Source organism: Salvelinus alpinus, chromosome 23 (genome assembly GCF_045679555.1).
Source record: "Salvelinus alpinus chromosome 23, SLU_Salpinus.1, whole genome shotgun sequence".
Classification (NCBI taxonomy): Eukaryota; Metazoa; Chordata; class Actinopteri; order Salmoniformes; family Salmonidae; genus Salvelinus; species Salvelinus alpinus.
The window spans coordinates 45,444,132-45,588,310 of NC_092108.1; the positions used below are offsets into that span (position 1 = coordinate 45,444,132).

The following is a 144,179-nucleotide window of genomic DNA, read 5'->3' on the forward strand; positions in this document are numbered from 1 at the left end:
AGAGGTTCACCTAGGGAGTTTGTCAGTTGCAGCCCTTGGAGAGCTGAAGTTTCTCCAGGCGTTTGTTTTGGCCAGACAGCAAAGCCTGAATCAGCAGCAGAGCTCGTAACCTCCTCCGCAAGTGGGACGGAAACAAATTTTTTATTTTATTTAACCAGGTAAAACCCATTGAGGTTAAAAACCTATTTTGCGAGGGTGACTAGGCAAGAAGGTAAAACTATGGGCACAAGGCGAGACCCAGATGCAGACGCAGGAGGCAGATGGTTAGAGTCCAAGATGTTTATTAACAATACAAAAGGGCTAGGCAAGAGAATGGTTGTGGACAGGCAAAAGGTCAAAACCAGTTCAGAGTTCCAGAGGTAAAGAATAGCAGTTAGGCTAGAGGTCAGGCAGGCGGAAATGGAGTCCAGAAAAACAGGCAAACGTCAAAACCGGGAGGACTAGTAAACGAGAATAGTTTGCAAATCCTACGAAATGTTGCAACTGCACCCTGGACGTAGGTTGAGGCCAATCCACCACTGCTTCACCTTTCCAGGATCCATCTAGACATTACCCTCAGCAATGACATATCCCAAAAAAGCGATTGTAGAGCGGTGGAACTCACACTTCTCGGCTTACACGAACAGTTGGTTCTCCAGGAGGCACTGAAGGACCTGCCTGACGTGAAGAATAGGTTCTTGGGCAGATCATGTCCTGGAGCATGTCCCGGAGCACATCGTTTACCAAAGCCTGGTGAGTCCAAATGGCATGACCTGATACTCATAATATCTGCTGATTGTGTTGAAGGCTGTTTTCCACTCATCCCCTTCGCATATCTGAACCAGGTGGTGGGCATTCCGAAGGTTCAACTTGGAAAAAATGGTGGCCCCCTGGAGAGGTTCAAAAGCAGAGGAAAGGAGTGGTAGGGGGTAACGATTTTGACAGTAATGTAATTCAGTCCCCGGTAGTCAATGCACGGATGCAGGGTCTTGTCCTTCTTCTCCTCAAAGAAAAACCCTGCGCCGGCAGGAGATGCAGATGGACGGATGGCACCGGTAGCCAGAGACTCCCCTATCCACTCCTCTATAGCCTTGGTCTCCAACCCGGATAGAGAATATAGCTGACCCCGAGGTGGTGTGGTGCCTGGGAGAAGATCAATGGCACAATCATAAGGACGGTGCGGGGGTAGGGAAGTAGCACGTACCTTACTGAACACTTCAAGTAGGTCATGGTATTCAGTGGGAATGACAGAAACATCCAAAGCCTTGCTGACGTCCTGAGGAAGACGTCTGGGGGACGGCTGTGCTGCTTGAAGACAGTGGGAATGGCAAAATGGGCTCCAACCCATGATGGAGCTTGTGGTCCAGTCAATAACAGGGTTATGTTTTTGGAGGCAGGAATACCCCAAGACAACAGGAACATGGGGAGATGCAATGAGGAGGAACTGTATGGTCTCACTGTGGTTACCGGAAATCCGTAATTGAATGGGCACAGTACTATGGGTGACTCCACCTATTGAGCGGCCGTCCAGTGCCCTAGCATCCATTGGAACCGAGAAAGGTTGAATGAGAATACCTAGCTCAGAAGCAATAGTAGCATCCATAAAACTTTCATCAGCCCCAGAGTCAATGAGCACTCGGAGAAACTTAGATTGGTCTCCCCACAGTAAAAGCACAAAAAAAAGTGTGCGGGTGATGGGAATTAGGGAACTCCCAGTATGACTCACCAAAGTCCTTGTACCCACCAGAGACAAGGGTTTCCTAACAGGGCAGGTAGCTATGTAACGTCCTGCCCCATCCACAGTACAGACAGCAGCTGGAATTCAGCCTACGTGAGTGTTCCTCAACAGATAACCTAGCTCTTCCCAGTTGCATAGGCTCAGGAGAATCCAACTCACCCGTCGTTGATAATTCATGAGGGAGCTCGGGTGGCAACGGATCCTCTCGGGAAAACTGCCTTCGGGAACTTGCGGATTCCTTCAAAGATGAGCGAGCCATAGCGGGTGAACGAGTGTGCCCAAGGCCAGACCTCCTCTCACTCCTGCGTTCCCTTAAGCATCCATCAATTTTCATGTTTAGGTCGATGAGGGAGTCGAGATCCACCAGCAATTCCCAAGCAGCTAGCTCATCCTTTACCACTTCAGATAATCCGTGAAGAAAGGTATCAAACAGAGACTCCGGATTCCAGGCACTCTCGGCGGCCAACGTGCGACAAATCAACCGCGGATTCCGCCACACTACCGGAGTTTTGACGTAAATCAAGAAGTTTACTGGCCGCCTCTCTCCCAGATACCGGAGACTGGAATACCTTCCTCACCTCCGCCATGAATTTCTACAGATGACAACAAAGGGTGGATTGTTGCTCCCAAACAGCCGTAGCCCAGGAGAGCGCCCTTCCCGACATTAGCGTAATAATATACGCTATCTTTGATCGGTCTGAAGGGAGCGAAGATGGCTGTAGCGCAACTCGAGCTGGCAGCATTCTGTATCCTTTCTACTCTAACTTCCACGACGCATACAAAGCCCTCCCCTGCACTCCTTTCGGCAAATCTGACCATGAATTAATTTTGTTGCTCCCAGCCTATAGACTGAAACTAAAACAGGAAACGCCCGTGCTCAGGTCTGTTCAACGCTGGTCCAACCAATCTGATTCCACGCTTCAAGATTGCTTCGTTCAGGTGGACTGAGATATGTTCCGGAAAGCCTTATACAACAACGTTGATGTGTACGCTGACATGTTAAGCGAGTTTATTAACAAGTGCATCGGTGATGTAGTATCTGCGGTGACTATTAAATCCTTCCATAACCAGAAACTGTGGATTGATGGCAGCATTCGCGCAAAACTGAAACTGAAACCGTTGCTTTTAATCATGGCAAGGCGACCTGAAACTGTACACATCACAGACAAACTGAAATGGTCCACCCACACAGACAGCGTGGTGAAGAAGGCACAACAGTGCCTCTTCAACCTCAGGAGGCTGAAGAAATTTGGCTTGTCACCGAAAACACTCACAAACTTTTACAGATGCACAATCAAGAGCATCCTGTCGGGCTGTATCACCGCCTGGTACTGCAAATGCTCCGCCCACAACCGTAAGGCTCTCCGGAGGGTAGTGCGGTCTGCACAACACATCACCGGGGGCAAACTACCTGCCCTCCAGGACACTTACATCACCCGATGTCACAGGAAGGCCAAAAAGATAATCAAGGACAACAACCACCCGAGCCACTGCCTGTTCACCCTGTTATCATCCTGTTATCATCAAATCTCTAGCCACGTTAATAATTAAAAGGTGGATGTAATGAATGTATCACTAGTCACTTCAAACAATGCCACTTTATATAATGTTTACATACCCTACATTACTCATCTCATATGTATATACTGTACTCTATACCATCTACTGCATCTTGCCTATGCCGCACGGCCATCGCTCATCCATATATTTATATGTACATATTCGTATTCATCCCTTTACACTTGTGTGTATAAGGTAGTTGTTGTGAAATTGTTAGATTACTTATTAGATATTACTGCACTGTCGGAACTAGAAGCACAAGCATTTCGCTACACTCGCATTAACATCTGCTAACCATGTGTATGTGACAAATAACATTTTATTTGATTTTAATTGTCGGAATAGAGGACCTTGTGCATTTCAGGTAAAATAGCAACCCAATGTTTATATCCCAGGACAAATTAGCTAGCAACAGCAAGCTCGCTCGTTAAATTGCCATAAATGTTTAATGTATGTGACCAATAGAATTTGATTTGATAGATTCGTAATCAAAGCTAGATTTGCATTTCCGTATTAACAAGGTGCACTTATTTCTCAGTCCCCTGGATAACTGCCATTCAGCCTGGGAATTACCCTTCCTGGCTTTGGCCCATTGTGTATTTCATTTATGGATCAAATCAGATAATTCCCCTGTAAACCAGGGATTGTCTCTACCTCTTACCCGGTACTTTTTGAGAGGGGTGTGTTTATCACAGATAGTAGAAAACATAGAATGAAAATAGGAGAATTCCTCTTCGATATCTGGAATAAGTGCAATCCTGTCCCAGTTGTATGCATAAAGTTCATGCAGGAATGCCTGCTCAAAGAACTGCGTAAAATTTAATTTAACTATGAACCGAGAGGGCACTTTGAGGATTTTGGTGTCTCTAATGCAAGCAACTGCACAATGATCACTTAAATCATTAGCGAAAATCCCAACGGCCGAGTATTTATGCAGATTGTTTGTTAGAATAACATCAACAAGTGTTGACTTAGAGATGTCTTTGGAATTGAGACTTGTAACCGCATTTATAATTTGAGTAAAATGTAATGTATTGCACAGTCCTCTTATGGTCTCAGAGTTTGGAGATAACCAATCCCAGTTTAAATGGCTCATAAGGACCATTTCATTTCCCCCCAACCACGTATCAGTTCAGCCAGAGAATCCAGGGATTCTACTTTTGCAGATGATGGTCTGTAACATCCTATCAAATCTAAGTTCACTGCTTTCGATAACTGCAGCTTCAATACTAAAAACACAAACTGTTTTGGTTCAGATAAAGACCTTAGTTCAATAACCACATAACTGTCTTTAATATAGATGGCTATATCTCCCCCCTTACTTTGTCGGTCACATAGATAAACATTATAACCATCCAAACCTATAGACTGATTTAGAACAGATTTCTTAAGCCAGGTCTCGGACAGTACTAAGACATCTGGGTCAGCAGTGTGAACCCAGACTTTAATCATGTCCAATTTCGGCATTAATCTCCTCACATTAATATGCATCAGTCCCAACCCTGATTTAGTTTTAAAATCATTTGGAGTGGGAAGTTCATCCATAGCCAATGGGGCTGGGTTTGGGTGAATGTTTCCTGACACCAAAAGCGGAAGAATAATAAAATACCTTGATAAAATCTCTCTGCACTTAGATTATTTGAAATAATCCAAACTACAGTCATCTGATACAGCAAACACAGTTTTTAGCCAGACCAAACCCTGTAGATGAGAAACGTTTATGTGCATGTCACAGTAGGACTCAAATGGTAACACAATCGGATCCCTCTGAAAGGTAAAAGCTAATATACCGTCAGTAAAAGTAGGGTTTAGCGGTATCTCTAGGCTAGGGAGATGAGATTGTTTTTGAGAATTTAGACTATGCATATATAGGAAGAAATTAAAACCATTTGTACAAAAATACCCAATTTAAACACTGAATCCAACAGCTCACTGAAACAAAAAGAAAACACAAAATGAAAATATAGTTATAAAATAATCATATGAAACCTTAAATTCCCCATAAAAAATAAAAAAAGACACGATAAAGACAGCTATCAGTTAAATGTGATGTGCTGCCTTCGCAAGACAAGGTAAAAGGACACAAAATGAATGTCATGGACAAAACCATCATAACAATGCTTTCATGAAATCCACTTACTGTAGAGAGACTCGTAAAGGGCGAGGGACAGAAAGGCAGGAGGGGAAGAATACATTGACAGATGGGCGGGTGGAAGAGAAAGTGGATGGAAGAATGTCTTTGTAATGATGTTACGTGGAATCACAGAATTCCGAGATATGCTTACTCTGTCCTATGTCAAAGCACATTGCATTAACCTATTTACAGCTCTACATCTAAACTCAGCGGAAAAAGAAACGACCCTGTCTTTCAAAGATAATTCGTAAAAATCCAAATAACTTCACAGATCTTCATTGTAAAGGGTTTAAACACTGTTTCCCATGCTTGTTCAATGAACCATAAACAATTAATCAACATGCACCTGTGGAAAGGTCGTTAGTGTCTTAACAGCTTACAGACGGTAGGCAATTAAGGTCACAGTTATGAAAACCTAGGACACTAAAGAGGCCTTTCTACTGACTCTGAAAAACACCAAAAGAAAGATGCCCAGGGTCCCTCCTCATCTGCGTGAACGTGCCTTAGGCATGCTGCAAGGAGGCATGAGGACTGCAGACTGAGGGCTTGTAGGCCTGTTGTAAGGCAGGTCCTCACCAGACATCACCGGCAACAACGTCGCCTATGGGCACAAACCCACCGTCGCTGGACCAGACAGGACTGGCAAAAAGTGCTCTTCACTGACGAGTCACAGTTTTGTCTCACCAGGGTGACAGCCTCATCGGACTGAGTTTTTTGCCATTGCAGGCAATCTCAACGCTGTGCATTACAGGGAAGACATCCTTCTCCCTCATGTGGTACCCTTCCTGCAGGCTCATCCTGACATGACCCTCCAGCATGACAATGCCACCAGCCATACTGCTCGTTCAGTGCGTGATTTCCTGCAAGACAGGAATGTCAGTGTTCTGCCATGGCCAGCGAAGAGCCCGGATCTCAATCCCATTGAGCATGTCTGGGACCTGTTGATTCGGAGGGTGAAGGCTAGGGCTATTCCCCCCAGAAATGTCCGGGAACCTGCAGGTGCCTTGGTGGAGGAGTGGGGTAACATCTCACAGCAAGACCTGGCAAATCTGGTGCAGTCCATGAGGAGGAGCTGCACTGCAGTACTTAATGCAGCTGGTGGCCACACTTACTTTTGGTTCTGACCCCCCCCCCCCCCCCTTTGTTCAGGGACACATTATACAATTTCTGCTAGTCACATATCTGCGGAACTTGTTCAGTTTATGTTTCAGTTGTTGAATCTTATGTTCATACAAATATTTACACCTGTTACGTTTGCTGAAAATAAACGCAGTTGACAGTGAGAGGACGTTTATGACATGATGGTGCCAAAGTTTACCAACCCTTTGACATGTCATCATTATTTTTGTGGTACTCTCTGTCTTGTAGCAAAATGCATACTCTTTTACGCAAATCCAGTCCTAACACACTGGCATTGAACTGTGAACTAATGCATTCTTATTTATTACAGTGGAAACATCAATATTGTCCCCCTTTAAAGTACTCTCCCATTCTCATATTTGTAAGAACCCTAAGGAAACTAGGGAAAACAGAAATTATTTTTGTTGAACTGCCATGAACTTGAACATGGAATTTCATGAACCATGAAATTGTTTTGTTTTTGATCATTTTTGTGTGTGTGATGATTCGCTGTAATGTTTTGGGAAGTGAATTTAATAGTATGACAACTGGAATGCTTTGAGTCAAGGTCTTTGTCTATGAGTTGAATAGGAAAGTGCATTTCATTATAAACTTCTGCACTGCCTTACCAGTGATAGTTCGAGGAAAGTACACACTCTTATGAATATTTAACATGCAATTGCATGTTTAAGATCAAATGCTGCTAAAAATGGTCAGCTAAAGTGGAAAACCTTCTTTTAGCTAAAATGTCAATTTCCCAGCTACCTGCCTGTGCATACAATTCAAATTATATTGTTGTGATCAAGAATTAATCAAATGTGAGCACGGTTACAAATTACTTTATAGAATTTTAATTATGGAGCAATTTCTAACCTTGTAAAACAACTTGGGCCTGGATTCAATCAGATCAAGCGAGAACTGGCGATAGTCGACACCCGCATAGCTGCTGTTTTGGCCTGCATAGCTGATGTTTGGTGTTGGAGGAGGAACTGCTTTGGAGCTGTCAAATCGGTGAGCAGCTGCTCTTGTGATCATTGTCACAAAGCCACACTCATCCCACTCGTGTTCTTCAGGATTTCTATCAGCCTAATCGAGGTGTAGCTGACATCTTAGTGTTAGGAACTTGTAAACAAGGCTGCATGGAATTTTTCTTAATGTTACTCCGTGCAGCCAATGGCAATGTCCGCTTTAGGTATATTACTGGGAGCAGCTTGTGGATTTGACAGATCTAACGCAGTCCCACCTCCGACACCGCCAAAACATCAGCTATGCAGATTTCGGCTAAACACTCATATCCAACATTTACATTCATCTCTCTATATATTTTTTCCATACATAATGTACAGTTGGAGTCCTTAGAACTTGTTTTTCAACCACATCTACTTTGTGCATGACAATTTGACAACATCATCACATCATCATCATGATGACAACATCATTTGAGTCAATTGGAGGTGTACCTGTCGATGTATTTCAAGGCCTACCTTCAAACTCAGTGCCTCTTTGCTTGACATCATGGGAAAATTGTAGACCTCCACAAGTCTGATTCATCCTTGGGAGCAATTTCCAAACGCCTGAAGGTACCACGTTCATCTGTACAAACAATAGTACGCAAGTATAAACACCATGGGACCACGCAGCCGTCATACCGCTCAGGAAGGAGACACGTTCTGTCTCCTAGAGATGAACGTACTTTGGTGCGAAAAGTGCAAATCAATCCCAGAACAATAGCAAAGGACCTTGTGAAGATGCTGAAGGGAACAGGTCCAAAACTATCTATATCCACAGTAAAACGAGTCCTATATCGACGTAACCTGAAAGGCCGCTCAGCAAGGAAGAAGCCACTGCTCCAAAACTGCCATAAAAAAGCCAGACTACGGTTTGCAACTGCACATGGGGACAAAGATCGTACTTTATGGCGAAATGTCCTCTAGTCTGATGAAACAACAATGGAACTTTTTGGCCATAATGACCATCGTTATGTTTGGAGGAAAAAGGGGGACGCTTGCAAGCCGAAGAACACCATCCCAACCGTGAAGCATGGGGGTGGCAGCATCATGTTATGGGGGTGCTTTGCTTCAGGTGCACTTCACAAAATAGATGGCATCATGAGGTAGGAAAATTATGTGGATATATTAAAGCAAAATCTCAAGACATCAGTCAGGAAGTTAATGACCCAAAGCATACTTCCAAAGTTGTGGCAAATTGGCTTAAGGACAACAAAGTCAAGGTATTGGAGTGGCCATCACAAAGCCCTGACCTCAATCCCATAGAAAATGTGTTGGCAGAACTGAAAAAGTGTGTGTGAGCAAGGAGGTCTACAAACCTGACTCAGTTACACCAGCTCTGTCAGGAGGAATGGGCCAAAAATGTGGGTCGACTTATTGTGAGAAGCTTGTGGAAGGCTACCCAACATGTTTGACCCAAGTTAAGCAATTTAACGGCAATGCTACCAAATACTAATTGAGTGTATGTAGACTTCTGACCCACTGGGAATGTGATGAAAGAAATAAAAGCTGAAATAAATAATAAATGACATATAACATTCTTAAAATAGTGGTGATCCTAATGGACCTAAATCAGGGATTAAATTTATTTATGAAGATTCTCAAGATCCTCAAGATCCTCAGGTTACTGTAGGGTGTGAGGGGTATTTAAATGGGTTGATAGACCAGCAAGGCTTGTTTTTGTGCATGTGTTAGAGAATTCTTCTCGTCAACATTCTGTGGCTGATCTCTCAGCTGATAGAGGGTGAATGTGTCAAAGACCTAACTGTGTCCAGCACCGCACGATATGGCTCGCTATGTTGCTGTGTGAGTGTTTGTGTACGGAGGAAGACGTAACTTGGTTCCAGAAGAAAGCCACTTTCCATTTCCTTATCTTGGGGGCTTTTATCAAAGTAAGTTATTCCTGGTGTTATGTGACTACTATGACATGAAGGTTGGGGTCAGGTCCAATTGGCTATGCACCAAAGAGGGAAAAAGATTGGGCCATTCTATACATTTTTTTTGAGTATGACATGATAAGGTTATAGATGCTTTGTGAAGCCTCAAATTAATATGATTTATAAAGCTTTTTATAAAGTCATGCTTATGTCACCCTTTTAGAAGCACAGGTTCATGTTATTCTCTACATAGTAGGTTATGTCACATTTGACATTGGTGGTTATGTCACACAGTTATGCCAAATGTATGAAACCTTTATAAACCATGACATACGGTTATAGATGCTTTGTAACACATTTATGTGGTGCTTATGAAGGCTTTATGTAGCCTTTGCAAGCTGTACTTCATTTAAAGCAGAACCAAATTGGTCAATCGATCCACTCTGCACTGTGGAATGTTACCAAGACAAAGCTTGACCTTAACATAAATCACTCTGGCATAGGCACAATGATGGCCACTTTGTTTTATTTTACAAGCTTTTGTTTCACCATGGCTTCTGTCTTCTAATCACGACTTAACATGTATCACAAATGACACACTATTCACTTTATAGTGCACTACTTTTAATAGGGCTCTGGTAAAAAGAAAGTGCACTATAAAGGGTGCCATTTGGGACATGTCCACATTCTTCTGTGGTGAAAAGACATGCACGTAGTGTGGGTAGAAATAAAAAAAAGTACTTCAGAATTCAATTTTTATTTATTTAACTAGGTAAGTCAGTTAAGAACTAATTTTTATTTACAATGATGGCCTAGGGACAGTGGGTTAACTGCCTTGTTCAGGGGCAGAATGACAGATTTTTATCTGTCTGGGATTTTATCTGTCGGGGATTCGATCTAGCAACCTTTCGGTTACTAGCCCAACGCTCTAACCACTAGGCTACCTGCCGCCCCATGTGATCATGTCAGTTATAAAGTGCTTACTGATGTCTGTGTTGTTGAATTGGATGACACATTCGTTAATGGATAATTATAAGCTAATACATGCTTTATTCTCCACTATTCTGAGATCTTTACAAAACATTGGCCTTAAAGAAGTCTCTTTAAGTCAATAACTAACTAGAGAGTTTGTCAGCCTTACTCTTGAAGGGCCCTCACTTGAGGACTGTACTGGTATTGTATCTAATTGCAGATGGTCTGGCTTGACCACAAAACAGAGACTGACCCAATAGTGTCCAGTTGGCATCCTTACTGAAATGCTTGCCATTAATGTCACTGTAGAATTCAGAATACAGTAAGTATGTCATGCGCTTCCAACTTTCGCCAACTAACTATATCTGTCACTGACGTGACCATCTTCTTTCTTTTTAATTTGTGAGATGTACATCCACATCCGTATGCATAAAAAAAGACCATTTCCTTTTTCACTTGGAAGAAGATCGGGATAGTTATACGGATGTGGTGTGTGAATGTGTGTCTGTGTGTGCCAGAGAGAGAGAGAGGTAGATACAGCTGCAAATAATCAATGGGCAATAACAAAAGACATAATAAGAACAGGACAGAGGGAGTTAGAGATCTGAGAAGCCTTACTCTTGTATGCAGGGCTCCGGTAGTCAGGCCGAAGGCCTTGTGGGTCCAGGTCACTTCAATGTGAGGACACCTGTGGCTGTTTTCACAAACTGTCTCAGAGCACTGTAGGAGTCCTGATCTTGGATCAGGTCTCCTCTGTCCATTTAACCTCATTCGCTACGATCTAAAAGGCTAAACTTATCCAGTCACCTGGAATTATATTCCTGACTCTGTTTGTCCTGTCACTCCCCCGGGAGAGCTTTCTATTCATTGGTTTCACAGCGTGTCACTCCATTTTTATGTTTGTTATGATAACCGATTGAAGCCAGAACGTGCGTGGGTAGGAACTACAAGGACATTTCTAAAGTAGGCAAATACTCCCTTTGTCATCATTATGACGTCGTTAGGTTTCATTTAGGTGGCTACATTCTGTTGCCATTATCTGTCGACTATCGTCATTAAACCTAGCTATGCTAAACTCCGGTGCTCTTCATGCTATCTAGCTAACGTTACCATTGCATTTATATCTAAAGTAAAGACTAAAGGTGTGTGGAGCTCTGACTGCAATTAGTAGTGCTATCACTACAACACCAGTATTTGAGGGGATCAACAAGATGCAAAGTTTCCCTCTCAAAAACATTTCTGTCCCTTTAAGTTTGTTGTGGTATTCTGCACAATTAAGAATTTACTTGGACCAGGTATTCCTTTGCTTACTTTTCACAAAAGGTTTTTATCTCTACTAACCTGGATATATAAAGGCTAAATAATGAATGGACTGATAACGAAATGAGAAGAAATAGAAGCATTGTCACGCCCTGGCCTTAGTTATCTTTATTTTCTGTAATATTTTGGTTAGGTCAGGGTGTGACAGGGGGGATGTTTGTGTTTTTGTCTTGTCTTGGGTGGTTGTAGTGTCTAGGGGGTTTTGTTAGAGTGTATGGGTTTGTGTTGAGTGTAGGTGTCTAGGTATGTCTATGGTTGCCTGAATGGTTCTCAATCAGAGACAGCTGTCATTCATTGTCTCTGATTGGGAGCCATATTTAAGGCAGCCATAGGCATTGGGCTGTTGTGGGTAATTGTCTATGTTTAACGTTTGTAGCTTGTGTATGCACTAACGTTTGTAGCTTGTGTATGCACTAACGTTTGTAGCTTGTTGTTTTGTTTTGTAAAAGTGTTTGTTTTCGTGTTTCGTCTTCTGAAAATAAAAGAAGATGTATTTCTCTCACGCTGCGCCTTGGTCCACTCTTCTGCCTCATTACAACGATCGTGACAAGCATGTGAAAAGTCCTGTATGCTTTTGTCTGTCTGGGTGTTTGTGTAGTGTACATCCCAGTGCGTTGGTTCTTCAAACAATGTAAAATAAAAATTAAAAAAAACATTCAAAATGAATCGATAGAAAGGATATTGGGAACTATGCTCCAGTGGTAATGTTTCCTCTAGGTACATATCTGGAATGTTAGTGGGTTAGAGGTGGGTTACACACTCACTTTTCCACTAAGAGGGTTAGAGATGGGTTTCAACATGGATGGACTGGGACCAGAAATGGTCCCTGGCATTTCAAACACACCAGGAAATAGTTTTACTTGAGAGCACATTATTGGTGAAATAATGATAATTCTGAACAAAACCCCCAATTTAGACTAACTAAAGATTGGACCAGCCCATCTGCCATTTGCCCAAACTGCCTTATGGCCATTCAGTTTAATATTCCATCAAGTCTGCTATTATGCCATGTGAAACATAATACAATACCACATTACGGGTGGAGTATTTATCCAACAAAAACAGTTCTAGAACTGGGTTGAAGAGCAATCAAGTGGCGAAGTGGGACCTGAAGGTTCCTGCACACACAAATCCTGAGAGGTCAGATGGAATAATCGTCATTAAAAAATCCATACGAGGAAAGGTCTTGTAGGGATACATACAATTAACCAATTAGCTATTCAACTTCCTTCCCCATCTCTCTGTATTTACCCTGTGGTTTATCATTTTAACGCTGGCTATCCACTGATAGCTGGGCACACAGCCAAGCGGCATGGCAGTGAGTGTTATTTGGCATGAGCTGAAGACAAATTCCATCTGTTCCGGGGCATGTCAGTAGAATATAAGACCGATTTGGAGCACTTTGGTGTCACAGACACTATTCATTTACAGGAGCGGAATACAGAAGACACAGCCTATGTCTGTCATTTTAATGCAAGTTCAAATCTCACAGGATATTTATCAGCGTCTAACCTGTGGTTAAGGATGAGAACAAAATAGGAGTTGAGGGCTAAATAGCTGTATAATTAATACGTGTATGATTAGAACATACATGTTGGACATATAATTGGCCCAAAATTTTAAAAAATACAATCAAGAAAACAATTATGAATCATTCTAAATAAGTTATCAATCATTTTTACTAACACTAGAGTAATATAATTGTACTTTAAAAAAATATATAATAATTATACGTAGTGCCACCTTGTGTGATCTGTTAAATAAAATAGCATGCCAACATGATGGAATGGAGGCGAATGTACACAAACTTTGGGGGAGGAAATAACCGAGTGTCACGTTCCTGACCTGTTTTATGTTATTTTTGTATGTGTTTAGTTGGTCAGGGCGTGAGTTGGGGTGGGCATTCTATGTTTTGTGTTTCTATGTTTAGGTCACTTGTAATTAGCCTTATATGGTTCTCAATCAGGGACAGGTGTTTGACGTTTTCCTCTGATTGAGAACCATATATAGGTTGGCTGTTCACACTGTTTGTTTGTGGGTGATTGTCTTCTGTGTCTGTGTATGTTGCACCACACGGGACTGTTTCGGTTTGTTCGTTCGTTTGATGTAGTCTGTTCCTGTTCGTGAGTTCTTCGTGTCTTTATGTAAGTTCCATGTTCAGGTTTCGTCTACGTCGTTTTCTTATTTTGTAGTTTGTTGAAGTGTTTTCGGTTTTCGTCTGTACTTTAATAAACTTAATTATGTATTCACAACCCGCTGCATTTTGGTCCTCCGATCCTTCTCTCCTCTCCTCGTCCGAGGAGGAGGAAGAACTAGACATTCGTTACACCGAGAGAAAAATTGGCCACATTACTCAAAAGAAGTGGACTTTCTGTCAGGTCAAAGCTGAAGAGCAGCTTTTCATTTCTTCCTTCTGTTTGTTTTCCTCTCATATGTCCACATTGAGGAATCCTTGCTGTTCTACGGCGGTGGGAAGAAAAATATTCAATTGTGACGCAGGACCTTTGTCATTACATGGCGGCTATTTATCAGAACAATTTTCGCCCAAAGGTGAAATGATCCATGACAAAAAGGGTCATTTTGGTTTCATTCAGGCTCCTATCCTAAGAGGTGGGGATGTCATCAGGCTATCCACAAGGTTAATCAGCCATTACCTGGCTGCAGCCTTCTGGGGGTAATCGGAATGATCCACGATAATGTGGGCCAGCCATGTTGATTATTGAAGGGGCTCAGATCTCCACTCCCTTGAGGCCTCTATGAACACCAGTGTCCAAATCCCAGCCCTACACCGCAAACTCCAAATGTCTGCTTCACTCCAGGCTGATAGCATCAGTTTGGGTCCTGATTCCATCAATTCAAAGGAGTACAATCTATACCGGCACAGCGCCACATTGCCGGGTAATCTCTTGTTGTTTCCTGTTCTTGCTAACTTGTGCAAGCTTTTCCCTGTAAAAGCTTTAAGGGATAATGCTCCTAGACAATAATAATTTGTTGCTGTGACCCAATTGACCCTTCACTAAGCCCCGCCCCAGAATTATGGGCAACCAATCAGAGCGCTCCAACGGATAGCAACTGTCATCTAGTCCAACACCTTGGACATGCTCACATTTGAAACACATGAAGTAGCGGTGCACGAGTCGACTCCCAAAACACGCTGAAACAGATGCGCACACATGTACACACCACCTCATTATTGCAAAGTCCTACTAGTAAGACTACATTTGCGTTCTAGAGGACTAACATGAGCATGATGGTGCCCATTTTCTCATCAACTTAGCCTTTAAAAGGCCTGTTGTTTGAATATAGAAGGTGATGCGTAGGAACTAGAATATTTCAGTAAAACAGTATTTCTGCTTTGCGCAACCTTGACGGATCCCATGGGATGATGCCGATAAACCTATTCTTTACCATGTCATATTCGGCACGGTTATTACTAGAGATGTTGGTTTTGTAATTATCATCAAAGCATGTGCGTTATTCCAGAGAATGATTTACACAGGCTTAGTTTTTCCAAACTGTCCCCTGTAATTCTTAATAATTGAATTGACTCTTGTGACGGAAGCCTGTAGGGTTTAATTGTAGGCATGAAGATATTTCAGCGTCGTGTGAAGAAGATAATAGGCTACACTGACAACTCGTGCTTGGCTGCCAAATCTATAGGTCTCCCCATAATATTTACATTGATGAAGTGTGATCATACTTTTTTTTACTTGACTGTGTTTATGGATGAGAAAGTGAACTTCCGATTTCCAAAAAGTTTAGCAAGGATGCTGCTTCGCGATCTATTGCCAAGGACAGGGTTCTCCAACCCTGTTCGTGTAGCGCTACCATCCTGTAGGTTTTCACTCCAACTCTAATCTAGCGCATCTGATTCAATAATTAGCTGGTTGATAAACTGAATCTGGTTAGTTACAACTGGGGTTGGAGCGAAAACCTACAGGAAGTTAGCTCTCCAGGAACAGGGTCGGAGTGCCCTGACCTAGGGCATCAACAGTCAGCCAGGGTTTCATTAAATAAGCTATAGGCACAATACTTTTTATTGCACATTTAGGGCTAATCAAATTGTATTTGTAACATGCGCCAAATACAACAGGTGTAGACCTTACAGTGAAATGCTTACTTACAAGCCCTTAACCAATAATGCAGTTTTAAGAAAATACAAAAAAAGTAAGAGATAAGAATAACAAATAATTCAAGCAGCAGTAAATAACAATAGCAGGGGGTACCGGTACAGGATCAATGTGCGGGGGCACCAGTGTCGAGGTAATTGAGGTACTATGTACATGTAGGTAGAGTTAATAAAATGACTATGCATAGATAATAACAGAGAGTAGCAGCAGCGTAGAGGAGGGTGTGGGGGGGGACAATGCAAATAGTCCGGGTTGCCATTTGATTAGCTGTCCAGGAGTCTTACGGCTTGTGGGTAGAAGCTGTTTAGAAGCCTCTTGGACCTAGACTTGGCACTCCGGTACCGTTTGCTGTGCGGTAGCAAAGAGAACAGTCTATGACAAGGGTGGCTGGAGTCTTTGACAATTTTTAGGGCCTTCCTCTGACACCGCCTGGTATAGAGGTCCTGGATGGCAGGAAGCTTGGCCCCGGTGATGTACTGGGACGTACGCACTACCCTCTGTAGCGCCTTGCGGTCGGAGGCTGAGCAGTTGCCTTACCAGGCAGTGATGCAACCCCATCAGGATGCTCTCGATGGTGCAGCTGTAAAACCTTTTGAGGATCTGAGGACCCATGCCAAATCTTTTCATTCTCCTGAGGGGGAATGAGTTTTATCGTGCCCTCTTCATGACTGTCTTGTTGTGATGTGGACGCCAAGGACGCTCTCAACCTGCTCCACTACAGCCCCATCAATGAGAATTAGGGGCGTGCTCGGTCCTCCTTTTCCTGTAGTCCACGATCATCTCCTTTCTCTTGATCAAGTTGAGGGAGAGGTTGTTGTCCTTGCACCACACGGTCAGGTCTCTGACCTCCTCCCTATAGTCTCATCGTTGTCGGTGATCAGGCCTACCACTGTTGTGTCATCAGAAAACGTAATGATGGTGTTGGAGTCGTGCCTGGCCGTGCAGTCATGAGTGAACAGGGAGTACAAGAGGGGACTGAGCACACACCCCTGAGGGGCCCCCGTGTTGAGGATCAGCGTGGCGGATGTGTTGTTACCTACCCTCACCACCTGGGGGCGGCCCGTCAGGAAGTCCAGGAACCAGCTGCATCGGGAGGTGTTTAGTCCCAGGGTCCTTATCTTTGTGATGAGCTTTGAGAGCACTGTTGTGTTGAACGCTGAGCTGTAGTCAATGAATAGCAATCTCACATAGGTGTTCCTTTTGTCCAGGTGGGAAAGGGCAGTGTGGAGTGCAATAGAGATTGCATCATCTGTGGATCTTTTTGGGGCGGTATGCAAATTGAAATGGGTCTAGGGTTTCTGGGATAGTGGTGTTGATGTGAGCCATGACTAGCCTTTCAAAGCATTTCATGGCTACAGACTTGAGTGCTACGGGTCTGTAGTCATTTAGGCAGGTGACCTTGGGCACAGGGACTATGGTGGTCTGCTTGAAACATGTTGGTATTACAGACACAGAGTTTGAAAATGTCAGTGAAGACACTTGCCAGTTGGGCAGCGCATGCTCGGAGTACACGTCCTGGTAATCCATCTGTCCCTGCAGCCTTGTGTCCCTGCAGCCTTACTTGCCTCGATGCAAGCATAGAAGTTATTTAGCTTGTCTGGTAGGCTCGTGTCACTGGGCAGCTCTCGGCTGTGCTTCCCTTTGTAGTCTGTAATAGTTTGCAAGCCCTGCCACATCCGACGAGCGTCGGAGCCGCTGTAGTACGATTCGGTCTTAGTCCTGTATTGACGCTTTGCCTGTTTGAAGGTTCGTCGGAGGGCATAGTGGGATTTTTTTATACGCTTCCGGGTTAGAGTCCCGCTCCTTGAAAGCGGCAGCTCTACCCTTTAGCTCAATGCGAATGTTGCCTGTAATCCATGGCTTCTGGTTGGGGTATGTACGTACAGTCACTGTGTGGACAATGTCCTCGATGCACATATTGCCAGTGACTGATGTGGTGTACTCCTCAATGCCATCGGAAGAATCCCGGAACATATTCCAGTCTGTGATAGCAAAACTGTCTTGTAGTTTAGCATCTGCTTCACCTGACCACTTTCTTATAGACCAAGTCACTCGGTGCTTCCTGCTTTCATTTTTGCTTGTAAGCAGGAATCAGGAGGATAGAATTATGGTCAGATTTGCCAAATGGAGGGCGTGGGAGAGCTTTGTACGTGTCTCTGTGTGTGGAGTAAATGTGTTCTACAATTTTTTTCCCCTCTGGTTGCACATTTAACATGCAGATACAAATGAGGTAAAACTTGTTTAAGTTTCCCTGCATTAAAGTCTCCAGCCACTAGGAACGCCTCCTTTGGATGAGCGTTTTCCTGTTTGCTTATGGCGGTATACAGCTCATTGAGTGCGGTTTTAGTGCCAGCATAGGTCGGTGGTGGTATGTAGACAGCTACGAAAAATACAGATGAAAACTCTCTTGGTAGATAGTGTGGTCTCTAGCTTCTCATGAGATATTCTACCTCAGGCGAGCAATACCTCGAGACTTCCTTAGATATCGTGCACCAGCTGTTGTATACATATATGCATAGGCCCCTGCCGAGTGTCTTACCAGAGGCTGCTGTTCTATCTTACTGATAGAGTGTATAACCCGCCAGCTGTATGTTCTTAATGTCGTCGTTCAACCACGACTCTGTGAAACATAAGATATTACAGTTTTTAATGTCTCGTTGGTAGGATACACATGCTTTCAGTTCGTCCCATTTATTTTTCAGCGATTGAACGTTAGCTCGCAGGACGGAAGTGAAAGGCAGATTAGCCACCCGTCGCTTGATCCTCACAAGGTACCCTGATCTTTTTCCACAAAATGTCAGTTTCCTTTTCCAGCGATTGATGGGGATCTGGGCCTGGTCGGGTGTCTGTAGTATATCCCTCCCGTACGACTCATTGAAGAAAAACTCTCTCTAATCTGAGGTGAGTAATTGCAGTTCAGATGTCCAGAAGCTCTTTTCGGTCATAAGAGACGGTAGCAGCAACATTATGTACAAAACAAGTTACGAACAACGCAAAAAAACAAACAAAATAGCATGGATGGTTAATAGCCGATAAGATGGCAACCACCCCCTCCGGCACCATTAAACTGATGCATTTGGCGATGTTCAACTTCAATTCATTGGCACCATGAAGAATAGCTTAGCCATACTTATTGATTGTCTAATATATAGTTTAATATATTTTTGGTTAATTTACGAGGCATTGCTAGACAAGACATTGCTGGATACAGATTACCAAGATATAACCTGTGCTCACAGTTCTGACTGTCTGTCTGCCTCCCCCAATCCTCTCTTTCCCTCGCTGGATCGCCTGCTCCTCTTTCTCTTCGCCATGAAAAACGCTAGTGTGTATTCAGTCTTCGGTCTGTTGCATGTAGAATAGCTCAGCCTACTCAATGATAGCCCCTACTTGTGCGAGACATATTTTACATCTTTCTTTTTTTTTACCGATGCAAGTTTCCGACTGTCTGCCTGGTGGCCAACACGCTTACCTATGCCTGGCTGTCCCACCTCCCATCTCTCCCTCGCTAGCTCACTCTTTAGTTGCTGTGAAAGATGCAAGAGTTTGTGTTCTCGAAGTACACTACGCAAAATAGTTTCCTCCGTTGCAAAGATCCTGAATATTAGGAGTCTATTCCTGGCGGAATCGAAGCTTGACACCCAGAAATGAGAGCTGACACCGTGAGTCGAGGGGCAAGGTGTCGAGGAATTTATTATTTTGGAGGTGACTCCCCATCACTACATGAAAGCCATTGAGGGTTTTACAAAAACGGTGTTTTCCTTCAAAGACACACTGTTTAAATGGCTAAATAATTGAATAGTGAACCAAGGGTACTTGCTACTGTGATTCCTGAAATGCAGCGCCTGTTGGAGTACTTTTTAAACCCGGAATTACATTTGTTACATCGTTTGCTAGCTCAGCAGTTAGCTAGCTAACTAGTTCTCAGTCTTATTGACCACCAAACGTTGTTAACGCTAGCTAGCTAGTTAATATTACTATTTTTTTTTCTCCAAATTAATGTTATTTAGCTTAGTTAGCCATGTTATGAATACAACTCTCATCGGCATCAGGAAACAATTTGAGAGAGCACTAGAAAGCCCCAAAAGTGTTTAGTAACTTTGGCTGCATGCTGACAGTGCATTCAGAGCCATCCAGTGGCTAGCCTCACTACAACCTTCATTTTACCAGGTTCCTGTGAAGCGACTGTAATAACAGTCCACCACAACATACCCGAGAGTCTCCTGATTAGCAAGGGGTAGTCTGTGTTCAATTTCATTGTGTATTAAAACACCGTTTTAGATCATTGTGAGGGGATTTTGCCAGTGGTCAGAAGGGGGAATTGGGTTTCCTGGGAAAATGTTGTCCGAGGTTGCAAAAGTAACCAAGATGGGCGGGGGTTAGCGAAGGGTCAATTGAGTTACACTTGACTAAATACATCTTATGATTTCTTAATGAAGCCTTTATTAACACTACATTACGGTAGCTCTAAGGAGCAAAGTACTTCACAAGGCGAAAGGAGGATATACATGTTTTATCTGGTGCTTTGCCAATTGTGGCATACTCTTCTGCCACCCGTTGCCTACTCTTCTGCCACCCGTTGCATACTCTTCTGCCACCCGTTGCATACTCTTCTGCCACCCGTTGCATACTCTTCTGCCACCCGTTGCATACTCTTCTGCCACCCATTGCATACTCTTCTGCCACCCGTTGCCTACTCTTCTGCCACCCGTTGCATACTCTTCTGCCACCCATTGCATACTCTTCTGCCACCCATTGCATACTCTTCTGCCACCCATTGCATACTCTTCTGCCACCCATTGCATACTCTTCTGCCACCCGTTGCCTACTCTTCTGCCACCCGTTGCATACTCTTCTGCCACCCATTGCATACTCTTCTGCCACCCGTTGCATACTCTTCTGCCACCCGTTGCTTATGTGACTTATGTTGATCGCTTGAGGGTTACATCAATATGTGGCATTTTGCCAGAAAAGCTTGTGGTTTAGGCGTGTGGTTAAGCTTTTACAGCCATATATAGGGTAAGTTACATTACCTGTTACTTGACCATAACCTCAACCCTTACCTAAAGCTAATAAAATGGCCTTCTTGGTTGTCAGGCAATCATACATGAAAGGGAGGTGACGTGAAAACAGGTGTCTGAATGTTGTATACATCCTCTCCTACTGTAACAGATCTGTCTCATTCAAAAGTAGGTTGACACTACTCAGCATCGAGGAGATGGATTGGGGGTGAGGCCCTGCGATAGACGAGACCTGTCAAGGTGGTGTACTTTATATCAAGCTGCTTCACGTAACAGAAACAGGTACGTTCTGGCTCGGGATGAGGCTACTTACGATATTATCATACATCTGCATATTGTGTAACACTACAGCATCCCTTCACTTCACAGTTACCAGATTCTTGTTTTTCCGCTTTCAATGGGCCTAGTGTGTACAGCAGCTCTTTACAGAATACATCAACAACACAAGACTTTATAAATTGTTTTCAAAAAGTCTTTATTACTCAATACAGTATGAAATTCCTATTGCTTTGGTATAATATTATTTACATACTGTAACTGGTCTGTCCTTAGATGAAGGTGCAATCTGCAGGAGCTACACACATTTTTGGACATATACATGTATATGTACCCATTGATTCTTGAAGAACAACGTACAAATGCCTCATGACCTTAGTTCAACTGTCGTACCCCGTCAGAACCAAAATATAAGCTTGTTTTACTCCAGTGTTTGTTAAACGAAGTAAATGGTCAGAACTATCATTTTGTCCCTGCATCCATAGCTCTGTCTATGACTTTGAGAGTGCTACATTTCTCCAGCCCATTTCTCGACATTTCTCTTGTTATTGTTTCCGCTGCTGATTCCCGCTTTAACAGTCGTCGTGGTCAATTAAAACACACATCGACATACACTCTTAAACATGTACATTTTCCCAGCGAGATAACATTACACTACCAACGGTTACTCTCATTCAGCATGGTCAACTCAAGACTTTTATAACGCCTACATATCCATTGTATTGTTAACAAAAACCTAAATAATATTCATGCCTCCTGTATTTTTTCAGATTTGAACAAAAATGTGCTCCACTTAAAAATAAAAATAAACAGAAAGTGCCTTTTGTTCATACTGCACACACTGTACATGCAGTGGGCCATTAAGCCTACTCACTGGTGCACCAATACACATGTTGTATTCCACCTAAAGCACTGAGCACAGCCTCAAAGGTTGAGGACCAATGTACACAGTACATTTTGTAAGACTTAAGGCTACAGTACAATATCTCAAGAGCACATGCTCTACCAGTCCTGTGTAACATGCTTTCTATATAGATGAGGCCTCTGCCGTTTAAAGCAATTTACAATCATTTCGCATAATTTTAGGCTTAAATCGGGATGTCAATTGTGTTGACCAAATGGGGGGGTCACACAAACTGGCTAGACATAAAGCCAGGGATGTAGTGGTATTATTAAAATGGGTAGATGCTGAACACCAATCAAGATGATGGGCGGTGAGTGTCGCACATGCTAACACTAGCAAGCCTAATTTAGTATGATAGGTGATATCTAGCCATAGCTACAGTAAGCCACACATTTTGGCTGGACACCTAGCTATTTGCAGGCCCTGAATCACAACACGGGCCATCATATTTCACATGAAAAGGAACAAACTATTGTACATTATGCTGTAAAGTTGTTCAAACTAGTTTATATTACATAGCAGGGCTCTATTCAAGTCACTTGAGGATTGCAGTGCCTACAGACCCAACATAACATATTGTAAAAAACAAAATACAACATTTTTGTCAGAACAGATTAGATCCCCTTTTCTCAGATCCAGACTACAAGGCCAGAAATAATCAGGGACTGATTGCGACCTAACACAGTGAGTGGAATCTCTGGCAAATAAGTTACATTAATCAATCAATTAACCACCAGGGAGAAAAGAAAACCAACAGTACCGTGGACCTCCAGATTCATATGCAGCTTTTTGTACTTTTTGTATGTTTTTCAAAAGAAATATATATGCCAGACACATGCTACCTATGTTTATGACACAAATTATATACGTGACTGGCTACAATTGAATACGTTTGAGTGATGGAACTGCTGAGTTCAGCAATCAATAAAATCAAAAAAATCATTAACAGTACAATCCCATCATTACCTTGTGTTTGTTGTTTTTTTGTCATTAGCGCTTTGTCATCTTGACACTTTTGAAAACTGTCTCCTGAAAATACTTGAATACAATAATTGAGTTTCCTCAATCTGTGATTACAATCTCAGATCAACACAAAAATGCACTCTTCATCTCTCTTTATCTTTGTACTGTAAAGGTACAGATGGGGAAGTCACATCATGACATTTCATAGAACTAATATATTCGACAAAACATTAGAAATGGTACAAAATAACAGGGTTTTTTCACACCCTTTTCTCCCCACTCTCAGTCCATAGGCGTATTTGAGATGGTAAATGGCGAAAATATGTATAACATTGTGCAGAGCCCGTCCTCAAGACGGACTAGTAGCTCCTGTGGCTCCACTTCCGAAGAGTCAGGAGGCTTTCAAAGATTTCCCTCTATGCCTCCTGTCCATCATACTGGCAAGAGGCAAGCCTCATAACAGCACTAAATCCACTTTGACGGCCCCTCTGGATCCACCTCCCCTCCCTGTAATTGGTTCCTAGAGGTCGTAACCCCTGACGGCCCCAGACCTTCGCCGTTGTAGTGGGCCACTAGCGACACCATGTTGGGCTTGACCATGTCAGAGGAAGCGGGGACGGCTGCGTACACAGTTGCGTTCCCCAGCTGGGGGACGACGCTGGTGGGCTGCCCGAGGGAGGCCACCTCGAAGGTGATGTTGTTGTCGTTGGTTTTGTGGGTGCCACCACGGACAGCTTTGGTCGGCGCCTTGGAGGAGCTCCTGACGCTGGAACCCCTCTGGGGCTCTTGGCACCTCAGCAGGGCTCGGAAGCACCTGTAGAACTGGCATACCGGTGAACAAACACATACACACATGCCCACGTTCAAACACATCCCCAACATACGGACGGACAAACAGAAAAAAAGATGGGGAGACAGAAAGACGTGAGTCAAGCTGGACTAACTGTACAGCATCTGTTTGCTCGAATGCTGAATTATCAGAAAAATGAACAATAATGAATGGTGAGGCTACAAAACTCCAACCCAACCAGTCATTGCCTTCCTTAAAAAGGGGGAAACAAATCATGTATGTGCTGCTGTTACTCTTTATCCGTCACAAACAGCAGGATTAAGGTTTAAGGACCATTATACCAATGTACCAACTTCAAGGTGTTTCCTACCCCAACTCCACAAAGATCACTTATAGATGCTTATGTACCTACTTGACGTTGTTTCCCCATCCCACCTCCGCAGGCACAACCTCCTAAACCCTCCTACTTCCTGCGGACAAACAAAGGGTCCATACAAGTTGCACCTTTCTCACCAGGGAAATTAATTCTCCCATTCTCTTGTTCCCTCTATCTCTGAGAAGTGCAATGGTGAATAATTATGAGTAACCCAGAACCGTCTGGTTGGATACCTCCTTTTCCTCTTCTCTCCCTTCTCTCACTCCCTATCGTTCGTCGAGCTTGTTGTCTCACCTTGCCTTTTCACATAGAACAATGCTGAGAGACACTCATTATTTGTACATTTCCCAAATGGTATTAAATGCTGAACTAATTCGCTTCTCATTCAAGAATGAGTATTTGATAATGTGAGGCGCAGGAAACCTTGACTGGCTATATAAAAAGCCTGATAAAATAATAGGACAACAGAGACTCTTTTCTCATACGTACCCTAACCACTACATCATACTCCCGTCCCATACGGATGAGTAATGATTACAAAATGGACTAGATAGCTGGTCTCAAGACGCTCTGCATGGTAAAGGAAGGAGTGAGGTCCTAATAGCTGTTATAACTCATATCATAACTTGAAACGCTACTCACATTCGCAGTGACTCCACTATCCCCTTAATCCACCAACAAAGTAACTTGTATATACTTATATGATTTTTATGAAGTGTTTGTAAAAGTTATACGACAACATTATATAAACATTTCGGAAAACATTTCGGAAAAGAAGAGTCAGCAGCTGCCTGCCGCAGATGAGCATGGAAATTCATTTTTTTGGGGGGGGGGGTTATAGAAGGAAATTTGCATGAACATGCCATCCATATTTAAAATCTATAAACTGATCAGGAAACCACTGGTGCTGTGTTTCAAAGTCAACAAAGCTCAAAGACAAGAGCTCAAAGTGCAGATATTGAATTTAGCACTTGTTGGAGGCAGACAGAGTGAATTATTAAAAAACTTCAGATCCAGTTATGAAAGCACAACAAGACACTGAGGGTATTTGGTTCCTTTTTATTCCAGGCGTACACACATACAGACGGAGACAGAGACCTTGGTAGAAAAGGCCTTACGTCCCAGGCTGAACTTTAACAACCCTCCCGTCCCATACCGTCATCTTAAGGGCTCTGACGTCACCTCCCTTGAGAAAACGTAGTGTACTTAGTATACTCTGCGAGTTTCATGTATACTTATAGTCTACTACATTTTCTCAAGAGACGTAAAAAAGAAGAGTGTCCTACAGCACCGCTGCCTCTTCAGAGGGAATACACAAAGACAACAGACACACACACACAGAAAAGATCATCCAGACAAAACATAGACACAGTAACACAGATCCACCTTGTGTTGACCCACAGTACATGCATTGGCAAAGTAAAGACAATCCCCCATTTCACAAGGTCAAATTGGAGAGACTAAAGACTGGCACGGGGTGTATAAAGCATAGAAACGCTATGATCTTGTTGAGCATACCCTGATTTTGTCAGCTGTCAAAACACAAACCCTGCTGAGGCACTGAGAGGATTGGATAGATGAGTGAGTTATGGAAAGCAGAGCGGGAGACACAGCATAAGGTCATTTATGGGTGAAATATGGAAACGTCAAAAGTTTTTCATGGATTTGGACTATTCTGGTCATGTTCATGACAGTGAAGCTGGATCTAGACGTCTGGTTGAAAACATCCGCAACCTAGATGTCACGAAGAGGGGTAGAGGAGTTAGTGAGCTTTGAGGCTAGCTCAGCAAACACAAGGGTTTATATAAGGCCAGGATTCAATCTGTGCGCTCTAGTCGACAATGCAGCTTTTAAAGGCAATGCTACCGCATTCGCAGAGATGGCATTTAAGGTAAAGGCTGTCTGTGCGCTCTAGTCGACAATGCAGCTTTTAAAGGCAATGCTACCGCATTCGCAGAGATGGCATTTAAGGTAAAGGCTGTCTGTGCGCTCTAGTCGACAATGCAGCTTTTAAAGGCAATGCTACCGCATTCGCAGAGATGGCATTTAAGGTAAAGGCTGTCTGTGCGCTCTAGTCGACAATGCAGCTTTTAAAGGCAATGCTACCGCATTCGCAGAGATGGCATTTAAGGTAAAGGCTGTCTGTGCGCTCTAGTCGACAATGCAGCTTTTAAAGGCAATGCTACCGCATTCGCAGAGATGGCATTTAAGGTAAAGGCTGTCTGTGCGCTCTAGTCGACAATGCAGCTTTTAAAGGCAATGCTACTGCATTCGCAGAGATGGCATTTAAGGTAAAGGCTGTCTGTGCGCTCTAGTCGACAATGCAGCTTTTAAAGGCAATGCTACCGCATTTGCAGAGATGGCATTTAAGGTAAAGGCTGTCGGCTCAATTGAAAATTGCCTTTAAATGTCAAGCGCGCTATAGCATTTTTCCCAAACTCTGGCGTGTGTTTTCCCCTTAGTTAGGTTAGTTTGGACTGGTGGGAGTACTCTATCCGCACTCTGAAGCGCACTAAACAACGCACCATGGTTCGCTCAAAAAGGATGGTCTCAGTGCGATTCCATTCCTATCACGGTGCTGTTCGCTGCAGGTGAGAAGGCAGTGAGAAAGCAGTCTGGACCAAACACAGGAAAAGAACCGGAGGCCCTGTATTATTGGTTGTATTATTGGTTGTTTGACTGCAAGCATTTTATAAAATGCACTCAGTACCATAACTTGATATATCTGAAACATTATATGAGTAGCAGCGCATTCATGAGCGCATCGGATGCAGATTAAGGGAGATGGGGGCTATACGGGGATATAGGTGTCACGTATACTCCCTCTCCGGTCGCTAGGTCATCAGGCTGCTGATTATCCCGCACACCTGTCACCATCGTCAAGCGCACCAGCGCCTCATGACACTCACCTGGATAATCACCTCCTTGATTATCTTCCCTACATCTGTCTCTCCCCTTGGTTCTTTCCTCGGGTGTTATTGACTCTGTTTGATGCCGGTGCGTTGCTTGTGTTTTGTGTTTATTGTTTTGTTTATCTATTAAAACACACACTCCCTGTACTTGCTTCCCGACTCAGCGCACTCCTTACAATAGGCTCTTGAATAAAGGCTATTCGCGTCGCACTTAGAGCGGCTATTGAGAAGATTCCTCCCGCATGTTGTTGGAAGACCAAAGCAAAAGTAATATGAAGTTTGGGAGTGAGAAAGGAAATCTTCTACATAATCCACAGATGGATTTAAACAAATGACTTGCGTTAACTCGTGGTTTTGTTGAGGCATTTTAGTTTGTTTGAAATTTGCGAAGGTGAAGCCAACCAGACCAAATGAAAAAAAAAACACAATGTACAAATAATCTCACGCTGATTTAGAAATATTGCTCGAACAATGTGTGAAGACGCCCTATTTTTAGTAGCTTGTTTTTAATTCAAGCTCTGTCAAGATTGGTTGTTGATAATTGCAAGACAGACATTTTCATGTCTTGCCATAGATTTTCATGACGATTTTAAGTCAAAACTGTAACTAGGCCAATCAGGAACATTCAATGTCATCTTGGTGTGCAACTCCAGTGTATATTTGGTAGTGTGTTTCAGGTTATTGTCCTGCTGAAAGGTGAATTTGTCTCCCAGTGTCTGTTGGAAAGCAGACTGAACCAGATTTTCCTCTAGGATTTTGCCTGTGCTTAGCTCTATTCTGTTTCTTTTTATCCTAAAAAGCTTCTTACTCCTTGCCGATGACAAGCATACCCATAACATGATGCAGCTACCACCATACCTGAAAATATGAAGTGTGGTACTCAGTGATGTGTTGTGTAGGATTTCCACCAAACACAACGCTTTGTATTCAGGACATAAAGTGAATTTCTTTGCCACATTTTTCACAGTTTTTCTTTAGTGCCTTATTGCAAACAAGATGCATGTTTTGGAATATTTGTATTCTGTAGAAGCTTCCTTCTTTTCACTTCATTTATGTTAGTTTTGTGGAGTAACTGCAGTGTTGTTGATCCATCCTCAATTTTCTCTTATCACAGCCATTAAACTCTGTAACGGTTTTAAAGTAACCATTGGGCTCATGGTGAAATCCCTGAGTGGTTGTATTGTGTATCTTTGTAGTGACTGGGTGTATTGATACACCATCCAAAGTGTAATTAATAACTTCACCATGCTCAAAGGTATATTCAACGTCTACTTAAAAAAAAAAATCTACCAATAGGTGCCCTTATGTGCGAGGCATTGGAAAACCTCCCTAGTCTTTGTGGTTGAATCTGTGTTTGAAATGCACTGCTTGACTGAAGGACCTTACAGATAATTGTATGTGTGGGGTACAGAGATGAGGTAGTCATTCAAAATCATGTTAGTCCATGCAACTTATAATGCGACTTGTTAAACAGATTTTTGCAACTGAACTTACTTATTTAGACTTGCCATAACAAAGTGGTTGAATACTTATTGACTTAAAACATTTCAGCTTTTCATTTTTAGTAATTTGATAAATAAAAAATGTTGATTATTACACTTTAACATGATGTGGGGTATTGTGTGTAGGTCAGTAAAATAAAATCTATATTTAATCAATTTTAAATTTAGGCTGTAATACATCAACATTTGGAAAAAGTCAAGGGGTGTGAATACTTTCTGAAGGCACTGTAAGTATCGCCTTCTTTTTCTCTGATAAACCTGCTGGCCATAATTCTAACATCAGTTGTCCCAGGTCTACACCTGTGCCTATGGGGGTTTGGGGTACAAGCAAAAGGTTGTTTCTGGATGGGGTCACACGTTTGCAGTCGATAATAAACCCAAGCTCTAAGCCAGCGAGCACATATTTTGTGAGCACATATTTTACATTACATGTACCCATCTACACATTCATTAGGCCTTAAATGTAATGCCTTTCAATGCTCCTCAGGGGAGGCGGAGATGCAGAGTCACCTGCTTTTCTTTTCAATGCGTGTTTAATTAAAGTCATAATTTGGATAAAAGGTCTGAATACAAAAGGCGAGACAAGCAGGAGGGGGGTGCTTAGTAGGCGCTACATTGCACATTGCTCTCTGCATTCAATAATGAACGCTTGTTGCTCTCAAGGGACAGCTGACAGTTTGTAGCCCTCCAGGGTCTCACTACTGAACTTTGATTAGGACACAGTACACATCCTTCATTCTCTGGTTAACCTGAGTCACCTGGACTCTTTTGGGGAATGAGTGGTTCTTTAATAAGGCACCCTCGTTTTTCAAATGTAATTAAACAAGTTAAGGCAAGTGACATTGGGGATATTTCTGAACCATAGACTTTATAGTTCAAGGGCCAACCCCCAATACACTTTATACCTCCAGTGGTAGCTAGAAACGTAGAAACTGTCAAGTTCTGGGGTGGCGAAATCAAAATCAACATTATGGTGTAGTTGATGGTTTATTTGTTCCAATCTTTTCCTCTCAGTCTATGCTTGTTTCTTTTTGCAATTTTAACCATACCCCATCTGCAACATCCATGGCCACCTCCACTGTACTGAGAGGAAGAGAAGTAGAAAATTGTACTCACCGTAAGCAAAGTGCCATACCCCCGTCTAGAGGGCAATGATCTGTCTTCTCTGATAATTGTTACCATACGTCTTCATGGGACAAACACATGCCGCTACTTGTGTCTGTACAGCATTTTTAGTCTTCAACTCGCCTCAACTCACAGTTTCCATAGTAACGGGCTGGGAGGAATTGAAGACTGAAAATGACACACAGGACATTCGTGTCTCCGTTGAGTGGATGAGTGGGCTCAAATCTTCCTGAAAGGTCAGCCATTGGTGGGATACACAGGGAGGAGAATGCATAATTGAAAGTGCCAGGAAGGGACAGTGGAGCATTCGTACTGTCATTACATACCATTATATCTAAATATATATTGCATTAATATTAAACTTGTGAGCAATACACCTTCAGTGAAGACATAGAGGGTTTTCAACTCAGAAAACCAGTGTTTTACTGTTGAGTAAATGTTGCACTTGATAGACATAATGTTGGACTGGTGTAGGAAATAGTTTACAAGAAGTCAAGGTTTCTCTCTCTCATATCTTATGGCAGCGTTTCCCAAACTTGGTCCTGGGGATACCATACAAGTATAACCACTATTGGTATTACAAGAAGAAGACATTTGTTTTTCATGGTTTTCCACCCAACCACCCAATACTGACACACACACACGCAAGTGATTGTCGTTCGCAAAATGAACGGCTCTTTTTGACCGGATCATTTTGGCGAATGTCAGGAAGCGAATCGCATCGGTGGCTCCCTGATTTGCATACTGCTACTACTGCTTTTTGAGCTCAAAACAACGTTTTTTCTGCAGATAAGTTACAAAATAATTATCTAAAGTGGGTGCACCCTCACTACAGAAACAATAAATAGTGGGGAGAGCTCGTCAGTGTAAAAACAATCTTTGCAGGCCATGTATTTGAACATGCATTTCACAATCTGACATAATGGTAGCTTACCTTTGGGGCTTGACATTGGAGATTTTTTTCATGGTTCTAGGTGAATTTTTAAGCATTTTGAACAAAGAACCGTTTGGGAGCCATGTTCCCCCGTGATGAAAGGGGGGCATGACTTTGGGAGCCAAATGAGCCGGCTCTTTTACATGAACGGAGCCAAATGAACTCGAGAATGCCTATTACAAACACACACACATTGCGCCCAGTGAGCAGTTAATTGCCTTACTCAAGGGCACAACGGCTGGAGATGGCAGCTAGGATACTGATGCTGGTCGGCTCATTTCCCACCAGATTTTTCTCATCTGACCTGGGATTCGAATTGGCAATTATCTTGTTGCTGGCTCGGCTCTCTAACCTCTGGGCTACCTTCCGCCCACATATTATTTGACTGAATACTTCAAGTTCTATTGAGGTTTTCTTTCATTTATGAGTCTCATACAAGATGACATGCTCCAGTTCACTAAACAAAGTTTAAACAATGTATTGTGTTTCCAGTCAAAACTCATGACACGCCCGTGTCCATTAGACAACGTCATCCCGCCCTGGGATTCTCCCATCTCCAGCGCTACACGATAAATAGCCACTGTCTTAGTGTTTTACACCCACTGAAAGAAGCTGACAGTGCTTTACTTTACCACTTATTCTGACCCCTTTGATGAAAAGAGATGACTGCGTGAAACAGTGCGAATCAGAACACATCAGTAAAAAGCGATGTGATTAATCATACTCAGAAATAATGCAGCCACGATCCAGCCCTTCATCATTAGGACAGAAGGAAAGCAAATGCATGTAAACGAGGCTTTACCGCAATTAATAACTCTGAAAGGGACTCCAAGATGCGCCAAGGCCATTCATAAGACAGAATGGCAAAGTTTTACATCCCTTAAGGGGATTCAATCATTTTTCACCTGCAAAACAATGCTCTTTTGAATAATCTTAACTTCGGAAACTTTGTTCTTTGTTGTCCAACAAACACCAAAAGGCATTCATGTCTGAAATTTTAGTCAAACATTTCATCACACTTTTTTCTGGAGCTCACGGCCAATCTCCCACTACCACAAATAAAACCTTCTGAATAATTCAACAACAATATCTGTCCGTGAGGGGAATACATTTGGTAACAATAACACAAACAAGGGAGCAGAGGAAGACATATCACAATATATACCAGGGTCTATACCTGATCAATTATTTGGGTAATGTCTGTACTGATCTCGCCTTCTGGATGGTAGCGGTGTGAACAGGCAGTGCCTCGGGTGGTTGTTGTCCTTGATCTTTTTGGCCTTCCTGTGACATCGGTTGTTCTAGGTGTCATGGAGGGCAGGTACCTTGCCCCCGGTGATGCGTTGTGCAGACCGCACCACCCTCTGGAGAGCCTTGCGGTTGAGGGCGGTGCAGTTGCTGTACCAGGCTGTGATACAGCCCGACAGGCTGTAAAAGTATGTCAGGGTTTGGGTGACAAGCAAAAATTCTTCAACCTCCTGAGGTTGAAGAGGTGCTGTTGCACCTTCTTCACCACACTGTCTATGTGGGTGGACCATTTTAGTTTGTCTGTGATGTGTACGCCGAGGAACTTAAAACTTTTCACCTTCTCCACTGCTGTCCCGTCGATGTGGATAGGGGGGGTGCTCCCACTACTGTTTCCTGAAGTCCACAATCATCTCCTTTGTTTTGTTGATGTTGAGTGAAATGTTGTTTTCCTTACACCACACTCCGAGTGCCCTCACCTCCTCCATGTAGGCTGTCTCGTCGTTGTTGGTAATCAAGCCCACTACTGTAGTGTCGTCTGCAAACTTGATGATTGAGTTGGAGGCGTGTATGGCCACGCAGTCGTGGGTGAACAGGGAGTACAGGAGGGAGCTGAGCATGCACTTTTGTGGGGCCCCAGTGTTGAGGGTCAGCGAAGTGGAAATGTTGTTTCCTACCTTCACCACCTGGGGGTGGCCCGTCAGAAAGTCCAGGACTCAATTACACAGGGCGGGGTTGAGACCCAGGGCCTCCAGCTTGATGATGAGCTTGGAGGGTACTATGTTGTTGAATGCTGAGCTGTAGTCGATGAACAGCATTCTAACATAGGTATTCCACTTGTCCAGATAGGATAGGACAGTGTGCAGTATGATGGCGATTGGGTCGTCTGTGGACCTGTTGGGGGGGTATACAAACTGAAGTGGGTCTAGGGTGGCCGGTAAGGTGGAGGTGATATGATCCTTGACTAGTCTCTCAAAGCACTTCATGATGACAGAAGTGAGTACTATGGGGCGGTAGTCATTTAGTTCAGTTATCTTTGCCTTCTTGGGTACAGGAACAATGGTGGCCATCTTGAAGCATGTGGGGACAACAGACTGGGATAGGGAGCGATTGAATATGTCCGTAAACACACCAGCCAGCTGGTCTGCGCATCCTCTGAGGACGCGGCTAGGTATGCCGTCTGGGCCAGCAGCCTTGCGAGGGTTAACACGTTTAAATGTTTTACTCACGTAGTCCGTGATTTTCTGTAGACCCTGCCACATACGTCTCATGTCTGAGTCGTTGAATTGCGACTCCACTTTGTCCCTGTATCGGCATTTCGCTTGTTTAATTGCCTTGCGGAGGGAAAAACGACACTGTTTATATTCAGCCATATTTCCAGACCTCTTTCCATGGTTAAATACGTTAGATCGCACTTTCAGTTTTGCATGAATGCCGCCATCCATCCATGGTTTCTGGTTAGGGTAGGTTTTACTAGTCACAGTGGGTACAACATCTTCAATGCACTTCTTTATAAACTCACTTACATAGTCAGCGTATAGGTCGATGTTGTTCTCTGAGGCTGACCGGAACATATTCCAGTCCGCGTGATCAAAACAATCTTGAAGCGTGGATTCCGATTGGTCAGACCAGCGTTGAATGGTTCTAGTCACTGGTACATCCTGTTTGAGTTTCTGCCTATAAGATTGTAGGAGCAAGATGTCGTCGGGGTCAAATTTGCCGAATGGAGGGCGGGGGAGGGCTTTGTATACATCCCCGAAGTTAGAGTAGCAGTGATCGAGTGTATTACCCCTGCGCGTAATGCAATCAATATGCTGATAGAATTTAGGTAGCCTTGTTCTCAAATGTGCTTTGTATACACGCACACACAAAGTACAATGTGACAGTACTTGTGATTGAGTTACAAAAGTTTCCCTCCTCTAAGTTGGCACTGCCTTGGTGTTTCTGGGTATATTAAAGTCCCTAACAACAGCTGCATTCAGAGAAATACCCAATTTTTTTTACCTTCTTCATCCACTATGCCCACTGTAAGACCAGCTGATAATTTGAGTTAGTCTGACAAGCTGATAATGGAACACTACCAATCGGATAACATCACATGAAAGTGTAGCCAATACATTTGATTAGAGCGATCTCATCAGAAATAGTGGACAAGCACTAGGTGGGTTGTTAATTATTCTGTCCCACACCAGATGCTGAAGGTGCAGGAAGTTTCACACGTTGGTAAAGATACAAGATCAACCATTTATCTTTGACCATTGTTCTTGTTGAGAGAGAAATGATGTCTCATTGACAAAGAGAAAACAAAGTCAATTGGTGCTTCTTACCAGCACTCAGGCTAAGACCCAGATGCAAACACAGGAGGTGGATAGTACGAGTCTCAGAGTTTATTACAGTACAAGGGGCAGGCAAAAGAGTCGTAATCCAAATCAGAGTCAGGCAGGTACAGGACAGGCAGAAAGGGCAGAACTGGGATAAACTAGAGCACAGGAAACACGGGAACATGCTGGTAGGACTTGACGGGACAAGACGAACTGGCAACAGACAAACAGAAGACGCAGATGTAAATACACAGGAGATAATGGGGACAAGTGGGAGACACCTGGTGGGGGGTGGAGACAAGCACAAGACAGGTGAAACAGATCAGTCATTAATTTACCTATATGCAATCATCATAACTTCATCATAGCAAACATAGGGTAAGCTGGTCAAAATAAATGTTTGAACCGGGTGTATGACCGATTTCTAGAGAGAAGGACTGTGAAGGTGAAATCCCCTGTCAAGGCAGAGAGTTGGCTATTACTGCATTCCTGGTTTGAGTCGTTGGTGAGGAGGATGCCATGTCTCCTCTTAATAATTTTAGTAGATGACCTCCTCTAAATATGTTGATTGTCGCCGATTGATTGGCTGTTTGCTTATCAGGATATACAGTAACGGACCGTCAACGCTCTGATGAAGGTTCAACATCGTAGACGAAATTCATCAGCAGACATGGCCTAAGACATATAAATGGAGACGTCTTCACATAAAAATTAGGAGCATTGACTAGATGACAGATGTGAGGAGTACCATGCTAAAATGTCACTGACCATGTCTCACAGTCAAGCGCTTAACTTGCGGGGGGACGGGGGTCATGCCCCATCCAATATTTGAGACAGGTCAATTTGACGTCCTCAGTAATATACCATGATTCATTTGATTGACAGGAAATTATTTCCTCACCGTAAAGTGTCAGAAAGCCCCTGGCTTTCTGTGTCTTTTACACCACACAGTGGTACTAATTTCCTCCTTTTACGATTGGACACCCCCCCCACCCCCCTCCGCAGCTAATTATGATTTTGGTTTGGCGTGGTCCTCCGAAGCCTTGGTTTGTGGAGGGAAAAGAAATTGAGCAAGGCTAACTTGGAACATTTTAAAATAGTACAGTCAAAAGTAACATGGTAAATTCATAAGCACAAATTATGTTTTTTTTAAATGGAGAAAGTGAGAATGCGCATTTTTTAAAAGAGTGGTAATTGGTAACGGTTATATTGGGCACTTTGGTATTATTATAAACCTTAAAACATCTCGTTTCTAGGCTACAGATTTAGACAAGAGTGGTCTCTATGAACCTCAGGCTGTAGGCTCAAGCGAGCCTGTTTCTCTTCTAGTCAGAGGCAGCCTGCTTGTTTCCCAGACTCTGACCACTGACCAACAGCAGCAACCTATTCTCTATATTTAGGCCAAAATTGTGGGGGGAAAGCACACATCCTGTTTATGCAACCTAATAATCCCAATACTTCCTGAACCAACTTTTGTTTTTATTTTCATTTGAGAATCTGCAAAAGCAATTGGTCCACCCTAGCTACTGTACATGTCATGTGACATTGCAGAGCGGTAAGCTGTTTTGTTTTCTCATTTATTATTTCTTTCTTTTTGATTTCAATATGGAACGGAAACCAGGTACTGGTGTATGTACTATTTCTTGATAAGTAAAAATCTAATTGATTAAGTGTAAATCTGAATAACTGTGTTATTCGTATACCATATTTTTGTGTAACAATAGTAGCAGTTCATTTATTTGGGGAAGATGAGGGGGCATGGATAATATAAATACTGAGCTATATTGTATGCTCAAAAAATGTTAAATAATATTATACTGAAGAAAAATATAAAAGCAACATGTAAAGTGTTGGTTCCATGTTTCATGAGCTAAAATTAAATATCCTAGAAATGTCCCATACACACAATAAGGTTATTTCTCAAAAATGTTGGACACAAATGTGTTTACATCCCTGTTAGTGACTTCTCCTTTGCCAAGACAATCCATCCACCTGACAGGTGTGGCATATCAAGAAGCTGATTAAACAGCATGATCATTACACAGGTGCACCTTGTGCTGGGGACAGACAATAAAAGGCCACTCTAAAATGTTCAGTTTTGTCACACAACACAATGCCACAGATGTCTCAAGTTTTGAGGGACCGTGAAATTGGCATGCTGAATGCAAGAATGTCCACCAGAGCTGTTGCCATAGAATGTAATGTTCATTTCTACTCCATAAGCCGCCTCCAATGTCGTTTTAGAGAATTTGTCAGTACGTCCAACCGGTCACACAACCGTGTAACCACGCCAGCCAAGGACCTCCACATCCAGCATCTTCACCTGTAGGATTATCTGATACCAGCCACCCAGACAGCTGATGAAATTGTGGGTTTGCACAACAGAAGAATTTCTGCACAAACTGTCAGAAACCATCTCAGGGAAGCTCATGTGTGTGCTTGTCATCCTCACCAGGGTCTTGACCTGACTGCAGTTCAGCGTAACCGACTTGGTAGACAGCGTGTATGGCGTCGTGTGTGAGAGCGGTTTTCTGATGTCAACGTTGTGCCCCATGGTGGCATAAAGTATGGACACCGAACACAAACTTTAAGCATGATTTAAAATAAAAAATATTTCACCTTTATTTAACCAGGTAGGCCAGTTGAGAACAAGTTCTCATTTACAACTGCACCTGGCCAAGATAAAGCAAAGCAGTGCGACAAAAACAACAACAGAGTTACACATGGGATAAACAAACGTACAGTCAAAACACATTAGAAGAATCTATGTACAGTCTGTGCAAATGTGGTAAGGTTAGGGAGGTAAGGCAATAAAAAGGCCATAGTGGTGAAATAATTACAATTTAGCATTAATACTGGAGTGATAGATGATGATGTGCAAGTAGAGATACTGGGGTGCAAAAGAGGGAAGAAAAAAAAAATAACAATATGGGGATGAGGTAATTGGGTGTGCTATTTACAGATGGGGTGTGTACAGGTGCAGTGATCGGTAAGCTGCTCTGACAGCTGATGCTTAAAGTTAGTGAGGGAGGTAAGAGTTTCCAGCTTCAGTGATTTTTGCAATTCGTTCCAGTCATTGGCAGCAGAGAACTGGAAGGAAAGGTGGCCAAAGAGGTGTTGGCTTTGGGGATGACCAGTGAAATATACTTGCTGGAGCGCGTGCTACTGGTGGGTGTATCGTGACCAGTGAGCTGAGATAAGGCGGGGCTTTACCTAGCAAAGACTTATAGATGACCTGGAGCCAGTGGGTTTGGCGATGAATATGTAGCGAGGGCCAGCCAACGAGAGCATACAGGTCGCAGTGGTGGGTAGTATATGGGGCTTTGGTGACAAAACAGATGGCACTGTGAAAGACTAGATCCAATTTGCTGAGTAGAGTGTTGGAGGCTATTTTGTAAATGACATCGCCGAAGTCAAGGATCGGTAGGATAGTCAGTTTTACGAGGGTATGTTTGGCAGCATGAGTGAAGGAGGCTTTGTTGCAAAATAGGAAGCTGATTCTAGATATAATTTTGGATTGGAGATGCTTAATGTAAGTCTGCAAGGAGAGTTTACAGTCTAACCAGACACCTAGGTATTTGTAGTTGTCCACATATTCTAAGTCAGAACCGTCCAGAGAGTGATGCTAGGCGGGCAGGCAGATGTGGGCAGCAATCGGTTGAAGAGCATGCATTTAGTTTTACTAGCATTGAAGAGCAGTTGGAGGCCACAGAAAGAGTGTTGTATGGCATTGAGGCTCGTTTGGAGGTTTGTTAGCACAGTGTCCAAGGAAGGGCCAGATGTATACAGAATGGCGTCGTCTGCATAGAGGTGGATCAGAGAATCATCAGCAGCAAGAGCGACATCACTGATATATACAGAGAAAAGAGTAGGCCCGAGAATTGAACCCTGTGGCACCCCCATAGAGACTGTCAGAGGTCCGGACAACAGTCCCTCCGATTTGACACACTGAACTCTATCTGAGAAGTAGTTGGTGAACCAGGTGAGGCAGTTATTTGAGAAACCAAGGCTATTGAGTCTGCCGATAAGAATGCAGTGATTGACAGAATCGAAAGCCTTGGCCAGGTCGATGGATATGGCTGCACAGTACTGTCTTTTATCTATGGCGGTTATGCTATCGTTTAGGACTTTGAGCGTGGCTGAGGTGCACCCATGACCAGTTCGGAAACCAGATTGTATAGTGGAGAAGGTACGGTGGGATTCAAAATGGTGGGTAATCTGTTTGTTAACTTGGCTTTCGAAGACTTTAGAAAGGCAGGGCAGGGTGGATATAGGTCTGTAACAGTTTGGGTCTAGAGTGTCTCCCCCTTTGAAGAGGGGGATGACCGCGGCAGCTTTCCAATCTTTAGGGATCTCAAACGATATGAAAGAGAGGTTGAACAGGCTAGTAATAGGGGTGGCAACAGTTTTGGCGGATAATTTTAGAAAGAGAGGGTCCAGATTGTCTAGCCCAGCTGATTTGTACAGATCCAGATTTTGCAACTCTTTCAGAACATCAGATATCTGGATTTGGGTGAAGGAGAAGCGGGGGGGGGGGGGGGGGGGGGGGCTTGGGCAAGTTGCTGCGGGGGGGTGCAAAACTGTTGGCCGGGGTAGGGGGTAGCCAGGTGGAAAGCATGGCCAGCCGTAGAAAAATGCTTATTGAAATTCTTGATTATCGTAGATAATAGCCTTAGTGCAGTGGGCAGCTGGGAGGAGGTGATCTTATTCTCCATGGACTTTACAGTGTCCCAAAACTTTTGTGAATTTGTGCTACAGGATGCAAATTTCTGTTTGAAAAAGCTAGCCTTAGCTTTCCTATCTGACTGTGTATATTGGTTCCTGTTTTCCCTGAAAAGTTGCATATCGCGAGGGCTATTCGATGCTAATGCAGGATGCCACAGGATGTTTTTGTGCTGGTCAAGGGCAGTCAAGTCTGGAGTGAACCAAGGGCTATAGCTGTTCTTAGTTCTGCATTTTTTTAATGGGGCATGCTCATTTAAGATGGTGAGTAAAGCGCTTTTAAAGAACAACCAGGCATCATCTACTGATGGTATGAGGTCAATATCCTTTCAGGATACCCGGGCCAGGTCGACTAGAAAGGCCTGCTCGCTGAAGTATTTTAGAGAGCGTTTGACAGTGATGAGGGGTGGTCGTTTGACCGCGGGCCCATGACGGACGCAGGCAATGAGGCAGTGATTGCTGAGTTCCTGGTTGAAGACAGCAGAGGTGTATTTAGAGACCATTCCTCCAAACATAATCGTTCCAAATCCTTGATATCCTTCGTCTGCGCTTATGACCTGCCCTCTTTAATTCAAACCACGCATTTTCAATGGGGTTCCAGTCCGGAGACAGATGGCTATTGCAAAATATTGATTATGTGGTCAATTAACCATTTCTTTGTGGATTTTGACCCTGTATCCAACACAATGTTATGCCCACAGCTCACAGCTGTTTACCAGTGAACCCTATTTCTCTCACTTTTCTTTTCTTTCTCATTGTTTCTGTAGTGAGGATTCACCCACGTTAGATAATTATTTTGTAACTTATCTGCATAATTCGTGTGGATGATTACGATGTTTCTCTCACCTGTTTGTGAAGATGTAGTTGACCTCGGGCAAATGTTACATTATGACAGTCAGGTAATGCACAGTGCCAGTCAAAAGTTTGGACACACCTACTCATTCAAGAGTTTTTCTTTATTTTTACTATTTTCTACATTGTAGAATAACAGTGAAACCATCAAAACTACGAAATAACACATATGGAATCAGGTAGTAACCAAAAAAGTGTTCAAATTAGCCACCCTTTTCTGGAAAACCTGAGAATTTTGTAAGTATGACTATTACATTATGACCATGATTATATATCTTACCTGCTTGTTCATGAAGATATAGATAACGGGGTTGATGAACGTGCTGGTTTTGGCCAAGACCGACGGCACGATGCTGGCCTCAGGGGTGACCAGGCTGGGGCGTCCGAAGGTGGCCAGCAAGGCCATGACCCCGTAGGGCACCCAGCACATCAGGTACACTAGCACCATGGCGACTACCATGACAAGAACACGGTGCTCCCTCTTCCTGCTCATTGCTGTGTTGATGCCGCTAACCTTAGGGAGGCAATAAGCAGGGAAGTAGAGAAGACGCAAGGAAGGAGATTAGAGGAAGGAATGTGCAGTCGATGAAAGAGACTAGAGGAAAAGGGGTAACAGAGGGAGAGAAAGACAACGTCTGGAATGTCACTCTTGCTCATCAGACACAGGGAATGCACTGACCAGTGGAATCAGAGAAACAAAGCGAAAGGAATGAGATCGAGCGGCCCACCATCGACCACTTTTCCCAGACATGCATGTTCTGACAGAGTGCATTGTCTATTTAGGTACTGGTGTGCGACAGGAATCCTCATTTCTTAACATTTTTCCCCAAATGGCATCTCCATTGGGAGGCACACTGAGACATCAGGGCTAAATGTCACCTATCTTGTCGTGGCCATAGAAACACACACACACACACACAAAGCCCGCTGGGCCTCTTGCTCTGCACCAACATGAGCTGTTTATATTTGACTATCTGCACTGTTTCCCCGATGACCGTCCATCATCCCCTGTCACTCAAGTTGCCACGGAGACAGACCGGCAGGAACCCGGATTCAAAAGGCTGCAGTGCTGACATGATTTAGGGGATAGGAGTGTTTTCACCCATCCAAACAAAAAACATTACTAAAACATAAAACAACTTTCGGGTTTCAGCCATTAATCACTATTCTCATGGCAGCTAATCATGGTAGCGAGATTCACTCTCAGTCCAACCTGGTCTCAGAGCATTTCGTATTATTCTGTACTGAAATCCGTGAAGCTACATATAGTATATGTTACGTTTGGTATGGTTACATAAGACAGATAGTTACTTAAGGCAAAAATGAATGGAGGGTTGTGTGTTCGAATATCATCAGGAACAACTTTAGAATTTTAGCATAACTTTCCACTACTTACTACTTTTTAGTATGTTAGCCAACCCTTCCCCTGACCGTGATCTTCACCTTTTTAGCTAACCCTTTACCTAACCCTTTAACCTAACTCCTAAACCTAAGCCCTAAGCCCCAGTCTAGCTAACGTTAGCAAGCTAGGTAACGTTAGGCACCTAGATAGAATTCATAACATATCATACATTTTGAAATGTCATAACATATTGCATGTTTTGCAAATTCGTAACATATAATACGAATTGTAATTCATAACATACACTACATGACCAAAAGTATGTGGCCACCTGCTCGTCGAACATCGTCCAAAATTGTCTAGAATGTCATTGTATGCTGTAGCGTTTAAGATTTCCCTTCACTGGAACAGGGGCCTAGCCCAAACCATGAAAAACAGCCCCAGACCATTATTCCTCCTCCACCAAACTTTACAGTTGGCACTATGCATTGGGGGCAGGTGGCGTTCTCCAGGCATCCGCCAAACCCAGATTCGTTCGTCTTACTGCCAGATGGTGAAGCGTGATCACTCCAGAGGACGCGTTTCCACTGCTTCAGAGTCCAATGGCGGCGAGCTTTACACCACCCCAGCCGACGCATGGCATTGCGCATGGTGATCTTAGGCTTGTGTGCGGCTGCTTGGCCATGGAAACCCATTTCATGAAGCTCCCAACTAATATGTATTGTGCTGACGTTGCTTCCAGAGGCAGTTTGGAACTCGGTAGTGAGTGTTGCAACTGAGGACAGACGATTTTTATGCACTATTGGCGGTACCATTCTGTGTGCTTGTGTGGCCTACCACTTTGCGGCTGGGTCGTTGATGCTCCTAGACGTTTCCACTTCACAATAACAGCACTTACAGTTGACCGTGGGAGCTCTAACAGGGCAGAAACTTGACAAACTGACTTGTTGGAAAGGTGGCATCCTATGATGGTGCCACGTTGAAATTCACTGACCTCTTCATTAAGGCCATTCTACTGCCAATGTTCTCTATGGAGATTGCATGGCTGTGTGCTTGATATTATAAACCTGTCAGCAACGGGTATGGCTGAAATAGCAGAATCCACTCATTTGAATGGGTGTCCACATACTTTTGTATATATAGTGTATCATATGCCACTCGGGGGGCTCCCGAGTGGCACAGTGGTCTAAGGCACTGTATCTCAGTGCTAGAGGCATCACTATAGACATCCTGGTTCGACCGGCCGTGATTGAGAGTCCTATAGAGCGGCGCACAATTGGCCCAGCATCGTCCGGGTTTGGCCGGTGTAGGCCGTCATTGTAAATAAGAATTTGACTGACTTGCCTTATTAAATAAAGGTTACATTTAAAAATTAAACATAAATACGAAATGGGTTATGGTCATCCACAAATTAATAAATACCATACGAAAAGTAACATATCTTACTAAAGGAAGTGTCTCGGATTTACATACAGAATAATACGTAATGCTCTGAGACCAGGTTGCTCAGTCAATCAGTTGATCAGTCTCTCTAAAGACAACACTGTGATGATTTGATAAATGTTGGAGGCCTCTTCCAGCTCCCCATTGTATTATGGGTTATGCGTGTGGGAGAACTAGGCACTAGCGAGCAGGGGAGTACTATCACATTTCAAAGTATTTTTTATATAAATTGTTCCTAAACATGACCATAATTATTCTGTTTGCAGTGGGAATTTCCAGTAATTTGGCCCATCGGTTAAAGTAATGACTGCTTGGGACTATTCATTCTGTTGTTGACCCTTCTGCATTATAAGCAATATTTTTCAGCTTTGTCTAGGGCAGAGACCGATTTCGCCAAAAGGCTAAGAGCTAACTGCCTTAAAAACCTGTTTGGGAAGTGGGCAGCATTTTCACGTTCGGATGAAAAGCTTGCGCCAGAGTAAACTGCCTGCTACTCAGGCCCAGAAGCTAAGATATGCATATTATTAGTAGATTTGGATAGAAAACACTCTGAAGTTTCGAAAACTGTTTGAATGATGTCTGTGAGTATAACAGAACTCATATGGCAGGCGAAAACTCATATGGCAGAGAAAAATCCAACCAGGAAGTGGGAAATCTGAGGTTTGTAGTTTTTCAAGTGAATGCCTATCCAATATACAGTGTAAATGGGGTCATATTGCACTTCCTAAGGCTTCCACTAGATGTCAACAGTCTTTAGAACATTGTTTCAGGCTTCTACTGTGAAGGGGGAGCGAAAAATAGCTGTTTGAACCAGGGGTCTGGCAGAATGACATTAGTTTAGTCACGCACGCTGCCGTGAGCACGAGCTCCGTTCCTTTTCATTTCTAAAGACAAAGGAATTGTCCGGTTGGAATACTATTAAAGATTTATGATAAAAACATCCTAAAGATTGATTATATACATCATTTGACATGTTTCTACGGACTGTAATGGAACTTTTTGACTTTGTCTGGACCTAGTGGCTGCGCCTTGTGCATTTTGGATTACTGGACAAAACGCGCAAACAAAAAGGAGGTATTTGGACATAAAGATGAACTTTATCAAACAAAACGAACATTTGTTCAGACAGGATGGCTAGATTAATCAGAAGTTAAGTTTTAATTTGGTGTATTGCACTTGTGAATGTATGAAACTTAAATATTTTAAAAATACATATCTTTGAATTTCGCGCTCTGCCATTTTAGCGGATGTTGTCGAGCAGAACCCTAGCCTTGCTCATAGCATCTTTGCGCTTCCCTAAAAAAGCTAACTATTCACTCTCCATGCACAACACAAGGCCTAAAGGGCCACTGTGCCCACTGTTTTGTCCCGATGCTACTTAGTTAATCGATTATCATCACTGATTGAACAGCAGACTCCACTACTCTTTTAAGACAGAAGTTATGGACCATTGTATTTAAAGCATGTGAGAAAAGGTCCGAGTTAGAGAGGTAATGCCAAATTGACATTGGACATAAGGCTTCTGTCCATATTTTTTAAGATCCTTTTTTTAATGCGTGGCTTCGGCTGTTTGATACACTCTCTATTTTGGCTCCAACAGGGCTTTGATCCAGGAGATAATGTGTTTCCTTTCTGTCTCCATTACCTTTTCACTGAGTCAGCACTGAGCAAAGGACAATTAATGGTTTCAATCTAAAGACTGATTGGGTAAATCAAGACTGCTCAGTGACTTGGAAAGACAGAAATACGGACGATACAAAGGTAGACAAAATGTCCTTCAAGGATCAGTAGCCAATAAGAGGTGTTGTCTCACTTTATCTGTCTGTCTGACTCACTGTCTCCATATCATCTACTGCTCTGAAAAAAAAGAATCTGTGGCAACGATGCAGGATTCGTTAGGTAAAGTTACCAATGGTCAGCAATTCCATTATTCCACAAAACTAAAGGGTGAAAATGTGGGAACTAGTTCTCTTACTAAAGTTTGTACCTTTAAAGGTAGACTCAGCGAGATGACGTTGCATCGAACAGGCTTTGAAGCCACCGGTCGACATATTGGCACTCCCCAGTAGGAGCAGTCCTCCATAGGAATGAATGGAATTCTACAGTATGTCAATTTAAAAGTTTCAAGAACAAAATTACATGTATTTAAGTATTTTGTTGTTGTTGTAGTAACATTAGTAATCTCAAAAAATTATACTTGAAGAAAATGTTTTTATATATACAGTATGTATATAGTTTAGCTCACATAATATAATTTAAAAGTATACATTACTCTGTCTATAATAGAATTTAAACGTGGCAAAAACATGAATGTAGACATTAATAAATGCATTATCTTTTGAATTCCCTCGGCAGGCACTGAAGTCATTTTATGTTGTGCAGTGCAATTAAAAAATGTATACAAATCTATGCCAACAGATTGTGGTGTTAACTTTAATCCAGATGCAGTGCCTGTGTGCTGTGTATGTGCGTGCCAAGTATAGAGGGTCCTTTTCACTCTGGCTGAGACTGAAATGTCAATAAAGTAGAATAAATAGTATGTGCCAAACGAGTGTCCCTTCCTGGGAACAAAAACCTCTGAAAGATGTCTTCTGTGTCACATTGACACAGGATTTCCATGTCTGTGGTGGACCCTCAGCAGGTCTGAATGTGATTGCGGTCTTATGTTTGACCTCCATTGCCCTCACAAGCTAAACACAAAACAGTGTTTATGAGGACAGTATGTAACTGTGGGCTGCCAATGCCCAGTACTGTAAGAGCCTACCAACACACACAGATCAGCTCGACATAATGCGCAACACTAAGCTATCAAAGTTTCTTACAGGCGTCATAACTTAAAAGTCAATAATTAGAGCTATAGGCTACATTGCTGTCAAATGTGTGACACTACGCAATGAGCGTAACCAAGTCGCAACTTCTCCAGGTGCGCAATATTTTGTGTGTGGGAAAGTTTCACACACAAGCTATAGTGAGAGAGCAGGTAGGGGGCGAAAAAGCAGTCTGTGTCATTTTCATAGTATTGACATCACCTTTACCTTAGCCTATCACACAATGACCGTGTGTAATACAAACTAATGATAACAGAGTGAACGTTTGCCTACTTCTTTTAGTAGGCTACACACGGTATTGGTCCTACTACTGCAACATACAAAATGTAAAAAGACATGTAGGCCTATCTGAAATGCAGCCATATACACAACAACTAACTTTGCACACAAGAAAGCGTGCGATGTTGAAGTAAAGCCCCACGAAGACTGGTAGCCCAAGATGTGCTCATTAAAACATCACACACGTAACATGATTCAGAACCGTGGACAGAAAGCTACGCCAGTCAGCGGATGAAAGGATAACGTGAGCTGCCAATTTCAGCAGTGGACAGCCAGGACAACAGGAGCATTGCACCAGGGCTCACCTCAGAGCACAACCAATGAGGCTACATGGGTCATTGTCCCTATACCCATCAAATAACGCAAAGCTTTATATCTATCAATAGCAATTTGACCCACAAGCAATGACATTAAGAATCACAGATAAATGTAAAAGCTGCATTTAAGTAAAAAGCAAAGGTCTAAACTTACTGAGGGAAAGAAGAAGAAGAAGGCCAACGTTTTACATGTCTTTGCAACTTATTTTTGTTACATATTTTGTACATAATGTCTCTTCTGACCAAAAAGAACTTGCTGCTCTTTAATTACTTGTATTTCATATTCTTATCCATATTTTTTAAAACTGCATTGTTGGTTAGGGGCTCGTAGGTAAGCATTTCACTGTAAGGTCTACTACACCTGTTGTATTCAGCGCATGTGACTAATACAATTTGATTTGATTTGTAGCTTACCATTTAGAAGAGTTGCAGCCTCCTCGGTGCTGTGTTCAACCTCATGAGAAGTTTCTGATTCCATTCCCCTTCCTGGTGAAATTTACCTGTCAGGTCCCTCTCAAATGCCAGCTGGACAAGCTGGGCTTTTCGTTGACGTAACATGCTCTGTGTTCAGAGTCTGCGTTCACTGAATACATTCTTCAGGGTGGAGAACACATTTTTGCACATTGCTGTAGATGCCCAAAATGTTTTTACCATGTTTCAGTGCGAACAGCACGGTCGGCATTGCTGACAAAGACCTGCCGTATCTTTGTCGAACAAACACTGAGTGGGGTCCATTTGTTGTTGCTGGCTGTGGTTGCGATTTCACTTTGCAAGAACGTGCAAGCCACAATAAACTCTGCTTCCACTGGTTCAGTTTTGGTTCGATGTAATAGGTTGTCAGGTGCATGTGGCTGTGGTAACGGAGGTGCAGGTGCTTGTTGTGACGTTACCCTCGTGCTGCTGGTGCTTTTCTCGATCTTGTTGGTCAGCAGGGCGCGTGGGGGATGGGCGGCTATTACATTTGCTGCTCGGCTCCTCGGCCTCGGTGGTCGGGCCTGCATGCTGGTCGGTGAGCTTGGCATCACTATCGACATGGTGCCTAGCCATTTTCAGATATTCATGCTGATCAAAGCGTAGTCAACTAGCTATAATTATTCAGCGCGCTGCTACCAAAACTTAATGAAGCTAGTAGCTACTAGCTATAACTCACTGTAGCTATCTGCAAATGTGAACGACTTTGAGAGAAAATGCCCTGGGAGCCAATGAGCTTCCTAAACAACGTAATGAAGGCGGTACCTTGTGACATTGCATGGCTAGCATCCTAATCCGAATGAATTTTGGGGATTTTAATTACTAAATATTACATCATTACTTTCCCCCTCCCTCACCCCTCTTCAGATCAAGAGTTAACAGGCTCTGTCCCGGTCTGTGGAACTGGAAGGCCCGGCCTGGCAGGTAATTCATATACCATTTGTTATGTTTATGGGGAAACAAAACTGGAGGGGGGAGGTCTGGGGGGTCCATGCCCGGCTTTGCCACCCTGTGAAGCTGGTAACGTAATGTGTCTGGCTAACCATTTACACTATAGTGCTGTAAACATAACATGGCGGGTTGTTAAGGATGTTAAATTGAAATGGCATTCATACATCAAATAACGTGACGTCAGTGAAAGGCGAGGGAGAATCCCCTGTATAAAATGTTTTGCCTGAAATATATTGTACATTAGCAAAGTGAAATGTACCCATCTCCTTTGAGGCGCCATTGGCTCTACAGGGCACAGGATAACTCAAGGTGGCATGTTTACACTACACCCAGGCGACGGCCTTACAACATGGCCAATGATCAATCTTGGAGTCTATCCTGCCCCCCCTTGGAGTGTCTCCTTAAAGCGAGCCAACAACTCTGCGAGAAGACACTTTCTTCTCAGACAGAGCACCGGCACCAGGACATATATTAGAGCACCTTAATGTGCTTAATTAATCCACATAATCCGTTAATTTAAAGTAGTAGACAACCTAAATGGATTAACCGACTGCAACCGACTCTGGCCCGGTCAGTGAACATCACCTATTGCTGGAAGTGCGGGAGCGGCTGGGAGAGCAAGAAATGTGTGACCTTTCATGACCATTTGATGTCCAATCTATGTCCAGTGCGTGTCCCATCAGCGGAGAATTGGGGTGATAAATGGCACGTGTTCCTACGACTCCCACCTTCTCCATCTTGCAGAATGAGGTGATTAGCATCGGTGGCTTGCCAGCCTTGGAACAGGTGAGCCTCTGTATCACCTGGGCAGTGAAGCGAAAGCAAAATGACCCTGTACTGTTTGCAGAGGAAAGACAAACAGGCCTCTTCCACCTTTAGGGATGTGGTTGCATGCTCCGCTAAACAACACAATCCTGCCACCCGCACCACCACACGGCTTCCCTCAGAGACTCTTAGAAAGCATCTACCAAACAAATTAGTTCTGGATGGGGAAATTTCCAGGAAGTATCATCTACGCCTTAAACTCTTGGGAGAGAAGAGCAAGAATGGAATGGTTTGCGAAAGATGAAATCATCTTTCTGAGTGAAGACTGAATTTCCTATTGCTTTTTTTATTTCCAGTTGCGTCCAACTTAATCCTGAGAACAAAACTGCACTGGTACATCTCAGCGGCTTTTGAATCAAGGCGAGGCCCAAAACAGAGGCAAGACCTCAATCAAGTGTTACAGCGATGTCTGTTCCCACCCTCAGGATAGGTTTTCTTCCCTAAAATTCTATATAATGAGGAAGAATCTGTGGACGTTTCGCAAGGGAATCGCAAGGGAATCAATCGGGCCATCTTGAAGTTCAAAATGATTAACACTCAACTTCATATGTTCATTAATTATATGTGACTACATCAGCTCGATTCCAGAGTCAACGGTCACACTTCTGGAAAACTACACAGTAAAATCCAAACCTGAAAGATAGATTGGTGTTACTTATTGAGCAAAACACAGAGGCAAATGTCAGAATAGTAAATCGATACATGAACTCTGACATGAATGATTGTGTGCAGCTATCATTAAGGAAAATACATTTCTGAGAATAAAGGAAGTAGTGCCTTGTAGCGTTCACTTGGATAAGTATTTTGGCGATTTCTTCTTAGCAGGGTTTGACAGCTGCAGCTGTGTATGATAACAAAGTAAAGTCGATATCTCCCACTAGGACATAAATGCCTCAGAAAGCTACATCCTCACCAATCAGATCGAACATTATTCTCCTCATCTTCTCTCCATACCCCAGGGAAAAGCTAAAAGTCTGAGAAACAATTAATTCCACTAATGCCGAGTGTCATACAAAAATACATCTTCATAACTCAAAATGTATTTACCCAAAGTGTCTTTCTACAGTATGTTGTGAAGTATTAGAGGCGACGGGGGGGGGGGCACTCTTTAAGCTTATCACATATATAAGACTTTACCCACACCTCCCAAAAAACTAATAAACACACACACGCACATTCACACACTTTGGTATTCCAAATCAAACAGCCACACTCACTTATACAAATGTGCTATCTTAATCCTGCAACAACAGGAACTGTGAATTATTGTGTGAATTATAATGAATGGACATTTTTGTAGAGGTCGATCATTTCATTGGTAGGATAAATCAAGTCTGACATTTTAAAGTGGAAAATATAAACTTTAGAAGCCTTTTTAAACCTTGAATACACGACAATCTGCATTTCCTGCTGAGCAGGAAACAGAGTGATCAAATTAAGATAGTACATTTGTATGCCCATACACACCAGAAACACACACATACCCCACAAAGACACACACACAGCACTTTTGACTGCCTGTTTCGCTTCAGCATTCCAATTCCTGAATCCACAAGGACTTCCTGCCAGTTCTGCTCGAGCCGTTAAATGTGATTGATCACACTCTTTGTGTCTCTCGCATTACCCTACATGAGGCTCCTGTGGCCTGCCAAGATTCACTTGTCGCCGGTAAAGGGCTTTCTCAGCAAGAAGCCTGAACGCTCGACTGCGCCTTGCCACAAACGCTCACAATCCTTTCCTTTCCATCCTTTCCTTTATTTATAGAGCACATTTCAGACATGGTTGCAACGTAATGTGCTTGGCAGGAAAAATAACTAATAAAAACAGAAATATTTATTACACAAAAAACATCAGAGGATAATTCTTTTTTAACAATAACAATAAAACCTTTGTCGAAACACCTTTGGCCGCAATTACAGCTGTGAGTCTTTCTGGGTAAGTCTCTAAGAGCTTTCCACACCTGGATTGTGCAACAGTCTTGGTAAGCAACTCCGTTGTAGATTTAGCCTAGTGTTTTAGGTTATACTCCTGCTGAAAAGGGAATTAATTCTGGTTGAAAGCAGACTGAGCCAGGTTTTCCTCTAGGATTTTGCCTGTGCTTAGCTCCATTCCGTTTCTTTTTTATCGTGAAAAACTCCCCAGTCCTTAACGATTACAAGCATACCCATAACATGATGCAGCCACCACTATGCTTGAAAATATGGATAGTGGTACTCAGTTATGTGTTGTATTGGATTTGCCCCAAACATAACACTTTGTGTATTCAGGACAAAAAGTGAATTGCTTTGCTACATTTTTTGCAGTATTACTTCAGTGCCTTGTTGCAAACAGGATGCATGTTTTGGAATATTTGTATTCTGTACAGGCTTCCTTCTTTACTCTCTATCAATTGTGGAGTAACAACAATGTTTTTGATCCATTCTCAGTTTTCTCCTATCACAGTCATTAAACTCGGTAACTGTTTTAAAGTCACCATTGGCCTCATGGTGAAATCCCTGAGCTTTTCTTTCCTCTCTGTCAACTGAGTTAGGATGGACGCCTGTATCTTTGTAGTGACTGGCTGTACTGATACGCCATCCAAAGTGTAATTAATAACTTCACCATGCTCAAAGGGATATTCAATGTCTGTTTTTCTACCAATAGGTGCAATTATTTGGGAGGCATTAAAACCAAATCCCTGGTCTTTGTGGTTGAATCTGTGTTTGAAATGCAATGCTCGACTGAGGGACCTTACAGATAATTGTATGTGTGGGGTACAGAGTAGTAGTCATTCAAAATCATGTTAAACACTATTATTGCACTCAGAGTGAGTCCATGCAACTTATTATGTGACTTGTTAAGCACATTTTTACCCCTGAACGTATTTAAGCTTGCCATAAGAGAGGGGTTGAATACATTTCAGCTTTTCATTTTTTATGAATTTGTAAAAATTTCCCAAAACATAATTCCACTTTGACATTATGGGGTATTGTGTGTAGGCCAGTGACAACAAATCTAAATGTAATACTTTCTAAATGTAGGCTGTAACAAAACAAAATGTGGAAAAAATCAAGGGGTGTGAATACTTTCTGAAGGCACTATAGGTTTTTTACCTGGTGTTTTTTCTTTATTGACCGTGAATTAAAATATGCAGACAGATTCTCCTTCTGTGCTTTGGCTCCAACAATCCCTCCTTCCCTCTCTGTCACACCATCAAGGTGTTTCCCCTCTGCGAGGTCAGACACAGGGAATGATTGTTGCTTTTACTGAAAGAAAGAGAAAAAAGTAAGGCTGGGGAATAAAAATCGCCTGCTGTTATTAAAGCATTATGTTAAGGCAAGGCAAAGCTTGCAAGATTGGAATTCGAGGCAATTGTGGGAAATAGTGTGTGATTGCAGCCCACAAATCCAGACGTTCCAGGAACGCCCCCCCTCGAGCATCCCATTGGTTCCTGCATGTGGGCATCTTCATGCAAGTGTTCAAGTGACACTTTTAAAATACTGGATTTCTCATGATTGTCTAGGCCAGGTTAGGCCAGGTATTCCCAAACTGGGGTATGCTTACACTCAGGGGTACGCGCAATGCCGAGGGTACGCGCAAAGCTGCTTCCTGTGCTTGGCCCTACTATGTTGAACATAATAAATGGCTCACTATGCACCGGATGTGTACCAAACTCACTAAAAGTGGCAGTAATAAAGCCTCTCTTGAAAAAGCCAAACCTTGACCCAGAAAATATAAAAACCTATCGGCCTATATCGAATCTCCCATTCCTCTCAAAAATGTTTGAAAAAGCTGTTTTGATACCATCGAACACCACATTCTTTTGTAGAGATTGGAAACCCAAATTGGTCTACACGGACAAGTTCTGGCCTGGTTTAGATCTTATCTGTCGGAAAGATATCAGTTTGTCTCTGTGAATGGTTTGTCCTCTGAAAAATCAACTGTAAATTTCGGTGTTCCTCAAGGTTCTGTTTTAGGACCACAATTGTTTTCACTATATATTTTACCTCTTGGGGATGTCATTCGAAAACATAATGTTAACTTTCACTGCTAAGCGGATGACACACAGCTGTACATTTCAATGAAACATGGTGAAGCCCCAAAATTGCTCTCACTAGGAGGCTGTGTTTCAGACATAAGGAAGTGGATGGCTGCAAACTTTCTACTTTTAAACTCGGACAAAACAGACATGCTTGTTCTAGGTCCCAAGAAACAAAGATATCTTCTGTTGAATCTGACAATTAATCTTGATGGTTGTACAGTCGTCTCAAATAAAACTGTGAAGGACCTCGGCATTACTCTGGACCCTGATCTCTTTTTTGACGAAAATATCAAGACTGTTTCAAGGACAGCTTTTTTCCATCTACGTAACATTGCAAAAATCAGAAACTTTCTGTCCAAAAATGATGCAGAAAAATTGTCCATGCTTTTGTTACTTCTAGGTTAGACTACTGCAATGCTCTACTTTCCAGCTACCCGGATAAACCACTAAATAAACTTCAGTTAGTGCTAAATACGGCTGCTAGAATCCTGACTAGAACCAAAACATTTGATCATATTACTCCAGTGCTAGCCTCCCTACACTGGCTTCCTATTAAGGCAAGGGCTGTTTTCAAGGTTTTACTGCTAACCTACAAAGCATTACATGGGCTTGCTCCTACCTATCTTTCCGATTTGGTCCTGCTGTACATACCTACACGTACGCTACGGTCACAAGACGCAGGACTCCTAATTGTCCCTAGAGTTTCTAAGCAAACAGCTGGAGGCAGGGCTTTCTCCTATAGAGCTCCATTTTTATGGAATGGTCTGCCTACCCATGTGAGAGACGCAGACTCGGTCTCAACCTTTAAGTCTTTACTGAAGACTCATCTCTTCAGTGGGTCATATGATTGAGTGTAGTCTGGCACAGGAGTGTGAAGGTGAACGGAAAGGCTCTGGAGCAACGAACCGCCCTTGCTGTCTCTGCCTGGCCGGTTCCCCTCTCTCCACTGGGATTCTCTGCCTCTAACCCTATTACAGGGGCTGAGTCACTGGCTTACTGGTGCTCTTCCATGCCGTCCCTAGGAGGTGTGCGTCACTTGAGTGGGTTGAGTCACTGACGTGATCTTCCTGTCTGGGTTGGCGCCCCTCCTTGGGTTGTGCCGTGGCGGAGATCTTTGTGGGCTATACTCGGCCTTGTCTCAGGATGGTAAGTTGGTGGTTGAAGATATCCCTCTAGTGGTGTGGGGGCTGTGCTTTGGCAAAGTGGTTGTGGTTATATCCTGCCTGTTTGGCCCTGTCCGGGGGTATCATCGGATGGGGCCACAGTGTCTCCTGACCCCTCCTGTCTCAGCCTCCAGTATTTATGCTGCAGTAGTTTATGTGTCGGGGTGCTAAGGTCAGTCTGTTATATCCGGAATTTAAGTATGTTCTCTCTAATTCTCTTTCTCTCTTTCTTTCTTTCTCTCTCTCGGAGGACCTAAGCCTAGGACCATGCCTCAGGACTACCTGGCATGATGACTCCTTGCTGTCCCCAGGAGCGGTAGAGAGGAGCGGTAGAGATACTCTTAATGATCGGCTATGAAAAGCCAACTGACATTTACTCCTGAGGTTCTGACTTGTTGCACCCTCGACAACTACTGTGATTATTATTATTTGACCATGCTGGTCATTTATGAACATTTGAACATCTTGGCCATGTTCTGTTATAATCTCCACCCGGCACAGCCAGAAGAGGACTGGCCACCCCTCATAGCCTGGTTCCTCTCTAGGTTTCTTCCTAGGTTTTGGCCTTTCTAGGGAGTTTATCCTAGCCACCATGCTTCTGCACCTGCATTGCTTGCTGTTTGGGGTTTTAGGCTGGGTTTCTGTACAGCACTTTGAGATATCAGCTGATGTAAGAAGGGCTATATAAATACATTTGATTTGATTTGATTTATTTTCTTCACATTTTCAAACAGTCCATTTATATTTTCCATCGGGGCTATACATTTGGGTGTTGTTTTTTTCTTGCCTGAGTAGCCTCGTTTCACTGCCAAAAACGAAATTAAACCATCTAGTGTTCAGCAAAATAACAACACAATGACAAATACAGGTAGCCTAGTCAAATAATTAACATCCAATCACATTAACCGTTACTCTCTCGCAGGAGTTCCACTCACAGTCCGTATGTAGCCAAATGTAGCTGCTGCTCATGTTGCTATCTGTACTGATGGCGCAAAAGCCATGACAGGGAGACATAGTGAAGTGGTAACGCGTGTGCAAGCAGTTTTCCTGACGCCACTTGGGTACACTGCAGCATCCACTGAGGCTCTTGCTGCCAAGGGAATGCCTGACAGCTTGAAAGATGTTTTGGACACTACAGTGAAAATGGTTAACTTTGTTAAAGCAAGGCCCCTTAACTCTTGTGTATTTTCTGCACTATGCAATGATAGGGACAGCGACCATGTAACGCTTTTACAACATACAGAAGTGCGCTGGTTATCAAGGGGCAAAATATTGACACGTTTTTTTTTTTAAATTGAGAGAGGAGCTTAAAGTTTTCTTTACTGACCATCATTTTCACTTGTCTGACCGCTTGCATGATGACGAGTTTCTCACACGACTGGCCTATCTGGGTGATGTTTTTTTCTCGCCGGAATGATCTGAATATAGGATTACAGGGACTCTCCGCAACTATATTCAATGTGCGGGACAAAATTGAGGCTATGAATAGGGACAAGAAGTTGGAGCTCTTCTTTGTCTGCATTAACCCTTTCATGCCCTGCCTCCAGTCCACTTACTGATATCTGATCAAGAGAGCCTCATTGAAATTGCAACAAGCGGTTCTGTGAAAATCGAATTTAATCAGAAGCCACTGCCAGATTTCTGGATTGGGCTGCACTCAGTGTCTTGCCTTGACAAATCGCACTGTTAAGACACTGATGCCCTTTGCAACCACGTACCTATGTAAGAGTGAAATTTCAGCCCTCACTAGAAAATTATTTAAGACTGAGACTCTCTCCAATACAACCAAACATTGCAGAGTTATGTGCATCCTTTCAAGCACATCTTTCTCATTAACCTGTGGTGAGTTATTCACAATTTTCGATGAACAAATAAGGTTTTATATGTAAGGTGGTTAAATAAAAAGCAAAATGATTGATTATTATTATATTATTATTTGTGCCCTGGTCCTATAAGAGCTCTTTGTCACTTCCAACAAGCCGGGTTGTGACAAAAACTCACACTCATTCTTATGTTTAATAAATGTATCGTGTAGCGGGTGTGTGGCAGGCTTACAATGATGGCTAAAAACAACATTTGAGAGTGCGCTGACCCTGGTGCTAGAGGGGGTACGCAGCTGGAGGTTGAATGTTTGAAGGGGTACGGGACTGTAAAAAGTTTGGGAACCTCTGGTCTATGCGATTAAAATGTGTGTCAAAAGGGAAATAAAAGTATTGTCAGTTTTTAGTTTAGGCTTCATTAATGTTCAATGTTTTAGATTAAAATTGAGGTGTAATCTGTTGATGCGTTGGATAGCAGATGTAACAGATATACCAACCACCCCAAAGCTATGAGGAAGTGATGTAATAAATAAACAGACACCGTCCAGTAACAGAAGCCCTTTCCTGCAGTCAAATGACCAAATCGCCCTCTGGTGGCCTCATGGGTGGAATGTTATTCATATTTTTCATAATTAAAATATATTTTTTAAACAGCCAAAGAATCCAGTTTTCCTATGTCAAATGATTTTGTTATATTTCAGTCTTCTGTATATTTCACCAGCCACGTTGGTGGTTGGTCAGGGCTCCACAGTGTGAGCATTTCACTCGCATGTGCAAATAAAAATATTGTTAAAAGTATGAGCACATGTATAGCAAAATAAATGTTGCAGTAGCTGTTTTCAAATTATTTCTGCTGTTTTGTTTCATAGCTGGTAATCGCACAAAGAACTACAAATCCTATATCCCACCTCGCGCAGCACCACTGCCTGGCCGAGGGGCTGTGCGCAAGGAGTGCTGAAAAGTGCTGTGCACATGCAGAAAATGTGGTCTAATTTACTCAAAAGTCTACTAAAGTGAGACTGTCCTCATGTTCTTGGTTAATTACATTGTTTTGCTCACAAACTAGGTTGTTTTTCAATGTTTGAGTTTGCTTCAACGGTCGTCGGCTACTAGTCAGAATTCTCTCAATCTCACAGGCACTTGACTTGAGTGTGTTGGCACTTACCACTCCTCCTTCTTCTCCTTCAGGATTTTAGGGCGGACTACATCCCAAAATTGTGTATTCCCCCACCTACTGGGTGGGGTGAATAGTTAAAATGTTAACATAGAAAAGGGAAATTGGAGAAAGGGTGAAAAATAAATCCCATAATCAACAAAAATCTATAATAAACAAAAATCTATAAATTCCTACATTCAAAGTGAAATGTTTACTCAGATCCCTTCAGGCTCAGGAGCCTGAATGCTCATGCTTTGGCCATGAGGTCTTGCAGATCAAATAATCATTTAGCAGCATTCACAATAATGTCCAGTGTCTCTGAATTTTTGTTAGTTTGGCCAGGACAAATCAAATCGAACTTTGTCACATGCGCCGAATTACATGTACCTTACAGTGAAATGCTTACTTACAAGCCCTTAACATCTACAAGGCTATGCTAGGTAGAGCGCCACCTTATCTCAGTTCACTGGTCACGATGGCAACACCCACCCGTAGCACGCGCTCCAGCAGGTGTATCTCACTGATCATCCCTAAAGCCAAAACCTAATTTGGCCGCCTTTCCTTCCAGTTCTCTGCTGCCTGCGACTGGAACGAATTGCAAAAATCTCTGAAGTTGGAGACTTTTATCTCCCTCAACAACTTTAAACATCTGCTATCTGAGCAGCTAACCGATCGCTGCAGCTCTACATAGTCCATCGGTATATAGCCCACCCAATTTACCTACCTCATCCCCATACTGTTTTTATTTATTTACTTTTCTGCTCTTTTGCACACCAGTATCTCTACTTGCACATGATCATCTGATGATTTATCACCCCAGTGTTAACCTGCTAAATTGTAATTATTCACTCCTATGGCCTATTTATTGCCTACCTCCTCATGCCTTTTGCACACATTGTATATAGATTCTCTTTTTTTTCTTTTTTTTCTACTATGTTATTGACTTGTTTATTGTTTACTCCATGTGTAACTCTGTGTTGTTGTCTGTTCACACTGCTATGCTTTATCTTGGCCAGGTCGCAGTTGCAAATGAGAACTTGTTCTCAACTAGCCTACCTGGTTAAATAAAGGTGAAATAAAAAAATAAAAAAACCAACAGTGCAGTTCAAGAAAGAGTTACCAAATAAACTAAAGTAAAAAATAATAAAAAGTAACACAATAAAATAACAATAATGAGGCGATATACAGGGGGTACCGGTACCGAGTCTATGAGCGGGGGTACAGGTTAGTCGAGGTAATTTGAACATGTAGGTAAGGGTGAAGTGACTACTGTATGAAGGTGACTATGCATCAGTTATCACCTGCACAATGAAAGCAACAAACTCCAGGCCTGTTACCACATTAACCTACCACCCTTCAAGGGGGAGCTGAACATTTGTGTCTCATCTGTGATATTTTGTTTAAAAGACTCGGGTCACAAAAAATCTTTAGACCAGATAATCTTGTTTGTCATGATCTGAGAGTCTTTAGGTGCCTTTTGGCAAACTCCAAGCTGGCTGTCATGTGCCTTTTACTGAGGGGCTTCTGTCTGGCCACTCTCCACTTCTGTCTGGTGGATTGCTGCAGAGATGGTAGTCAGAGTGACCATTGTTTTCTTGGTCACCTCCTTGACCATGGCCCTTCTCCCCCGATTGCTTAGTTTGGCCGGGCGGCCAGCTCTAAAAAGAGTCTTGGTGGTTCCAAACTTCTTCCATTTAAGAATGATGGAGGCCACTGTGTTCTTGGGGACCTTCAATGCTGCAGAAATTCTTTGGTACCCTTCCCCAGATCTGTGCCTCGACACAATCCTGTCTCGGAGCTCTACGGACAATTCCTTCGACCTCGTGGCTTGGTGTTTGCTCTGACATGCACTGTCAACTGTGGGACCTTATATAGACAGGTGTGTGCCTTTCCAAATCATGTCCAATAAATAGAATTTACCACAGGTGGACTCCAATCAAGTTGTATTGGAGTCCACCTGTGGATGAGCAATGGAAACAGGATGCACCTGAGCTCAATTTCAAGTCTCATAGCAATGGGTCTGAATACTTATGTAAATAATGTATTTCTGTTTTTTATTTGTAATACATTTGCTAAAAATTTCTAAAAACCTGTTTTCACTTTGTCATTATGGGGTATTGTGTGAAAATTGATGAGGAAAGAAATGTAACGTAACAATATGTGAAAAAAGTCAAGGGGTCTGAATACTTTCCGAATGCACTGTACTGCGGCAAACCAAACCATGCTCCAGCTAGCAGCCTAGTGCAAGCTTGTTTGAATGCCCATAAGGTAGCTAGATTGCCAGCTTGTTGATTAAGTTGTTTAGTTTATTAGGATCCCCATTAGCTACTGCACATGCAGCAGCAATTCTTCCTGGGGTCCACATAAAACATACAAATACATGACAAAGTACAGAACAGTTTTAGACAAGAACAACATAAGATATTACATTAATTAAATAAAAATAAAAATAAGAGTTATATATAGGAGAGACACCAAGAGACAACAAAAATACTATTTACACACTATTCATATATACATATTCATATTCTTATACACAGTACAGTTAAATTATATCTACAGAAAGAGGAGAGGCGCTGTGATGCAATATGTTTTTGTATCTGTTTTTTATGTACACTACTAGTCAAAAGTTTGGACACACCTACTCATTCAAGGGCTTTTCTTATATTTTTACTATCTTCTAATAGTGAAGACATCATAACTATGAAATAACACATATGGAATCATGTAGTAACAAAAAAAGCGTTAAACAAATCAAAATATATTTTAGATTCTTCAAAGTAGCCCCCCTTTGCCTTGATAACAGTTTTGCCCACACTTTGTTTGCACTGACTGCAACTCCTTGCTAAGAGTCTCAGTGAACTCACTGGCTGTATGTGCTGATGTGTAGAGTCTGCAAACATCAGCATACATAGTCATTTTAGCTTCTTGTAAGACAAGTGGCATATCATTTGTAAAAATAGAGAAGAGTAACGGCCCAAGGCAACTGCCCTGAGGGATACCGCACTGTACATATCTGATGTTAGAGAAGCTTATATTGACGCATACTCTCTGAGTTCTACTGGATATGGCAGTGTAACGGGTGTCGTCGGAAGGAAGAGACCAAGGCGCAGCGTTCTTTGAGTTCCACATAATTTAAAAACGAAGTGAAACTTTGAAAGGACAAAACACTAAAGAATACAATGACCGAACAGCTTCGATGTGCAAACTACCTGCACACAAACAAAGAACAAGATCCCACACAGAAGGAGGGAAAAGGGCTGCCTAAGTATGCTCCCCAATCAGAGACAACGATAGACAGCTGCCTCTGATTGGGAACCACACTCGGCCAAAAACAAAGAAATACAAAACATAGAAATAAAGAACATAGAATGCCCACCCAAATCACACCCTGACCAAACCAAATAGAGACATAAAAAGGCTCTCTAAGGTCAGGGCGTGACAGGCAGGTGATGTAAAGCCATAACAAGTTTGTTTTTTCACAAAGAAATGATGATCAATAACATCAAAGGCTGCACTGAAATCTAACAATAAAGCCCCAACTATCATTGTATTATCTTTTTACTTTAGCCTATCATCAGTCATCCGAGTCAAGTTGAATACCCTTCCCTATATGCATGCTGAAAGTCAGTATTTAAAGTGTTCTTTAAAAAATAGCATTGTATTTGTTCAAACACAATTCTCTCATCAGTTTACTAAGAACAGGCAGTGAACTGATTGGGCGGCTGTTAGAGGCAGCATGGGGTGCTTTGCTATTTTTAGGTGGTGGAATTACCTTAGCTTCCTTTCACGCCTGTGGAGACACACACTCCTTTAGGCTTTGGTTAAAGACATGGCAAATAAAGAAATACAGTCTGCTACCATTCTCAATAGTTTCCCATCTAGGTTGTCTATACCTGGTGGTTGGAGACCATCTGTTCTTCTACCTCTTCCACACAAACTTGACCAAATTCAAAACAGCAATCCTTCTCTTTCATTATTAGATATTCAATACACTAATATGATGGTTCACTGTTCAATGTCATTTCACATCTCAGTTTGTCCACTTTATCTGAGAAAAAGTAATTGAAATGATTGGCTATATCATAAGGTTTTGTTATAAATGACCCATCAACTTCAATGAACGATGAATTGGGTTTTCTGCCCATAATATCATTTAAGGTGCATTCAAGTCTTTTCCCCCTAGTTTTTTATGTAATATCTTGTTTTGGCAATAAAAATTCTTGAATTTTTTTTTGTCTCAATTGACAGTATGTCAACCAATCAGCTGAGCAGCCTGACTTGTTTGCCACATTTTTTGCTTCATACAATTTTGAATCGATCCAGTGGGCTCTAACAGTTCTCACAGTTTCTTAACAGGTGCATGTTTGTCAACAATTGGCAAGAATAATTGTACTAATACTCCCAAGTGCTGTATCTGGATTCTCCCCATACACATCAGGCCAACATAAATGTTTTACATCTTCAACAAAAGAGTCTTGAGAAAACATTTTGTATGATCTCTTAAATAACTAAATGACTTTAGCTCCTGCCATTGGTACTTTGGCTTTCCTTGTTATTGCCACAATGTTATGGTCACTACAGCCAATGGGAACTGATATTGCTTTAGAGCAAAGCTCTGCAGCATTAGTGAAGATATGATCGATACAAGTGGGTGTCACAGATCCAACACTATTGGTTTACACTCTAGTTGGTTGAGTGAGAACCTGGGTCATGTCACAGGCATTAGTCACAGTAAGAAGCGTCCTCTTGAGAGGACAACTAGATGATAACCAGTCAATGTTCAGGTCACTGTAACGGCTGTTGGAAGGAGAGAACCAAGGTGCAGCGTGGTACGTGTCCATATTTATTAAATGAACACTGAAATAACAAAGATAACAAAGAATAACGACCGAAACCGTTCTGGCTGGTGCAGACACACAACAGGAAACAACTACCCACAAACACAGGTGGGAACAGGCTACCTAAGTATGGTTCTCAATCAGAGACAACGATAGACAGCTGCCTCTGATTGGGAACCATACCAGGCCAAACACATAGAAATACAAAACATAGAACAACATACATAGAATGCCCAACCAAACTCACGCCCTGACCAACCAAAATAGAGTCATAAAAAAGATCTCCAAGGTCAGGGCGTGACAGTCACCAAGAAAATACATTTCTCTGTTAGCATCAGAGACCTTATCTAACATCACACACATATTCTCCAGATACTGACAGTTTGCACTTGGTGGTCTATAGCAGCACTCTAAATGAAGAGGCTTCAGATGAGGCATGTAAACCTGCGACTACAGCACTTCTACTTAATTTGTTATGAGATCCTCTCTGAGCTTTACAGGAATAAGGCTCCGAATAATACAGAAACACCTCCCCGTAAGCATTCCTTTCTTTTCTATAGATGTTATATCATTTTATTCCTACTGCTGTATCATCAAGAGTCTCAGAAAGGGCTAATACATACAAATATTATCTAAGATTAGCAAATGACTAATCTCATGAACTTTGTTTCTGAGGCTACATATATTTATATGAGCTAACGTTTACTCTTTCTTGGGTAGCTTATATAAAACTGAATTCATAATGATAGTAGGTTCTATTTCTAATAATTCTATTTCTTATAGCACAAAATAAGGAATTCATGGATTTTAGCTCGCAGGGCCTAAAATTAACAATCGGCGCCTGCCAAATGCGGGTAGATTTTGGCATTGGCGGGTAAGATGTCTATTTCACCATACATGTTGGCGGGTGGTCAGCTGGGCTGCACAGTGTGAGCATTTCACTTGCAGTTGTGAATAAGTATGATCACATTTATAGCAAAATAAATGCTGCAGCAGCTGTTTTCAAAGTATTTCTGCCGTTTTCTTTCATAGCTGGTAAATTAATCACATAAAGTAAAACAGCTATGAATCCTATCCCACCTTGTGTTGTAACACTGCCTGGCTGGGGGATGTGCGCACGTGAAGAGCTGGGTGAAAGATGACTTTTTAGAAGCGCTGCGCACAGGCAGAAAAGTTGGTCTAAGTGGCTGGTGGACCAAAAAGTACATTTCAGGCCCTGTTAGCTCGGCTGCAGCAGGGTGCTCTATTCTTTGTGCCACTTCTCCATAGCTGTGTTGCTGGACTGTTGGTCTCTTCTGATTGGGGTGTTGTCCTGTTAGCATGGGGGGTAGTGGGGTGGGGTGGGTGCTGTCCACTCTGGAAGGGGCCTGATGGTGCAGGGTGGAGCTGGCCTCTCTGGATTAGGGCCTGGTGGTGTAGGGTGGTGCTGGTCTCTCTAGGTGGGGGCTGGTGGTTGTGATCTTGCAGGATGTATGGCAGAGTTCCTGTTTTTTTCCATTTTTTTTCATTCAGTTTCCTAGCAAACACCTTGAAACCCTGATTGTTCAAGTGTACTAGGTTGCACATCAGCGGGTGGTAAATGTCATGCACAGAACTCTAGACAGCTCAGCGTTACTTGCCTTGAATAATGTGGAAGGGCACATCGCCACGTGGTAACAGGGTGGACATAGTGATTTTGGTGTTAGGAAATCTCTCTACAACTCTGGCTGCCACTTGCTGCGTTGCAGGAGCTACATGTCTTATCATTACCATCAAATCATTAGTACCTGTGTGAATTATAATATGTTTGGCCAAATTTTATTTGTTGCTTGACAGACTTTCCAAGACACTTGCTGTTGTTGGGCACCATAGCTTTCTGACTGACATGCCAGGGACTAGCAGTTTCTCTATGAGAAATGTCCCATTGCAGTCATATAAAATGAAGGCCATAGGGTCCTCTGCCTGGGTGCTGCGGTTCTGGGCCGTGGTGTCTGGAGTTATGTTCTTTGGATGGACTGGGATGGGGACCACATGTGGCCTTTCGTTGTCTTCCTCTCTCCTGAGGGTCCCAGCATGGCTCCGCTAGCGCTGGTGCTCTGGGGCTGGGATGATCTTAGGGAGGTCTGGCCAGACCTATCTGACGAGGGGAAAGTGCTGGTGTGGGAGGAGGAGTTGTACTGGGTCTAGTTACTGACCTCTTGGGCTGAGTGTGTGAGTTCCGGAGGTTCACTATGAGAAGCAGTGGTACTGTTGATGAGGGGATGTGAGGGTGTGGTGGTGAGGGTTGCTCCAGTTGTTTTCTCAGAGCGTGGATGGTGATGTCCGTGTTGTAGCAATTCTATGACAACTCCCTTTGTAGATCTTCCCTGATGCCAGCTACCTCTCTCCTTATGATGCTCTCGACCGTTGCCCGTTTCTCTCTCGGCTCCTCCTTATCCTGCCTCAGAACTGTCACCTTACCACAAAGCTCATTCACATCTTTCTCCAGTCGGGAGACACTCCCAAAGGCACCAAAGTGGTAAAGCATCAAAGTTATGGGACTGTTCTCAGAAATCAGCATGTATCTGATTCTGAAACGTTGACACGGTGCCAGCTGGCTACTTTGCAACAGTTGGCCAACGCGATAACTATGCAGAGAGCAGTCAGCTGTGCTGTAGAACTCGCGGCACTAATCACGGAAGAACAGATGTCCAGAAAACTAATTTGTACATTAGCTAGAGCTTGACTACACTAGCTAGTTAGCTAACTAGAGGGAGTATTCAGCATTGAGTGTTGTTAGCATCTCTGCCTTTCATTTAATATGGATTGATTTGAGACTGGTTCAGCCAGCATGCAGACACTTACTCCTTAACTAGCAAATGTCAAAATGTCATAAATACTGATTCTACCACCACAAAACACATTCGCTAGATGTCGAATTAAGTAGTGAAGGCTTGCTCATGAAAACAAAATACATCAATATTAGCTACAGGTTTATCGTTTTTGATAAGATTAACTCTGACTCTTTTGAGGATGAAATGTTTGAATGTTTGAATGTTAGGACTAGGGCTGTGGCAGCCATTACATTTTGTCAGCCGGCTATTGTCATGCAAAGTCAGCCGGTCTCTCGGCAATTGACGGGGAATTAACATAAACACATTTAGCATCTCCAGGCCTCCACGCATACAAGCTGCATTACAAGCCACCGAGGAGCACCTTTGGAACATCTACATTCAAAAAAGTCTAATAAATCTATTTATCATACACCATCCCAATAAACCCATTGTTTATTTTAGGCAGGTCTAAAGAAACATTATGATAACGCGAAAATGTATTTCTGAAGAACAGAATATGAGTTGCCCTACTGTATGTTATCTGGCTATGCTTTAGGCTGCTTGTTCAATTAGTTGACAAGGTAAGTACGGTGCCATTATTTTAAATTATATGATTTTATAGTAAGAAGAATATAATTGAACTTAGCTTGATAAAATAGAAAGGATATTTTTCACATTCCGGAGCAAGTATGAAGTGGCTATGTTGAGCTGAAAGTGATTATTTGAAACAGGTCCTATACGCTAGATTAAGAGTTATTTGGCAACTTTAGTTGTGAATTATACAAACCCTATAATGTCTTAGAAATCAAACATATATGGGTTGCATGATACGACTGCAGGCTATTGATAATTTTGAGAAAGTCACAAAAAAGCGTGCGCTCTGTTCCTTGCCTCGGGCTGCACAGCTGAGTGATCATATTTTCACCCATCAGACTATTCTCAATTAAATCTTGTCTTTACTAATACACTATATATACAAAAGTATGACACTCCTTCAAATTAGTGGATTGGGCTATTTCAGCCACTCCCGTTGTTGACAGGTATATAAAATCGACCACACAGCCATGCAATCTCCATAGACAAACATGGGCAGTAGAATGACCTCACTGAAGAGCTCAGTGACTTTCGACGTGGCACTGTCATAGGATGCCACCTTTCCAACAAGTCAGTTCATCACATTTCTGCCCTGCTAGAGCTGCCCTGATCAACTGTAAGTGCTGTTATTGTGAAGTGGAAAATCTAGGAGCAATAACGGCTCAGCCGCAAAGTGGTAGGCTCACAGAACAGGACCACAGAGTGCTTTACGCGTAAAGCGTAAAAATCGTCTGTCCTCGGTTGCAACACTCACTACCGAGTTCCAAAACTGCCTCTGGAAGCAATGTCAGCACAATAACTCTTCGTCGGGCGTTTCATGAAATGGGTTTCCATGGCCGAGCAGTCACACACAAGCCTAAGATCACCATGCACAATGCCAAGTGTCGGCTGGAGTGGTGTACAGCTCGCCGCCATTAGACTCTGGAGTAGTGGAAACGCGTTCTCTGGAGTGATGAATCACACTTCACCATCTGGCAGTCCGAAGGACGAATCTGGGTTTGGCGGATGCCAGGAGAATGCTACCTGCACCAATAAATATTGCCAACCATAAAGTTTGATGGAGGAGGAATAATGGCCTGGGGCTGTTTTCATGGTCCGGGCTAGGCCCCTCAGTTCCAGTGAAGGGAAATATTAACGCTGCAGCACACAATAACATTCTAGACAATTCTATGTTTCCAACTTTGTGGCAACAGTTTGGGGAAGGTCCTTTCTTGTTTCGGCATAACATTGCCCATGTGCACAAAGCGAGATCCATATAGAAAAGGTTTGTTGAGATCTGTGTGGAAGAACTTGACTGGCCTACACAGAGCCCTGACCTCAACCCCATCTAACACCTTTGGGATGAATTGGAACTCCAACTGCGAGCCTAATCGCCCAACATCCGTGCACAACCTCACTAATGTTCAAACATCTAATGGAAAGCCTTCCCAGAAGAGTGGAGATTGTTACAGCAGCAAAGGGTGGGAATGACGAGCAGGTGTCCACATACTTTTATTAATGTAGTGTATATGAAATTAGTTTCTATTATCAAATGGGCAGGAACAGGGGTAGGGGGAAAAAGACGTTACCTGTATGCACTCGAATACAGGTAACGGAGGCTTTCCCGCTGGTCCGTTTTTTTCAATTTTGCCTGGAGGCTACTTCGATTTTATAGCAGAGCTGTGCTTAATATGAGCAGCTGAAAAATAAATATAAGAACACTTATTTCGCCCAAACTCTGTATGACATGGGCTCTCGAACCCTGTTTCTGCAGCTACCCGGTGCTAAATTTGGGAAAGCAAGTGATGTTAGAATATAGGCTAGACCAATTAGCCTATGTACCAACGACATCTTAAATCAGTTTTGTTGTATGTTTTTCTGCCAAGCGTAATATGCCATTTGCGATAGGCTATGTATTGTATAAGACACAATCAGTGGAGGGTATACGTACTGTTGGTACGCCATATAGGCTACGCACTTATTTTTAAGCGGGTATTGCCTATACTCACTGATAAGTATCAAAGTAGTATAGTGGAGGTATATGCCGTATCAATTAATAGGGCTGATGGAACAGATCGTAATGGTTAGCTTAAAATGTTGATAAACTATTATTTCTTCACATTTTAGGCGCAGAAATGTACACACTGAGGTAGGCCTACACGCGAATGTTCCAAAATGCAATTTGCGGGAAAACACCTTTCTAAAATCAAGCGGTTTCGTTGACAGAGATGGAAATATCAGTTAGGAAGAGGGGGGATTTAAAGAAGCAACAACTATCATGGGCTACTAATATGATTAGGATAATGCCATTTGGCTGCTAGACAATAAAGAAAGTTGAAAGAAAACCAATAGAACAAGAGAACGCATATGAGTAAGTCTTTATTATAATAATTGCCTCCACGCTTCTATGGTGGGATTTTTTCTAAAGGCTACTTTGTAGAAAATTTGAACACATTTGAATTAAAGGGTAAATACTCTCAAAAGTGGTCTCCTGATGTGGGTTAAGCATTGTTATGGAATTAGAACATATTTTTTGTCATATTCTGTAAAAAATAAAAAATAAATAAAGTATGACAGAACGAAAACCTGAAGAAATGATTTTAGAAAATCTGAAACCGGTGAATTTCGGACTTATATGTTTCAATAGTAGGCCTACTATTAGCCTACTGCACAGTGCAACTTGGTTTGGCCTGACTGAAAGACCAATATGGGATTTATCATATAAGTCATTCAAAGTGTATGTCACTGTTTGTTATAATAATTAATTTTTTACACATGGTGCCTTTCCTTCGCCCAGGCGGGCCGTTTGCATTTTTTGGGGCAAAATTATAGTAGACCCATTTCTCCAGGCACCACTACACCACTGGTTCAATTTTATTAATTTTTTATTTAACTAGGAAAGTCAGTTCAGAGCTAATTCTTATTTACAATGATGGCCTACACCGGCAAAACCCTCCCCTAACCCGTACAACACTGGGCCAATTGTGTGTCGCCTCATGGGTCTCCCGGTCGTGGCCAGCTGCGACACAGCCCAGGACCAGGCTTCTTTCTTCAAATTGATCATCACATTGAGGTGAGTTTTAAAAGCAGTATACGGTTTTGATGATAACTGTTTCATCTGAAATACATTTGCATTGATGTCAGATTTAGAGGGACAATATAGCCCTGAGTGCCAGGCCATTAGGACCTGATGGTTGTTAGCAAGTTGGGTACTACCAAAGAATGTCCAGAGTGCATAAAAGGAGATTACCTTGAGTCAACGGTCACATGGAATTTTACTGCGGTCATGACTCATGACCGCCGGTGTGGCAGTGATACAGTCACCGCAACAGCACTAGTCAGGACAGCATATTGTAGCCAGACTTCTTTTTAGCTATCCCATGTGTGTTTTGCGAGTTATTAGACAGATCAGTGCAGATGGCCGTCAACGCTATCTGACGTGAGACAATGGTGTTGGGGAAAAAAACTGTCACTGAGCATGAAAGCAGAACACTTTGGTAACTAAGAGCAAGCAACACTTGGTAATAAGTGTGAAGTATTTCAGCTTTCCCTATGGGTCTGCCCTATGTGACAGACCTTGCTAAGTTAAATCATGGCCACAGACTATTTGGATGTGTCAAAGCAGAGAATCACCTAAAACCAAGGGATTGAGGAAAAAATGACTAAATCCGACAGGTATTCACCGCTAAGGGATAAATGTCTGTTAATCTATTGCTGCAAAGGTGCTCTTATTCACTCGACATCTAACTGTATTTCAATAGAGTGAACACATAATCGCTGTTTTTTGCCTGTCGAGTGTGTCATCGCCAATGTAGAGGGAGGAAAGAGGTGATTATTACAAAATATTTTACCATCACAAAATGTAGTGCACAGGGACCATGTGACACACAAACAAAGATTTAAACTGACATTTATCAAACACACACATCACATTGACTGTAACGGTTGTCGAAGTCGTTCTCCTCCTCAGACGAGGAGGAGCATGGATCGGACCAACACGCAGCGAGGTATGTAGACATAATGATTTATTAAATGAAGACAAAACACGAAGAACACTTGAATAAACTACAAAACAACAAACGACGTTAAACAGACCTGAACTTGTGAACGAACGAACGAGACAGTACCGTGTGGTGCAACAAACACAGACACAGCAACAATCACCCACAAACAAACAGTGTGAACAGCCTACCTAAATATGGTTCTCAATCAGAGGAAACGTAAAACACCTGTCCCTGATTGAGAACCATATCAGGCTAGTTAACATGAACCCAACATAGAAACACATAACATAGAATGCCCACCCAACTCACGTCCTGACCCACTAAAACAAACAATTAACACAATAACTAGGGTCAGAACGTGACATTGACACCTTAAAAGTATAATTAAGGAGGTGGTGTCGTTGTTAAAATGACTTCTAATCACCACAAAGCCATGCCCAATAAATAGCAGAACATTGGACACCAAATGTATCGTTCAAATAAAAAAAGACTACTACTGTACGGCGTCTACGCCAAATGTTCCTCTATTTCAAGGCAACTGCTGTGTGGTATCATCTTGACAGCTGTGAAACTGTTTCATGCTTCGCCATCGACGGAAAACGGTTGCCCAAACCATCAACATTTGGACAGGAGATGAGACATGTCTGAAGTGTGTGTTGGAATGGCAATTACGGAGAGGAGAGAAGCTTTCATTGCGAATGAAGGACAGTGAAATAGTCAGATAGAGAGGGATGATCAAACATAGAAGAGAAAAATAACAAAAGAGTGTTTCAGAGAATGAACATATGGATCAGGAATAATGGCTCAGTTCCAAAATGTACACTACCACTCCGAATGAAGAGATGTATTGGGTATCCATGCTAACTTCGGAACCTAGCCATGGATTGTGACAATCAAAAGGTTTGAAGTTCTTTACCTGCAGTTTCACTTAGTTTCACCAGCTAAAGGTTTATCCAATGTAAAAACTTAAATCATCAGCACATTCTCTAAATCCAATTGGCCGCTGAAGTTTCTCACAAATTATTAGGGCAGCATTACAGAAATCAAATGTTGTAAACTCACAGGACATAGGAAACCTCAGTCCAAATATTTGGAATATCCATTGAACCGAGCTTATTTGTTGTCAAACTTGTGGCACAATAAGCTTTAGAGTGGTTCTGACTTTCTTCAAATTGTGGATCATGGAGGTACAAAGTTCCATTGATGAAAACATCAAATGGATGATATATTATGTGGTTATAAGAGTAATGAAATGAATGGTGAACATGAAGGTATCTCTAATCTCTAATGAATACATCAACAAATTAATCCGTTAATTATACCAAAGAATTCCACATATAAGGTGTCAGATGTGCTCACAAAAAATAATCAGATGACAAAATGACTGAACCGATGGCCTGTGTCAATTTGAATGCAGGCAATTTCCTCTGAGCAAATATAGAGCCAAGATAAAGGATAACTCAATTAGATTAGAGGTATGGAACACCCAATTTCATTACTGCGAGATGCTCGTAACGGACGCTCTTTGGAAACATGGTAGTTGTCACAAAGTTGCAGGGTTGCCAAATTGAAATATAAGATCTCAGGTCGGCAGCGCAGGCAGCAAATGTCAGGTGGTCCCACACTCAGGAACAAAGACATCCCTAAGAGGTGAGCGATTCATTTTTCAGTGGTTGGTGTCAGTCATAAGCTGCCACGGCAGAATGGAAGGAAATGATTGTGGCCTGGCACGTTGCCATGGAAGTAGTCGTTTGTAGTCGTTTGTTTGCTTTTCGTTCCCAATAGTTTAGTCTATCATTTTTTAAAAGTTCAATGGAAAGTAGTACTAATCGATTAGTGCTTTTTGAGGTTGGTTCGGTTTCAGTTAGATTATTAAAACATAACCATGTTTTTCGATTTCAGTTTCGATTATTATTATTTTTACATGAAATGCACTATGCATTATGTGGGCTGAATACTGTAACACAGAATACAACAATTAATGAAAATCCCATGATGGTAGTGACTGCCCATTTTTGCTTATTACTTATTAACCATCATTTTTTCACATTACTTTACTTTAATAAAAAATATATATATATATATATAATATTTCAGTTGTGTATTCGTTTTATTTGATGACTCTATAGAGCTGCTGTGCTGTCTGACAAAATCATTATTTTAGTTGTTCTTCAAAGTAAATAAGTCATAATTTATGACTGCTGAATACCAACTATCAATCACTTAGATCATGTATTTTCAGGTAGAGGTACCTTGTGAAGCAACTGCTTTCTATCCCTCTTGATCACGCGTTCTCTCTTCTCTCCATCTCCGTATGTGATTCACATAGATGAGACAAGTAGGCGCGCATGCAATAGATTATCTTCTGTTGAATCTGACAATTAATCTTGATGGTTGTAAAGTCGTCTCAAATAAAACTGTGAAGGACCTCGGCGTTACTCTGGACCCTGATCTCTCTTTTGACGAAAATATCAAGACTGTTTCAAGGACAGCTTTTTTCCATCTACGTAACATTGCAAAAATCAGAAAATGTCTGTCCAAATATGATTCAGAAAAATGTATCCATGCTTTTGTTACTTCTAGGTTAGACTACTGCAATGCTCTACTTTCCGGCTACCCGGATAAAGCACTAAATAAACTTCAGTTAGTGCTAAATACGGCTGCTAGAATCCTGACTAGAACCAAAAATTTGATCATATTACTCCAGTGCTAGCCTCCCAACACTGGCTTCCTGTTAAGGCAAGGGGTGATTTCAAGGTTTTACTGCTAACCTACAAAGCATTACATGGGCTTGCTCCTACCTATCTTTCCAATTTGGTCCTGCCGTACATACCTACACGTACGCTACGGTCACAAGACGCAGGCCTCCTAATTGTCCCTAGAATTTCTAAGCAGGGCTTTCTCCTATAGATCTCCATTTTTATGGAATGGTCTGCCTACCCATGTGAGAGACGCAGATTCGGTCTCAACTTTTAAGTCTTTACTGAAGACTCATCTCTTCAGTGGGTCATATGATTGAGTGTAGTCTGGCCCAGGAGTGTGAAGGTGAACGGAAAGGCTCTGGAGCAACGAACCGCCCTTGCTGTCTCTGCCTGGCCGGTTCAACTCTCTCCACTGGGATTCTCTGCCTCCAACCCTATTACAGGGGCTGAGTCACTGGCTTACTGGTGCTCTTTCATGCCGTCCCTAGGAGGGGTGCGTCACTTGAGTGGGTTGAGTCACTGACGTGATCTTCCTGTCTGGGTTGGCGCCCCCCCTTGGGTTGTGCCGTGGCGGAGATCTTTGTCTCAGGATGGTAAGTTGGTGGTTGAAGATATCCCTCTAGTGGTGTGGGGGGTGTGCTTTGGCAAAGTGGGTGGGGTTATATCCTTCCTGTTTGGCCCTGTCCGGGGGTATCATCAGATGGGGCCACAGTGTCTCCTGACCCCTCCTGTCTCAGCCTCCAGTGTTTATGCTGCAGTAGTTTATGTGTCGGGGGGCTAGGGTCAGTTTGTTATTTCTGGAGTACTTCTCCTGTCTTATCCGGTGTCCTGTGTGAATTTAAGTATGCTCTCTCTAATTCTCTCTTTCTCTCTTTCTTTCTCTGTCTTGGAGGACCTGAGCCCTAGGACCATGCCTCAGGACTACCTGGCATGATGACTCCTTGCTGTCCCCAGTCCACCTGGCCGTGCTGCTGCTCCAGTTTCAACTGTTCTGCCTGCGGCTATGGAACCTTGACCTGTTCACCGGACGTGCTACCTGTCCCAGACCTGCTGTTTTCAACTCTCTAGAGACCGCAGGAGCGGTAGAGATACTCTTAATGATCGGCTATGAAAAGCCAACTGACATTTACTCCTGAGGTGCTAACTTGCTACACCCTTGACAACGACTGTGTTTATTATTATTTGACCATGCTGGTCATTTATGAACATTTGAACTTCTTGGCCATGTTCTGTTATAATCTCCACCCGGCACAGCCAGAGGAGGACTGGCCACCCCTCATAGCCTGGTTCCTCTCTAGGTTTCCTTCTAGGTTTTGGCCTTTCTAGGGAGTTTTTCCTAGCCACCGTGCTTCTACACCTGCATTGCTTGCGGTTTGGGGTTTTAAGCTGGGTTTCTGTACAGCACTTTGAGATATCAGCTGATGTAAGAAGGGCTATATAAATACATTTGATTTGATTATGGTAATTGTAGTTAATTACCATGTTTTCTGCGGTAAACTATATATTGGTCTGGTGGAAACTACAACTCCCTAGTACATCGCACAGTTCATCTGATTGATCTGATTTATCTTTAGAGAAACTGCGCATCGAGCTCACACATTGTCATGCTGAAACAAGAAAGATCCTTCCCCAAATGGTTGCCACAAAGTTGGAAGCACATACTCGTCTCGAATGTTATTGTATGCTGTAGCGTTAAGATTTCCCTTCACTGAAACTAACGGGCCTAGCAGTTACAGTAGGCACTATGTATTGGCGCATGTACCATTCTCCTGGCATTGGTCCATCGGACTCATAGGACTTCATGACACTCATAGGACTTCATGTTACACAATACATGCATGTTTTGTTTGATAAAGTTCATATTTATATAAAAAAATCAGAGTTTACATTGGCGCGTTACATTCACTAGTTCCAAAAACATCAAGTGATTTTGCATAGCCACATCGTTTCAACAGAAATACTCATCATAAACGTAGATGATAATACAAGTTATACACATGGAATTATAGATATACCTCTCCTTAATGCAACCGCGGTGTCAGATTTCAAAACAAAATTACGGAAAAAGCAAATCATGCAATAATCTGAGACGGAGCTCAGAACAATAGCCAAATTAGCCGCCATGTTGGGGTCAACAGAAACGATAAAATACATGATAAATGTTTCCTTACCTTTGATGAACTTCATCAGAATACAGTCCTAGGAATCCCAGGTCCACAATAAATGCTTGATTTGTTCGATAATGTCCGTTATTTATGTCCAATTACCTACTTTGGAATTGTTTACCGCTAACACGCTAACCAAAGTCACAAAGCGCATCCACTATAACGTGACGAAATGTCCAAAATTTCCGTAACAGTCAGTAGAAACATGTCAAACGATGTACTGAATCAATCTTTAGAATGTTGTTAACATACATCTTGAATAACATTCCAACCAGAGAATTAGATTGACTTCAGAAGAGCGGTGGAACGGAGGTTCTCCTCATGTGAAGGCGCGTGTTCAATGCGTGGTCACCTCATGGCAGTGATTACTAATTCCTGTCTCCTTCGGCTCCCCTTCACATTAGAGTAATCAGACAAAGTTCTATTGACTGTTGACATCTAGTGGAAGCCGTAGGAAGTGAAAACTCATCAATATCTCACTGTAATTTAAATGAGAGCTTGGTTGAAAATCTGCCACCTCAGAAACAATTCAAACAGGAAGTGGAACTTCTCAGGTTTTTGCCTGCCCTATGAGTTCTGTTATACTCACAGACATAATTCAAACAGTTTTAGAAACTTCAGAGTGTTTTCTATCCAATAACAAATAATAATATGCATATATTAGCAACTGGGACTGAGGAGCAGGCAGTTTACTATGGGCACCTCTGTGCACCTTTCATCCAAGCTACTCAATACTGCCCCTGCAGCCATAAGAAGTTAACATAGAGATTCTGGGAACATCAGAAAGGTGGGGGGAAATGAACTATATTCTGGTAATCCGACCAATTGAACATATGCGGTGGTACTTAATGTATATTATGTCAGTTCGGTTGTCATCTGGCACATTCTCATCAATGATAGAATGACAAACTCTACAGTGGAAAGTCTACACATCAGAGTTATCGGATTCACATGGAATTGTTGTTCAATTTAAATGTTTGAATATGAAATTATTCGTGATGGGATGAAATGTGATTTTAGCTTCTAAAATGTGAGAATTGGGTTTTCAGAAATGAATTAGACCCGACTCAGTGGCCCGCCCACGTGAAGAGACATAGGTTGTAAATTATGAAACACACCCCTTTTCTCCCTCCACTATATAAGCCATTGACGAAAATTTAACCTCCTGTTCCAAGGATGTGAGGACGACGGTCCCTGCGTTAAAAAGGACTAACATGTCAACTACAGAACTAAGCCAACATCAGCGTGAGCTTTGGTTGTGAATGGTATGAACTTTGAACTTTGATACCTCCTAGACGTTGAGTTAGCAACAGCAGCTGCAAACGTAAATTAGGAAAGAACAGACCGAGTATCCCGTCTACTACACAACGACGTTACTACAACATAACCAATTTATCAGCAGAGACATTCTTCAAAGGACAAAGGACTCGGTTGGGCAACACGGCCTTCCATCTACCACCAACCTACCGAAGCGCAGCTCAGAGTAAATATTTATTGCATTTTCCTTTTCCAAATGGGCGGTAATTTAGAATGCATAAGATACTGTATTTACGATAGCATGGCTTCTCCCCTTGGTTCCTCAAGTCTTCCCGCTCTTTCACTCAAACCCAGACCCCTTTTCTTTTGTGTAACCAGCTGTGATATCTGTTCCGCCCGCTAGGGACATTTTCCTTCATGACATAATTTGTAATCAAGGTATGATTCATTCTGTGTATATGTAATTCTGTGTGATTAGTTAGGTATTTAGTAAATAAATAATTAAACCCAATTTTGTATTGCTGATTCAACTTGTTAGCCAGGGTTCGTGAAGATAACCAAGAATTTACAACTTTCAGATGAGACTGAAATAAGGTGACGATTAATATTGACGTAAAATATTACTAGGTCTTTAAGAGTTTATTCGGAAGATAACAGCTCTATAAATATTATTTTGTGGTTGTAACGATTTTCCTCCTCTTCAGACGAGGAGTATGAAGAATCGGACCAATACGCAGCGTGGTAAGTGTCCATAATATTTTAAAAATAACAAAGTGAATGATAACGAAAACCGAAACAGTCCTGAAATGTGAAACAAACACTAACACAGGAAACAATCACCCACAACACACAATGGAAAACAGGCTACCTAAGTATAGCTCCCAATCAGAGACAACGATAGACAGCTGCCTCTGATTGGGAACCACACCAGGCCAAACACAGAAATAGACAACCTAGACATACAACATAGAATGCCCACCCACATCACACCCTGACCAAACAAAACATAGAAACATACAAAGCAATCTATGGTCAGGGCGTGACAGTGGTGCCCCGACTTTCTAGTTAATTACATTTACATGATTAGCTCAATCAGGTAATAGTTATTACGGAGAAAGGATTTTATAGAATAGCATGTCATATCACTTAATCCGGCATAGTCAAAGACACGACATGGCCAACATACCACGGCTAATTAGAGCAGTAAAAATACATGTTTTGTCATACCCGTGGTATACGATGACTGTCAGCCAATCAGCATTCAGGGCTCGAACCACCCAGTTTATAAATACTGATATATCACATGCCTTTTATTTTCCTGCATAAGTCAAATTTGGCCTCAACTGCCATTCATTCCAATTTGACTGGTTTTGATTTCTTCCTGACCAATATAGATGCGGTAAAGAGGTTAATCAAACTCAACCAAAACAATGGAATTGCCATGGAAATGCATGGGGGAATGATCCCAAATCTCCTCACTGCCCCCCAGAAAAATGTGCCAAAATTTAAGCTATGGTTTATATGTGTATTTCACACTATGTTAATTAAGGTAAAAATCTGAATATAATGCTTGTATGGATGTCAACCCCAACACATGTTCATGTCATCATCACCAATCAACTGCATTACAGTTAAAAAATGACTGACTACCACTACCCATTTATGTATGCTAGCTATGCTAACCAGCTTAAACGAACTGCAGCATTTAGCAGTCAATTCTTCTAATCCTGAAAAAGGACAACTTCTAAAACAGCCACATATGTCCAAATTGGACTTAAGTAACCATATGTGAGCCTGTTACAATGCATAAATCATTACGGATTTCACAAATATCCATATTTTTTTATTTAACCTTTATTTAACTAGGCAAGTCAGTTAAGAACAAATTCTTATTTACAATGACAGCCTACACCGGCCAAACCCTTACGACGCTGGGCCAATTGTGCGCCACCCTATGGGACTCCCAATCACGGCCGAATGTGATGCAGCCTGGATTCGAATCAGGGATTGTAGTGACGCTTCTTGCACTGAGATGCAGTGCCTTAGACCGCTGTGCCACTTTGTTAGATCAGATTTATAGAATGTGCGCTAATCTGGTAAAAGTGTGAAAAAAAGCATATTTAATGCTGAAACCCTCATATTAAATAGCATATTAAAGTTGATGGTTTATATTTAGGATAATGTTTTACAGCTTTTTATTTTATTTTTTAAATCATCTTATTTTTATTATTTTATATATTTTACATAAAATTACAGATACCTGTGATAATCTGAAGTACCCAAAAAGGTGACTAAACATACAACAACAAAAAATCTATTTACCAAAATTCTGGTAGTTTACTGGTAAATTTTGAACGTTTCCAGTAATACACCTTCCCTTTGCAACCCTAGTCACTGTTGTAAGAAGAAACAAACATGACAAGGAAAACTTCTGTACACAGGATCCTGTATTTCCACAGGGTAGCTCTGGAAAGCACTGGTTTGTAGAGAGTGCTGTTGTTATCTGTGCAATGTTCGAATGAGACAGCCATGACCTGCTCATCTCAAATTGTCTGATGATATCTTTTAGGCTTGGACAAATGCAGTTCCTTTCTCCAGTGACTGACAATAGATAAATGTATACAATGCCTCTCGATGTGTGACTTGCCTCTGACCAGGTCTGTGGTATTGGCGACACGAACAGGTTTAAAATGAACTTACCTGGTTGACTAACAAAGTGCTTTTCACAGCAAATCGTAGCTCTTTCCATTTCCTTTTCCTTCCAGATGGCAGAAGCTTTCATAGAAAACTTCAATTTGAACCCCTAGCACATCAACCACCTATGTTTTCCCTCTGCTAATCAAAAGTCAAGAGTCAAAGAAGTAGCGGATTAATCTGATTCAAGGCCTCGTAACTACAGGTTAACGATGTGGATAGGAAAGTCTGTATGGGGATGCAAAGGCGCAGAGAGACAAAGAGAAAGAGTGAGACACACAGAGCGACAGAGAGAGTGGTTAAGAGATTGAGAGAGATTAGCCAAGAGAGAGAGAAACGGAGAGTGAAGGAGCCAGACCTGCCACTTGTGGCCCACACACAAACTGTCCAAGAGCTTCCTCAAGATCACTTGCAAAGGTCCCACTAATTGGCATTTTAAAAACATGCAAACTGTTTGAGTCAGATAACCATGTGTTTCTGAGCTCCTTATTGTCAAATGCAAGTATACTCTCTAGATGTGTATTTACAGACAAGCATGTGTATGGAAAAGAAAACACAAGGGTACTACAGGATATTACATGGTATGAAATATATGCAACACATTTTCCACCAACAGTTTTCTGTGCTAATGCACCACACAACAATGATGTGTGGTAAGATTGCTAGTTAGCCTATTGCAGATCTGTACAAATGATCCACCTCCCACTATTGTCACTATTAATGGTGGATAGTGTCACGCCTTGTGTTTCAACTGTCCTTGTGATTGTTGCCTATCTTCCCCATTATCCCCTGTGTATTTATACAAGTGTTCTCTGTTTGTCTGTTACCAGTTCGTCTTGTTTGTCAAGTGAACCAGCAGTTTGTCTCAGCTCCTGCTTTTCCCCATTCTCTCTTTTTCTCGCCCTCCTGGTTTTGACCCTTGCCTGTCCGACTCTGAACCGGTCTGCCTGACCACTCCGCCTGCCCCTGACCTTGAGCCTGCCTGTCGTCCTGTACCTTTGCCCCTTCTCTGGATTACCAACCTCTGCCTGTCCGGACTCTGAGCCTGCCTGCCTGACCACTCTGCCTGACCTGACCCTGAGCCTGCCTGTCGTCCTGTACCGTTGCCCATTCTCTGGATTACCAACCTCTGCCTGACCTGACCCTGAGCCTGCCTGCCGTCCTGTACCGTTGCCACACCACTCTGGATTATGTACGCCTGCCTGCCTTGACCTGTCGTTTGCCTGCCCCTGTTACTGTAATAAACATTGTACTTCAACACAGTCTGCATTTGGGTCTTACCTGAAACCTGATAGATAGAGGACAGGACACAACGTTAGGCTGCTATATTTACAGTACCTGTGGTATAGTTAGCGTGCCGAAAGGCGTAGTGCATATGGGAGGTACCAAAACACCTTGATAGGGGAGCTGCATGCAAGCAGATGAGAAAATTTGACTAGGATGGAATAAATTATATACAGTGGCTTGCGAAAGTATTCACCCCCTCGGTATTTTTCCTATTTTGTTGCCTTACAACCTGGAATTAAAATAGATTTTGGGGGGGGTTTGTATCAATTGATTTACACAACATGCCTACCACTTTGAAGATGCAAAATATATATTTTTGTGAAACAAACAAGAATTAAGACAAAAAAACGGAAAACTTGAGCGTGCATAACTATTCACCCCCCAAAGACAATACTTTGTAGAGCCACCTTGTGCAATTACAGCTGCAAGTCTCTTGGGTACGTCTCTATAAGCTTGGCACATCTAGCCACTGGGATTTGTTCCCATTCCTCAAAGCAAAACTACTCCAGCTCCTTCAAGTTGGATGGGTTCCGCTGGTGTACAGCAATCCTTAAGTCATACCACAGATTCTCAATTGGATTGAGGTCTGGGCTTTGACTAGGCCATTCCAAGACATTTAAATGTTTCCCCTTAAACCACTTGAGTGTTGCTTTAGCAGTATGCTTATTATCATTATCCTGCTGGAAGGTGAACCTCTGTCCCAGACTCAAATCTCTGGAAGACTGAAACAGGTTTCCATCAAGAATTTCCCTGTATTTAGCGCCATCCATCATTCCTTCAATTCTGACCAGTTTCCCAGTCCCTGCCGATGAAAAACATCCCCACAGCATGATGCTGCCACCACCATGCTTCACTGTGGGGATGGTATTCTCGGGGTGATGAGAGGTGTTGGGTTTGAGCCAGACATAACGTTTTCCTTAAATGGCCAAAAAGCTCAATTTTAGTCTCATCTGACCAGAGTACCTTCTTCCATATGTTTGGGGAATCTCCCACATGCCTTTTGGCGAACACCAAACATGTTTGCTTATTTTTTCTTTAGGCAATGGCTTTTTTTTCTGGCCACTCTTCCGTTAAGCCCAGCTCTGTGGAGTGTACGGCTTAATGTGGTCCTATGGACAGATACTCCAATCTCCGCTGTGAAGCTTTGCAGCTCCTTCAGGGTTTTCTTTGGTCTCTTTGTTGCCTCTCTGATTAATGCCCTCCTTGCCTGGTCCGTGAGTTTTGGTGGGCGGCCTTCTCTAGGCAGGTTTGTTGTGGTGCCATATTCTTTCCATTTTTTAATTATGTATTTAAAGGTGCTCCGTGGGATGTTCAAAGTTTCTGATATTTATATAACCCAACCCTGATCTGTACTAGTTTTACGGTTTTTATTTATTTAGACATTTTTGAAAGAAGTAATTTTTTTCATTTCACTTCACCAATTTGGAATATTTTGTGTATGTCCATTACATGAAATCCAAATAAAATACATTTAAATTACAGGTTGTAATGCTTTTTCTTTTTTTTTTTTACGGCAAGGGGGATAAATACTTTTGCAAGGCACTGTAGTTAAACCTGCAAACTGTCCCTAATTCTTCTCTATCCAAGGACAGAGAGAGGGAGTCTGTCCCATGACCAACTCCTCTCTACTAATAAACACCCTTCATTTCCATACAATGCGACAGCAATAAAAAGACGATTACACCCACAATGGGGAAGCTGCATCATCCCAAACTTCCCTCCCTCACCTCCCTTACGTTGATTGGCTATTTATCATTGATGAGGTAGAGATGGTGGAGCCTGTCGCAGCTTAAAAGAGATTTTGTTATCCTCATGTGGCCCGGACCATAGACGAGCACTTTATTAGATTGGGGAATTCAATGCTGTCAGCTTCTGATTTCATTACTATGCGGCTTCAGAAGAAAAAAGAAAAGGAAAAAATTAAGAAAGGAGGGATCTGCTTATTACAATAATGGAAACTTTGGTCATTATTCATGTCGCTCCTCGTGGTTGTTGATGAGCCGCTGAGCGTTTATCATTTAAGGCATGATGCACTAAGAGTTGAGTGAGCTGTAATCCTGGAAAGATTGCTCTGAGACCGGCTTTCAGAAATCAGAGCAAGGCAAGATCCCCGGGAGGTCTCTCTCTCAGTGTGAGACAGCGCTTCCTTTACAGCTTGTCTGCTGATAGTCAGAGATGAGAGTGGAAAGGAAAACAAAAGCTGCCATAGTTCATGATGATTTACTGGGGTAACAATGCACTTAAGAACATACAAATGTGAGACAAGTTGGAAGTACCGTAACATACAGTGGGGAGAACAAGTATTTGATACACTGCCGATTTTGCAGGTTTTCCTACTTACAAAGCATGTAGAGGTCTGTAATTTTTATCATAGGTACACTTCAACTGTGAGAGACGGAATCTAAAACAAAAATCCAGAAAATCACATTGTATGATTTTTAAGTAATTAATTTGCATTTTATTGCATGACATAAGTATTTGATCACCTACCAACCAGTAAGAATTCCGGCTCTCACAGACCTGTTAGTTTTTCTTTAAGAAGCCCTCCTGTTCTCCACTCATTACCTGTATTAACTGCACCTGTTTGAACTCGTTACCTGTATAAAAGACACCTGTCCACACACTCAATCAAACAGACTCCAACCTCTCCACAATGGCCAAGACCAGAGAGCTGTATAAGGACATCAGGGATAAAATTGTAGACATGCAACAGGCTGGGATGGGCTACAGGACAATAGGCAAGCAGCTTGGTGAGAAGGCAACAACTGTTGGAGCAATTATTAGAAAATGGAAGAAGTTCAAGATGACGGTCAATCACCCTCGGTCTGGGGCTCCATGCAAGATCTCACCTCGTGGGGCATCAATGATCATGAGGAAGGTGAGTTATCAGCCCAGAACTACACGGCAGGACCTGGTCAATGACCTGGAGAGAGCTGGGACCACAGTCTCAAAGAAAACCATTAGTAACACACTACACCGTCATGGATTAAAATCCTGCAGCGCACGCAAGGTCCACCTGCTCAAGCCAGCGCATGTCCAGGCTCGTCTGAAGTTTGCCAATGACCATCTGGATGATCCAGAGGAGGAATGGGAGAAGGTCATGTGGTCTGATGAGACAAAAATAGAGCTTTTTGGTCTAAACTCCACTCGCCGTGTTTGGAGGAAGAAGAAGGATGAGTACAACCCCAAGAACACCATCCCAACCGTGAAGTATGGAGGTGGAAACATCATTCTTTGGGGATGCTTTTCTGCAAAGGGTACAGGATGACTGCACCGTATTGAGGGGAGGATGGATGGGGCCATGTATCGCGAGATCTTGGCCAACAACCTCCTTCCCTCAGTAAGAGCATTGAAGATGGGTCGTGGCTGGGTCTTCCAGCATGACAACGACCCGAAACACACAGCCAGGGCAACTAAGGAGTGGCGCCGTAAGAAGCATCTCAAGGTCCTGGAGTGGCCTAGCCAGTCTCCAGACCTGAACCCAATAGAAAATCTTTGGAGGGAGCTGAAAGTCCGTATTGCCCAGCGACAGCCCCGAAACCTGAAGGATCTGGAGAAGATCTGTATGGAGGAGTGGGCCAAAATCCCTGCTGCAGTGTGTGCAAACCTGGTCAAGAACTACAGGAAACGTATGATCTCTGTAATTGCAAACAAAGGTTTCTGTACCAAATATTAAGATCTGCTTTTCTGATGTATCAAATACTTATGTCATGCAATAAAATGCAAATTAATTACTTAAAAATCATACAATGTGATTTTCTGGATTTTTGTTTTAGATTCCGTCTCTCATAGTTGAAGTGTACCTATGATAGAAATTACAGACCTCTACATGCTTTGTAAGTAGGAAAACCTGCAAAATCGGCAGTGTATCAAATACTTGTTCTCCCCACTGTACATCATTGCTGCACTCTAGACACAATTGTGGTTTATTCCATATATTGCATCTCATTTAACTTCTGAACTTGGACAATGGCTGAAAAATATTTTAATGCGTGAATCTCTAGTCATTTCCACGGGTTTTTACACCGGCTAGTACATTTACTGCCACAATCAAGTAGCTGCAAAAATACCCCATAGCGTGTGTTGTTATTAGTAAGGATGGGGAGGTTGGAGAGGGCCACAAATGCCTCTGTAATTGCAACTCAGCACTGCCGAGACCAAGGAACAGTAGTCCATGCATGTCGTAGTGTGCACCGTAACAGAGTTGTGTGCAATAGCTGCTGTAATGAAAATCAACATGGATAAATGTATGAATTCAAGAAAACAAGTGTGGTTGTCCTACTCACCTGTTTGATTGCATGCAACAGCTTACCATAGCAGTAGACTATGACCAGGAAGGGGATGAGGAGGCAGAAAACAAAGAGGCAGAGGATGTACGAGACATTGTTGGCACTCTTGGCCTTCCAGTCCACGGAACATGTGGTACCGGGCCCCTCGGGGCCGTAGCGGCTCCAGCCGAAGAGCGGCGGCAGGGTCCACATCAAGGAGTAGAACCAGGAGAAAGCGACGCCCAAGGCTACCTTCCGGTAGTTGGTGGAGTCGGCCTTGGTTGGGCCCATCATGGTGCTGTAGCGCTCGTAGGAGAGCACGGCCAGGGAGATGAGGGACACGATGCCTGGAAACGAGAACACAGACATTCGCTCAGAATATGTAGAACAGGGCCAATACAGGAGTTCATCGGGGGGGGGTCAAAGACAACACAGACACAACACTCCAGCCTTAAAACAAACGTTTACCTACGGGGTGTTTAAACAAAAATGCATGCAGAATCATTAGTGGGAGTGCTCATACAGACACAAGTAAATGATATCACACTTGAGTGTATGCTGGCTTCCTACTGTTTTACCCTGGAAGGGTAAGTAATGCATCCATATAGGTTGTTATTACTTTGCAAAGAGAGATTCCAATGTACTATACAACATGTAAGTGTGATTGCTTCACACAAAGTAGCATAGGGCATGCAGAATTCAGCTTTTAGACATTCTGCAGGAGGGCCAATGATACCAGTGATGAATAGATGCCACAAAAGCTTCCATATAGCGTTCTATAATTTCTCACCTTTCAATGCACATACTTCCTGCTCTGCAGCATTTGCAAAGGAGCATTTCATATCCAGCCACTGCTCCCAGAAACCTGACCCCTCATCTTCTTTACCTTGTTTGTTTTTTCATTTGAAGTGAAACGTAATATTTGTATGTAATATTTCCGCCATCGTTTCCTATGACCGAAAAGAACATCAGAACAGCGATCACTAACCTTGATTTGGATGAAGATTTCTACTTCAACGAGTCGAGGGCGCAGGACATACCGCTCACCCCGGGCCAGGCCTTAATTTTTATTTATTTATTTCACCTTTATTTAACCAGGTAGGCCAGTTGAGAACAAGTTCTCATTTACAACCTCGACCTGGCCAAGATAAAGCAAAGTAGTGCGACAAAAAACAACTACACCGAGTTACACATGGGATAAACAAAAGTACAGACAATAACACTATAGAGAAATCTATATACAGTGTGTGCAAATGGAGTAAGGAGGTAAGGCAATACATAGTCCATAGTAGCAAAGTAATTACAATTTAGCAAATTAACACTGGAGTGATAGATGTGCAGATGATGATGTGCAAGTAGAAATACTGGTGTGCAAAAGAGCAAAAAGTAAATAAAAACAATATGGGGATGAGGTAGGCAGTTGGATGGGCAATTTACAGATGGGCTATGTATCCCAGATACTCGGAATAGGAAAAGATTGCGTAAGAGAGGCCGGCATGCAGGCACCCTTACAAAACTAAGTCTGCAAATAAATTATCCGCCTCTATCCTCCGTTCAATTGGCGAACGTACAATCACTGGAGAACAACTGGATGAGCTCCGTTCACGACTATCCTATGTTCCTCGGAGTCGTGGCTGAACGAGAGCATGAATAATATACATCTAGCTGGTTTCTCTATGCACTGGCAGTATCAAACGGAAGCATCGGGAAAGCTCTAGGGGGGAGGTGAGTGTCTTTTTGTTAACAACAGCTGCAATATTAAGAAAGTCTTGAGGGCCCTACAGTCATGAGCTGCCCTACAGTCATGAGCTGCCACTCAGTCATGAGCTGCCACTCAGTCATGAGCTGCCACTCAGTCCGGAGCTGCCACTCAGTCCGGAGCTGCCACTCAGTCCGGAGCTGCCACTCAGTCCGGAGCTGCCACTCAGTCCGGAGCTGCCACTCAGTCCTGAGCTGCCTCTCTGTCCTGAGCTACCTCTCTGTCCTGAGCTACCTCCAAAATCATGTGGGGGCCTTGGGGAGGATTCTTAGGCCAAGGTCGTGGGCGAGGGTCGCCACTCAAAGGACGCTAAGGAGGGGGACAAAGACAGTGGTGGAGTGGTGTCCTCGTCCACCGCCGGAGCCGCCACCGCGGACAGATGCCCACCCAGACCCTCCTCTTGAGTTGTAGGGGTGCGTTCGGAGTCCGCACCTCAGGAGGGGGGTACTGTAACGTCCTGACCAGAGTTATTATGTGTTTTGCTTGTTTAGTGTTGGTCAGGACGTGAGCTGGGTGGGAATTCTATGTTGTGTGTCTAGTTTGTCTGTTTCTATGTCCAGCCTAATATGGTTCTCAATCAGAGGCAGATGGTAATCGTTGTCCCTGATTGAGAATCATATATAGGAGGCTTGTTTAGGGAAACCAATTGAAATCTGTTCGGGAACATCGATAGTAACATGTGTACGCAACTAAACATATTTCACTAAACTGTTGACAGCCCGTCTACACGCTCGAGAAAGTAATAAAGGAGAGAGAGGAGGAGAAAGCATGATGGTGATATATTCTGCGTAGCTAAAGGTAATGAGTCACCCAATTATTTATGAAAAAAAGCACTATTACTTAGCTGTTCAAAATAGAAATGCAGTAATTGTAGGCTAACTGTAAGCCGCCCTGCACAATCAATGAACCAACATCATCGCCTAGGGCTATACTTTTTCTTCCAGACTCATGGATATTTTTGGGATTGTAGCATAAGGTAACCAGTCCATCCAGTATACATAATACAGTTCATACTCAAAGGTGATTACTTGAATTTGTTTAATTCTGGAGTATATGCCAGACCAATTATGCTCCAAAGACATATTTAATCCGTAAAAAAAAAAGAAATTCTAGCATAATATGCGGTACGCTATGCATTTAATAACGGCACAATCCAAGTTCTTTTTTTTGGGGGGGGGGGGGGGGGGGGGGTTGTGCTCATAAGTCTATGCATATGCATAAGCTCTACTATGCTTCTGGGTGTTTTGAATTAATCATCACCTTAGTAAGTGCTGTCCATTTCTTTATGTCAGGCTTTGACACAACATCCACAACAACCATGTTTGGGACGGTTTTAACCTGCTGTTGAACTTCTTTCTTCAGATTGATCGTCACAGTGAGGTGCGTTTTAAAAGTACTATAGTCCTACTGTTTTGATTATAATATACAGTACCAGGCAATAGTTTGGACTAACCTACTCATTCGAGGGTTTTTCTTTATTTTCACTATTTTCTACATTGTAGAATAATAGTGAAGACATCAAAACTATGAAATAACACATATGGAATCATGTAGTAACCAAAACAACAACCTCTCCCTCAAAGTCTGCAAAATAAAGGAGCTGTTTGTGAACTGCAGTAAACGGAGGGCCAAGCACGCCCCCATTCATTCACATCAATGGGGCTATAGTGGAGCGGGTCGAGAGCTTCAAGTTCCTCGGTGTCCACATCACTAAGGATCTATCATAGTCCACACACACCAACAAAATCATGAAGAGGGGACGACAACACCTCTTCACCCTCAGGAGGCTGAAAAGATTTGGCATGGGCCCTCAGATCCTCCAAAAGCTCTACAGCTGCACCATTGAGAACATCTTGACTGGCTGCATCACCACTTGCTATGGCAAATGCTTGGCATCCGACCACAGGCGCCACAGAGGGTGGTGCATACAGCCCAGTACATCCACTGGGGCCGAGCACCATGCAATCCCAGGACCTCAATACCAGGCGGTGTCAGAGGAAGGCCCTCTGCTACCGCACAGCAAACGTTACCGATGCACCAAGTCTGGAAACAACAGGACCCTGAAAGGCTTCTACCCCCAAGCCATAAGATTGCTAAATAGTTGGTTAAATAGTTAAATAAATAGCACCTGCTTTAACCATTTTTGCACTCACTTTTTTGACTCAGCATATACACTGCTGCTACTGTTTATTATCTATCCTGTTGTCTAGGAACTATATTCCTAGTTATATGTACTGTACATAGAGTGCATTCGGAATTTATTCAGACCCCTTGAAATAGTATTTTTTCCCTCAATCTATACACAATACCCTATAATGACAAAGCAAACACATTTTATTTATTTTTTGCAAATCAGACCCTTAACTCAGACCTTTGTTGAAGCACCTTTGGGAGCGATTACAGCCTTGCGTCGTCTTGGGTATGACGCTACAAGCTTGGCACACCTGTATTTGGGGAGTTTCTCCCATTCTTCTCTGCAGATTCTCTCAAGCTCTGTCAGGTTGGATGGGGAGCATCGCTGCACAGCTATTTTCAGGTCTTTCCAAAGATGTTAGATCGGGTTCAAGTCCGGGGTCTGGCTGGGCCACTCAAGGACATTTAGAGACTTGTCCCGAAGCCACTCCTGCGTTGTCTTGGCTGTGTGCTTAAGGTCGTTGTCCTGTTGGAAGGTGAACCTGTCTGAGTTCCTGAGTGCTCTGGAGCAGGTTAAACTCAAAGCGGGCTGTCACGAGCCTTTTTCTTTTACTGTGGAGTGGCTTATGTCTGGCCACTCTACCATGAAAACCTGATTGGTGGAGTGCTGCAGAGAGGGTTGTCCTTCTGGAAGGTTCTCCCATCTCCGCAGAAGAACTCTGGAGCTCTGTCAGAATGAACATCGGGTTCTTGGTCACCTCCCTAACCAAGGCCCTTCTCCCCCGATTGCTCAGTTTGGCCGGGCGGCCAGCTCTATGAAGAGTCTTGGTGGTTTCAAACTTCTTCCATTTAAGAATGATGGAGGCCACTGTGTTCTTGGGGACCTTCAATGCTGCAGAAATTCTTTGGTACCCTTCCCCAGATCTGTGCCTCGACCCAATCCTGTCTCGGAGCTCTACGGACAATACCTTCGACCTCATGTCTTGGTTTTTACTCTGACATGCACTGTCAACTGTGGGACCTTATAGACAGGTGTGTGCCTTTCCAAATCATGTCCAATCAATTGAATTTACCACCGGAGGACTCCAATCAAGTTGTAGAAAAATCTCAAAGGTGATCAATGGGAACAGGATGCACCGGAGGGCAATTTTGAGTCTCATAGCAAAGGGTCTGAATACTTATGTAAATAAGGTATTTGTTTTAAATTTTCTATACATTTGCAAACATTTTCAAAAACCTTTTTTTGCTTTGTCATTATTGTGTGTAGATTGATGAGGATTTGTTTTTATGTAATCCATTTTAGAATAAGGCTGTAACGTAACAAAATGTGGGAAAAGGAAGGAGTCCAAATACACTGTTTCTACCTCAATGACCTCGTACCCCTGCACATCGACTCGGTACTGGTACCCCGTGTATATAGCCAAGTTATCGTTACTCATTGTGTATTTATTATTACTTTTATTATTACATGTTACTACTTTTCTATTATTTCTCTATTTTCTTTCTCTGCATTTTTGTGAAGGGCCCCTAAGATTTTCACTGTTAGCCTACACCTGTTGTTTACGAAGCATGTGACAAATAACATTTGATTGGATCCACGAGGCTGTCCTCCACGGCCATTGATCTCCAACAGCAAGGAAGCAGACCCAACCAGCCCTCTAATTTAAAAGTGTGGGCCAGACCTTTCACTGAGCTGCTGTATAGTTCTTAGCTCTCACAGGCAATGGGAGATATTGCATGGGCTCTGAAGTGCAGGTTGTTTAGGTGAGAGTGTACGCGCATCTGTGCGTGCGCATCTGTGCGTGCGCATCTGTGCGTGCGCATCTGTGCGTGCACACCGGTTCACCGCAGTGTCTGCATACATGTGTAATATACAGCCGTTGACTGTCTGAGCTGCAGGCAAAGCTCATAGAAATGAATCACATGTTTACCTCATATGATCACGGCTACTGGATTCACATGTGCTTGCTTGATGGACTTAATGGATGTTTTTATTGCTACTCTTGACCCATCTGGGCTGGTGAGATTTGTAGCTTTGTGAAAGTTATGAAATTGCAATATATTACAAAAATGACACCAAAATGCTACAGCATCTCATGGTTTCAATACATAGACATCCAGGTAGTCCATTTAATAAAGTGCCCAGTATCTTCTCTGTACACTGACCCCAGCATATTCAAGCATCTAAACGTATAATAAAGGCGATGCTCCGCTGATGGAGAGCTGTATACAGCCAACAAATTACTAAAATCAAATAGAATTACGAAAAAATAATTAAAGCCTTTCTTCAAAGACGGCGAATATGAAATCTAATATTCAAACTCATCATTATGTGGAGGAAACAGCCGAAATGAGGTTATGTTAGTTGGCCAAGCAGATAGATGCCTCTGCCCAAGTTTGGGCCAGCTCGCTAGCATGAAATCAACATGGGACTGCCTATTCAAAGTAGAGCCTTATGGAGTGGGACACCAACTCGATGGACTTCACATCAGAGAGGCCAGCTTAATCTAATATCCTCAACATTTTCACAATGTTTTGAAATTAGCTAAATAAGATGAAATTCACTTGAGCATTTCCCCCATTTTGGGTTAGTTCCTTGCGCATCGTGTATTTGTCTTTCACAGAATATCTAATCAAGTACATGTTTCGGTATTGTACAGTTCTTACCACAGGATGAAAGGATACCTACATTTGCCCAATAATTGACTGCAGCGATTTTTCTGCCATTGAAATCCTTGGGTGGGCCGTCTAAGCGGTTTTTGAGGCGCCTAAATTCAAACTGTAAAAATGAAATGTTCAGCGTGGAAAAACGCTTTCAGTGTTAACTTTCAACCAGAGATAAAGTATGTAGAAAAAAATAATGGTCCTATATATTTTCTTATAATATAATCTACACAGTCAGGGCGATTTAAAAATTGCAATAACAATGAATTTAGCAGTATTTATTTTGTATTTATGTTTGAGCAAAAGAGCACAGGATTAGCCATGGCAACATGTGTAGAATTACAGGAAATTTCCTTTGAAACTGCAGTTCTATGGAGCACGTTGAGAAAACATCTCTACATTTCAGCTACACCGAGTGGGCAACCACGCCAGAAAAAAATCCTCAACTGCCGTCATTTCTGATTCCCATTTCAGACAGTAAGTCAACATCTGGAAAAATTTAATCCATGCAAAAGTTCCCCTATCAAATATAAACTTGAGAGCTCACCACAAATGGTTTGCAAAAGGTTTTCATGCACACGATCTGTAGTTCAACCATAGTCGTCACCCTGATGGAAAAACCATACCAATTTCACATGTGAACAAGTGAAGTTGTAACGGCGTTCCTCCTCCTCTTCATACGAAGAGGAGGAGCAGGGATCGAACCAAAATGCAGACTTGTGATTTGACATTATATTTATTAAAGTAAAGACGAAAACACGAACTTCACTTAAAACTAAACAAAACAACAAAATGATGTAGACAAACCTGAACGTAAGGACTTACATGTAACGCAGAACGAACGAACAGGAAAATGACTACACAAAACGAGGAACGAACGAAACAGTCCCGTATGGTGCAACATAGACACAGACACAGGAGACAACCACCCACGACAAACAATGTGAAACTACCTACCTTAATATGATTCTCAATCAGAGGAGATGAAAACCACCTGCCTCTAATTGAGAACCATATTAGGTACCCAAACCAACATAGAAACAGAAAACATAGACTGCCCACCCAAACTCACGTCCTGACCAGCTAACACATAAAACAACTAACAGAAAACAGGTCAGGAACGTGACAGAAGTGTTCCAAAAACACGTTTTCACAAAATCAGTATGGAATACATAAACTAGCCTCAGAATCCTTTGTACCATAAGGAAAATACAATCAGCAAGAAAAATGAATGAAGGCCCATTGTTAAAAGTTTGGACTCAAGTGGATACCCTGTTTTATTACGGAGAAGAGGAATACATTAAATTTAGAAAGAAGACAACCACTCTGAATGACTTTCAATGTGGGAATGATACAGATTAGAGAAAGGAAGCCTTTGCAAAAGTTTGGGAACCTCTGCTTTATCTTTCATAAGGCCAGAGGAGGTGCATACATTTAAAAGGATTTACGGGCAGAAAAGGTCAAAGAATGCACCACTGACAAGATACAGGATCTGAAAGTGGCTTACACAATTAACATAAGCTGTGTACTTGTTTTCTTTGTATGAATAAAAGGTTACGGATAAAGTACAAGTGACTGCTTTTGCTATCTGCACCCAAGGCAAGTCTGTATGGGAATACTAATGCTCTGAAATCCCACCTCCCACCTCCCATCACACATAATGAGTATTGTGAGGTGTGTTTATTCACTATTTATTGGACTTGCTCATTACCGTCGTATCATGACCTTTACGTGAGAGTGATTTTGCTTCCCTTTACTGTTGAGAGTTCTCACCGACCTTGACAAAAAAACACTAGACGAATCGGGGCCATATACAGAATACAGTCCAACTTCTGCATTCAGCAAGAACAGACAAGGTTAGGTTAATTCAAAGCCTGTGTACACCTGAGGCAGATACAATATATATACAAAAGTATGCGGACACACACACCTTCAAATTAGTGGATTTGGATATTTCAGCCACATCCGTTGCTGCAAGTGTATATATATTACACAGCCATGCAATCTCCATAGACAAACATTGGCAGTAGAATTGCCTTAATGAGGAGCTCAGTGACATTCACGTGGCACTGTCAAAAGATGCCACCTTTCAACAAGTAAGTTTGTCAAATTTATGCCCAACTAGAGCTTCCCCGGTCAACTGTAAGTGCTGTTATTGTGAAGTGGAAATGTCTAGGAGCAACAACGGCTCAGCCACAAAGTGGTAGGCCACACAAGCTCACAGAACGAGACCGCCAAGTGCTGAAGCGCTTAAAATCGTTTGTCCTCGGTTGCAACACTCACTACCGAGTTCCAAACTGTCTCTGGAAGCAACGTCAGCACAATAACTGTTCGTCTGGAGTTTCATGAAATGGGTTTCCATGGCCGAGCAGCCGAACACAAGCCTAAAATCACCATGTGCAATACCAAGCGTCGGCTGGAGTGGTGTGAAGCTCGCTGCCTTTGGACCCTGACTCTGGAGCAGTGGAAACGTGTTCTCTGGAGTGATGAATCACGCTTCACCATCTGACAGTACGAGGGATGGATTTGTGTTTGGCGGATTCCAGGAGAACTCTACCTGCCCGAATGCATAGTGCCAACTGTAAAGTTTGGTGTAGGAGGAATAAGGGTCTGGGGCTATTTTTTATGGTTCGGGCTAGCCGAACTAGTTCCAGTGAACGGAAATCTTAACACTACAGCATACAATGACATTCTCGACGATTCTGTGCTTCCAACTTTGTGGCAACAGTTTGGGGAAGGCCCTTTCCTGTTTCAGCATGACAATGCCCCTGTGCACAATGCGAGGTCCATACAGAAATGGTTTGTTGAGATCGGTATGGAAGAACTTGACTGGCCTGCACAAAGCCATGACCTCAACCCCATCCAACACCTTTGGGATGAATTTTAATGCCGACTGCGAGCCAGGCCTAATCGCCCAACATCAGTGCAGAACCTCACTAATGTTATTTTGGCTGAATGGAAGCAAGTCCCCGCAGCAATGTTCCAATATCTAGTTGAAAGCCTTCCCAGAAGAGTGGAGGCTGTTATAGCAGCAAAGGGGGACCAACTCCATACTAATGCCCATGATTTTGGAATGAGATGTTCGACGAGCAGTATGTCCACATACTTTTGGTCATGTAGTGCATTACCGTATGCAGGATCACGAAGCAATGATGGAGGGAAGGAAGTTCAAAAAGAGGAAGGAAGTATTTTTCAATATAATAGAGGACAATGACACCGCGAGATAAGGATACAAATGCAAAGAGGAGTTGGACTGGCTAAATGGTTGCCCAGGGCTGCTAACTAAGCAAGCCCTTTTAATGTGAAATAAGATATGTGACTGCAATAATGTTTTCCGGTCTAAAATCTGCTGAGTTCTCATCTCAGGCCATTAAGTTGAGGCAGCAGGTTCTAAAGTCATTCCAGACATCACTTAACTACAATAATGGCCGTTCAGGTCCAAAGGCGAGACTTATGTATGCAACATTCAACTGTTTTACAGCCTCAAAACCAAAGCTAGATATTGTGCTAATGTCATGGGCACAGCTTCTTGAGGGTCCTCTTGAGGGTAAGTTGGTGTGCTTTTCTTTCGGTAGATTGTTTATTCAGCGATATGATGTTCCTATGCTGGGCAACTAACAACATAGAACAAAGACGGTGTTACGACTTGAGATCTGCACACTTAACACAAATTTCCACATAAGTCACCCATTGACATCAATTAATGATTTACATGAAAGTCTGAGTTGTGTACACTTACCTCACCTCTGAATTGGCCTGAAAAAGAATAGGAAGTGAGAGGTTATCCTTGTCAGTATTTGTTGTCACACAGCTGGCAAGAAAAACAACCAAGAAAACGGCGCAGATAGATAGGGCAGCCGTGCTTCTAGCCCCTAAGCAACTTTGCAGTATTTTTTTTATGTGTTATGTCTTACATTGTTAGCCCAGAAATAATTTTGGGTTATAACATACAGCCCGGAAGATCATTTGCATATCAGAGCGGCGGTAACTCACCAGCATTACGATCAGGAATACGAATTTCCCAAATCGCATCCTTTGTTCGTACCCCCCCAGGGCAATTTAACTGATTCCAGAGGCTGGTCCAAAACACCGCCGGCAGAGAAGAGGGATACGGAGTGGACTTCTAGTCCGAGTATATTACTCGCTAATGTTCAGTTTCTGGATAATAAAGTTGACGAGCTCAGGGAGACGATTTCCTTCCAGGGAGACATCAGGGATAGTAACATACCCTGTTTCACGGAAACATGGCTCTCTCGGGATATACCCAAGAACACTCAGTTCATTGCGCAGACAGGAATAAATATCTCTTTGGGAAGAAAAAGGGCGGGGGTGTATGTTTCATGATTAACTACTCATGATGTGATTGTGATAACATACAGGAACTCAAGTCCTTTTGTTCACCCGACCTAGAATACCTCACAATCAAATGCAGACCGTATTTCCCCCCCCAAGAGAAATCTTTTTCGGTTATAGTCACAGCCGTGTATATTCCCCCTCAAGCCGATACCACGACGGCCCGCAAAGAACTTCACTGGACTTTATGCAAACTGGAAACCACATATCCTGAGGCTGCATTTATTGTAGCTGGGGATTTTAGCAAAGCAAATTTGAGGAAAACTCAACCGAAGTTCTATCAACACATTGACTGTAGTACTCGCGCTGCTGAAACACTCAACCACTGCTACTCCAACTTCCCGGGATGTCTACAAAGCCCTCCCTTTGGCAAATCTGATCACGACTCCATTTTGCTCCTCCCTTCCTATGGGCAGATACTCAAACAGGAAGTACCCGTGCTAAGGACTATTCAACGCTGGTCTAACAAATCGGAATCCACACTTCAAGATTGTTTTGATCACGCGGACTGGGATATGTTCCGGGTAGCCTCTGAGAATAACATCGGCGAATACACTGATACGGTGACTGAGTTTATCAGGAAGTGTATAGGAGATGTTGTACCCACTGTGACTATTAAAACCTACCCAAACCAGAAACCGTGGATAGATGGCAGCATTCACGCAATACTGAATGCAGGAACCACCGCATTTAACTATGTCAAGGTGACTGGGAATATGCCCGAATACAAACAGTGTAGTTATTCCTTCCGTAAGGCAATCAAACAGGCAAAACGTCAGGACAAAGACAAAGTGGAGTTATAATTCAACGGCTCAGAAACTACACGTATGTGACAGGGTCTACAGACAATCATGGACTACAAAAGGAAAACCAGCCACGTCGCGGACACTGACGTCTTGCTTCCGGACAAGCTAAACACCTTCTTCGCCTGCTTCGAGTATAACACAGTGCTACCGACCACTGTGGGCTCTCCTTCTCCGTGGCAGATGTGAGTAAGACATTTAAGTGTATTAACCCTCGCAAGGCTGCCGGCCGAGATGGCATCCCTAGCCACGTCCTCAGAGCATGCGCAGACCAGCTGGCTGGAGTGTTCACGGACATTCAATCTCCCCCTATCCCAGTCTGCAGTCCCCACATGCTTCAAGATGGCCACCATTGTTCCTGTACCCAAGAAAGCAAAGGTACCTGAACTAAATCACTATTGCCCCGTAGCACTCACTTCTGTAGCACTCACTACCTGACCTGACACCCTAGACCCACTTCAATTTGCTCACCGCCCCAATAGATCCACAGACGATAGATCCACAGATCCATGCAATCGCCATCGCACTGCACACTGACCTATCCCATCTGGACAAGAGGAATACCTATGTAAGACTGCTGTTCATTACTTATAGCTCAGCATTCAAAACCATAGTACCCTCCAAACTTATCATTAAGTTCGAGGCCCTGGGTCTGAACCCTAACCTGTGCAACTGGGTCCTGTACTTCCTGATGGGCCACCCCTGAGTGGTGGTGAAGGTAGGAAACAACACCTCCACTTCACTGATCTTCAACACTTGGGCCCCACAAGGGTGTGTGCTCAGCCCCCTCCTGTACTCCCAGTTCACCTTTGATTGCGTGGCCATGCATGCCTCCAACTCAATCATCAAGTTTGCAGACGTCACAACAGTAGTAGGCCTGATTACTAACAACAAGACAGCCTACAGGGAGGACGTGAGGGCCCTGGGAGTGTGGTCCCAGGAAAACAACCTTTCACTCAACGTCAACAAAACAAAGGAGCTGATTGTGGTCTTCAGGAAATAGCAGAGGGAGCACCCCACTATCCACATCGACGGGACCGCAGTGAAAAAGGTGGAAAGCTTCAGGTTCCTCGGTGTACACATCACGGACAAACTGAAATGGTCCACCCACACAGACAGTGTGGTGAAGAGAGGCCAAACAGTGCCTCCTCAACCTCAGGAGGCTGAAGAAATTTGGCTTGGTAACTAAATCACTCACAAACTTTTACAGGTGCACAATTTAGAGCATCTTGTCGGGCTGTGTCGTGGGCTGTACCGCATGGTACGGCAACTACACCGACCACAACTGCAGGGTTCTCCAGAGGGTAGTGCGGTCTGCCCAACGCATCACCGGGGAAAAACTACCTGCCCTCCAGAACACCTACACCTATGTCACAGGAAGGCCAAAAATATAATCAAGGAAAACATCCACCCGAGCCACTGCCTGTTCACCCCGCTATCATCCAGAAGGCGAGGTCAGTACAGGTGCATCAAAGCTGGCACCGAGAGATAGAAGCTGTTTTTCAATCTCAAGGCCATCAGACTGTTAAATAGCCATCACTAGCACATTAGATGCTGCTGCCTTATATACATAGACTTGAAATCACTGGCCACTTTAATAATGGAACACTAGTCACTTTAATAATGTTTGCAAATGTTGCATTACTCATCTTATATGTATATACGGTATTCTACCTTAATGGCGCCGGAGGAGATAGCTGTCGTTTTACGGTCCCCTAGCCAATTGTGCTATTGTGTGTTTTTTCAACTTTATTTGTAACTTATTTCGTACATAATGTTTCTGCCACCGTCTCTTATGACCGAAAAGAGCTTCTAGATATCAGGACAGCAATTATTCACCCTGTACTTTAACGAGTCGGACACAAAGGATTTACTCCAGACACCCGACAAGGCCCTCATCCCCGCCATTCGCAGGAAAAAGAGTCGGAGATATCGGGGACGTAGGTCTGGGTGCCTTGTAATGATCCGGCGGCGAGTGGGTAATCTGCCTTTACCATCGGTCCCTATTGGCCAACGTACAATCATTGGATAATGAAAGAGACGAACTACGAGCACGTATATCCTACCAACGGTACTTTAAAAACTGTAATATCTTATGTTTCACTGAGTTGTGGCTGAACGACGAAATGCATAACATACAGCTGTCGGGTTTTACGCGTTTTCGGCAAGATAGAACAGCAGCCTCTATGTATATTTGCAAACAACAGCTGGTGCATGAAATCTAAGGACGTCTCAAGGTTTTGCTCACCTGTGGTAGAGTATCTCATGATAACTTGTAGACCACACTATAACTTGTAGACCACCCTGACCCTCAACACAGGGGCCCCTCAGGGGTCCATGCTCAGTCCCCTCCTGTACTCCCTGTTCACTCATGATTGCATGGCCAGGCACGACTCCAACACCATCATTAAGTTTGCCGATGACACAACAGTGGTAGGCCTGATCACCGACAACGATGAGACAGCCTATAGGGAGGAGGTCAGAGACCTGGTGCCAGGACAACAACCTCTCCCGCAACGTAATCAAGACAAAGGAGAAGATTGTGGACTAAAGGAAAAGGAGGGCCGAGCCAGCCCCCATTCTCATCGACTGGGCTGTAGTGAAGCAGGTTGAGAGCTTCAAGTTCCTTGGTGTCCACATCAACAACAAACTATCATGTTCCAAACACACCAAGACAGTCGTGAAGAGGGCACGATAAAGCCTATTCCCCCTCAGGAGACTGAAAAGATTTGGCATGGTTCCTCAGATCCTCAAAAAGTTCTACAGCTGCACCATCGAAAGCATCCTGACTGGTTGCATCACTGCCTGGTATGGCAACTGCAAGGCCTCCGACTGCAAGGCACTACAGAGGGTAGTGTGTACGGCCCAGTGCATCACTGGGGCCAAGCTGCCTGCCATCCAGGACCTCTACACCAGGTGGTGTCAGAGGAAGGCCCTAAAAATTGTCAAAGACTCCAGCCACCCCAATCATAGACTGCTCTCTCTGCTACCGCACAGCAAGCGGTACCGGAGCACCAAGTCTAGGTCAAATAGACTTCTTAACAGCTTCTATCCCAAAGCCATAAGACTCCTGAACAGCTAATCAAATGGCTACCCGGACTATTTGCATTGCCCCCGTCTTTTGCGCTGCTGCTACTCTCTGTTTATTATCTATGCATAGTCACTTTAACTCTACCTACATGTAGATATTACCTCGACTAACCGATGCCCCCGCACATTAACTCTGTACCGGCACTGTAACGATATTCCTCTTCGTCTGATGAAGAGTAGTCAAGATAGGACCAAAACGCAGCGTGGTAAGTGTCCATGTTACTTTAATAGAACAGAACACGAAAATACAAAAATAACAAAGTGAAATGACAACGAAAATCGAAACAGTCCTGAATGGTGAAACAAACACAAAACAGGAAACAACCACCCACAACTCAAAGTGGGAAAACAGGCTACCTAAGTATGGTTCTCAATCAGAGACAACGATTGACAGCTGCCTCTGATTGGGAACCATACCAGGCCAAACACAATAGAAATAGAAAACATAAACATACAAACATAGAATGCCCACCCACATCACACCCTGACCAAACAAAAAATAGAAACATACAAAGCAATCTATGGTCAGGGGAGTGACAGGTACCCCCTGTATATAGCCTCGCTATTGTTATTTTACTGCGGCTCTTTAATTATTTGTTACTTCTATTTTTAACTTAACTTTTCTTAACTGCATTGTTGGTTAAGGGCTTGTAAGTAAGCATTTCACTGTACGGTCTACACCTGTTGTATCGGCACATGTGACAAATAAAATTTGATTTGATTATATTCTACTGTATCTTAGTATATGCCGCTCTGACATAGCTCGTCCAAATATTTATATATTCTTAATTCCATTCCTTTACTTAGATGTGTGTGTATTGTGTGTATTGTTGTGAAATTGTTAGAAATTACTGCTGATGTTACTGATGTTATATTTACATAATATGCTTATGTGAGATACTTGTCATTAGAATGTATCCCTTTCGACTATACTGTTGGCAGTTGCACTTTTCCCTTCTCAGCTAGGGCTCAGTCACTTGGGGCCCAGAGAGGGGAGAGATCAGGCTTGTCTTTTACATGTCTCTGGTAATATGCAGAATATCAGAAAGGGAGGAGTACAGAATGGAATATTGTCTTCATATGTGAATGTATCTGTTAAACCATGTGAAGGGATGGCGTGATTAAGGGGGAACCAATTATCTGTTGGCTCCACAATGTCTGTGCGCAAGTCACTCCCCTCAGTGAGCTTGTCCAGGAGTGGGGAGGAGAGGGGGTTTACTTGAGATGGGCGTATATAGAGTTGACAATTGAGTTATGCCTTGGATGAGGTAATGTTCTGGTACTATGAAGTACCAGGAACGAGATTAGAACCTCGTTTTAGAGACCAAACTGGGCGATAATTTATAGCGATTGCAATCTGGCTATGGGATACTTCTTTCTCAAGTAAAAGGCCCTTTGTGAAGAGTTCCTAAAGATCTGTGGTTCGTCATGTAAGTTGAGAGGGGTGTATATTTGCTATAAAAGATCTCAGTTGCCATTATGTTGGGACTCTCAACAATTCATTATAGTGAATTGTTGAAAGTCACAGGGCTATGGTGAAGCTCATATAATTAAAGATGAAGTTTAAGTATAACTCTGACTGGTGTGTGGTTTGTAACTCTCCTCATTTGTAACTCTCCTCATTTGGCAATACAGGAAATTGCCACGACAAAACACAAAAGTTTCGCTACACCCGCAATAACATCTGCTAAACACGTGTATGTGACCAATAACATTTTATTTTATTTCGATTTGATGTTGCAGCAGAGCTCAGCTTAGCGAACGCTTGTGTATATGGAAAGATGCTTAACAGTATATGTGTGGGTGCTGACTACTGCAGCCTCTTGCTTTACACTATCGTAAATATTTGATACCAAACACATTTAAATTGTGTGTATACCATAAATGTGTATACTTTCTGTTTTGTTCCCCTCTAAGTGATTATTTCTTATAAGCATGATTTATGATACATATTGTTCTTCCACTGAGTATTTTTCTGACACGCCTGCATAAGACAGATCCTACAAGCCTGAGTGCATAACACTGAATCTGAGAAATAATCACTTCAAGAGTGACTCTGAGTAATTCCTCAGCCACAGCCAATGGAAAATCGAGCCTTGTTGATGTCTGGGAGCAACAGTGCCTAGCGACCACACACCATGCCTCAGATTCAGATGCCAAAACTAGTCAAAGGGTTAGTAAATTGGCTCCTTGTGGAACGTACTGTTATCACTTCAGTGGCTAATATAAGTAATGCGGAACCACTGAATGTCTCATATAGTGGGTAACTTAGTACGCAATAAATCAAGACTAAGAGACTTGAAATGTCCCCAATGAAATGTCCACAATGAAATGTCCCAGCCAAAACTCCGGGAGCTGGTGTGATGCTATGTGAGCTTCCTTTCAATTTGGAGGCAAAAAACGATTTAAGAAGAGAAAAAGTCAAGATAGTTCTGTGAATATAAAAAGTTTTAACAATGTCACAAGGATACCACTTATCTAACCTGAAGGGGATGCACTAACAATGTTCCTGTATTAAATTAAGTTGTAAATATTTTATGATACCGCCCATAGCTCTACCAAAAAGCACCCTTTTTTTGTTTTAGAAGTAAGCCGTTGAAGAGAAGAAAATAACAATTTTCTGTCAATTTCAACTTAATTTCCCAAAAAATGTATGAATTAAACCATTCTGGAGTATCACTAAACATAATTCTTTATGAAAAATGCATCTGTATTCAATAGGCCTAAGTGATGGTTGTATTCTGTTGTTCGCCATGGCTCACCGCCACTGCCAAACCAGTGTGGAAAACCTTTTTAATGGAACATGCATTGTTTAGCAAAATTCAATTGAAAAAAACTGGACTCATGATACAAAGTTGGATGTGCCATTTTTAGACTTTAGCCCACTGAATGTCTCTGCACTGCCTGCATCTCTTAATCACAAGGGGCAGATGGAAAACCAACACGTACAGTATATATCTTCGTGACAACACGTCTTAGGGGCTGACATTCCAGCTTTTATCATGTGTGGTCAAAGGAGAGGGACTCGTATTGGGTGTGATTGGGGCAGTTAAAACTGGTTTGGATGTACCATACTGGGTTGAAACATGACATTGTATTTTAAAATGGTGCCAATGGGTGTTAAATGCAGGTCTGGACACATTAAAACACAATTTGCCAGTGGGGTTTCAAACAAGCTTATGGAGACTATTCAAAAGAGCTATAGCTGCTAAATGATGTTGTATAAAGATAGCAGAGAGCGTGAAATGTTATAAAAATAGGATATGCACTGGTTCTAGCCTAGAACAACCCGAGCAGCCCACATATGGCCAGTTTCAATAAACTTGTGTTTATATCGGGAAAAATATCACAGGAACATTGGTGATTCTTCCTTTACAGCCTATTGAGGCCTGGTTGGATGGACTAATGCACTTTGGACAGTTTAATGTGCAAGGCAGCAAATGAGCTGTGCTTCGGGCAATTAGGAGAGAGCCCAACTCCAAAAACAACAGTAAAATCCACACAAAGGGGCAGATCTCTGAATAAGCCTGAGTGGAGTATTTACATAACCTTCATTATCTAAAATGCATACAACTTAACTCATGAAAAGCCAATATGGCACAATTTTAAACTCCAGACATCTGTGAGGGACTGAAGCAGCATCACAGAGTAGGACGGATAAAATGACTCGGAGTCACTGTTGAAGTGATTATTTCAGTTAGCTTGAAATCACAGGAAATTAAGTCAATGGTATCCTGAATCTCTGGTACAGTGTAAAACCAAGTGTTTATGATCTGAACACATAACTAAACACTTTTCTGTAACACTTTTTAAACGCATCAAGGGATTTAGAATTTCAATGAAAACATGTCATAGTGTTTTTAGATCGTAAACACCAGAACATGTTTATCCGCTGTAACACTTTTTAAACACATTAACAAGTTTATTCTCACAATGTGTTTCGGCTTTAAACACTAAACACTGGGAGTGTTGTTTTAACACTGTAGGGTGTAAAATACGTATTTTCATATTTCCCAGCGTGCCTTTTGAGTGAATGAGAGAGATACCCATCAATGACTGTGTTTGTTAGTGACAGAGACCTGGTTGTTGCATTAAATAAATTATATTCCTGAAGCTTTCACCAAGTGACTTCCTTAGTGAATTTGTTTCAATCAAAAGTAAACCCTTTATGGCAACATTTTAAACATTACATAAGGCCTTTAGTTATGGCCTAGTTATCCTCGACATTGCGGTCTGAAAATCCTGGCTCACGGGCCACATCAGACCTGCATGTCACAATACGCTGGTTTGTGAAGTGAGGGAGGATATTCAAGAATTTGAATATTTTTATCACACTCAACCTGTACCCTGAATGACTACTATGGTGAAGGACTTAATAAACAAGACTAGCTAACAGATTGGATTAGTTTAGAAAAATGTCAGTTATTTATCTTTGTATAGATTAATTAATTAATCAATGTGCATGCGGACATTAAATAGATATTAAAACAAACTATTCTAAAAATCTACCTGCAACAAAGCACACTGGGAAAAAATGATGAGGCCCCTCCTACATCTTTTCCACTCTGAGTTAACAGAAATACATTTAACTTCTAATTGAGTGGTGTTATTACTCCACCTTGTTAAAAACATGTATTAAATGAAATGTCCTGTTCAGTTGTGCTGAAATGTAGGTAAGGTGACAGCCATTCCTAACACTGAACGGAATAAAAGACATGGAAGGTCACATACATCCCTAATGATTAGATGCACTCAAAACAGGATGATAGGAAAGTAAACACTTGTGTTTAAAAATCGATACACTCAGGAGATATAGACGTTCTCCTGGTTGGAACTGACTGGAAAAAGCTGACTCATGTTTAATACTGTATTCTGAACGCCTGTGTTTTAAGATGAGAATACTAGCAAATCAAAATGCCTAATGTGCCTAAATGCCTAATGTTTAAGTTTTAAACATTGACGTTTTGGTTATAAACGTGTCACATTTCATGGTTTTACAGTATAGGCATCGAACCATATCATTGCGTGGTTTATCAGTAAATAGACAGCTATAACACCCACAGTTGATTGTGACTAAAAATCTTGAAGCATCTCCCGTGCAATACAATTGTATCTATACTCCCATTCTTGACGAGGAAGCCTATGGCGAGTCTATCTTCGACTTTACAATCTTGCACTCTTGCTACAGTCTCCTAACAAAAAAATATGACAGACAGCAGCACACTGTTGTTAAAACGGGTCGTTGGGTCGTTCAAAGGACATGATAGCCGACCTGTTGGTGCCCTCAAATGCATTTCATTATCCTTTGAAGACCGCATATGAATCGTGTGAAAACGACTATATTTTAACAGACTAAATAACCAATTTGACTCACAACTAAACAAAATGTCTAAACACTGTAAATAAGATTCGTTTCTGGTGCACCTGGACGTCAGAGCTGTCATGTAGCCTACCTACAGTGAACACCATAATGCAGTTTAATCCAGCAGAGATCATGTTTAACTAGCCTGATTTAATGTCTATGACAAGATATATATTTATATATTTTTTTTTTTACATCTTATTATCTATCACAAATGAGTGAGAGACTTCAGAAGGGGAGGTCGAAACAAGATATAAATTGGTGATATATGGAAGTTTGAATAGAAAGGACCCATCATTCATCTAGGCCTGCATGCTGCGGTTGGAACTGATGACTATCGATATGCAATTGTGATATTCAAATTAAACTATAAAAAAAAAAAATACCAAAGCATATCCCCTCTACGCATTGTGCTAGCCAGATCCCAAAAGCGCACACCACATCGAGGATAGCCTATGCCTCTTTTACAACCACATTTGAAACCAAACGCTACTAATGAAGCAACTCTATAGTACACTTACCAAATAGTGAATTGGCAAAGCCGTACCATACACATCCACTTTTTCCTATGAGCCATCTTCCTTGCGTACTTGCCGCGAAACTGAACGGAGTGCCCACCACACACACCAGCAGATCGCTGAAGGAAATGTTCATCAGTAGCAGGTTGATAGGCGAGCGCAGCACCTTGTAGCGGCAGAAGAGGACGAGAACCAGGAGGTTGTTGAGGAATCCGAACGTACCGATAAAGCCCAAACACACAGCGACTATTAGGTTCCCGGTCGGGCTTAGGGTGGTGCGGTATGACGCTTCCAGATTCCTGTCTCCAGCACCCGCGCACAGCGCGCTATTGGTCCTTGTGCAGCCGTTGAGGCTCACGTTGGGCACAATCATCGCAATCCGTTTTCTCAGCACAAGCGTGTGGTTGGCATTTTTAGGAGAGACTGAAAATGTGGGTTTCTGAGTTACAATCCATTAAAGTTGATTGCAGAGAAACTTTTTGCTTTGAATAATATGTTTTCCAAATGTAGAACTTTGTTTCCCAGTTCAGGGTTTAAAACCAGAACAAAGTTTGATGAGGCTGTGCTCCACCACGTGGTTGTTAAAATCCACACACACCGCCGGACTAGACTCTCTCCATCTGTGTTAATATTATTGTACTACTTTCACAGATGACGTGAGCGCCGTGGAACTGAGCATTTCGTATTCGCAGGGGGTACAAATGACCTGAAAATGCAGTGAGGATTAAAAGGCCAACGCAGATGAAAGCGAGCGAATAGAAGTTATACTGCGGCCACCTGACCTCACTGCCAATTCCACCTTTTATTTTGCTGCCACTTCCACCACAGAAAAAGTAGGGTACAGTTGGCTACACCACTCATGTGCAGCCGACTCTCAACTTATTTTGACCAAAATCTAACCAAATTTAGGCTAAGTGCTGTGATAGTAGCCTATCACTGAAACTGTTATTCTGTACCTTAGTAACCACCACGTGCAGGCGCGGTCCATGGTTCTGAAATCTTTTCCAATTGAATTACATCACCACATGAAATATATCCACCAATCAACGGTGCGAAAAGTTTCGTACAAAAGAGTTCCCTTTATGAATGTCAGCATCCCGTGAGAGAGGAGCTACTCTTCTGTTTCAGAGGAATACTTTGTTCCTTTTGTTTTACTCGCCTTTTCATTCGTAGCATTTAATCACGCCTTTTAAAAGACAATAACACATGTAAATCGGTTATAGGCTACACATGACAATCTGTGCCTGTTTTGTGCTTGCTATCGATCCTTCTTCGTTGTTAAAGGTAATTTATAATTTCTTTCTAAAACAAAGGTAAAGTTGCAAATCCAATAAAGCCTATTCATTTTCAAGCTGTGTATTGTTGTCGCAGTACGTGATGGATGATTTCAGACCGAGAAGATATGACATTTCATACAATTTCTGTTAACATTAGCTGCTGTACAGAGCTCTGATCTTAACGCAGCCAGTGGGATTTTGGATAAAGATGGGTGAAACCTTAGAAGAAAGACAAATATTCCTATATAATTTGTGGTTCTAAAAGAATCCTATTGGTTTCTCACAATCCTATCGGAATCCTATTGGACAATGTTTTCCTATTGGAAATCAAAAGTAATTCTATTGGATCCTATAGGATCCAACCCTATAGGATTTTGCAACCCTATAGGATTTTGTGTCACCTCTATCAGAATCCTATTGGAATCCTATTGGACTACTTTTTTCCTATTGGAAATCAAGTTATCATATTGGATTCCATAGGTTTTTGATCATTCTTGTAGGATATTGTCACCCCAATCAGAATTGTTTTAGAACGTTTTTTCTTAATCAACCCATTCAATTATTGTTTGTCGTCATTTTTTGCCAGTACAATACAACAACATTAATTACAAAATTTTCATGGATCGGAAACAACAATTCTATATTAATGTCGGTTTTATTCACCACCACAATACGAGAGTGACTCAAACTGCAAGTTAATTTGCAGTATGACCAGCAGTACAGTACAAAAAACATACTCACTTGAGTTATTTGATTTGATTCTTATTCGTGCAACTTCCTGTCTTTGAATTAGACATTACAATATGATATCTCATTTTACAGTGCCTTCAGAAAGTATTCATACCCCTTGACTTATTCCAAGTTTTGTTGTGTAACAGCCTGAATGCAAAATGGATTAAATAGATTAGTTTTCTTACCCATCTACACACAATACCCCATAATGACAAAGTGAAAACATGTTTTTAGAAAATTAGCAAATTTTTTGAAATTTAAATACAGAAATCTCCAATACATACAGTACCATTCAAAAGTTTGGACACACCTACTCATTCAAGTTTTTTTTTTGTATATTTTCTACATTGGAGAGTAATAGTGAAGACATCAAAACTATGAAATTACACATATGAAATCATTTAGTAACCAAAAAAGTGTGAAACAAATTCTTTGTTTAAAATTCAGATTCTTCAAAGTAGCCACCCTTTGCCTTGATGACATATTTGCACACTCTTGGCATTCTCTCAACCATCTTCATGAGGAATGCTTTTCCACCAGTCTTGAAGGAGTTCCCACATATGCTGAGCACTTGATGGCTGCTTTTATTTCACTCTGCGGTCCAACTCACCCCAAACCATCTCAATTGGGTTGAGGGCGGGTGAATGTGGAGGCCAGACTAACTGATGCAACACTCCATTCCTCTCCTTCGTCAAATAGCCCTTACACAGCCTGGAGGTGTGATAGTCCCACTAAGCACAAACCAGATGGGATGGCGTATCGCTGCAGAATGCAGCGAGCCCATCTTGTTAATGGGCTCGTAAGTAAGCATTTCATTGTAATGTTGTATTCGGTGCACGTGTCCAATAAAATTTGATTTGATGTACTCCGAATCCCGTGACATGGACGTTTTCCAGATGTCTTCGCTGTCGCCTGCGTGAAACAAATTGATGGCGGCCAAACCTCTCCCGTCCAATATTTTTTTTTTTACAAACCTTATTCGTCAGTGTAGGTAATTGTAACCCACGCGTGAACTCCTTTACTTTAACCGTCCTTTATGAGGAAGAAGGCTGCATTTGGTTTGGTAGTTATAAACTCATTGCTGTAATGTAAGACCACTCTATTCACATGCATGGCCATAAAACCCTATGCTTGCTCTTGCACTATAAGAGACGGATGGAAAGTACTTCCCACACTAACGTTTTTTTTCAAGCTTAATTACCAATTTAAAAACAGCATTGCGACATTTAATATGAAAAAGGTCTTCCAGACATGCAGTCCTAATTGGGTTGGATTAAGACATTTTCGGTCTTCTGCTGAATATCTTTTCCATTTAATAAGCTCAGTGGGACTTCCGTGGTATTTCGTCAAGTTTTTTAGGTCAATACCGTAGATTGACTTCAGAGAGCTCTTCTTTTACAAGGGCACTACTAGGGTCACAAGGTCACAAGACTTAACCTTTAACTTCTATCCAGGACATTCCCAACTGGATGTTGGATGGTCCCATGAATTATGTTTGTGAGTCCAATGAAAGACCAAATACCAGAACTTCTATCCTCTTATTATTATTTAATCATTGTGACCATTCCCAGTATAATCATGTAGACCCAGCTCACTCTTACCGAAACAACCGGCTTCTGGCAAACAGTTGTGGCAAATCTTTGACCAGGAGTTCCCAAGTCGCCGCAAATTCGTTTTTTGGCAAACTGTTGTGGCAAATTTGCGGCAACTTGTGAACTTCTGGCAAACAATTCTGGGAAACTTGTGACGAACATTCTACTGTGTGCTGCAAACTCATTATGAATATGCAAATTAGACCCGTTTTTTGGTTACTTTCTGTATTAACAACATTGATATGTTTTATCTACATAACTAAAACATCTAACTTTAAACGAACTTGCTTCTCACAAAGAAAACTAAACATACTAAATGTACTAAATATACTAAAACAGACAAAAATAAATCCAATATAACTTGAAATCATCCGTGTGCTAATGAAGAAAAGAGCAAAGACTGTGTTTCCCAAATACATTATTTCTGTAATATTTTTATGTAGCTACAACATTTACATGAGAGAAATGTGAACTCTATAGGGATGTTGCCCTTAGGATATTTAAAGGGGCAGCTACAGAATTTACATGAGCCAAGTGACTGAGCAATAGCTTTCAACTCATGAGAAAAAAGAAGACAAAAGAAAACAGAAAACAATGCAAAAAAACAAAGGACATAAAGGACAACTAAAATCATAACGGCAAGGCCAACTGTACATGTTTGAGTTTGAGCTTCCCTCAGAGCTTCCCTCAGCCCATCCCACCTATCTCTGCTGGCCACCCTCTTCGGATTTCTACGCAAAATATATCTTTCAACTATGCTGTGATGTTTAACATACAATTTCAATCTATCTAATCGACTAGAATCCACAGATTGCGAGTTGAAGATAAATACTTTTACTAAGAGTATTAGTATATTAGTAATTGACTGACCTGTTCTCTCCAGATCTCCTAACAGTACTACTTCTAGGGTCAATTTTAAATCAATGTTATGCATTTTCAGCCATTCCTGAACCTGAGACCAGAAACAGGCTACCTGAGGGCAATACCAAAATAAATGGTCTATTGATTCTGTATCCTCACAACAAAATCTGCAGAACTTCGATGATTTTATGCACCAAATATTTGTAACGGCTGATTTCCTCCTCTTCGTCTGAAGAGTAACCCCAATAAATGGGCTCATAGGACTCAGGGGCAGCTCCGGACTGAGGGGCAGCTCCGGACTGAGGGGCAGCTCCGGACTGAGGAGCAATTCCGGCATCGCCGGCGTGACAGGCAGCTCTGGCAGCTCCTGGCTGACTGACGACTCTGGCAGCTCCTGGCTGACTGGCGGCTCTGGCAGCTCCTGGCTGGCTGGCGGCTCTGGCAGCTCCTGGCTGGCTGGCGGCTCTGGCAGCTCCTGGCTGGCTGGCGGCTCTGGCAGGTCCTGGCTGGCTGGCGGCTCTGGCAGCTCCTGGCTGGCTGGTGGCTCTGGAAGCTCCTGGCTGGCTGGCGGCGCTGGACAGACGGGCAGCTCAGACGGCGCTGGACAGACGGGCAGCTCAGACGGCGCTGGACAGACGGGCAGCTCAGACGGCGCTGGACAGACGGGCAGCTCAGACGGCGCTGGACAGACGGGAGACTCTGGCTGCGCTGGAGAAGAGGAAGGCTCTGGCAGCGCTGGACAGGCGGGAGCAACTGTAGAGAGAAAACGGAGAGACAGCCTGGTGCGGGGGGCTGCCAACGGAGGACTGGTACGTGGAGGTGGCACCGGATATACCGGACCGTGAAGGAGTACAGGAGCTCTTGAGCACCGAGCCTGCCCAACCTTACCTGGTTGAATGCTCCCCGTAGCCCGGCCAGTGTGGCGAGGTGGAATAGCCCGCACTGGGCTGTGCTGGCGAACCGGGGACACCATGCGTAAGGCTGGTGCCATGTACGCCAGCCCGAGGAGACGCACTGGAGACCAGGTGCGTTGAGCCGGCTTCATGGCACCTGGCTCGATGCCCAACCTAGCCTGGCCGATACGAGGAGCTGGAATGTATCGCACCAGGCTAAGCACGCGTACTGGGGACACCGTGCGCTCCACCGCATAACACGGTGCCTGACCAGTACGTTGCCCTCTCTCTCCACGGTAAGCACGGGGAGTTGGCTCAGGTCTCCTACCTGGCTTAGCCACACTCCCCGTGTGCCACCCCCCCAATACATTTTTGGGGCTGACTCTCGGGCTTCCAACCGCGTCGGCGTGCTGCCTCCTCATACCAGCGCCTCTCTGCCTTCGCTGCCTCCAGCTCTGCCCTGGGACGGCGATATTCCCCTGGCTGAGTCCAGGGTCCCTTGCCGTCCAGAATCTCCTCCCAAGTCCATGAATCCTGTGTCTTCTGCCGCTGCTGCTGCTGTCCTTTACCACTCTGCTTGGTCCTTGGTTGGTGGGTGTTTCTGTAACGGCTGATGTCCTCCTCTTCGTCTGAAGAGGAGGTGTAGCAGGGATCGGACCAAGACGCAGAGTGGTAAGTGTCCATGTTTTAATATAATTAACTGAACACGACAGAATATACAAAATAACAAAGTAACCTAACCGAAACAGTCCCGTGTGGCACGAACACAGACACAAGAAACAAACACCCACAAACCAACAGTGAAAACAGGCAACCTAAATATGGTTCCCAATCAGAGACAATGCAAAACACCTGTTTCTGATTGAGAACCATATCAGGCCAATTGACAAACCTAAACATAGAAACACATAACATAAACTGCCCACCCCAACTCACGCCCTGACCATATTAACTAAAGGCAAAACAAAGGAAAATAAAGGTCAGAACGTGACAATATTCAATATTTTGTTGATGGAACGAATTCTATATAATAATTTTAGCTGAAAAGCACGAAGTCTTGAATCTTGCGTTGTTTTATATATCAACTCATACACCCTGTACAGTGGAATCGGTACAAAAAATCTCTTCCCAACTATTTTGCAATCTGTATGGCACAGTTGTCAACATACTGGTCCTCAAACGAAACTGGTATACTTTCCTATTTATGCTATTTCTATTCCTCCGCCAGTTTTGATCCTTTATATTGGGCAGACAGAACAGTTCCCTACATCCTTCCCGCTGCCACCTGCCTCCCCCATTTTTGGGGTAATGTTGTAATCAATTGGTTGCAGGTAAGGTTTTGGGAAAACGACATCAGCTGTTACAAAGTTGTCTTGATGTTAATATTCTCACTGACACTAGCATTCTAAATGTTTCTGATTTGTATAAATGCTATATAAACAAACAATGTAGCTACTGTAGCATAAACTGGGACTTAGAATCAAATCAAATGTTATTTGTCACATACACATGGTTAGCAGATGTTAATGCGAGTGTAGCGAAATGCTTGTGCTTCTAGTTCCGACCATGCAGTAATATCTAACAAGTAATCTAACAATTTCACAACAACTACCTTATACACACAAGTGTAAAGGAAGGAATAAGAATACGTACATAAAAGAATATGAATGAGTGATGGCCGAACGGCATAGGCAAGATGCAGTAGATGGTATAGAGTACAGTATATACATATGAGATGAGTAATGTAGCGTATGTAAATATTATATAAAGTGGCATTGGCTAGTGATACATTTATTACATCAATTTGTCCATTATTAAAGTGGCTAGAGTTGAGTCAGTATGTTGGCAGCAGCCACTCAATGTTAGTGATGGCTGTTTAACAGTCTGATGGCCTTGAGATAGAAGCTGTTTTTCAGTCTCTCGGTCCCCGCTTTGATGCACCTGTACTGACCTCGCCTTCTGGATGATAGCGGGGTCAACAGGCAGTGGCTCGGGTGGTTGCTGTCCTTGATTATCTTTTTGGCCTTCCTGTGACATCGGGTGGTGTAGGTGTCCTGGAGGGCAGGTAGTTTGCCCCCGGTGATGTGCAGACCTCACAACCCTCTGGAGAGCCTTACTGTTATGGGCGGAGAAGTTGCCGTACCAGGCGGTGATACAGCCCGACAGGATGCTCTCGATTGTGCATCTGTAAAAGTTTGTGAGTGTTTTTGGTGATAAGCCGAATTTCTTCAGCCTCCTGAGGTTGAAGAGGCGCTGTTGCACCTTCTTCACCACGCTGTCTGTGTGGGTGGACCATTTCAGTTTGTCGATGTGGATAGGGGGCTGCTCCCTCTGCTGTTTCCTGAAGTCCACGATCATCTCCTTTGTTTTGTTGACATTGAGTGTGAGGTTATTTTCCTGACACCACACTCCGAGGGCCCTCAACTCCTCCCTGTAGGCCGTCTCGTTGTTGTTGGTAATCAAGCCTACCACTGTAGTGTTGTCTGCAAACTTGATGATTGAGTTGGAGGCGTGCATGGCCATGCAGTCGTGGGTGAACAGGGAGTACAGGAGAGTGCTGAGAACGCACCCTTGTGGGGCCCCAGTGTTGAGGATCAGTGGGGTGAAGATGTTGTTACCTACCCTCACCACCTGGGGGTGACCCGTCAGGAAGTCCAGGACCCAGTTGCACAGGGCGGGGTTGAGACCCAGGGTCTCGAGCTTAATGCCGAGTTTGGAGGGTACTATGGTGTTAAATGCTGAGCTGTAGTCGATGAACAGCATTCTCACATAGGTATTCCTCTTGTCCAGATGGGTTAGGGCAGTGTGCAGTGTGATTGCGATTGCGTTGTCTGTGACCTATTGGGTCGGTAAGCAAATTGGAGTGGGTCTAGGGTGTCAGGTAGGGTGGAGGTGATATGGTCCTTGACTAGTCTCTCAAAGCACTTCATGATGACGGAAGTGAGTGCTACGGGGCGGTAGTCATTTAGCTCAGTTACCTTAGCTTTCTTGGGAACAGGAACAATGGTGGCCCTCTTGAAGCATGTGGGAACAGTAGACTGGGATAAGGATTGATTGAATATGTCCGTAAACACACCAGCTAGCTGATCTGGGCATGCTCTGAGGACGCGGCTGGGGATGCCGTCTGGGCCGGCAGCCTTTTAAGGGTTAACACGCTTAAATGTTTTACTCACATTGGCTGCAGGGAAGGAGAGCCCGCAGGTTTTGGTAGCGGGCCGTGTCGGTGGCACTGTATTGTCCTCAAAGCGAGCAAAGAAGTTGTTTAGTCTGTCTGGGAGCAAGACATCGTGGTCCGCGATGGGGCTGGTTTTTCTTTTGTAGTCCGTGATTGACTGTAGACCCTGCCACATACCTCTCGTGTCTGAGCTGTTGAATTGCGACTCTACTTTGTCTCTATACTGATGCTTAGCTTGTTTGATTGCCTTGCGGAGGGAATAGCTACACTGTTTGTATTTGGTCCTGTTTCCGGTCGCCTTGCCCTGATTAAAAGCAGTGGTTCGGGCTTTCAGTTTTACGCGAATGCTGCCTTCAGTCCACGGTTTCTGGTTGGGGAAGGTTTTAATTGTCGCTGTGGGTACAAGATGACCGATGCACTTGCTAATAAACTCGCTCACCGAATCAGCGTTTTCATCAATGTTATTGTCCGACGCCATGCGAACATATCCCAGTCCACGTGATCGAAGCAATCTTGAAGTGTGGAATCCGATTGGTCCGACCAGCGTTGAACAGACCTGAGCGCGGGTGCTTCCTGTTTTAGTTTCTGTCTATAGGCTGGGAGCAACAAAATAGAGTCGTGGTCAGCTTTTCTGAAAGTAGGGCGGGGGAGGGCCTTATATGCGTCACGAAAGTTAGAATAACAATGATCTATGGTTTTGCCAGCCCGGGTTGCGCAATCGATATGCTGATATAATTTAGGGGGCCTTGTTTTCAGATTAGCCTTGTTAAAATCCCCAGCTACAATAAATGCAGCCTCAGGATATGTGGTTTCCAGTTTACATAGAGTCTAATTAAGTTCTTTCAGGGCCGTCAATGTGTCTGCTTGGGGGGGGAATATACATGACTGTGATTATGATCGAAGAGAATTCTCTTGGTGGATAATGCGGTCGGCATTTGATTGTGAGGAATTCTAAGTCAGGGGAACAAAAGGACTTGCGTTCCTGTATGTTGTTATGATCACACCACGTCTCGTTAATCATAAGGCATACACCCCGCCCTTCTTACCAGAGAGATGCTTGTTTCTGTCAGCGCGATGCGTGAAGAAACCAGGTGGCTGTACCGACTCCGATAGCGTGTCTCGAGTGAGCCATGTTTCCGTGAAACAAAGAACGTTACAGTCTCTGATGTCTCTCTGGAAGGCAACTCTTGCTCGGATTTCATCTACCTTGTTGTCAAGAAACTTGACATTGGCGAGTAGTATGCTCGGGAGCGGTGCGCGATGTGCCCGTCTACGGAGCCTGACCAGAAGACCGCTCCGTCTGCCCCTTCTGCGGCCCCGTTGTTTTGGGTCGCCGGCTGGGATCCGATCCATTGTCCTGGGTGGTGGGCCAAACAGAGGATCCGCTTCGGGAAAGTCGTATTCCTGGTCGTAATGTTTGTGAGTTGACGTTGCTCTTATATCCAATAGTTCCTCACGACTGTATGTAATAAAACCTAAGATTTCCTGGGGTAACAATGTAAGAAATAACACATAAAAAAAAAAAAATACTGCATAGTTTCCTAGGAACGCGAAGCGAGGCGCCCATCTCTGTCGGCGCCGGAAGTCATAAAAGACCTAGACCTACTAAATCAACATTTAATGTGTGGCCAACTGTCCCTAGAGAACCACATAATACAACATTTTTCTCCATCCAAGCCTCAACACAATTGATTAAAAGTAACCAACTAATTATAATATTTAATCTAGACTGGGGACTTCATCATTAAGAATCAGTTGTCTACTAGTTGTCTCTTCTTCCTGACTGAAGTGTATGAGGCTTGAGTGAAAGAAAAGCATAAAATGGAGTTATGCCTAATATGGCAATTCATATTATTTTTACGAAAACAAATTATTGATAACTTAAATCTCAAAGCCATGCATTCAGACCCCTTGACTTATTCCACATTTTGTTACATTACAGCCATTTTCTAAAATGGAGGAAATAAAACATTTTCCTCATCAATCTACACACAATACCCCATGATGACAATGCAAAAACAGTTTTTTAGAAATACCTTATTTACATAAATATTCAGACCATTTGCTATGAGACGTGAAATTGAGCTCAGATGCATCCTGTTTCCATTGATCATCCTTGAGATGTTTCTACAACTTGATTGGAGTCCATCTGTGTTAAATTACATTGATTGTACATGATTTGGAAAGGCACACACTTGTTTATACAAGGTCCCACAGTTAACAGTGCATCTCAGAGCAAAAACCAAGCCATGAGGTTGAAGGAATTGTCCATAGAGCTCCGAGACAAGATTGTGTCGAGGCACAGATCTGGGGAAAGGTACCAAAAAATGTCTGCAGTATTGAAGGTTCCCAAGAACACAGTGGCCTCCATCATGCCATCATTCTTCCTAGAGCTGGCCGCCCGGCCAAACTGAGCAATCGGGTGAGAAGAGCCTTGGTCAGGGAGGTCACCAAGAACCCGATGGTCACTCTGTCAGAGCTCCAGAGTTATTCTGCGGAGATGGGAGAACCTTCCAGAAGGACAACCATTTCTGCAGCACTCCACCAATCAGGCCTTTATGGTAGAGTGGCCAGACGGAAACCACTCCTCAGTAAAAGGCACATGACAGCCCGCTTGGAGTTTGCCAAAAGGCACCTAAAGACTCTCAGACCATGAGAAACAAGATTCTCTGGTCTGATGAAACCAAGATTGAACTCTTTGATCTGAATGCCAAGCGTCACATCAGGAGGAAATATGGCATCGTCCCTACGGTGAAGCACGGTGGTGGCAGCATCATGCTGTGGGGATGTTTTTCAGTGACAGGAATTGGGAGACTAGGCAGGATCGAGGGGAAGATGAAAGGAGCAAAGTATTGTATACTGAATACAAAAGTATGTGGACACCACTTCAAATTAGTCGATTTGGCCATTTCAGCCACATCCGTTGCTGACAGGTGTATAAAATCGAGCACACCACCATGAAATCTCAATAGACAAACATTGGCAGTAGAATGGCCTTACTGAAGAGCTCAGTGACTTTCAACGTTGCACCGTCATTTGTTATTTTATTTTTTTTACCAACTAAGTTGACTTAGAACACATTCTCATTTACAGCAACGACCTGGGGAATAGTTACAGGGGAGAGGAGAAGGATGAATGAGCCAATTGTAAGCTGGGGATGATTAGGTGACCGTGATAGTATGAGGGACAGCTTGGGAGTTTAGCCAGGACACCGAGGTTAACAACCCTACTGTTACGATAAGTGCCATGGGATCTTTAGTGACCACAGAGAGTCAGGACACCCGTTTAACATCCCATCCGAAAGACGGCACCCTACACAGGGCAGTGTCCCGAATCACTGCGCTGGGGCATTGGGGTATTTTTTTCCTCCATAGAATTCCACCTTTACAACAAGTCAGTTCATCAAATTTCTGCCCTGCTAGAGCTGTCCCAGTCAACTCTAAGTTCTGTTATTGTGAAGTGGAAACGTCTAGGAGCAACAACGGCTGAGCCTCAAAGTGATAGGCCACACAAGCTCACAGAATGGGATCACTGAGTGCTGTCCTCGGTTGCAACACTTACTACCGAGTTCCAAACTGGCTCTGGAAGCAATGTCAGCACAAGAACTGTTCATCAGGAGCTTCATGACATTGGGTTCCATGGCCGAGCAGCCTTATACAAGCTTAAGATAACCATGTCAATGCCAAGCGTTGACTGGAGTGGTGTAAATCTCTCTAAATCTTGGGGAAGTCTGTTTCAGCATGACAATGCCCCCGTGCGCAAAGCAAGGTCCATACAGAACCTCAACCCCATCGAACACCTTTGGGATTAATTGGAACACCGACTGCGAGCTATGCCTAAATGCCCAACATCAGTGCCCAACCTCAGTGCCCAACCTCACTGATGCTCTTGTGGCTGAATGGAAGCAAGTCCCCGCAGCAATGTTCCAACATCTAGTGGAAAGCCTTCCCAGATGAGGCTGTTATAGCAGCAAAGGGGGGACCAACACCATATTAATGTCTATGATTTTGAAATGAGATGTTTGACGAGCAGGTGTCCACATACCTTCTTGGGATGTATTGTAGGTTTGCCACAGATTCAAATATAATCTTGAGAGAATTGTTTGCCAGTGGCAATAAGTGCTATTGTTGCTAAAGGTTTGCTGCCCGATTCACCACGCTATTTAGTTTGTAGCAAATTTGTCACAAACTTGCCGGAAGTTTGCCTCAACAAATGTATTTTTGTAAGGGCAGACCAATAGTCCAACTATTATGTTTTCCCCACTGGATCAGTGTTATTTCCTAATAGTTGCTGGTTGAAAATACAATTTACACAGGACCTTCTAATCAGAAGGTTTGCATAGGCGTGAGATTCAGCTTTCCATGGTGACATCACCATGCAATAAATTGGTTAACAGAACAATAACAAAAGGAGTTCCAAACCACTCTGCCAAAAACATCTGGTTGTCAGTTTCCTCCCCTCTGCTCAGACCACTCTAGACAGTCCCAGCAAAATTATTGTTTGAGAAATAGTTTTTTGCTAAAAAGCCATTTTTGCCCATTTTATCAGAAATCTATTACAGTAAGGTACTTAATTGTTACCCAGAAATGAATCGATATTGATATTAAACACGGCTGCATTGGGCATTTAAAGGTGATGCTCTTTCATTAACAGAGCAAGTTGACGGTTTAATTGGAATTTACCTTTAAATTTCAAGCAAGTTATAACACAGTTCGGATTGAATCCCGGCCTAAGTCTATTCTGTTTCATAGGTGTTTGGCCATAAGAGCAACATTTTAATTGGTCTTAATAAATCTGCCCAATTTCCCTTTGAGTGAAGATTTGCCTTAGGAATGTACTACAGCGCTCACAGACATGCACACAAAGACCTCCAGGAATTCAAGTTTAGAAGCACTGTTAAAGGTGTTCCGTAAAAGCCACTTGGAGGGGACATTGCGGAGAGATGGAACAGAGTGGTGTTAAGGGTTTAGTGCAGTTCTCTAGTCTCTTTAAAATAGTATCTGTCCTCCTCCTCCACCCCAGTCTGCACAGTAATTTAGCATGCGGTGAGCAGGAAAAACAGTCCACCATGGACACACCATGCAGTGACATGACCGATTTCCCACCGGGAACCGCCTACATTTTTAATCACATCCTCAGGGACAGAGGGAGGAAACGAAAGAGACAAAGAGAAAGGGAATAACAGACAGATAGTGAAAACAGAGAGAGGGAACCATCTCATTAGATGAACAGTCAGTGCAAAGCCCGAATAGCAATAGAACTGGGGCATTAATTTGGTTAGTTAGGGTAACAGGACGTACTGCATCACAGCTGTTGTAATCTTTAGAATGTGATTTTCACAAATTGGAGTGTTTGATTAGCAACGGTCATCGAAATTGTTAAAAGGTTTTAAAAACAATTCTAAAAGCACCTTTCCAAAACCATTGAACTCCTTGATAATAACCCTATTGCCCAAACAAAATAAAGACCCGGTAGATTACAGCAATTACAGACCAATTCAACTTAACGTGGAAAATAAAATATTTGGTAAGGTATTAGCTTAGATAAGATGTTACACAAACTAATCCACAAAGACCAAATTGATTTTGTAAAAATTTACTTATTTGGACAAATAGCAGACAACATGCAAAACTCATTCACAGTCTTTTTTATGCCAGAGTCCCAAACACCAGAGTCCTATTTCCCAACAATGGCTGTTTCCTTGGACACGGAGAAGGCATTGGACCACATAGAATGGTCATACTTGTTAAGAACACGATCAGAGTTTGGTTTATGGCCATACATTATTAAGAACATATCACTTTTATACAAGTAACCAACAGCCAAAATCTGCTCTAATGGTCTAATGTCAGATGCCTTGACCCTCCACAGAGGAACACACTAAGGGTGCGTTCTCTCACCTTTGCTCTTCATTCTGTCTTTATAACCCTTAGCCTGCTTACTGAGAGATGATAAAAGGATACAAGGAATTAATAAAGGTAAAGAGACTGTCAAACCAAGCCTCTAAGAAGATGACATACTGCTAACAGTACTTAATGCCCAGCAAGCTATCTGGCTATAAGACCAATTGGGGCAAATCAGAGGCAATACCTTTAAAAATACACTGTCACAAAGACAGTATTGCCTCCCTTCCATTCAAATGGTCTCCAGAAGGAGTTAAATACCTTGGAGTAACACTAAAACCCAAAATACATGAAATTCTCTCCCTTTAACTGTCACGCCCTGGCCATAGAGAGGCTTTTATTCTCTATTTTGGTTAGGTCAGGGTGTGACTAGGGTGGGCATTCTAGTTTCTTTATTTCTATGTTTTCTATTTCTTTGTGTTTGGCCGGGTGTGGTTCTCAATCAGAGGCAGCTGTCTATCGTTGTCTCTGATTGAGAACCATACTTAGGTATCCCTTTTTTCCATCTGTTTTTTTTGTTTGTGGGAAGTTGACTTTGTTTAGGGCACATAGCCTTTGAGTTTCACGGTTTGTTTTTGTAGTGTTTATTGTTTTGTTCGGTGTCATTTTGATTAAATAAAATAAAATGTACGCTCACCACGCTGCACCTTGGTCCTCTCCTTTTAACAGCCGTGACATTAACATTCTAATTAAAAAGATATCTGATCACCTTGAAAGATGGAAAGACCTCCCTCTCTCACGTTGGGGGTATAATAGACACAATAAAAATGTATAACATACAGTGCAATCTCTCTACCCCTTTCGGGAGACTGGTTCAAGAAGTTAAATAATTTGTTCAGGAAGTTCCTTGAGGGAGAAACCTCTGAGTGAGCCGTTCAAAATGATCAATGGATAGAAATAGAAGTGGCCTGGGCCTTCCTGATATTCAGAAATACTATTTGGTATTTGTTTCTCAAAATTATTGTCAAGTGGTTAATCATACAAATAAGAATTAAATGGTAAAAATCTCAAAATTAAAATTAATCTAATGCAAGAGCACCAGCCTTTGCCATATGGACACATTGATAGCCTACACAGTGTTCCATTGGCAGCTAAAGAAATTAGCACATGGAACTCAGAGAAATGCAGCAGTAGTCCTATAACTTCTATCATTAACTACACGGAACAAAAATATAAACACAGTCCCATGTTTCATGAGCTGAAATAAAAGATCCCAGAAATGTTCCATATGCACAAAAAAAAGGAGCATTTCTCCTTTACCAAGATAATCAAGAATCTGATTAAACAGCATGATCATTACACAGTAATTAATAAATGATTAAGCTGAAATAAATGTGGTGCACCTGAAAATAAAATGCCACTCTAAAATGTGCAGTTTTGTCACACAACACAATGTCACAGATTGTCTCAAGTTTTAACTGAGTGTGCAATTGGCATGCTGACTGCAGGAATGTCCATCAGAGCTGCTGCCAGATAATTGAATGTTAATTTCTGTACCATAATTGAATGTTCAGAGAATTTGGCAGTATGTCCAACCGGCCTCACAAACGCAGACCACGTGTAACCACGCCAGCCCAGGACCTCCAAATTCGGCTTCTTTACCTGCGGGATCGTCTGAGACCAGCCACCTGGACAGCTGATAAAACTGTGGGATTGCACAACCAAATCATTTCTGCATAAACTGTCAGGAATTGTCTCAGGGAAGCTCATCTGTGTGCTTGTCATCCTCACCAGGATGTTGACCTGACTGCATTTCGGTGTCGTAAACGACTTCAGTGGGCAAATACTCACCTTCGATGGTCACTGGCACGCTGGAGAAGTGTGCGCTTCACGGGTGAATCCCGGTTTCAACTGTACCGGGCAGATGGCAGACAGCGTGTATGGCTTCATGTAGGCAATAAAGTCTACACCTGTTGCGCATGTGACCAATAACATTTTATTTGATATTTAGAAGAATTGTACTGACAAAAATGGAAAGTTTGTCTACAGACAAAAAAGTGCTATGTAGAACCTTAAAGGGTTCTTCAGCTGCCCCCATAGGAGAACCCTTTGAAGACCACTTTTTGGTTCCTTTTAGAACCATTTTCCTGAAACCAAAAATGATTTTACCTGGAACCAAAAAGGTTTCTCTGATGGGGACAGCCGAAGAACTATTTTGGAACCCTTTTTCATTAAAATGAAGGATAATCCATTCAACTGTCATTAGCTGTCCCAGTTTATAAATCTTATCAACCAAACTAACTTAAATGATATAGCATCTGGAAGAACAAGGTTCACTACATATGAAATTGGGATGTGTTTAGACCCTATGAGGATGGGGGCTTGAATGTTATTGATTTTGAATTTATGAATGGTATTTTGAAACTAAAGTCAATACAGTCTTTTCTCTGTGATACAGATAGCCTGTGGTTCAGTGTCCCTGCTTCCGTCTTTAAAAAGGAATAGATTGGAGGAAAAGACTTCTTGCTTAGATGTGACTTTAGTTTTATCAAACTACCTGTGAAACTTCCTGCATTTCACCAAGTGTTATTATATTGGACATTAGCATATAAACACAACTTCACTCCACATAATACACCAATATGGAATAATAGGTGTATTCTGTAACGTAAAAAAGACCATATTCATTGAAGAATGGATTAACAAAAATATTTGGTCTGTTTCAGATGTTTTAGATGAAAGTGGTAATAACCTCAGCTATAATGATTTTATGTTACGTCCGTTGTTGGAATGAGACCAAGGTGGCTTAGCAGTTCAGACGTCATTTTCTGTTCCGTATTGTCGTGTCCTGTATATATATATATTTACACCTTTCTTCGCATATCTTTTATTTATTTTATTATCCAAGAACTCAACTACAAAAGCTTTCCTGCAAAAGCTTTCCTGCAACCCGCTTCACCAATTACAAAAAGTATTATTTACCTCAATCTGAAAATCCATCGTGGAAGCTAGCCAGGGGCTAATTCAGAAGCTAGCCTGAAAGCTAACCAGAAGCTACTCCGATAGCTAGCCAGAAGCTAATCTGTAGCTGCCCCGAAATTAGCCGGTTTGCTGGCTAGCGTTGGTGTTTCAGCTGCCCACGTTTAGTGGTCATCAGCTATTCCTTTAGCTCGATAATCTACCGGCACTTTTGTGCAACGCGACTCGGACCGGAGCATTCCGGGACTCTTTTTCTCTCAGTTTCCCCGGATTCCAGCCGCAGGCTTTGGACACTTGCACCTTGATTTCGCAGCTAGCTAGCTGCAAACCGTGTGACTATTGGCTTACGTCGACCCCGGAGCAAACTCAAATCATTCTGGAGCTAGCCAGCTGAGGAGTTCCATCACCATCCGGACCCGTTTCTTTTGTTGCTGCTGCAGATACGGAACCCCACCGGGCCTTCACGACTGACTGCCGCGACTGACTGCCGACGTTATCTGCCCGAGGGATTTATCCAACTGGCACCTCCGTCCCGACGTTACCTGAACGCTCATCTGAGGCCCGCTAATCGTTAGCTGTCTTATCGGCTGCTATTTGAACAAGTATATCGGACAACTATTATTATTATTATTATTTATTTATTTTATTTTTTTCCTTGGGTCACTATATCTATTTTGCCAATTTGGATTGATCCCCTCTACCACACGGAACCCCACTACACGGAACCCCACTAACCTACCGACGGAAACTCACGAGGTATCTACAAACAGACCTCCATCCTATGCTGCTACCGATAGCCATATACCCGGCCAGCTGTCTGGATCGCCACGACCCCAACCAACCTCTACTCACTGGACCCTTATTGATCACTCGATTAGCATGCCTCTCCTTAATGTAAATATGCCTTGTCCATTGCTGTTCTGGTTAGTGTTTATTGGCTTATTTCACTGTAGAGATTCTAGCCCTGCTCTCTATACCATATCCAACCTCTCAGTTCCACCACCCACATATGCGATGACATCACCTGGTTTCAATGATGTTTCTAGAGACAATATCTCTCTCATCATCACTCAATACCTAGGTTTACCTCCACTGTATTCACATCCTACCATACCTTTGTCTGTACATTATTCCTTTAAACTATTTTATCGCCCCCAGAAACCTCCTTTTACTCTCTGCTCTAGTAGCTCTAGGTGACCAATTCTCATAGCTTTTAGCCGTACCCTTATCCTACTCCTCCTCTGTTCCTCTGGTGATGTAGAGGTGAATCCAGGCCCTGCAGTACCTGGCTCCACTCCTATTCCCCAGGCGCTCTCTTTTGATGACTTCTGTAACCGTAATAGCCTTGGCTTCATGCATGTTAACATTAGAAGCCTCCTCCCTAAGTTTGTTTTGTTCACTGCTTTAGCACACTCTGCCAACCCGGATGTTTTAGCCGTGTCTGAATCCTGGCTTAGAAAGACCACCAAAAATTCAGACATTTTCATCCCCAATTACAAGATTTTCAGACAAGATAGAACGGCCAAAGGGGGCGGTGTTGCAATCTACTGCAAAGACTGCCTGCAGAGTTCTGTTATACTATCCAGGTCTGTTCCCAAACAATTTGAACTTCTACTTTTAAAAATCCACCTCTCTAAAAACAAGTCTCTCACCGTTGCCGCCTGCTATAGACCACCCTCTGCCCCCAGCTGTGCTCTGGACACTATATGTGAACTGATTGCCCCCCATCTATCTTCAGAGCTCGTGCTGCTAGGCGACCTAAATTTGAACATGCTCAACACCCCAGCCACCCTACAATCTAAGCTTGATGCCCTCAATCTCACACAAATTATCAATGAACCTACCAGGTACCACCCCAATTCCGTAAACACGGGTACCCTCATAGATATCATCCTAACAAACTTGCCCTCCAAATACACCTCTGCTGTTTTCAACCAAGATCTCAGCGATCACTGCCTCATTGCCTGCATCCGTAATGGGTCAGCGGTCAAACGACCTCCACTCATCACTGTCAAACGCTCCCTGAAACACTTCAGCGAGCAGGCCTTTCTAATCGACCTGGCCGGGGTATCCTGGAAGGATATTGATCTCATCCCGTCAGTAGAGGATGCCTGGTCATTTTTTTAAAATGCCTTCCTCACCATCTTGAATAAGCATGCCCCATTCAAGAAATTTAGAACCAGGAACAGATATAGCCCTTGGTTCTCTCCTGACCTGACTGCCCTTAACCAACAGAAAAACATCCTATGGCGTTCTGCATTAGCATCGAACAGCCCCCGTGATATGCAACTTTTCAGGGAAGCCAGAAACCAATATACACAGGCAGTTAGAACAGCCAAGGCTAGCTTTTTCAAGCAGAAATTTGCTTCCTGCAACACAAATTCAAAAAAGTTCTGGGACACCGTAAAGTCCATGGAGAATAAGAACACCTCCTCCCAGCTTCCAACCGCTCTGAAGATAGGAAACACTGTCACCACCGACAAATCCACTATAATTGAGAATTTCAATAAGCATTTTTCTACGGCTGGCCATGCTTTCCACCTGGCTACCCCTACCCCGGACAACAGCACTGCCCTCCCCTCTGCTACTCGCCCAAGCCTTCCCCATTTCTCTTTCTCCCAAATACAGTCAGCTGATGTTCTAAATGAGCTGCAAAATCTGGACCCTTACAAATCAGCCGGGCTAGATAATCTGGACCCTTTCTTTCTAAAACTATCTGCTGAAATTGTTGCCACCCCTATTACTAGCCTCTTCAACCTCTCTTTCGTGTCGTCTGAGATCCCCAAAGATTGGAAAGCAGCTGCGGTTATCCCCCTCTTCAAAGGGGGGGACACCCTTGACCCTAACTGCTACAGACCTATATCTATCCTACCCTGCCTTTCTAAGGTCTTCGAAAGCCAAGTCAACAAACAGATTACCGACCATTTCGAATCCCACCACACCTTCTCCGCTATGCAATCTGGTTTCAGAGCTGGTCATGGTTGCACCTCAGCCACGCTCAAGGTCATAAACGATATCGTAACCGCCATCGATAGGAAACAATACTGTGCAGCCGTATTCATTGACCTGGCCAAGGCCTTTGACTCTGTCAATCACCACATCCTCATTGGCAGACTCGACAGCCTTGGTTTCTCTAATGATTGCCTCGCCTGGTTCACCAACTACTTCTCTGATCGAGTTCAGTGTGTCAAATCGGAGGGTCTGTTGTCCGGGCCTCTGGCAGTCTCTATGGGGGTGCCACAGGGTTCAATTCTTGGACCGACTCTCTTCTCTGTTTACATCAATGATGTCGCTCTTGCTGCTGGTGATTCTCTGATCCACCTCTACGCAGACGACACTATTCTGTATACTTCTGGCCCTTCTTTTGACACTGTGTTAACAACCCTCCAGGCGAGCTTCAATGCCATACAACTCTCCTTCCGTGGCCTCCAACTGCTCTTAAATACAAGTAAAACCAAATGCATGCTCTTCAACCGATCGCTGCCTGCTCCTGCCCGCCTGTCCAACATCACTACTTTGGACGGCTCTGACTTAGAATATGTGGACAACTACAAATACCTAGGTGTCTGGTTAGACTGTAAACTCTCCTTCCAGACTCACATCAAACATCTCCAATCCAAAGTCAAATCTAGAATTGGCTTCCTATTCCGCAACAAAGCATCCTTTACTCATGCTGCCAAACATACCCTTGTAAAACTGACCATCCTACCAATCCTCGACTTCGGTGATGTCATTTACAAAATAGCCTCCAAAACCCTACTCAATAAATTGGATGCAGTCTATCACAGTGCCATCCGTTTTGTCACCAAAGCCCCATATACTACCCACCACTGCGACCTGTACACTCTCGTTGGCTGGCCCTCGCTTCATACTCGTCGCCAAACCCACTGGTTCCAGGTCATCTACAAGACCCTGCTAGGTAAAGTCCCCCCTTATCTCAGCTCGCTGGTCACCATAGCAGCACCTACCTGTAGCACGCGCTCCAGCAGGTATATCTCTCTAGTCACCCCCAAAACCAATTCTTCCTTTGGACGCCTCTCCTTCCAGTTCTCTGCTGCCAATGACTGGAACGAACTACAAAAATCTCTGAAACTGGAAACACCTATCTCCCTCACTAGCTTTAAGCACCAGCTGTCAGAGCAGCTCATAGATTACTGCACCTGTACATAACCCATCTACAATTTAGCCCAAACAACTACCTCTTTACCTACTGTATTTATTTATTAATTTATTTTGCTCCTTTGCACCCCATTATTTCTGTCTCTACTTTGCACTTTCTTCCACTGCAAACCAACCATTCCAGTGTTTTTTTAGTTTTTATTTTACTTGCTGTGTTGTACTCACTTCGCCTCCATGGCCTTTTATATTTTTATTTATTTATACATATATTTGTTTGCCTTCACCTCCCTTATCTCACCTCACTTGCTCACATTGTATATAGACTTATTTTTTTTTCACTGTATTATTGACTATATGTTTGTTTTACTCCATGTGTAACTATGTGTTGTTGTATGTGTCGAACTGCTTTGCTTTATCTTGGCCAGGTCGCAATTGTAAATGAGAACGTGTTCTCAATTTGCCTACCTGGTTAAATAAAGGTTAAATAAATAAAATTAAAAAAAAGGTGAAAATCGTACTTTTATTTAAAATGAACACCAAAATCCACCAAAATACAAAACGAACGTAAAGTTCTGCAGGCTATACAGCAACTAACAAAATCAAGATCCCACAACCTAAGGTGGGAAAAAAGGCTGCCTAAGTATGATCCCCAATCAGAGACAACGATAGACAGCTGCCTCTGATTGGGAACCATACCAGGCCAAACAAAGAAATAGGAAACCTAGATTGCCTACCCAAATCACACCTTGACCTAACCAAATAGAGAAATAGAAAGGCTCTAAGGTCAGGGCGTGACATTTTATGATAAAACATGACTTCCCTTGTCATCCTAAGCAATATTGTAAAGTCATAAATGCTATTTCTTCTTGCCTTGTACTGATTGTGAAAGGGATGGTATTATATTCAGATGTTTCACCTTTCCTACCATCTTTACACATACTGTAGATGGCTGTTATTTACAGGATAAGAAGTGTAACAATATACATGTCAGACAACTTAGTTCCAAAAATCTTTTCTCAGAACAGTTAAAAAGGAATTAGTGTATATCCATCACATTTTTTATGTATCTATAAAATAAGAACAAAATAGGTGTCTTTCCCTATACAATTGTTGTGTCTTTGGCATCATTAAAGGTGAAGACTGTTATTTTATCAAATCAAATCTCTGTAATTATTATTGCGTGATTAAACTAATCATGTAAATTTAATTGACTAGGAAGTCGAGGCACCACGGAAAATCTTGAGATTACAAAGTTATACTTTTCCGAATATAACTCTTCAGCTATTTTAATATCTGATCAATTAGTCTTCTATGAATTCATTATTCTTTACCTCACGACAGTCTCATTCCAAACATCGTAAATTGTTGGCTATCTGCACGAACCCAGCCTTTACTATAAATCATCCAATTGCCAATTTGCTTAATCATTTATTTACTAACTAACTAAATAATCACAGAAATGCATAACCAAATAAACAGTAGATATTGGTTACTAAAAAGGATAGGGAAGATTCCCTAGTGGGCTAAGCCAATATGATGGCTTGGTGGACAAAGGGAAGTGGGTGTAGACTGAGAAAGAAGCGGGAAAGACAAAAGGGATCACTACACACAGTTGATAATTATATTAATTCAAATGCTAATCCTTTGCACATGAACGCTCACTCATTCGGGAATAAATGCAATCAATATATACTTATGCCCATGTGTCATTGTGATCTTCTCTGTTGGAATCCGGTCTGTCTGCTGGAGAGTTCATCTGAGTCTCTCTGATCTTCAGGGAAACAGGAAGAGAAAAAGTCTTTAATGGTTAGAATGGCTACTTCAGAGTACCATTCAGAAATGTTCTCATAGAATAGATGTTTCGGCGGTTGTCGGTATACTCGTCCCAGGTTTACATAATTTCTACCTGCAGACTAGTAATTAGTATCTAAGATTTTCTCTTATTCTGTAGGGATCGATAGTCTCAGAGTTGAACCATTTCCAGCCGTGTAGCCAATGCTCCACGTGGTATGGTTAGGAATTCAATAACTATTCGCAATCACAGCTCACGCTGTAGGTTTGCTTAGTCTTGGTACTCAAACCTGTGCCACCCCAGCTTACACTGAGGTATGCGTGGTCTATACTATTCGCAATCACAGCCCACGCTGTGGGTTTGCTCAGTCTAAAGAGGATTTTCTTAGGAGGGGCTTTTATTCGTAACAGTAGAAAAGGTGGTTCTATGACGCCTGATCATGTCTGTGCTCACGGGAGCAGGCCAAGGACATAGTTAAACTTTAAAGGGAATACAATTCTCTCACATTAAAGGTTTATAACCACATTACATCATTTCCCAAATAGATTCATCTTTACTCATTCATTTTATACAATAATTAAATGCAAACACCATAATTGAGAAATGTACACATTCAGAGATATAGTTATGTGTGTTTCCTGTCCTTTGTGAGGTCACCAAATGAAACACACTCGTCATACCCGTCCCTTAAGTGTCCACGGACCATTCCCACAAGTGGACATATTGTTTTATTATCCCATTTTGGTGATTTAGGAGTTCGGCCACGTGAAATCCTTTGTTCAGTCTGTGGTCTCTCTGCATGAAAAGGGGGAGAGAGTCTCCGCCAGGAATTTACAACCTGAGATAACAGAACCTGGGTGTAGGAGAGAGTGAGAGAGGGGGAAGCCACAATCTGTACCCAGAAACGGCCACGTCATGACACAATCCAAGGCCAAATAGAAACGTCTTAAAATTCGAAATGATAATTATCCTTCCATTGACTGTACATTTTGTGGGAATGACATTGAAACTACTGAAAATATTTTATTTACTGTGATCATATTATCACTTTCTGGAGTTACATGACTTATTGTTTTCAAAGACTATTAATATTGCCAATTCCACATACAATGATGTCAAATTTGATTTATTCCAAGATGCTAATGATTTCAATTTCCTGGTCAATAATTTAATTATAATTATATTTTAGAAAGAGAGCTTGTTATTTTTTGTGCAATCATTAAGATTTGTTAAATACAAACGTACCCTGAAGCTCATTGCAGCCTGATATTATATGTATAATTGAATGTATATAAGTCTTCTGTGACATTTGTAAAATTACTTTTTTTATTTATGTGTTATTTATTCATTTTGAGTGCTTGGTTATGTACTTCGCATTTTTTTATAGATAATCTAACAGCTGTATGTGTTTCTAAAATTTGAGATGTAAAAAAATTCTATAAAAATAAATAAGGAATGACACCTGCGTGATGACAAAAATAATGGGGGAGGAGTCGGTAAGGTGCAGTGGGGGCGTATGATTGAGAGGTGGTACAACCTCCCCTGTCAACCTAGTTCACATCTACATTACGCCTCCGCATGTTCTACTAAGGAAGGGAATGGAAGAGTGCAAGACCCGGTCGGTTCATTATGCTTCTACTTTGAGCATGAGCTGAATTCTCTTATGGCAGACAGCAGATTTTAGCGCTTTTAGGGCTGGATTCAACCCATATTGCAGTGTTCAGCGCTGTGACGAGCTTGAAATGTAAAGGTAATATCCGATTGAGCCAATACCTTCCAACAGGACAACATCCCTAAGCACACAGCCAAGACAACGCAGAAGTGGCTTCAGGACAAGTCTCTGAAAGGGTCTGAAACACAAGCATTTCGCTACACCCGCAATAACATCTGCTAAACATGTGTGAGCAATAACATTTGATTTGATTTGACATATATAGTACATTCAGAAAGTATTTGGACCCCTAGACTTTTTCCACATTTTGATACGTTACAGCCTTATTCTAAAACGGATTAAATTCTAGATTTTTCTCATCAATCTACACACAATACCCCATAATGACAAAGTGAAAATAGGTTTTCATACATTTTTAGCTTGGCTCTATATTTGCTCAGAGGAAATTGCCTGCATTCAAATTGACACAGGCCATCGGTTCAGTAATTTTGTCAGTGGTATCTGATTATTTTTGTGAGCACATCTGAAACCTTATATGTGTATTTCTGTGGTATAATTATATATATTCTTTAATTTGGTGGTGTATTCATTAGAGGTACCTTCATGGTCACCATTAATTTCATTGCTCTTATAACCACGTAATACACTGCATTCGGAAAGTATTCAGACCCCTTGACTTTTTCCACATTGTTACGTTACAGCCTTATTCTAAAATGTATTAAATAAAAACATTTCCTCATCAATCTACAAACAATACCCCATAATGACGAAGAGAAAACAGGTTTAAAAAATGTTTTCAAATGTATTAAAAATAAAAACTGAAATAACACTTTAATGTACATGTCCTTGGGCACCAGGGCCTCCCACTCCTCTTTCTATTCTGGTTAGAGCCAGTTTGCGCTGTTCTGTGAAGGGAGTAGTATACATCGCTGTACGAGATCTTCAGTTTCTTGGCATTTTCTTGCAATGAATAGCCTTCATTTCTCAGAACAAGAATAGACTGAGGAGTTTCAGAACAAAGTTTCTGGTCATTTTGAGCCTGTAATCGAACACACAAATGCTGATGCTCCAGATACGCAAATCGTCTAAAGAAGGCCAGTTGTATTGCTTCTTTAATCAGAACAACAGTTTTCAGCTGTGCTAACATAATTGCAAAAGGGTTTTCTAATGATCAATTAGGCTTTTATAATGATAACACAACGTGCCATTTGAACACAGGAGTGATGGTGGCTGATAAATGGCCTCTGTACACCTATGTAGATATTCCACCCATAAATCTGCCGTTTCCAGCTACGATAGTCATTTACAACATTAACAATGTCTACAATGTATTTCTGATAAATGTTATGTTATTTTAATGGACAAAAAAAGTGATTTTCTTTCAAAAACAAGGAGATTTCTAAGTGACCACAAACTTTTGAACGGTAGTGTATATAATGGCTGCTGTTATCTGGAGAGTTGGATACGTCACTTGTTATTACTTATCTTTGTAAGTAAAAAAAGTGATGATAAAAGTGATGATAAATAATAAATACATAGAGGGATGAGACATGAAAAGAGAACAGAGACAGCCGGGAGGGAAGGGAGATTCAGATATGGGTTCCTATGTCCCATTTGATTTAGATTTTTTTACCAAAAGTTAGTTAATCCTTACTTTCTGCTATTGTCTAATACAGGGGCACAGAAATCCACTCTCAGTGAACAGCAATGTCTCATTCTGTAGTTTCCTTTCGAGAATGACTGATATAATGTGGGAAATTGAATGAGTAGATTTTCTGTCCGATCAGTGAAATAAAATGATCAATTACGTAGCAAGGAGAAGGGAAAACCAACAGACACTGAAGCCATGGATAACTGGAATTACAGACCCCTAGTTTAATTCATCCATACATGTTAAATCAAGAGACATATTCAAATACATCTTATTCAAATAAGATACATACCACGTGTGTGGACACACATTCTAAGAGTAAAAAACGGACCGTTATCTGAATGAACAACGTGAAAAGTTATCCACGTTTATTTCTTCTTTACCCAACTTGGAGAGGGTACCCGCATTGTATCTCATGGGACTCCAGACATACTTCTGCTTTAAATATAATAGGTCCATAACAGGCGTTGCAGACCTCTCCCTAGGTCATCAGACTACCACACAGACATTAATCAAACATTAATCTTACCATATCTAAACTCACCACAGGCCATAGAAAGAGTACAGTACTCGCCGGATGGACCCTCGGTAGACAAGGTGCTGACACCCAGCGAGACCAGGTACAGATAGTGGATCAGCAGCTCACAGCAATCTATCACCGCGTCTAATGAGAAACACAAAGAAACACAAAATGGGATATAGCAAAGGGCAAAAGGATATATCCTAATCTATTGGCCTCTGGACACTTTCGATGCTAATGGACCCTGTAGGCATTTTTGTTTTGAGGATCAATAATGGCCGTGTCATGTTTTGGAGACAATCATTTTTCGGGGGTCAAATCCTGAGCTTCAAAAACAGCCAGACACTGTTTAAATGCAATGCAATCAGGATTTTTCAGACCAGAGATGACTCACAATTGGTTTAGCATGACTAAAGATCAAAGACAATGGAGGGGAAGATTAGACACAAAAATGTAAAATGATTATGCTTTGAAACAATTAATCTGTATTCACTTCGCGTTTTTTGGAAAATATTGTCATGGGGGGCCTGAAAAACTCTTACTCACTCATCGTCACTAGCTCCTGGGAGCAAATTGCCCTGGCAGGGCCGTAACTACACCTCTCATTTTCTAGTGTGATTTTTATATATATTTTGTACACAATGAATAAAATCAATTATGGGTCAACATGTAAATATTGCTTTTAGCATTGATCAAAGCACAGCACGCTTATATTCTTGATTTGAGTGAGGTTCTAATTGCGCCTTCCTCTTTGCGAACGAGTGGAATCATGAACAGGGGTTTGTTCATTATATTCACGTGCCATAGGGCTGTTGTGGTGACCATATAAAAGCCACACCGGCAGTCACAAGTCATGACCACAGTATAATTCCAAGTGACCGTTGGATCACGGTAATCTCCTTTTATGCACTCTGGACATGCGTTGGTACCCAATTAGCTAATGACCATCAGGTCACTAATGGTCTGGTACTAAGGGCTCTATTGTCCCTCTAACCACTCTGACGTCAATGCAAATACAATCGAAAATGACATCAAAACACTTATGATCAAAGCAGTATCATGCTTTTAAAACACACCTCACTGCGATTGATGAATTTGAACATAGAATTTGAACAACAACAATTTGAACAAGGTTGAAACTGAGTGCAAAACATGGTTGATGTTTTTAAAGCCTAACTCAATGAAATGGACAGCGCTTTCTAAAGTGCTGATTAATTCAAAACACCAATACACATAGAGCTTATGCATATGCATAGGCCTATACAGTGCATTCAGAAAGTATTCAGACCCCCAGCCTTATTCTAAAATTGATTAAATAAATGTTTTCCTCAGCAATCTATGCACAATACCCCATAATGCCAAAGGAAAAACAGGTATTTAGAAATGTTTGCAAATTTATTAGAAATAAAAAGCAGAAATACCTTATTTACATAGGTATACAGACTCTTTGCTGTGAGACTCGAAATTGAGCTCAGGTGCATCCCTTTTCCATTGATCATCCTTGAGATGTTTCTACAACTTGATTGGAGTCCACCTGTGGACATGATTGGACATGATTTGGAAAGGCACAGACCTGTCTATATAAGGTCCCACAGTTGACAGTGCATGTCAGAGCATAAACCAAGCCATGAGGTCGAAGGAATTGTCCGTAGAGCTCTGAGACAGGATTGTGTTGAGGCACAGATCTGGGGAAGAGTACCAAAACATTTCTGCAGCATTGAAGGTACCCAAGAACACAGTGGCTTCTATCATTCTTAAATGGAAGAAGTTTGGAACCACCAAGACTTCCTAGAGCTGGCCGCCCAGCCAAACTAAGCAATTGGGGGAGAAGAGCCTTGGTCAGGGAGGTGAGCAAGAACCCGATGGTCACTCTGACGAAGCTCCAGAGTTCCTCTGTGCAGATGGGAAAACTTTTCAGAAGGACAACCATCTCTGCAGCACCACCAATCAGGTTTTTTTGGTAGTGTGTCTAGATGGGAGCCACTCATCAGTAAAAAGGCACAAGACAGCCCGCTTGAAGTTTGCCAAAAGGCACCTAAAGGACTCTCAGAACATGAGATACAAGATTCTCTGATCTGATGAAACCAAGACTGAACTCTTTGGCCTGAATGCCAAGTGTCAGGTCTGGAGGAAACCTGGCAATATCGCTACGGTGAAGCATGGTGGTAGCAGCACCATGATGTGGGGATGTTTTTCAGCAGCAGGGACTGGGAAACTATTCAGGATCAAGGGAAAGATGAATGGAGCTGAGTACAGAGATCCTTGATGAAAACCTGCTCCAAAGCGGACCTCAGGACCTCAGACCGGGGCGAAGATTCACCTTCCAACAGGACAACAACCCTAAGCACACAGCCAAGACAACGCAGGAGTGGCTTCGGGACAAGTCTCTGAATGTCCTTGAGTGGCCTAGCCAGAGCCCGAACTTCAACCCGATCGAAAGTCTATTTGAAAATAGCTGTGCAGCAATGCTCCCCATCCAACCTGACAGAGTCTGAGAGGATCTGCAGAGAAGAATGTGAGAAACTCCCCAAATACAGGTGTGCCAAGATTGTAGCGTCATACCCAAGAAGACTCAAGGCTGTAATCACTGCCAAAAGTGCTGAAACTCTCTAGGGTATGTGGGACGGTAGCGTCTCACCTCGTCAACAGCCAGTGAAACTGCAGGGCGCCAAATTCAAAACAACAGAAATCCCATAATTAAAATTCCTCAAACATACATGTCTTTTACACCATTTTAAAGATACACTTGTTGTAAATCCAGCCAGTGTCCGATTTCAAAAAGGCTTTACGACAAAAGCAAACCAAACGATTATGTTAGGTCAGAGCCAAGTCACAGAAAAACACAGCCATTTTTCCAGCCAAAGAGAGGAGTCACAAAAAGCAGAAATATAGATCAAATTAATCACTAACCTTTGATGATCTTCATCAGATGACACTCATAGGACTTCATGTTACACAATACATGTATGTTTTGTTCGGTAAAGTTCATATTTATATCCAAAAATATGAGTTTACATTGGCGCGCTATGTTCAGTAGTTCCAAAACATCCGGTGATTTTGCAGAGAGCCACATCAATTTACAGAAATAGTCATCATAAATGTTGATGAAAACACAAGTGTTATACATGGAATTTTAGATCCCACTTCTCCTTAATGCAACCGCTGTGTCAGATTTCAAAAAAACTTTACGGAAAAAGGAAACCATGCAATAATTTGAGTATGGCGCTCAGACGACAAATCCACCCAAAGACATATCCGCCATGTTGGAATCAACAGAAGTCAGAAATAGCTTTCTAAATATTCACTTAACTTTGATGATCTTCATCAGAATGCACTCCCAGGAATCCCAGTTCCACAATAAATGTTTGTTTTGTTCGATAATGTCCATCATTTATGTCCGAATTCCTCGCGCGTTCAGTACACAATCTAAACTCACGACGCGCGGGCAGGTCCAGGCAAAAGTTCAGACGAAAAGTCATATTACAGTCCGTAGAAACATGTCAAACTAAGTATAGAATCAATCTTTAGGATGTTTTTAACATAAATCTTCAATAATATTCCAACCGGAGAATTCCTTTGTCTTCAGAAATGCGATGGAACAGAGCTCACAGAGCTCGCTCTCACGTGAACGCGCATGGTCAGCTCATGGCAGACCTTACTCAATCCCCTCTCATTCAGCCCCACTTCACAGTAGAAGCATCAAACAAGGTTCTAAAGACTGTTGACATCTAGTGGAAGCCTTAGGAACATGACCCCATTTACACTGTATCTTGGATAAGCAAAGAGTTGAAAAACTAAAAACCTCAGATTTCCCACTTCCTGGTTGGATTTCTTCTCAGGTTTTTGCCTGCCATATGAGTTATGTTATACTCACAGACATCATTCAAACAGTTTTAGAAACTTCTGAGTGTTTTCTATCCAAATCTACTAATAATATGCATATCCTAGCATCTGGGCCTGAGTAGCAGGCAGTTTACTCTGGGCACTCTTTTCATCCGGACGTGAAAATACTGCCCCCTACCCCAAAGAAGTTAAACAAAGGTCTGAGTAAAGGGTCTGAATACTTAGGCAAATGTGATATTTCGAAAAACCAGTTTTTGCTATGTGATTATGGGGCATTGTGTGCAGATTGAAGAGGGGGAAAAACTATTTAATCCATTTTAGAATAAGGCTGTAACGTAACAAAATGTGGAAAAAGTCAAGGGGTCTGAATAATTTCTAAATGCACTTGATATGAGCCTAAGCCCGAAAAAATACCTGTATTAAAATAATGATTGATTGTGGTGTTATACAATAGATAGCCTACCCCATATTATGCACTGCAGAAAAGCATTTTAAAAAACTGAACTAGGGGATGCTGTTGGTTCATTGATTGTGCAGGGTGGCTTACAGTTAGCCTACAATTATAGAACATTTGTATTTGATTTTGAATAGCATAGTAATAGGGTGGTTTTAATATTTTCATAATTAATAGGCTGACACATTACCTTTCGCTACAGGATATCTCACCACTGTGCATTTCCATCTCCTCTTGTCTCTCCTTCGTATCTTTCTTGAGTGCGCGAGAGAGGGGCTGTCAACAGTTTAAGGGCAGACAACCGAGGCAATTGCCTAAGGCCCTGTGGCAGATGATGTAAAAGTATCCCGTAATTTAGCCCCAAACAAATGTCGAATCTACTTCTGTAGACTACTTGTGGTGTAATAGGTTCCCTTGGAAGGTCCAGATTAGGGCTGTGGGGGACACAACATTTCGTCAGCCGGTGATTGTCAAACAAATAACTGTCGGTCTCATGGTAATTGACCGATAATTAACATAAACACATTTACAATAGCATCTTCTGGCTCCACACACAGCCTACAAGCCACTGATGCAGACCTTTGGAACATCTACATTTTAAAAGGTGTAATAAATCCATGGTATATAGCCTACACCTTCACAATAAATCCATTATTTATTTTAGACAGGTCTAAAGAAACATGATATGAAGAAAATGTAGTCTACTTCAGAAGAACAGAATAGCATACTCAGTTGTCCTTATGTTAGGTACTGATCTGGCTATGCCATATGGCTGTGGGCTATACTAGTTCATTTAGCAGACATGATTTGCTTAGAATTCCGTGGCATTATTTTATAGTATTTTATAGTTGGAAGAATACAATTGAATAAAATAGAAAGGATATTTTCTCCAAACATTTGAGCAATTGCACACATGGGGCTATTCTGTGTTGAGTGGTTAACAAAGAAACAGGTACTCATATATGCTCAATTTAGAGTTATATAACTTTAGTTGTGATACAAACGTTGGGCTATATGTTTTCATTTTTAATACATTCTAAGGCTGTATGACATGACTCTGATGATGATTTGAAAAAAGTCGCATGAAAGGCATGAGCTCTGCTTAGTTTTTTGTGTAGGCTGTACACACTTCATCAGTCTCTCATTCACAATTTCACAATTTGACAAGCGCTTGATAATGCCTTGAATTTCCCGGCAGCATCCCCTTTGTGTGGCCGTAATGCCACCTTAAAAATTCCATGCCTTTTGCGGCCAGTGGCTGTTGTCCCCTTGGGCTGAATATAATAATTATAATTCCCTTCTCCCCTGCATGCTGCTTGCTCTGAAGCACCTCTCACTCACATGGATCTCCTTCATGTGATAGGGTCTTTCTCACAGGTTACAAGTTAAAACAGACACATCGGGGACGCAAATGCGCACGTCCTTATCTAATTCCGAGGCGCATATTGAAGATATTGGAAGAACTGTCCACATTTACTTTTTATCAGCCAACAAGATGAGTAGGCCTAACGAACAGCAAAAGCATACGTCAATTTACTTTTCCCCATAGTAAAAAAGCTGACCTATTCTGTGCAATAAATAAACATTCCAAACAGAGTCTGGGACAGTTGTGGGATGCGATAGATCCCAAATTAATACAACGACTAGCATTAAAAAAAACTGATCACAACGTTTAGCTTAAAATGTTGATAAACTATTAGGCTATTTCTTCACATTATAGGTTAGAAGCGTGAATGTTCCATTAGCGGGAAAAATACATTATCAAAATTGACCACAAATGCGATTATATTTTATTCTAAAGGTGCATTTTTATGGTGAAAATGATCTTCCCCACACTTCATTTGAAAAAGGTCTGCATTGTTTCTTGTCTTATGCTGGGCATCATTGACAAGTGATAATATATAATTCACAAATGATAGGCTAATATTTTCTTTCTTGATTTAATCTTGTCTTTACATATACTAAATAATATACAATATGTGTGAAATTTGTTTTGATTTAGAATGGACCATTATTATGCACCTGTCTCGAAACAGGGGCAGGGGGGGAAAATACATGACATAATGCACTTAAATAGTGAATAGAGGACACTTATCCTGTGGTTCATTTTCAGGCCAGGACATCGACAGAAATAGGGCTGAGATGCAAAGAAAATTCAAGAAGGGGTACATAAATGGTCAGGTTAATAATTCCATTGAGAAAATACCCCCAAAAATTGAGACATGATCTCTTTCAAGTACAGCCTCATAAAAAGAAGCATACTTGCATTCTTTCTACCCGCTATTCAATGCGCTCTGAACAAATGAAGGGAATCATTCACAAACTTTGACACATTCTAAGATTCGATGACAGTATCGGAAATGTGTTTCCGGACACTCCCTTGGTCATATTCTCACGGGCAGAAATCTCAAAGATCAATTGGTAAATTCTGATTTACCACTCCAAAATACACCTACACAACGTCTATTTGTGCCTCTCCCGGATGGAAACTACATGTGTAATGGCTACGCTCAATGCAATGGTACATACAAATGTAGATCCTTCAAACACCGCCAAACAGGGAAACAGATCCTAATCAAAGGTGTTATCACGTGCTCCACTAAGGCAGTTAGTCTGCTAAATGACTTAAATGTAAATGTAAAATTTATCTTCTAACTTGTCCTTGTGGCAAAAATTGTGGGTAAAACAAAGCGCGAATGAAAAGTACGAATCTCGGAGGTCTGGTGCAAAAACTCAACATACCCAGTTGAAGCCCACTTTTCGGAAGCAAACCACTCGATTTCGTCCCTACGTTATATCGGCATCGAACACATCACCCTCCCTAGGAGAGGGGGTGACCTTGACAATTTATTGTTAAAACTAAAGGCTGCCTGGATCTTTAATTTAAAGTCCTTTGCTCCCTTCAGTAAACTTTGATCTGAAGCCAGTCTTGTGATTGTGATTTTGCTATTCATTGTAAATGTTTGTAGTCTTATGTAGCCAAATTGTATCTGTGATTGTATGTTATCCATTTGTTTTTTATATGTTGTATTTATATCTATAAATTAACCAAAGATATCAAGCCATGTCTGATTACAGACACCTGTGTGTGTCCTTTGACACTATATAAACTAGTGACCCGCAGTGTTTGTCATTATACCCTGATGAAGACAGCTTGTCTGTCGAAACGTTGGTTATTAGATTATTAAATTATTGCATCTGAGCTGAGTTTGCGGCCTTCCTCTCATGAAGTGTATAATTAGATTTTCAAAGACATTTGCATTGATGTCACAGTGATTAGAGGGACAATAGAGTGCTGAGTACGAGGCAGTTAGCAAGTTTGGTAGGCTACTAATGACGATCAGCAGCATGGAAGAGCCTAATTACAGTGACTAAACGGTCACGTGGAATTAGACTGTCTTCATGACTCGTGACCGCCGGGGAGGTGGTAATACGATCACTGTAACAGCCCTAGTCCAGATAACAAATGTAATTCAATTGAGAATTTCCATTGAAATAGATTTTTAGTCCAGGACTAGGTGTAATCAGCATACACTATCAATGGGAAATTCTAGCCCCCTGGGTGCTGCCATAGAGTTACATTAGAAGTGCCTATCCAAGAAGGCTCAAGGTCATTGGCCACAGATAAAACAACGTCAAATCACGTTATATCTACAGTAGCTTTGATTGGACTGATCATGTCAACGTCATACTGTACTTTCAAAATCTTAGCTAGCAGTCATCATGAATCAAGTCGACAATCTACTGGCAAATCCTTTTTTAACCTTGTCAAATGAAGAGAAATAATGAAGAGAAATGATAGATAAAACGTATCGGTGCTCATTGGCCATCGGACATAAACATTACACAACAAGTTGGAAATCGCAAATTTAACAATGAGTGGTTTGGGAGGAATCAGTGGCTAACTGCAAGCAATGCAAAGCAATCATTAAGTGGAGTGGCTGTGTCTAGTCATGGCCAAGTCTAAGATTAAGGGTCTGCTTTCCTAGTTTAAAATTATAAACATTCAACATTGGCCATGCTGTCAATGAAGCATGATTTGTGCCACACTCAAAACAACTGTTAACTCGGAACTGCAAAATCGGACTTTAGTGAGTTCAAGACAACTGGGAACTCTGGAAAAACGAGCTATGACTGGGAAAATACGTTTTGAACTTTCATCCAACCTGTAATTGTAAGTTCAGAATTCGGGCCTCTTTCTAGAGCTACGACCTGAAGATCACTAACGTCATCATGATTCAAACTTTTTTCTTCCTCTCAGAGTTCCCAGTTGTCTTGAAAGCACCATAAATCCAGAGAATTACAGACTTTGATGACAAAGTTTGATGACAAAATTTGCCCACGAAGGACCGCCGCGCCACCTTCCTGTTCAAGTGAGCACAGCACAACACAACAAGGGGAGTCCAAAAATGTATTGTGTGCTGCTGCGTACATGATGTAATATGCCAGGAGACATGTATACTGTAGATAAGAAAGTAATACTAAGTGTATGTTGTGTAGTAAGCTGTTAGTAGCCCATGTGCCTCACCCTAACAATTTGGTCTATTTTCACCTCTTAATTAATTTCGCCAACTTTTCTGACGTGGTGGTGCACATGTAGCCTTTAACCTGTTTTTGAGAAATGTAATCATCGAATATTGTAAGAGCTTTCATTTTCTGCTTATATGCCTCCCTTTATTTTTTCATACGGTTCTGACTTGGTGTACAGGGAGAACACTGTAAGAATGACCCATGTTCTGAATTCTATCACTGTTCATTTCAAAAGTGCTGAACAAACAGTTATATTGACTACATCCGTCCTAGCTCGCTCATTAATGTCTTAATCGAAATTACGGATTGTCTCTCATCCGCTTGTCGTCCCCTTATACCATAGTTTGTACAACTCAATTGTCAGTAGAAGCCACATTTGATTAAGCAAGTCAGCCATGTTTTTTAAAAGGCAGTAAATGAGGCTGAATTAACTGTTTCGCTGCTAGACAAGGCTCCGCTGATAGCCAGGTGTAGCAGTGCTAAGGTGTTGGGAATGCTGTTGGGACTTATGTAGGCCCTAACAGTTTGTGGGCACCGTTTGTCACCGTTATAGTGCAAATAATGTTTTGTTTAGTGTTGTGTAGTGGCTTTGCTGGCATGCATCCCACAATAATTATTTTTGACGCACCAAGATTTACATGCTAAAATCACAGCTGTCAGGTATCTATGCTGCAATGTTTTATGTGCCGGGGGGATAGAGTCAGTCTGTTATATCTGGTGTTATTCTCCTATCTTATCTGGTGTCCTGTGTGAATTTAAGTATGCTCCCTTTAATTCTCTTTCTCTCCCTCCCCTCCCGGAGGACCTGAGCCCTCGGACCATGCCTCAGGACTACCTGGCCTGATGACTCCTGGCTGTCCCCAGTCCACATGGTCGTGCTGCTGCTCCAGTTTCAACTGTTCTGCCTGCGGCTGTGGAACCCTGACCTGTTCACCGGACGGGCTACCTTGTCCCGGACCTGCTGTTTTCAACTCTCTCTCTACCGCACCTGCTGTCTCGACCTCTGAATGCTCTGATATGAAAAGCCAACTGACTTTTACTCCTGAAGTACTGATCTGTTGCACCCTCTACAACCACTGTGATTATTATTTGACCCTGCTGGTCATGTCTGAAAGTTTGAAAAGCTTGAAGTACAATCTGGCCTTAACGGCCATGTACTTTTATTACATTTACATTTACATTTAAGTCATTTAGCAGACGCTCTTATCCAGAGCGACTTACAAATTGGTGCATTCACCTTATGATATCCAGTGGAACAACCACTTTACAATAGTGCATCTAACTCTTTTAAGGGGGGGGGGGCTAGAAGGATTACTTTATCCTATCCTAGGTATTCCTTAAAGAGGTGGGGTTTCAGGTGTCTCCGGAAGGTGGTGATTGACTCCGCTGACCTGGCGTCGTGAGGGAGTTTGTTCCACCATTGGGGTGCCAGAGCAGCGAACAGTTTTGACTGGGCTGAGCGGGAACTGTACTTCCTCAGAGGTAGGGAGGCGAGCAGGCCAGAGGTGGATGAACGCAGTGCCCTTGTTTGGGTGTAGGGCCTGATCAGAGCCTGAAGGTACGGAGGTGCCGTTCCCCTCACAGCTCCGTAGGCAAGCACCATGGTCTTGTAGCGGATGCGAGCTTCAACTGGAAGCCAGTGGAGAGAGCGGAGGAGCGGGGTGACGTGAGAGAACTTGGGAAAGTTGAACACCAGACGGGCTGCGGCGTTCTGGATGAGTTGTAGGGGTTTAATGGCACAGGCAGGGAGCCCAGCCAACAGCGAGTTGCAGTAATCCAGACGGGAGATGACAAGTGCCTGGATTAGGACCTGCGCCGCTTCCTGCGTGAGGCAGGGTCGTACTCTGCGAATGTTGTAGAGCATGAACCTACAGGAACGGGTCACCGCCTTGATGTTAGTTGAGAACGACAGGGTGTTGTCCAGGATCACGCCAAGGTTCTTAGCACTCTGGGAGGAGGACACAATGGAGTTGTCAACCGTGATGGCGAGATCATGGAACGGGCAGTCCTTCCCCGGGAGGAAGAGCAGCTCCGTCTTGCCGAGGTTCAGCTTGAGGTGGTGATCCGTCATCCACACTGATATGTCTGCCAGACATGCAGAGATGCGATTCACCACCTGGTTATCAGAGGGGGGAAAGATTTATAATCTCCACCCATCACAGCCAGAAGAGCCTGGTTCCTCTCTATGTTTCTTCCTAGGTTCCTGCCTTTCTAGGGAGTTTTTCCTAGCCACCGTGCTTCTACATCTGCATTGCTTACTGTTTGATTGATTGGATCTGTGTCCAGGAAACTGGAGCGTTCTAAAACCTTCTATTGTGCATGTCAAGGTCCATCAAAACTGTTGATATTGGACGGAAACAGAGTTCAATCTGCCCAGGAAATGTTTGAGTACATCCGTGATTATGAAAATGTAGTCAAGCCCAATACAGACATTGGGAAATGTGCTATTAGAGAATATGCTGTTGGAGGTTTTGTCGGCCTACATAACTCACAGGCCATTTGAATGCATCTATAGGCCTTCCCAAAGGAGATAGACATCAGATTTAGCCCAAACGCTGCAGGGAACGCATGGTCCGTTGGCATGAACACCAGCCAAAGTGCAACTGGGAATTCTACATTGACACTAGCTTTAGCCAGAGTGCTGGAGGGAATGCACGGTTCATTGGCCCATGAAGTGAGGTCTGATATGACTGCAGCTAAGGCCATTTCTTATCACCAAGGGACTGGGGCACAAGGGCAAGAGGGAGAAATAGGAGAGAGAAAGAAGGGGAGAGAGAATACAATTTAAATGGACACAGAGCCTTCATGGATTACCTCTGTTTTCTTACGAACAAGACCACCCACATGAGTTTGTCCTCCGCCTACACTGAGCCTCCACTCGTCCCCATTCTCCAACACAGCAACGAAGGGGGCTAATAACCTCAGCCCCCATCTCGACACTCCTTCACAACGTGGCAAAGGACTGGACCCAGGATGAAATTCTGTAATTACGTCTCCCACTAATGCACTAGTTCCACAATGACAGACTCAAACAAGACTAATGCATCTCTCCGGGGTGTGTGTCTGGGAGTAGGGGGGTCATTTCAACAGGGAATGATTTAGCGCTACAGTATTAGCGAGGACACGAGCACAGTGACATCGCAAAGGTGCTGACAACACCACAGATGCCGCAGAACTTTGACATCTTGCACCATGCATATGGAACAGGCCCCCACCCAAAGGAGATGAGATGTGTGTACTTTTGGGATAGATTAATTCCCCCTCCGCAGAATATTGGCATGCTTTACAATGTTTGCTCAGGCCCACTGCAAGACAGAACTTCACTGACTGTGACAATGTCCCCAATGACAAAGAGTGGGAAATGATGTGGAATAATCTTTTTCATCAAGCTTAGTTCCTAACCCACCCTCCTTCTCACCCTTCAGCCTCTCTTCTCCTTCCTCCCCCACCATCACCCAAAGCCAAATGAAAGTCCACATTAAAACAGTGTAGAGACAGTTTCTTTGGAAGAAGTAAGGCACCTAACATTTTTTATTTGACATAGCACACTCTTGGTCTTAGATGTAATATATTTTGTTCAAACACCGACGGCCAGAAACTATCCTAGCATAGAAAGTTATACAAAAGTTTTTGGTTGCATCTGTCAGGAAGGCAAAATAAGGCATAGAAATGTCAGGGTGTGCAAGGAAGAGAACATCACTCAATCACTAAAAAGACATGAGTTATGTTAAGGATCCCAGTTTTGGGACTGGTGCAGCAGATAATAGTTCCTGGAACACAGGATAAATGATGAAATAGGAGAAAGTGGCTTCTCTTTCAAAGGTTCTCTCAATTTTATTATTCAACATTCTCTCAAGTGCAAATCGTCATTTTCTGTCTTTTCATTGTATTTCAGTGTATGTAATAATTTGTCTCATAAATCCCTGACATATTATTTCATAAACATATAAGAATCACCTTTTACAATTGGACTGAATCTAAAAATAGTAAGTCTGTTATTGATTATTCCGTCTTGCTTTTTAACCACACACCATGTTCTATCAGGAATTGACAAATTGATGGTGTCATGGTTGATGGTGTCATGACGTTGCCCTGTTGGTGAGGTTTATGACTCCCATAAATACCTTTCCCCCTTTTCTCTCTCTCTACTCTACAGATTTTACTCTTGGAAAGCCCTTTGTAACAGGTAACAGATTGGGAACGGAACCATATTTCGGTAATCCAACCAGTTGAAAATATCCGTTGGTACTTAAAGAATATGATGTCAGATCAGTTGTTGTCTGAGACATTATTACTGATGATAGGATGACATAAACTGTATCTTGGAAAGTCTACACATTCTAGTTATCAGATTCACATGGAATTGTCGTGCAATTTAAATGTTTAAATATGAAACTATTTGTGAAAAGATGAAATGTAATTTTAGCTTATAAATGAGAGCAATGTTTTCATAAGTGAACTATGCTCACTCAGTGGCCCCGCCAAGTGAACAGACATTGGTTGTGAACTATAAAACGCGCCCTTCTCTCCACCACTACAAAAGCCCATTGATGAAAGTCAACCTTGTGTTCCCGATGACGTGAGGA

The 144,179-nt window shown here is 42.5% G+C and overlaps 1 protein-coding gene across 1 annotated transcript; it reads right to left on the reverse strand.

Annotated features, from left to right (window-relative positions):
• Positions 1–21,315: 21,315 nt before the first annotated feature.
• Positions 21,316–104,245, reverse strand: LOC139551141 (pinopsin-like). The gene is made up of 4 exons (XM_071362560.1): positions 103,664–104,245; positions 82,997–83,325; positions 40,060–40,293; positions 21,316–23,822 (listed from the first exon to the last, which is right to left on the reverse strand). The coding sequence occupies exons 1-4, from the start codon at positions 104,031–104,033 to the stop codon at positions 23,466–23,468; spliced, it is 1,290 nt and encodes a 429-aa protein (XP_071218661.1). The 5' UTR covers positions 104,034–104,245; the 3' UTR covers positions 21,316–23,465.
• Positions 104,246–144,179: the final 39,934 nt, after the last annotated feature.

Bases quoted from the DNA above. Each gene is read 5' to 3' on its own strand.
- LOC139551141 (XM_071362560.1), bottom strand. From the start codon at position 104,033: ATGATTGTGCCCAACGTGAGCCTCAACGGCTGCACAAGGACCAATAGC. The intron at 40,294-82,996 runs GTGAGTAGGACA...TGCCTCCCTAAG, and splicing joins TGTTGCATGCAATCAAACAG to GTTAGCGGCATCAACACAGC. The intron at 23,823-40,059 runs GTAAGATATATA...CCGGTATGCCAG, and splicing joins ATATCTTCATGAACAAGCAG to TTCTACAGGTGCTTCCGAGC.